Raw genomic sequence first — 144179 nt, forward strand, 5'->3', positions numbered from 1 at the left:
TTTTCTTCCTGTCGCTCACGTTGAAAGCCGGTTGAAAGCGCTGTAGGAAACAGTCATGTATGAGGAACGGCTGATCCAGTTAGTTGAAATGAGAAGTTATCTCTATGATACCTCCTCATTTCACTACAAAAACCTCAATAAAGTGGCAGCTGGCTGGAGGGAGATGGACAGAGAGCGCCTGATGTCACGCAATGCGACGCGATAGTCGGACACTCGCATGCAGTTAGGACACGGTGTTAGTTGTGGGCGTGGTTTGCATTTTTGTTACGTAACGAAAGGGAGCAGAATCTGAACGGCTCGTAGAAGCCACATCACACTGGATGTGGGCGGCTGTACAGACACTGCTTTCCTCCTTCTGAGTTGGCAGGCTGAGGGGAGACCACTTTATATATGTTAAAGCAAGAAAAAATATGTTTTTCATAATAGGTCCCCTTTAATGTGAGAATTTACATTTTATTTTACTATGTTATAGAGGTGGGCTTGGGCGAGGAGGAGCCATGCCCGAGCTGAGGTGAACCGTGGGCCAGGGGCGCCGGATTAATTTCAGAAGTGCGGGCGCCAAAAAGTGCGTGTGTGTGTGGCGGTGTAGCTTTACCCGTCTCTTGTCACAACAACAATCTTCCACGCAGTCGGAGCCAGCATTAGGCTGTTTCTGTTCAGTGCCGGAGGTTTCCACAGTCTCAGGGGGCACAGAGCTGCTACTGTGGGTTCCTCTGGCTGCCGCTGCGCTGGTTCTGGGGCTGAAGGGACGGGCTCCGAAGGAGTTGTGGACATCAGGGATGTTACGCTGAAGTTCAGTTTTGTTTGACTGTATTTACCTCTTATGCACTGGCTCTTTTGACATGTTTGCAGAAGCATGCAGTCTATTTGCAATAAACTACTGGTAGTCAAGGTTATTAAGCTAGCTTAACGGTTCAAATAGACTTACTGTAAACAAAGTACAGCAACACACGTCACAGAATTGAAGCAATTTTATTGGTGATGATGTACACTGTATGCATTTGATTTTGTGCTCTTTGATTGGATTAAAATGTAAACATTCTTCCTGTTGTAAGTTTGCCTTATTTGTTTTACCTAATGAGGTATGGATTGATATAAATGTCTTTTTACCGTAAGTGTTGCAATATAGGGGCATTTGAGGAGTGATTCACGACTTAAGGCTGAATTATGGTTCTGCGTTACCCCAACGCAGAGCCTACGCCGTAGGGTACGTGGCGACGTGCACCGTACGGCGCGTGTCGCGTGACGCGATTTAACGCAGAACCATAATTCAGGCTTTACACCAACGCAGAGCCTACGGCGTAGGGTACGCCGTTGATTTAACGCGGAACCATAATTCAGGCTTTAAAAAGAATGTGAGTGGAAGGGAAAAGTGGGTGGGCCAATGGACCCCTGGCCCCCCCACTTCTGGTGCCACTGCCGTGGGCCCCTGAGCAAGCCCCCTTAACCCCCCAAATGCCTCCTGGCCACCGGGAAAAAATAGCAGCCCACTGCTCTGATGGGTTATAAGCAGAGGACAAATTTTAGTCAGGGTGGTCACATGCATATCTAAATCAAGCTTTTGGCAACAATCCAGCCAAGGATTAAACTGGAGTTTCAGATAAATCTGAATATACATGCACAAGAAGACAGATCGATTATTGAGTGAAGTGCGTTTGAGTCTGCGATGCTAGGTAGCGCCACATGCACTTTGGGTTGGCGTTCTTCCTGTTAGTTCTTTGTTGTTTGTCTTCTTCTTTTCCTACTGAATGTGAATATTGGAATTTCCCTCAGAATTAATAAAATATCTATCTATCTATCTATCTATCTATCTATCTATCTATCTATCTATCTATCTATCTATCTATCTATCTATCTATCTATCTATCTATCTATCTATCTATCTATCTATCTATCTATCTATCTATCTATCTATCTATCTATCTATCTATCTATCTATCTATCTATCTATCTATCTATCTACTGTGTTGATATTCTGGCTTTCACGGCTCGTCACTTCTGGAAGGGGGAGTCCTGGGCTAGTCAGTAGCTCGGCTAAGCGTGGGTTGCGTATACTGTACATGCCAGAATAACTTGAATTAGGACGCATTATCTGGCACTAAAAGCTCGATTTCAAGAGCTTCAGTTCGGTTCGATTACAGCCGCCTGACGTGTTTACATGGATTTTAAAAAGTCAAGATCAGTCGGATTAAGGCAACAATTCGACTTGCTGTTAGTGCATGTAAACGTACTGAACGTTTCTTTGGATATACAGACAAATAAAGAGTATATTGCTATCTGTTCATCGCAGGTGACATCTTAAAATGGTTCATGTTGGTCTCAGCAAGTGGCCACAGTGCAAAATTATTGAGCTGAATTTTTTAAAAAAGAAGAAGAAAAAGAAATAAAGTGGCTCAAACTCCTGCAACAAGGCGCTGTCAAATGCTGGACTGTGTAAGTAAACGCACATGGTCTGTATGTAAAAGCCCTTTTTTTCTCAGATAAGGAAAAGAAAATTCAGGGTTTTTTTTGGCTTTTCTACCAGTATCCCGCTGATACTGAAAGTAACAAGACTCATAAACGTGGAGGAGCATGAGCGAGCAGCCTCTGCTACGGTCAATGGCCTGTTTCACATTTTTTAAGAAAGCATCTGCACTTGTTTGCTCGTTCTCTGCTATCCACTCCACAGTGTCATGAAATGTAATTTGTTTTTTTTTTGTGTAGACCGATAAACTGACAAACTATAAACACAAATGAACACTTCTTGGTCAAGAGAATGCGCGTAACTGAACTGCAGTTCACAATAAATGCTTTCAGTATCATATTTCATTCGTCCCCCGGCAGAAAAATCTCACATTGTTGACTTAAATCACCAGAAAAAGGAGGAACGTATCCATAGCATTGCTTATATTACAAAGACAGCCTCTGAAAGTGTCGCATTTTAACCCAATTTGTATTTTTCTAAACTATACCACATACTGTATATTTGCCACCTGACTCTAATCTAATCAAGCAGATTAAATCCAATCAAACAGGAGCAAAAAAAAAAAAAATGCAAACTGTACAACTCTGCTATAAATCAGCCCACATGCTTATCTATAAGTAATTTGTAGTAAAAACATAGAGGACAATGTGTTAACTTGAGAATGTGAAGTGGAAGCATCAATTCAAACCACGGACCTTCTGGCTGATGGAGTTCAAGTGAAATACATAAAAATAAATAATTGAATCATTGAAAACCACTTGGAAAATATGGCTAACACTCATCATATTTTACCCATAATACCTTTAACTCAAGTTTACAAACACCAAACAAACCAAACATATTATTTAATTGAACCCGAGTTTCCAGTCCGCACTTCTGCTGATCATTATTCATGCGTTACTGTCGTCCTTTCAGAGTCCACATTTGTTTCATTGAACACTTTGGCCAATATACGTCCGCACTAGGCAGAGCCAGCGCTCCCATCTGCTCGATCTCAATTAAAAATTATGTGTATGTTTTATTAATTATTCATTGATAATCTTCCTGAACACGATATGGAGCAATTCTGTTAAGCTACACTGAAATATTATCAATTATCATGTTTTAATTTTTACCCAAGTGGCTCCCCTATCTCCACTTACATTACCCTCCTCTGGTCTTCCATGCAGCATTAGAGAGGCATCATTAGTGAGGACCAGTGGGAAGGATGCCCGCAATGAAGCAAATGGAAGTCATAAAGCAGCACTACTCATCGCATGGACATTACACACTGACCCTCCCCATTCCTCTGCTGCTGCAATTGGCTGACAATCTGCACCAATGACACGGTAAACTATAGGCTTTTCAAACTCAATTTAATCCTGCATTAATTATTTCTCTAAGCATTGTATGTCCCTGTTAATATTGAAATTCATAAATGTATAAGGTTAGGGGCAACCATGTTGTGGCACGCTTACCAATGTGATGATACAATTCCCATTTGATGGTAGCTACCTAATTAAGACCAGCGAGCTGCATACTGCAAGACTCATACATCTTTGTTATACCAGACAAATGCTCCCCTTGGTGCACAGCCACAGCAAGTTCAGAGTTTTTTGATGACTGAAACTTCTATTAACTTTCATTTAAAATTCAATGGCCACGCTATGAGGAACTATACCATACCTCCATATCCATCTGTATCTCGATATACTGGACAAAAATGAATTACCCGTGGTGCTAAATTGAATTTGTTGCAGCACAGCCTCAAATCCTCCGAATGTTTGGTGCCATAAGTAGATTAAAATCTCCCCGTGATGTAAAAATATTCAATACATCTCCTGCAGGAGGTTTGGGGGAAGATGCCGCCCTGCTGGAGCACTTTGTGCTGTCATCTCGTCAAGGTGACGAGAGTTCAGCTTTTCTTCCTGGGGGCAATGTTGTCCGTTTGAACCCTTGGCCTTTAGTCCCGGGTTCAGAGGTGCAGTCTCAGCTCCATCTTAGACACCCAGAGCATTGCTATCAATTCAAACAAGCTGCTCTCCCGTGAGCTCTAAGGTAAGGCGTTGCATGTACACTAATTACAATGATCACAGGGTATTGATTTATGAACATAGCTGCAACTTCTGACTCAAACGGTGGTTCAAAGCACTGCTGTCATCGTGGAAAAGCCCATGTGAAGTCAACATGTGGCCGAGATGAGCCTAAACCTGTTTGATAACCGCTGCAAAGCTGCAGCTATTTATAGCATAACACAGAAGTCTCGGTTTACTTGACCTGTTAGACTCTTTGACGAGACTGCAGGCCCTGCATGCTGGCTGAACAGAAATCAACTGCAGATCGTCAAAAACAAAAAGAGTGCAGATGTTGATCAATCCTTGGTATGAAGATGAGCAGCTGAGTTGTTTTGGACAGCTTTTCATTTTTATGGAGTCCCACGGGCTAGATTAGAAGATAACCCCTTACTCCTCAGAGTAGTTACATACAGACAGATGAGACCGTGACATACACTAGACGTGTAACAGCTGTTGTGTGTCAGGAGCTGCAATTCTGAATTGAGCAGAAAATGAGTCAAGTAACTGCACCAAAGTTTTGAATTAGGATTCTTGCTATTTATATCAAATCTTTGTGCATGTATGAATCAGTGTTTGCACTGCTGGACAAAAAAAGAGACTGATTCGCTTATAGGAAATCAAAGGAAGGCTTCTGGAGTCAACTTAAGTGCCTTTGGGATGGTTTTAACAACAAGACACTACATGTCTTAGCAGCATAACCTGTAACTTGAGCCCTATAAAAATATGATAAATCTGCCTTGATGATCCAGCAAACAGTGGTTGAACTGAGATCTTGGTTTCACTGCTGTCATGGATGCACACGCGCCGTCCTTGGCAGGAAAAGCTGTTTATATGAATTAGAGAGTGGATGTCAGATTGTTATGATTTGACAGACACGAGATGAAGTATAAAGAGGTCGGATCTGCTCTAACAGCCCTTCGCTGTGAACGAGGCACCAACTAATGATAATTATCACTGTCTGCCATCTATCAGGATAAGATACCAAAGTTGTGGCGTTACACAGCCACCACAGGAGCGGACATGTTGATATGAATGTATGAATATGATGGATTTATGCAAATTTGATCAAAGATAAGGTTGTATTCACTATTAATTACTGGAATAAACAATGAAAGTGAAGATTTTACAACAAATTACACCGTATATATTGAGTTCATTGTAGGTTGAGCTGCTGGCTACCTATTTTTTTTTTGCTACTGGTATGGTACAGTAGTTATTTATAAAAGTGTCCCGACAAACTCCGGTTGCAGCTTATTAGTGGTAGAAGTCCTGTATTGTTTTCACTGCTGCAGAGGAAATAAGGACATAGAGAGCACTTCCTCTGCCAATACCAGTGTTTCCCAGTTTTATCAAAACCTATCTTGATCCACACCAGATGTTTAAGTTCATTTTATTTCACACATTTATCCACCAAGTTCTTTGGAAATGTCCTGACAGTATTATTGTCTCGTCAAACAACAGGAAGGCATATAAACAGTATGTATTATTTACTGCCTTTGTAGTTTCATATTTATGCCTACAGAAGCTCTTGCTACCACGGTCCAGCAGCTTTGATGTCCAACTTTTCTTTTTATTTCAGGCAAAAAAGAAATATGACCCCAACTATGTCAGATTCCTTTTTAGAGCCAACAAATGTATCAATTTTCTTATATTTAAGCTCGTAAACTCTTTAAGTACTTGTTTTGATGAAAAATATGCAACACTGAAAGATTTATATTATTCTGCATAGCTACTATTAAGTCCCGAACATCTGTTTTGCTGCATTTTTTTAACGATGCCAATATTGTCTGACTGTAAAGTCTGTTGTATTGTGACTCTGAATTAGATAACCCTTTCAATTTGATTGATTATTCATCATTTTGATGTTTTAATCATCTGCCATCACCGTAACTGATCTGGGATTTATGTTACTTAAAGTCATATCTAAAAGCTGTTTTTTGTTTTTTGTTACACAAACTGTGAAATACGACAAATTAATATGTACATTTAATATAAACATTTATTAATAATTAAAATGTTTTGAACGCACCTCAAGACTGAACACGTGTTCCTACAGTTCCACCATTTGCACTTGCCCTTAAATCTTCCAAATCAATTTCTGAGTATCTTCACCTATTGTTAGAGTAAAATTCATTGTTTGATATTTTGTTTTCTTTGGGCAGCACGGTGGCTTTGTGGTTAGCACTGTTGCCTCACAGCAAGAAGGTTCCCGGTTCGACTCCCAGGCCCAGCAGGGTCTTTCTGTGTGGAGTTTGCATGTTCTCCCCGTGCTTGCGTGGGTTCCCTCCAGGTACTCCGGCTTCCTCCCACAGTCCAAAAACATTCGTAGTAGGTTAATTGGTGATTCTAAATTGCCTGTAGATGTGAGTGTGTGTGTGTCTGGATGTTTGTCTGTATATGTGGCCCTGCGATGGACTGGTGACCTGTCCAGGGTGTAACCCCTGCCTCTCACCTGAAAATAGCTGGGATAGGCGCCAGCAGACCCCCGTGACCCTGCAAAGGATACAGCGGGTATAGAAAATGGATGGATGGATATTTGGTTTTAGTTGAAAGTAAAAATGGTACTAGTGACAATGAAATAATGAATTTAGCGGAATGTATAGTTTTTACTATTAAGTTGAAACAACTTAGAGTTTGAGCTTCCAATCAGGTAATGCTGCATCACTGTGACGGGCCAATAGGGCTTAGATTGAGGACAGAGATGTTGGAACTGACATAGTTTTTTTACCCCGTGATTTTGTATTCTGCATTTTTGTACTTTTCATTTCAAACCATTTAAACTTAGAATAAGTCTCACCCTCATTTAAAACAATAGTTGCAAGACTGACTTCAAAATGGTGGTACAGAGTAACAGAAAAGAGTGCCACTATACCTATGGCCTTAGAAATATCTCACATTTATTAAAAATAGAAATGAAAGTAGAGAACTTCTTGAACTAGTTTTGAAAGTGGAAATCCTCAGGAAGTAACTGCTAATCAATGAATAACCATGGTAGCTAGTTATCGGTGCTGTGATAGCCTGATCGATGTTGATCAATGGGCACACAGACTGCCTGATAGAGTACATTATGTCTCTAATTTCTGAATCCTGGTTCTATTCTACCACCATCCTGCATATTTAAGATGCTTCCTTACATAAATGCGCCTGGCTCAAATTAATGGGTGATTAAAACACATTGATGGAAACAAACAAACAAACTGATGATTCATTCAATTCCTGTGTGTTGGAGCAAGTATTACAGGATGAGAAACGGTCATGACTCATCCAGGTTCTTCAACTTCACCTTAATAATTTCCTGGCTTTTCCTCTTTTGCTACCATGAGTGTTTTTTTTTTGTTTTGTTTTTGAGTGCAATACTTTTCTCAAGTACAGAATGAGTTGCCATGGAAATTGAAATAGATGTTCACAATCCCCAGGGCATGGGGAGGTGGTTAATGTTCACCTACAGCATCCCTCAATCAAAGTACCTCTGTGTTATAAGAAAAAAAATACATAAAAAGCAATAATAAGAATGGAATAAAAACAAAAAGTAAAACAGGTAATGTTTGCATGAACTGAGACACAATTCTGCCACATCTAAATAATTTTTTAACAATTGTTTACTGAATAGTTTCCTGGATACTTTTTGAAAACCTGTATTTGCAGAATTGGGCGCCAACACTGATTCATCATTGATTCTTCTTCCTTTCAGCATATGGAGGAGGAAACAGCCCAAATATGACACGGAAAAATATCTGAACCTCCTCCCTTCCATACAGTCTGTGGGGAGGCGATTCTGCAGTAATGGCGTTGGGTTTGTGACATTCAGCGCTGATAGAGGACATCATTTCACAGGAGACCTCACAGAGTAGCTAGACCAGGAAGAATGTGGCCAGATGGAAGTGGGCTGAATTGTCAACATTTCCCTGTTGGCTAGCCAGCTAAGCAACTTTCACAACGCAGGCAGATTTTTACATTCTGGAGGCAACAGATCATCTCCCTCCAACACAGAGGCACAAGCACATAAGCAAAACTCACACGATCCAAAAACTGGCTCAAAAACCAAAGCTAAAGTCAGTGCACAGAGGCTCCTGAGTGGCTCGTGTGAGAAGCAGAGGACAAAGGTGAGGACTGGCTGTAATAAAGCCGTATGCCTGCTGTTAAGAAATGAAATGTAAAGCCATCACTGTGATCCATCTTCATTATACAATTTCCCTTCTCCCTTGCTTTCGAGGGTATCAGTTTCAAGGGGTCAGGTGCTATTTCTCCTCCTCTTGGGTGTTGGCATGTCTTTAAATATACTGTAGAGAGCTGCGACTGTGCAGCGAGGCAGAGGAATGGGAAGCCATTGGTCCCGTGCCGACTGGCTGCCATTCAAGGTTACTCTTGGAGGGTTTCCCATCACCCCCCTCTAAGTGATACATTGCAATCTGACAAATGCAAACTGTGACATTTAGGAAAGCACTGGGAGAATAACTACTGTTGTGTTGTTAATGTGGGCTCCTCTCTGCCAAACTAGACTGTTGGGCACGCGGCTTTACAAGCCTGCTGTCCATTAAGCAGTCAGATCACTCCATAATTATACTGCGTGCACTTCTCCTTTTTTATTTATTTATTTATATCACGCCAGCCTCAGATATTTAGAGTTTTATAACGGAGAACATTATTGGCTGAAGGAATATAGGCTTGTGCAACATGTGCTGGGGAACAGCAGAACAAAAAGAGAAACTATAGATATTATGCATTCGAGTCACATCAAGAACCACCTTTAACATCTGCAAGTGCAACAGTTTACTTGTCTTTGAAGTTTATTTTTTGCTTCTTATTTGCAGAAAAGTAGCGAGTGCTAAAAAAAAAGATTGATTAGAGACATGTAATCAGATAAAAGTACCTCTTAAAAGTTGAATCAAAGTTAGTGTGGCAAGTATTATATGCTGTTTTGACAATGTAAATACATGATTGATGCTCCTTTCTTTTTCTTCTTTTTCCCCCGAATCTAAATCAGGGATGGTCATACTATTTTTTTGCTAATTCATAGGGAAATACACCAAGACAGATCAGATGAATTGCCTTTCCCTCAGAGTTGTATTTGTCTAAATCAGAACTCCGTGATCAATCCTCAGTCTTTCGGTTAAGTTTATTGTCATGGCTGGCTCCTTGCTGTCTGAGTTATCGCCAGGCATTTCCAGATAGCTGATTACCTCATCACTCCAGGGCTACTCTGTTAAATTTGAGCGAGCAGGTGCACATCTCAGAGCGCCTCTGCAGCCAAAGTAAACATGGGATGTAAAGTCTGCTGAGTCTCATAATTCTGTTTACCCAGCTTTGTCAAAACATCAAAATCGTGCCAACGCACTTATATGACTGAGATGAAGAATTAAAAGGATTGAGGAAATCTCTTTCATTTTGTTCCCAAATGCAATGTGCTGTTCCCCATGTATGGCTGCGAGACATGCATTAATTATACAGCTCGAATTGCTCCACTGCCACCGCCACCAAATTACCACCTTTTGCTACACATTGGCTTTCTTCTCTTCACTGTTCCATTTAATGCAGTTTCTCCTAATCCAGTTCATAGACAGAGGTGAATGGAAATGGTGCCGTGTGTGTTTTATGCAAATTGCGAGACGGGGTGATTAATTTATAATGGCTTTCACTACAATTGAAGGCAGCGGGAACTGATCAAGGGCAAGGACATTATAGAATGGTACAGGCTGCATAGGGGTGGCTCTGCTTGTTCTGCACTGTACCACAGCATGACAGTATCTCATTACATCTAGACAAAACACCTCCCCCATTGATAATGAGCATTTTTCATGAGGAGGGACGGTTTTTGTCTCTTGTTGTATTTTCTTGTTCCAGGCTGCACATCATTCTTCGTCTAGCTAAATCATATATTGATCCAGCCTCGTATCTCATATCCATGCACTATGATGCCATCGTGTATTGTGCATGCTATGCATCTGAGCCTCTTGGAGATGTTTGTCTTTACAGCATGATGTTGCATATAAACTCCCATGCATCAACATCTGCATTTTAATAACAATAGCCTTTAAATGGGCTAACTAATATGTGCTTCACACTGACTTTGGCAATCTCTTTGAAAATGAACACTCGCAGATATAAAAGCTAATTTTCATCTGTTTCCCAAAAACATGCAGTTACTGCTTTGAATGAAATTGCAAAACACTGCTGTGTTGACTTTCTTTGCCGTGAGAAATAAGAGTGAAACTCCATTTTGATGGTATATGTCGTTTATTTCTGATTGTGGACTGCTGAGCAGGCCTGTGCAGATCAAGCTGTGTCTGTTGTCATTTTGTACGATGGTGTTGAATATTTCCTAATTTTTAAGCTGTTGTTTTTGACTATTTCTGAAAATGTCCATCTAACAAGATTCGTTTATATTTAAAAACCCAAATAACTGTGTTCTTTGGTGAATCCACAGAGGAAGCTGACTGTTTTACTGATAATACTATGTGTTTAGATATGAATTATTAATATAAAACCAGCTGTTTAGTAATATTGTAAGTGATACAAACTGTTGCTGCATATGTAAATATATAATCTATTCTAAATTATTCATATGGACACATGCATCACTTTCACAAGCATTATTGTGCAGGTTTTGCAGAATTTGATTCAAAATATAAAAGTAAATATCCTCTCTCTCTCTCTCTCTCTCTCTCTCTCTCTCTCTCTCTCTCTCTCTCTCTCTCTCTCCCACTCTCTCTCTTTCTATATATATATATATATATATATATACTGTATATATATATGAGTGTGAGGGTACACAAGATGTCATGGGATGTAAGAATGTAAGAATATTCACCATATAGTGATGCTTTTAAAGCGCTATGGAAAAAAAGGACGCTTCTGCACATATGCGGTTCCCTGCTGCTTCTCTTGAGTTCATGACATTAAATATTTACCACTGCTTCAACAACACTTTAATAGTTGGATTTTGTAGTGCAATAACAAACTAAACCATGTGAAAATGGGGGGAAAAATGCCTTTTGGTCATCTTGCAAAATGTCACAGCACAGGAATGAGTGCATTTGTTTCATATACTTGACAGGTTTATAATTTTTGTGTTAAAAATCAATCATGATGGTATTCATTCCTGCCGTCCTCACTTCTTCCAACTTGAACGATTGGGGTGCTGAATACTTTTTACTGTAGAAAGCAGGAGCAATGAACAGCTCAAGAGGCTTAACAGAGAGACACAAAGCAGCAGTGGCACCGCTCATACCTTCAGGTGACAGAGTGCTGACGATTATAGCAAGGACAATGCCCTGCATGTGTCAAACAATTGCCAAATAATTTATGTCACGCTTTCCACTGTTATTTCCTTGGAAGGCACTAACTGTGTTGCCAATATCAAACCTCCTGCAGTGAAGAGGCGAAAAATAGAAGGGACGTGCTACAAAAGACTGATGGAGGGAAAGAGGAAGAGGGAGCAAAAGCAGTTGGTTGGGGGAGGGGAATAAGTGCCAGACTCAGCTTTTTCCTGACTGAAGATGCACAGCCATCTGTGAGGAGACAAACACACGTATGGCCATCATTTGTCCAACATCTTACGTGATGTGAAGGCTTTTCACTCGCCATGCCAACCTGTGTGGCGGATGATGTATGTGTTTCTTCAGTCCCGTGATTACTAGCATGGAGCTGCAGAGCAATGCTCTTCACCTCATCAGTTCCACAGGCTGCGCTCCAAGGTGGGTGAGGGATTCTCTGCAAGATGGCTTCTGACACACAGCACAACCAAGGCGTAGCAGCATGAATATTATACAGTGCATTTCACCACAACCACCCACTGTGAATAGATCAATCGAGGTGGATGAGGTGAATTACAATTTTAATAGAGTGCCTGGGTGCAGTAATTAAAAAGAATGATTATATTTTCCCCAAATGTATGAAAAAGTGAATAGTGTATTGGGGTGGTGTTTGATGCTTTTGTCCTCATGTAGCATGCACAGACTGTTTGCTTCTGGTTTGAAAGTGTTGGAGAGTAATGGAATTGCGGTCTTATTTCATACATAGTTTGTTTCATACAAAGTCTTGTTGCAAAACACTGTTAATCTAGCAAACAGAGTTGTTAACCTGCATGTATATAACATTTTTGTCTAGCGTCCTCCCCCCATTAATCATCTATGCGAGCATTATTAAGTTTCATTTAATTTGGAAAATTAAGCTCAATGCCTTTTTTGGTCTATAATTATCTTTCGTTGCCAGCGGGTGAAGCATAACAAGTTTATGTATGACTAATACAGCGCAGCCTAAAAGGTAAATATAAAGCCAAGACAACACGGTGTCATCAGCCAAGCTGAGAGACAAGCGGGTGATAATTGTTGTGGGAGTCATGGGAGCAATAGGCTCTTTGAGGGAAAGGTAACAAAGCAGCAAAACAGCAGAGATGAATCAAAGCGGAGGACCTCCTGCTAGTCTACCTTCCACAGGGGCCCTATTAGACCAGGCTCACAAGGTTTATGCTTCAGCCCCGCAGTTATTGCAGGAGCTTTAAAACCTTCTTCAGCTTACCTTAGTAACACATGTTAAACAGCACTACAATATCACACAGTTCAGTCGTGTTCAATCCTTTACTTCTGCCAAAAAAAAGAAAAAGAAAAGTGGGTTATTGCAAATAACCCACTTTTTTTATTGCTTTTTTAAAATAGTTGTAGAAGTTAATAACAACCTGGAATCTCACGACATTAAATATTCATCCATCCATACCAATAATAATACTTTGTAACTGTACATTTTCTCTTGTGTTTTACAATATCAGATTCTCATTGAAACGCAATACATTTTGTACAAAGTTTAAAATATCAATGCAACATTAATTTTTGATGATAAATTATACATTAAAACATGATTGTATATGGAGACCTTCTGTAACCATTACTGCACAAAAGAGTACAAAAAGAATAATTGCTTATCATGTGTGATGAAAAGGCAGCTGATGAATTGATTAATTAAGTATTTTGAATTTGAATTTAAAAAAAGCCTTGAAAACCAAACATCTTCCATTGATAGAACAACAACTAAAAAACTAAAATAAAGCATATAATAAAGTAAAATAACACAGTAACATGATCAAAAAGTTAGAATATATGTTAATGCTTGATCCACATTCTATTCAGGCTGGTTGAGGAAATGCACAACATTTCCAAATACTGTTAAAATCCAGCAGTAAAAGCCTATGATATCACCCGCAGCTAAAAATACATGCTTATAACACCCGCAGAGACCAGGGCTAACACTGTGGTGTTTTATGAGTATACTTACCTGCATATGACACTTATACACACAGCAAAGACCAACACACACGCGTCAGTTGTAGGTTTCCAGATCCACATCTCCGTGGTAAACTGTAACTGTGGTAAAACATCTGCTTTCAGGTTCTCACCTGGCTCAAATCCAGCCTTCACCTTTGGGACACAGTTCCTGTATCATAACAGCCCATTGACTAAAGCCGTATTCTAACCTTTTTCAGTAAAAAAACCCCACAAAAATTAAATACATTAAATAAACATTTGTCATGGTGAATATTTTTCTATGACACCCAGTAATGTTACCTTTTCCTTTATACAGTTTTTGTCTCAGTTGTTTTCCTTGACAGTTCAGCACCACATTAATGTGGATTGGGTCTTCATGGCAAGGCGGCCCAAAAGGCGTTGCTAGGTTGCTACCCATTGAGCTCCCTCTGGATGCGGTCATTGCCCACGAGGCACAGAAACATGTGGACCTCCTCGTTGCACCATGGAGTAGCCAGAGGTGGACAGAGTACTCGACCCCAGTACTTGAGTAAGAGTACAAATACTACTGGTCAAAATTTATTCCGTTACAAGTAAAAGTAGCTCAGTCAAAATATTACTCGAGTAAGAGGAGAAAAGTACTTGCTTTTAAATGTACTTAAGTATCCAAAAGTAAATGCTTTTAAATTTACTTTGAGTAAGAGTAAGAGTACATTTCTTATTTTCCACATCATTAAATTACTATATTTTTTCTAAATTAATTTAAGGATCTTTTAACTCTTGTTTCTGAGAATTCGATGTTGAGTTGTTGAAAGCAGAGAGGTAGTTCTGTTTTCGGCAGACACAATAATTATTTGAAAATAAATGTCTGTGGTTTGTCTGTGCCCTCGTTTTTTACTCGGTCGAACTCAAACATTGAGTTAAGATACGGCCAAGGATTTTGAGAAAGTCCCTGCTCCGAGTCCGGCTCATTATCAGACTCAGACGACTCAGCGGATTGTCTTTCTTCTCCTGACGCAGGCCTAGCCATTGTTGCGGCTATGTCTTGACAAACGCAGGCTACTTTGGCGGTATCGTTTTGAGGAGGCTTGACGTATTTCCGCTTTACGTACATCCCAGTGGAGAGCGTGCACTGTGATAGGTCTCCTCCTTTGACAAAAACAGCTTGTGTCCAATAGGATTTTAGGGAAGAAGAAAAAAGAGCAGACCTGAAAGTAACGAGTACTTTTCAGCCTTCCTAGAAATTTACTCGAGTAAAAGTAAAAATATTTGTCTTGGAAATGTATTCAAGTAAGAGTAATAAGTACCAAAGAAATCTAATACTCAAGTAAAGTACAAATCCTCTGGATATGTACTTAAGTACAGTACTCAAGTAAATTTACTCCGTTACTGTCCACCACTGGGAGTAGCTTTACTTGCCCTTTTTTCGCTGTATGAAAGCTTAGTTGTGGAGTAAATATCCTGGTTCCTGTTGCTGGGTTTTAAATATGGTGAGTGTGAAGGAGTTATGAGACTTTACTCTCCGGCCAATCAGAGGCTTGGTTACAACCTAGCCCAAATAGCTGTGAAAAAAGGAAGTACTAACCGGTACTTTCAGCTGGTGGAGTTCAACCGAGTAGGTACGGGTGGAAATGCCCTTTTAACTTTCAAAGTCATGCACTTTTATTGTAGTAAATATTTGTGTCTAAAGTTAAATTAAACACCAAGAAGGCAGAAAAAACTGCAAAAACAGCCTCTCTAGAAATAAGGCTATAAATCTAGTCAAAACTTTCTTATATAATTAAATGGGGTGAGAAACATTTTCTTGGCTAGTATTTTTAAAATTAGCAAAATAGCCAAAAATAGTCTTCTAATTTTCTTGACCCAAGGCCTTTTTTTATCATTACATTCATAAAAATCTCATTTTATTACTTCATACCAACCACAGCACATCTCCGCTGTGATTATGTTAATTTCAAAAATTGGACGTATGATTAATTGAGATTTAAACTCGAAACCTCAGACTTGTTATCTTCTCATTGAATAAATACTTTCGAGCTTGAAGTTAAGTTCAACATCAGGACAGGAAGCTTGGCACGGCTCTAAAGTTCACTTGAAAATCCAGCCAAGTGAGCTTACTCCCAATTAGAGCTCCATGGACCGTCTGTCAACAAAAATATAGCTATTGTTCGGTGGCTTCATTCAGAAAGAGAGCAATGTTTTTGTAGAGTGACCTCGACAACTATGCTGTGTCAACTGGTGTCAGGCTACAAGTGCAATATACCAGCTTGCCTGCAGGCAAGAACGCAAGCGAGGCCTTCTGTGTCCTAAACAACACAGCCAAAGATAAGGTTCCCTGTGTCTTCCTTGACAAATATCTGTGGTTAAAAGGGGCAAACGAGAAGAAACAGCCATGGGGATTAGACAGGAAACCAATCAGCCAACCTTTTTTTCAGCGTTTTAGTGGCCCAAATTGAAGAGCGGGCAAGAGCAAGGATTTACGAATAAGACTTTTGAAAGGAATATTATTGTATTATTATTGTGTAGTTATAAGAGTAAATCTGACATGGAAAAACAAAACAACAAATCCCAATCCATTGTGCAGCATTGGTTTAGGGATTCTCATCAATGAATCTCTAAACGGCAGTTTTATAGTCCATTTTATTAGAGGAGCAGATCTTTTTTATTAACTATCTGAACCCATAAATAAAAACGTGAAATTACATTTTAGTTTCTTGCTCTCATTTGATATGAAAAAAAGTGATTTTTTTGTTAAACTAGCAAACGAATCCAAATGGTATCATGACGGACTTTGTGATATTGGTAAACATCAAATCATCAATTTGATACAGCATATTGTGAATGCATTTGCGATTTAGGCTCCTGCACGACAGAGGTCAAGGCCTCTCCACTAATGGGAACCTGTTTCACACAGACAGCTTTTGTCTCTCAAAGAAAAAGAAGTCCTCTTGTGCCGGAGCAAAGCCGGTGGCTGTCAAAGTCAAAGATGAGTCAGCATGTTTCCACTTCCAATTAGGAGAAGAGGAACAAGTGAATAGCCTAAACTTTACCCTCTGTGTGACTTTTCAGAGCTCACAGAGATTCGTTACATCATTTAAAGATTTGATTATCTCTTCGTCCTTCAGAAACAATGACCACATCCTCCGGGACTTTTCTTTTTTTAAACTTGAATTTTGAAGTTTTCATTGGTGTCTAATTAGTTTCCAATGTGGAATGCAAATTCCCATTTCATTCAAATTCTTAGCCCTTTGGAAACAAACCAGGCCATCCAGTTCAGTGGTTTTCAAAATGGGACGCAGAAAAACTCATTAGGTGTTTTTTTTCTCACCTCCCTCAGCTGTGGTTGAGCTGCGGCAGGTTAAGTGTCAGTCAGAAATTAGCGTTCTCCTGGTAGAGCAGTGGACGCCATATCAGCTGCAACCATTTTTGTAACTACATTAAACAAACCCTCTGAAGGCCTCAATGATGCATGCAATCTTAATTTTTATTACAGCAATTTATTATACACTCCCAGAGCTTATGACAGCCCCGACTGTCATTAACAGATTAATTATAATTTCCCCCTGTGCTCAGAGTTAAAGAGAAACGTGAACACATTCAGACACCCCTTAAAACAATGAGAGCTGGGTAACTGAATTTCATCAATCCACTGCCTTTACCCTTCACCCTTCCTGAAAGTAAATGAAATGAGAGGAACCAAGGGTTTGCTCCAGTAGTCCTCCCTACAGCCACTGTGCATGACAAAGTACCTGGACGAACCTGATGCATTTTTAAAAAAGGGGAGTTTCAGCCACATCATCAAGTGTCGAGACACTTAAAAAAAAACATGACATGAAGTTGACCGTTTGGTTCCATCTCTTTTGGACCATTCAACTTAAATATTGACAGTAGTACAGTGAAGATGACATGAACAGTATTAGTGACAATTTATTTACAGAAAACTTAAAATCTCTCAAACTTTAAAGCTGACATAGCAGTGACATTTTACACCAAATAGATTAAGCACGTAACACTGATTTGTATGATTTCCAAAACACGTGTATTTATATATATATATATATATATATATATATATATAGGGAATAAAGGAAGGAACAGCAGGACTACACAAAGGGACACAGGGCTGATGCGATGCAGGTGTGAAGGATCAGGACAATCAGGCGAGGAGGGGAAGTCAAAAAATAACTCTCAAAATAAGACCGGAAGAAAAGCAGCTGGTAAGAGAACAGATTATTCATAACAGTAACATAAGAAATCCCAGAAGATGACAAAACAAAAGCCATGAGGCGAGCACAGGGATACCAACCAAAACCTACTGTACAGCAAACCCCAAACCATAACAGTTGTTTTTGATTTAAAGGATAAAAAAGTGGACAAAATGTAAATAAACAAATAAATAATACCGTCTCAAGAATATGAATCGCTTTGCTTCATTAGCATTTTTTTTTCCGAACAATTGAAATAATCACACACACCTACGGGCAATTTAGAACCAGTTAACATCCATTCTTTGGGCTGTAGGAGGAAGCTGGAGTAGCTGGAGAAGACTCACACAAACAACTCAGCTGTGCTGGGAGTCAAACCAGGGGCCTGTACTACGAAGCAAGTTCAACATACCCAGGATATCTTTTCCTTATCCAGATTCACTAACCCGGACAATTGCAATCACGCTAAGCGGTCACACGACGGTGGTTATCAACTCGGTATATCAACCCAGGTTTCTCCAATCTGGATATGAGCGCGTGCACATAAAAGGGGCGGTGTTTTCAGCGCATGACCAATCGCAAGCATGGAGAAGTCCGCTGTCAGAGCCGCTTATTTCAGTAGCGAAGAGCAAAGGATAAATTACACTGTGATTTAACTTAATATTTAGACTTGAAATTAAAAGTTCATGTCGTGTTCAAATTAAACGAGGTCTGACATTTCATCCTCTCTCAAATTACTCATACCTTGTTTCTACAGTATATTTACAGTTTGTACATAAAGGTTTATTTGCAAAAGTAGTTTTCTTAGAAAGACGGAGTGAGGGTATCTACAGCAAAGACAAACGTACTTGCATACCTCTCTGTCAGGAGAAAAGAAACGATAAAGTGTTGATACTTGGGTATGAAAGGAATTGCTTAGTTTCTTGACTAATTCAATTTTTGTTGAAAGTCAGCCCACTCTTTTTTTTTTCCTCTCACGATCCGCGCACCGAGCTCCACTGGATTTTCTTCGAAAGGGCATGCCATTTTCCAAGAGAGCTGATTGGTCAGTGGGCGGTGCTTTTATACCCGGCGATCTGTATCTCGAACATAACCTGCTCCGGGTCAGGTTAGCTGTTCAGCATAAGTTACCATGGCGATGTGCCCCGCTAAGAAGTGAACCACCGTCGTAGTCCTGAAAACCCAGGGTTAAACCTGAAGTTACCTCGCTAACCCCAAATCCCGCTTCGTAGTACAGGCCCCAGGAACCTTCCTGCTCTGAGGCCACAGTGCTGACCACTAAGCCACCGCACTCTAACTTTGACTTGGTCTCCAATTAGTCCTAGGATGCACTGGTTACCTGTTCAGGACGTACCCCTGACAAGTGGTATTCATGGATGAATGGATGTTCCTGTGTTCTTTCCTTTTTAATCTTATAGACTCTTCAAAGCACTTTACAATGTTTTTGTTGTGCACTTAATCGCACACACATTTTTTTCAATATACAGTGTTTTTTGCCTTATAATCAGACACCAATGAGCACACTGAGGGGGCAATGTATTATATTCATATATATTTGATCTTAATGATGAACGAATCATTTAAATCTGTTTTTATCTACTATACAAAGTTATATTTTACCATCATGACTGTACTTCTTCCGCCATGAATCCATTAGACTGCGCCATAATCTTGATTCATGATTCATTTCAAACCACTCAAGATGTCAGCTGATGTCCCCCAGAAATGTAGGAGTCTTCACTCATTTATGAGTACAAAGGGAGCAGGACATTTCCAAAAAAAAATAAACAAAACAAAACAAAAAACCCCCAGCAATACAGATTTCATAGCGTCTTAGAAGAACGCCATCTATCTGATCTGATGTTGATTTTCAGCACTTACAATACATACATCTCTGTCACATGGGACACTATTTGAAGTTTGCCTCACTATGGATGACAATGTAAGATTTTGGGGGGATAAAAGCAACTCCACACAACTTTAAGGGAGGTGAACCAGTGTTGTTTTCCTCAACGATGACAAAACCACTTTTGTTCATGACGATAACAAGATGGCAAATAGATAAATATGACTCTTTGATGACTAAAATATGACGACACTTATGTGAGTTTTCATTTGACGAGACGAGAATGGCCGAAAATGTTAATGGGTGATCTGTCATACGTTTAAAATGCATGACATTTTTTGATTAATGTGTGTGTCAATTAAAGCCTAAAGATTTTACATTTGTAAAACATGTATTTAGGCCTACTGTACTTAAGACTTCATGCATTTTAACAAACCTTTCCACATTGGCTGCTACTGGTGTGTCTTAATGGTCCTTCCTCCCCGGAGTATCTCAACTATTGCACTCATGTGTGCAGTATCACTTTTATTTGTAATGTTGTTAATAACAGTTTACTTTCACTCAGGTGCCATTAAAGTGCCACTGAACATTAACAACATGGAAAGTAGGAGTATGTACAATATATCAGAATCAAACTGGTTCTGTATGTTAACTAGGGTTGCCACCTTTCAGAAATAGAAATAAGGGACGCCCTGATTTCAGCAGCGCAGGAGCCAAAAGAAAAAAGCCCCCAAACTTCTAAACTGAATAAAAATGTGTTTATTTTATATAAAATTTTTATATAAAAAAACAAAATGCTTTGATTTCAAGTTTAAAGTGCTTTAATTGCATTGAACTTGCATGACTGTACAGACAGCCAACCATACTAGCAACTTAAATAGCCTCCTATGTATGTCCACATCAGCCCAGATGTATAATATAGCCTACAGGTGAAGAATATGGTGTAAAAGTTAATTTATTTCAATAATCCAACTAGAATATGGTGTAAAAGTTAATTTATTTCAATAATCCAACTAGAATATGGTGTAAAAGTTAATTTATTTCAATAATTCAACTAGAATATGGTGTAAAAGTTAATTTATTTCAATAATTCAACTAGAATATGGTGTAAAAGTTAATTTATTTCAATAATTCAACTAGAATATGGTGTAAAAGTTAACTTATTTAAATAATTCAACTAGAATATGGTGTAAAAGTTAACTTATTTCAATAATTCAACTAGAATATGGTGTAAAAGTTAATTTATTTCAATAATTCAACTAGAATATGGTGTAAAAGTTAATGAAAATACGGTACAAATCGCGTCCCGTATTAGTTCAATATGGATGGATACACACTATATAGCATTACAGAATTTCTGATCAAAAAACACAAAACTCTCAAGTCTAAGTCATGTTATTTGACGTTCTGTACATGACCACAGACAACGTGTTCATAAGCATCCAGCGACATCTAGGCTTGTAATTAGTAATAATTGTCCGTAATTAGTCGGACACCATTTGTCAAAAGTCAACTTGTTCGGGTAATGTTCGGTTCGCAATCTTTAGTAAATAATCTCAGACAATGGAAGCAAGTCCAACAGGTCGCAAATTTAGAGACGATTTATGGGTGTATTTCAAATATAACCAGAAGAAACACACTCCTCAAATAGAATAACTTTAATGACGACGATGAAGAGCCCCTAGGACAAAAGGGGCAAAATAACGTAAGCTAATGATCTTGATAAAAACACACACAAAAAGCTGTCATATATAAATATAACTGATGAATAGACTTACAGGTAGAACAGCTATATAAACTGCTTTACATAACATCTGCTCAGCAACAGTCTAACAGCTTCTCCCCTGTCAGTTAACCCTCTGCTGTTGCTGTGGAGTCAACTACAACATAACAAACATAGCCTACATTAGATCAACCCTTCATAACCCAACAGACAATAAAACAGAGTGCATTCTCGTGAAGGCAGACGGTGTCAAATGTGGCCAGAAAATTGGCAAAAAAAATACGACCAACCTGAAGCACCTGAAGGCTCGCCACAAGGATATTTTTTCGAAAATAAGTTACATGTGTTGTTAACTATGGCCTACATAACGTTATAATGCTACTTGACAATCAACTTGTGATAAATTTCATAGTAATCTTAAAAATGAGTATGTTTTCCACACACTCCTGGCGCAAATAGGCTGCTAACTTCAGGATAAAGTTAGCTTTTGTTAAGCTAAAATCAATTTATTATGTGTGTGTTACTTTAGCAGCATGTTTAGCCATGTTTACACTCAGTGACAATGAGGTCATCTCTTTGTGTGTTTATGTTCTGTCTGCACGTAACTTGATGTGTTAAACAGGTACAGATACATTATAATTTGGCCCCTGCTCAGAATGAAACATCAGAAAGCTTTAGCACACGGTCAGTTAATAAGCTATGTAAGCTATGTTGTTGTTCTTGTTTGATCGTTATGGTAACTATGATATAATAGTATTTGATTATTTTAATAGTATTTTAGGTACTTTAAATTGTATTTCTATGCAATGTGGCAATTTGTTGAACTTACAGATCTGTTTCTATTTGCACAATTTATGTGTGGCACTGCCCAACAGCAATCTCCAATACTTATTGACCTATACTTCTTTTTACTTTTTGTGGACTAAAACCATCACACATAGAAGGAACAAGAATTTTACTAAAACTAATAAGCATTAAGTCCAAAATAATCTAAGATAGATCTCAAAAACAACACTGAGGTGAACTGCTGCAGATATATATAGATATAAATCAAAATGGAAAAGACATGACACAAAAAAGGTTACATGCACATGAAGGTCCCACAAACCAGCTACTGCATCAATTAACATGTTCAGCAATTCACTCCAGGCCTGTTCCTTTCAAATGGAAGCAAACCCGCAGCAATATTGAGGTGAGAGTGAGTTGAGCTAATGTGCTTCAAAGGCTGTAAGGCAAGAACATTAAAACGCTAGTTGGGATGAAGGTTATAGTGACATATTATAAAAAGGTGGGGATTAAATTCATTAGACCACTCTTAATCATTCTAATGGACCTCACCTGCAATTGTGCTTCATAAAACTTCTTCCATCTGAGAATTCATCATCTCAGGCTACACTGTTGAATTTTAAAGCCAAATAAGTGTCTGAGTGAGAGCGCTGCTCTATAGATGTTTGTAATTAGGGATGGAAAATAGGTCAATGGCTTAGAACAAATCATCAAATTGACCCAACAGCAGAACCACTGGTGGGAAGTACAGTACCCCAGTTCTTAACATCCACAGCTCCAGTCTGGACCATGTGGATCTCGGTTGTGTCATCTCCATGTTAACTTTGTGCACCAGTGACGTGTGACATTATCATGACCTTTTCATTGCTGCAATATTTTGTGGTGGTGTGCAAAACAATGTGCTGACATTATTTGTCATGTAGACTATATGAAATCTCCACAAGCAGGGTTGTCGTGGTGGAAACAATTAATTAATTTGGGTGACAGCAAAAGCATAAAAAACAGACAAAAATAAACAGATAAATGAAAATCAGCCAAAGATACCAGAAAGAAATGCGTGGAAAGAAAATATATATAATTTTGAGGTGTATTTAAACAGAAACATTCTTACAATTAAATGGAGAATTAAGAAACTATGGTAATTTTATGCATTTCGGCAAAAACAATGCTAATCATGCCTTCTTTGTCACCCCTCATTTCGTCTTGGAAGCTTGATGAAACAAAGACAACTATGTCAAGAGACAGTTGTAATTTTTAACTGAATTAAACATTTATCCTGTCCGGCACCATCAACAAGTGGTGAATTGAAGCACTTGTGTAGAAACATGGTGATGCATAATATTGTGTATGAAGGTAAAGTTTCTTGCATGCATCACCAGTGAAGGATGTAGAATGCTACACACTATCATGACATGACTCTCTGTACTTTCCATTTAAAACGATTCCCAAACTACATAGTGAAAATGTGCAGAAAGCCAGAGAGAGATCTCTTATGAATGTGCACACTCAACTTGATCCTCATGTGCAATTCATACATTCATGATTGTGGCATAAATATATTTAATCTCTTTTCCCAGTGCACTAATGGACACAGATAACAACTCCATAAGTTTCAGGTAAACATTCAAAATGAGCTGAGGCTGCGGGGAACTGTTGTATTAATGCCACAAGCAAATAAAATGAAGCTGACATGGGGCTTTATGAGTCCGATCAACGTCACAGGAGAGAGAAGAGAAGCAGATACACTGAATGGTTATAATCGATGGAGAGTAATAATGATTTAAAAGCAGAACTGGGTAGATAGAGTCCATTAAAATATTATTACATATTGATGCATTTACTCTAAGACACCCGTGGTTTACAATATATTATAATTGACATCAAATGGTTCACAGAACTAGACCTATTGTACCTACTGTACCTAGGGATGAACGGGCGCTATAATCATATTGGTTCTGGACTGGTTGATACCACATTATCAGGGACAATGTGTAATATAAATTTATTGTAACAATCCACCAGTGATGATGAAGCTGCCTGCTTCAGCTGATTGTATTTCATTTATAATTGGGTTCACATTCTCCTCTTCAGCCTCTGAAGTGTGGGCCCACGCCACCAAAATGTGATCTAAATACAGGAACAAGCATAAAAGGTTGTTGCTAGCCAGTCAAAACCTCACAACGCTCTTACAAAAGCAACATTTTTGAAAGGTGGAGACTTATTAAGAGTTTCAACAGCTGCTGCGGCTACAGTCCAGCTTCGTCGTGGCTCTTAAGTGATGAGATTTTAACGTCAAAAATCTGTCTGGCTCTCTTTATCTCATCAAGTTAGGTGAACAATCGTCTCTTTTTGTTTTCCCTAATTAATGCCGGACGCAGTTATGAGACTTTATAATTTATGGCTTGACATTAGTTTGTCGACTGTGAAATCCGTTAAGTAGCCATCGGTTTTGGAGAAGTGAGAGAGCAAAAAATATCCATCACAATGAAATGGAAAAAGCAGCAAGTTGCAAAGCTGTTGCCCAATATATTCTGAGAGATTTGCAGCCCTTCATTCCAGCAGACCCATGTGGGTTAAAATATGTTCCTGTTAATACTTACTTGTACATTGCTAAGAACTATGATGTCAGTTTATGTTTACATGCAGTGTGACAGCTGGCTCAAACAACACCGATAACTATTCATCTACGTGATTGTGATCAATATTTTCTTTCGGGACCAATCTTTGGATGCACGGTTGCAGGTTATGTTGGGTTCAGGAGTTTGTGTGTTCTTCAGACATATCTGCAGTCTTAGAATGATATTAGGTGAAGCTGGAGGAAATCACAAGCTTTAAATCACGAGGTTTTCTAACAGTGGCAACAGATGTCACTTTACTTGAACAGACAAGTGCAGATTATGGAGAGCTAAATACAGATGTCAGTTCACTGAAAAGAGGTGAAAAACTGAACTAACAAGGAGCAGCAAGTGTGTCTGAGGTTATTTATTTAGGCCAAAAGGTGTATAGAAGGCACGGTATAAGGTTTATGTCCTATTGTGGTAATTAAAGATGCAAATGTGGTGGAATCTCATTTAATCAACCAATAAAATGTTTACATTTGAATGTTGTGCATATTGTAATTATTTTATTATTAAATTGTTTTTATTAGTTTTTTCAATAAAGCAAAAACATACATACAAACAAGACTACAAATGGACAATACAGTAAAACCCTTGAAATCCATTAAAAATAAAAATAAAATAAAAGGTACTAGACGACAGACAGACAATAAAAATAAAATAAAAATAAAAAATAATATTTTCATGTTGCGTTGCGCTTAAGCAGATCTACATTTGTCATACCGAATTGGTTGAATTTACGAGAATGGTAACTCACACTTGAGTCCCTTCAGCCTGGAATTTGTAACTGAAATAATCCAGAAACGGCTGCCAAACTTTATAAAACTTCTGGATTGAGCCCCTGGTGGAATATTTGATCCTCTCCAATTTTAGGTGAGCCATTACGTCACCGACCCATCTTCGATGTGACGGGGGAACCGCTGATTTCCAGTTGAACAGAATTAGGCGTCGGGCCAACAGGGAGGAGAAAGCTATAGCATCAGATTGGGGGACAGATACTGTTATTTCACCAGGGACCACTCCAAACACAGCAACAAAGGGGCAAGGGCTGATCTCCCTGCTACAGATGTAGGAGAAGGTCTCAAAAACGGAACACCAGAATTGTGATAATGATGGACATGACCAGAACATATGGTTGAGAGTGGCTGGAGCCTGGTGGCATCTGTAACAATTTGGATCCACATCTGGGTAAATTTCGGCCAATCTACTTTTGGAGAAATGTAGTCTATGTAGCACTTTGAATTGAAGCAGCCCGTGCCTGATACAAACAGAGGATGAATGAATTCGTTTAATTGCCAATTGCCAAGAATCGTCCGGAATCTCAATCCCCATATCCTCACTCCACGACTCCCTGATACGATCCAGAGATGGGGATGCCATCTCCTGAATCTCACTATAAAGCATGCTCACCAGCCCTTTTTGATGCGGGTCTAGCTCCAACCACTCATCAAGCCAACCATCAGCATGGAGTAGGGGAAATGTAGCAACATATTTCTTAACAAAATCCCGTGCTTGTAAGTACCTGAAAAAATGTGAGCGAGGAATGTCATATTCCTCTATCAGTTGATCAAAGGACATAAATGACCCATCTTTAAACATATCCCTCACCCGCTTTAACCCCTTCCTAGCCCATAATTGGAACGCCGTGTCCATAAGTGAAGGTGGGAAAAGGGCATTAGATATTAACGGGAGACAAGATAGAGCTTCCCTATATCTGAAGTGCGTCCTAAACTGCGCCCAGATACGGAGTGAGCCACTCACTAAAGGGTTATTCGTGCGGCGTTTTTTACTGAGTGGAAGTGGAGCACAGATCAGAGAAGACAACGACACAGGATGAGCGGAGTGTTGTTCCATGTCAACCCATACCATCCTCCCACCCCCATATGATGCAGCCATCCAATATGTCAGTTTATGAATGTTTGCCGCCCAGTAGTATTGTAGAAAATTTGGTAGTGCTAAACCCCCATCCTCCTTCCGTCTCTCTAAGAATGACCTTCTAATACGCGGTGTGGTCTTATTCCAAATAAAGGTTGAGATGTATTTGTCTAGCTCTTTGAAAAAGGATTTTGGTATGAAAGCGGGCACAGTTTGAAATAAAAATAGGAACCTAGGCATAATTGTCATCTTGACTGAGTTAACCCTGCCGGCCAACGACAGGGGTAACGTCGACCAACGCGCCAGGTCCTGTTTAGCCTTTTGCAGGGCTGGCTTAAAGTTCGATTTAAACAGGTCTCCATATTTCCGAGTCACATTCACCCCAAGGTATGTGAAAGAGTCAGAGACTACCTTTAGTGGAAATGACCCGAGTGACAACTTCTGAGCCAGCTCATTGGCAGGAAACAATAAGCTCTTTGGGAGGTTAATTTTGTAGCCTGAGAATCTGCCAAATTTGGAGATAATACCTAACGCCTTTGGGATGGAAACAAAAGGGTCAGACAGATACAAGATCAGGTCATCTGCATAGAGTGATAATTTATGTACTTGGCCGCCCCTAGTAATACCAGCGAGATCCTCATCAGCCCTCAGGGCAACTGCCAATGGCTCAATGGCGAGGTCGAACAACAGGGGGCTCAGTCCACAACCTTGTCTGGTGTCTCTACCTATCTGAAAGTAGTTGGAAATCAACTTATTAGTGCAAACCGAGGCCTGTGGTGAAGCGTACAAGACTCTGATCCATGATAGAAAAATGGGGCCAAACCCGAACCTCTCCAGGGCCGTGAAAAGAAATTTGTATTCAATTCTATCAAAGGCCTTGTGGGCATCGAGCGACAATAAAACCTCCGCTGTGGGCGGGGCATCAGGAGAGTAGATAATATTGAACAACCTACGCACATTACCAAAGAGCTGGCGCTCTAAAATAAAACCCGTTTGGTCCGGATGTACCACAGTATGGATAACTGACTCAAGCCTGCTAGCCAGAGCCCTGGTTAAAATCTTATAGTCGCAGCAGAGTAAACTGACAGGGCGGTACGATTCACACCTCAGAGGATCTTTTCCTTTTTTAAGGAGCACTGAAATTGTGGCCTGGGTCATTGTGGGCGGGAGTGACTCTCGTTCCAATGCCTCTACATATACACATTTCAGAATAGGAATAAGTTTGGAAGCAAATGTTTTATAAAACTCAGCTGGGAAGCCGTCTGGCCCGGGAGCCTTACCTCCCTTCATTTTTTTGATGGCGCGATCAATTTCAGCCACCGTCAAAGGCCGATCAAGGTCAGACTTATCCTGGTCGCTTAGGGTCTGTAACTCTAAATTATCAAAAAACTGAGACATTTCTGCGTCCTCACACCCCTCAGAGCTGTAGAGGTCCTCATAGAACTTTTTGAATTGATTGTTTATGGATTTTTGGTCTGTAGTTATTCCCTCTGAAGTGTCAATCTCGGCAATAAGTCCAGCCTCTGTAGACTGTCTCAACTGGTGACACAGCAATTTACTGGCTCGTTCGCCATGTTCGTAAAACTCCTGGCGGGATCTAAGGTGAAGCTCCTCCACTGCCCCAGAAGATAAAATATCAAACTCCGTTTGTAGTGTAACTCTCTCCTTATATAAGTATATATATATATATATATTATATAAGAATTTAGTCGCCATACTCGTTGCGGGCCATATTGTAATTATTTTGATGCACAATTCTTGTCCATCAGTGTAAATGGTCATATCCAAGCATCCACCTATTATCTAAACTCGCTTATTCCTACCCCGGATCACCGGTATGTGCTGGAGTCTATCCCAGCTCTCTCTGGGTGAAAAGCAGGTCTACAGCTTGGAAAGATCCCCCAGTCCGTCGCAGGGCCACGTGTAGACAAATATCCCCACACTCACTCCGAGGGTCGGCTCAGGACCACAAATGAACCTGACAGGCAAGTTTTTGGACCATGACAGAAAGCATCAAGAGAAAACCCACACAAGAACAGACAGAATATGCAAACTGAACACAGAAAGACCCCTGTAAGGATTCAAACCAGGAACCCTCTTGCTCTGAGGCAAACGCTCAAACCGCCCAAAGCCACCATGCTCCAAAAAGCTTCATGAAGCTGCTGCTTCTAAAGCTGTTGCTTGAGCCGTGTGCTGTTTAACTGGTTTCACTAGTTGCTGCAGCAGTCTTAAGTGGATGGAGCAATGTGAGAGCAATGCTACAAAGTACGATGTTTCATTTATGAGCTGCGAGACGCAACAGTCAAAAGAACCGCATTTCATTAAATTTTAATTAAGACAAATGATCTGTGAGAGCTTACCGTCTCTTAGGTGGCGCACATCATGTGACAACAAGCTGGCTGCAACAGCCGAGGACAGAGGGAGGAGACGCTGAAAGCAGGGACGGCTTCTGAGAAACAGTAAACTTGTGGGTTTTCTTAATAAGTTACATACATACCTTGCTAAATCATCAAAAACGAAGGTGGTCTGGAAGGTGGTGCATGTTCTAACTGTTAAGGATGTGTACCTTTTTCGTACGGAAATGGACAAGACACTGGACACCACATACAGGAAGAGGATTATCATAATGTCCTATATAACAAATGTATCTTGCTCAATTGGAATCAACAAAGACCCCCCCCATAACTCAATATGTTTAAACAAAAACAAATTACACTTTAAGACTGGTCCAACGCACATACATCCTAAAGAATATGAATGACTTCCGGAGGATGTGGGGGGCGCTTATCGACCTCTGACCATATCACAATAATGTTTGGCATGCTTACATAGCATTCACAAGGGATGAACTGTGACGTGTGATCGTGGACTGATCTGATTTAATTGACGTTATTTTTTTGTTGCCTGTTGTTATTGTTGTTTGTTTTGTGCTGTTTTTTGTTTTGTTTTTTTCCTGTTTTCATTTTTTCTGTCCTTATTTCTGTCCTTATTTCATTGGTTGTCTGCTATGTTGATAAATTGTTAAAAATACATAAAAAGATCATTGAAAAATAAAAACTAAAAGAACAGATGTGGTTATTACAGATGTGTGAGGTGAGGTGACTCCAATGGCATGTGGTGTGATATAGTAATGGGTTAACTTTAATTAGAAATGGATGGAAATCTTTTAGTGATTTATTTTAATTTTTTTTTATGTGTACTTTATTTTTACCAATTTTACATGTACAATGTCAGAGGTATGCAATTGGCTTCTCAGAGAGAGGAATTGAGGTCAGAATTTGAATTCATAAAACCTAATAAAGTCAAGCTCAAACAGTATCATGTGTTTCTGCTGTGTGCTTTTATTCACTTTGAGAAAACCGTCCGAACGTGAGTTACATTAGCAGAAGCTCACATTTATTGAACCCTTGACTAAAGATGTCTAATGTCAGCACTTCCCTGGAGGAAAATTATGTAATCTATTTTCCTGTCAGTCAGACATGACTGGAGTGCTGTCAGTCACTGCAAGGGAGAGCGCCGTGCTGCTCCATGCCATTAGGGGCAATAACAGCCCCTTTCCAAGAGGTACTGAACGCAGCTTGTCAGCAACACATTTTTCTTGAGCAGGCTTTGGTTGCAGGCTTTTTGGACAAAGTCCAAGCTTTCAACATGTGGCTTCAGGACAAGAGCCCCGAGGATGTAACACCATGTGGGATCCTTAACGTCTGTGTATTTTACTACAGCTGTAACAACAAAGAGTTCAGAGTAATAGATACAGCAAATTATATACAACAGAGTGTAACATAGCTTTTGAAAACATAAACTTTGAACTCTTTTCAGCATCTGTACAGGAAAAATCATTTATTTGTGTCCACAAATGTGTTTTTCAGATGGGTAAACATGATAAAGTGATGAACATAGGCCTCATGCCACAGGCATAAATATTTATAACTAATGCAACTGCATTTAGGGCCTGATCGCGATCAAATGTCTGAATAAAGACATCGATGTCATCCTGCCTCTCATCTACTCACCAATGTCTAGACATCACTTCCTTTCTCCCCCCCATGTTCAGACACTTATACAATAGCAAGAATATGTCACTTGATCTTTGATTTGAAGGAAAAATCTCTGTATCGTGGTGTCATATAGTTAATGAAATCCATTTATATAAAAAACAAAACAAATCTATAGTACTTTTGCATTAACGGTCATTTATCTTCTTAACTCAAACATATGTGGGAATTATGCATTTTTGTTTGATGGTAATGGACTATTTAAAGTTCAAAACTGAGACCTAGGGGTGCAGATCTGATGTCAGGATTGGGGGGGACACCAACGTGATTTTAATTTTAAATTTTTTGCCAATATGCAACTCATACCATGCCATAAATTGGTCCATTGATCCACCAATTGATTATTGAAAAGGCTTCGTTGAAAACAGACCCATACGACCGGGAGGAGGCAGGAAAACAGCGGAGAAGTGAGCCACATGTTGGTTACGGGCAGGTATGAATGTAAACAGAACGTTGACAAAAAGTCAGTGTCGAGCCCGTCAAAAATTTTAAAAATATTAATTCAGACTAAAAAAAAAAGATTTATGGAGTAGCAATACTTTCATTCTGTACACCTCAAAACGCACCGTGGATGTATTATTTTTTTAGAAATATATTTTTAATAAATACATTCTACATATTCAACCTTTAAGTCTGAAAATACATTTGTTAAATTTTGAATTTAATTTTTTAATTTAGGGTATTTTTATTGGGGGGGACAATTCATGTTTTTCAGAAATTGGGGGGGACATGTCCCCCCCGTCCCCCCCGGGATCTGCACCCATGAGAGAGATGCATAAAATGTAATATTAGACAGAAACTGACATCCTGTTCGAGGGTTCACGATGAAAAAAGACGAGTGGGTTTCAGGGTGGTGCTAGGAGAGAGGTGGACGGACAGGAAGGACGATGCAACCATGTTGTCCTTGTTGTAGACACCTGTACTTTCAATGATTTTGTTTCCATCTGTGTCACGCTGCCAATAAATGTATTTTACCTTTTTATGGTTGTCTTACACCAGTTTGTCACTCATCATTTGCGGCCTGCCGTCTTACTAACTTTCTTGGCTTGTGTCTTCAAGGCATTAGCTGTCTGCAGCATTTTTCCGTTTTAAAGTGGAAATCCTTCACTTGCCACTGAAGTCACCTTCTGTTATTCTGATACTCAGAGAGAGATTTAGCATCATGTTGCTGGGTAGCAGCTGGTTGAAATGATTTAATGATTGTTGAGTGCGAAATGTTGAGTCGCAGAGGCAAGAGGAAGGCAAATTATTGAGTAAATAGACAGTTTAATATTTCAAGGCATTATAACAGGCGGGACTCGGGGTCCAGTGCTCGGCTTGTTACACCACCGCTTGCGCGAAACAGAAGAAGATTGATAGACTTGTGTAGCCCTGTGCAGTCTGCGCCGCTTGGTCATACAAAGACAAGCTTTTCCCCAGGCAAGCAAGACTATTGGTCGAAGTTCAGGTATAACTTCATTTTCTATGTGGATGAAATGCACCTTAAAGGGCACAGTCGGCGGGTGGAGGAGAGGAAGAGCTTTATCGCAAACTGTGTTTTCTGCTCACATGGATGCACAGCTAGAGTCAGAGGCGAAGGCATAAAAGGAATCCATTGTGGCTGTGGACTCTTACTGCTGACAGAAATTTAATTATATCCAGAGACTCTTCATATGGAAGCCCGAGATCTCTGTCAACAGTGCCTGGGTTTAAGTATCACTACAGATGAGCTCAAAAAGGCTTTTTTTGTTTGCAACAAGAACTTTGTTGTATTAGTAAAAACCTCTAAAAAACACAGTCCGACACTTATATACAAGATCTTGAAAAGAAAAGAAAAGAACACTTTTTTGGAGGGTTGGATCACATTTCACGTGGTCCATGGCCAAGTGGAAAAAGTGTTCTGCTAATTTAAACCTGAAGTTCTTTTGAGAACTCAAAGAAAAATGCAACATCCGTGCTAAAGTGAAGAAATCCAGTTCAGAGACATTCACAGGGTGTGCTTGAACTTGAGCAAGGGAAATGTGCTGTTCAAGGATGTCACTATTAATGCCAAATAATATAAACAGATTAACCGTGCAAAACAATGTTCACATTTGTCCTCAACATCAAAGCAAGAAATGTTATTGTGCCAAACTACAGTTTATATCATTGAAAATCCAGAAACATTCAGCTGCTGTGCTGATCTGCTACAACTGATATACAAAGAGCTCTTTCTTTCTTGAAAGGGATTCTGTAATTGGTAGATGACATAAAACAGATATGTTGGCTGCACATTTTTCTTTGCTAGCTGAAGTTTGTGCAGATATTGAAATTGTACCTAAATGCCACTGTTAATATAACTTATTCTGAAACTATAGACTTTTTTTTAACAAAAGATTGTGTTCAAAACATCGAAATGACTCATGTACCTGTCAGGTATAAAGTTACCTTTACTGGATGACTAGAAGTGTGGCAACGTGCAGGAGGGAGAACCAGGGTTGTTGTATTTGACAAGCTAGGGAAAAGCAGACTTCTCACTTTGGAAAGTTTGAAATTTGAGCATTTTAGAATTGCAACATTCTGGCTGCGCCACAGTTTTACTACCATAACAATGACGAAAGCATTAGTGGTGCAGTCAGAAGCACCCCCACCACTTCCCCCCCTCACCACCCTTAACAACACAGTGTCTAATGTTGACACTTTCAGGTTTGTGGGATCCACAATTTCCCCGGATCGGAAGTAGCAACACCGTATCGACACTGCCCATAAGGAGGCAGCTCAGGAAAGTTTGACCTGTTCCTTCTACTCTGCCATCATCTCGTCTCGGCTACCAAACAGGACAGGCACAGACTGCAACAGACAGTAAGGTCTGCAGAAAAAATAATGAGGGCCGACCTCTCTCTCCATCCAGGACCTGTGCCGGTCCAGGGTCGGGAAGGGGCAAGGACCATGTCTGCAGACCCATCACACATTGCAAACAAAATGTTCAAACTGCTCCCATCTGGAGGGAGTTACAGAGCACTGTGCACCAAACCCACCCATCTCACAGACAGTTTCCTCCCTCAGGCTTTACTCTGCTAAACTTTCAACAGTCACAGAATGTCGGATATTTGTGCAATATCTTCATGTTTATTAGTATTGGGTCCTGTCTTGTATATAGTGTGCATGTTTTTACTGTAGCTTTTACTTAATGTAATCTATTTCTTATTTGACTTTTTATTGAACCTTGAGAGACAAAGTCTCACAAATCAAATTCCATGTGTGTTTGCACAAACCTGGCGAGCAAAGATGATTCTGATTCTGATATAAAATAATAATATATTTGGTATTATCATGGACAACAAATAATTGATTTGCAAAATCAAAAGAAATAATTTTTCAGCAGAAATTAGGATGATTAATCGATTTCAGCTAAAGATAACTTAAAATCTATATTTATTGTTTTCCTCTTTCTCCCTTGTCCCATCACTGAAATCACCACATCCATTGTATCTATTCTCTTAAATGTATGTAAACTGGCTTCTCAGGCAAATCTAGACTCATCTTGGCTCGATAAAAAATTCCCAGCTCACTTTTATTCTCTTCTTGATTGAATCTTCAGAGACAGAAACAGTGCTCAAACGAATATCAGATTGACAGATTGATACATGAGGATGCCGGTTGTGTTGATAGCAGCAATCTGTATGAAACACAGGCCAGAGCAGTGAAGAGAAATTACTTATTTTTTGATGCATGGACCCCACCGTTGAGCCTAGTTCACAGAAAGTTCAGTTTTGCAGCAGGCTCTGTCATGGTCCTTTTTGAATGGATTCACTCTCCACTATCTATCTGGCAGACCGGGCGTAATGGATGAGGTGCAAGGCTCCAACAAAAAGCACATCTGCATCCCCACGATAAAACGTTTCACAAAGGAGACACAGGTTTTCTTTGAACAGGGACCCACTTAGAGTTTCCCACAGATGGTGTTCATAAAAACTTGAAGATCACAAGTACCCAAAATGTTATTCTTATGATAGACCAATGGAAATATTTGCAGTTACAGCTTAACATTGTTACTGAGTGCAAATGCTGCAAAAAAAACAAAAAGAAAAAAAGGAATAAAAGATTATTATGAAGACACATCGTGCAATGACCACAACAGCATCCCACCATCAAAACATTTCACCACAAATACATTAATAATGGTGTGCCTATCAGTATAAACTGTTCTGAGGTCTGCCTGCCTTTGGTCTATTATTGAGCACATGTCATTGCTCTAGGTAGGCAGTATTGTGTAATTGACTTGCTGGCCCTGAGGCAACTGGAGATGTTAGGCATCTCTGTGGTCACACCTCAGTGCCTCACAGTTGGCAAGGCTGGGCTTGCAACAAATCACCCTCCACTGACAGCCATGCTTGCTGTTCGCTGCTTGCTTCCTGTGAAACTGCTGCAATGGAGGAAGGGGGGGTCTGGAAAGCCAAAGATAGTGCATTTAAACATTAATCGGCATCAAATATTTAGTCCAACTCTCTCTGCGAGTATGGACTTTCTAGTTCCAATCAGAGACCAGTGAGCACAGGAGTAGTAGTAGTAGCTTTTGTAACTTTAAAAATGGCTGAGAAGCCTCCGTTCCAGCAAATGGTCAAGTCTGGCGGGGGAAAACTGTTGTTTGGCCAGTTGAAAGAGAGAGAACAGATGGGGAAGATATCCTGTTGTTGGGCCAAAGGGGCTGTTGCACAGACAGATTTGCATTTATGTGTACACCTAGGCGGATGAGTCTTTAGGAGAAGGTGTTTATCATTAAAATAAATGCACTATTGCACCCAGACATCAGGGAAATCACAGCAGTTTGCTCATGAACATGCATGTTTACTAAATCAATCCAATTGATATACAAGTGCAAACTGGCCGACATAAGAAATGTGATATTAATCTTTATTCACATAGTACACACAAAAATATCTACATTTAATCACAGAGGGACCCATGAGTACTGGGAAATATAGAAATGATTAAAATAGATCCCTGGGCTTGTATGTATTTAGATTACGCTTGGTGGTGGTCAGAGTCCTTCCTAAAATTCTCCAGTTTGATTTAATCCCATCTATCATTATTCTCTTTGGCAAACACAATGCCATTGGTTCCCAGAAGAATTATATGTCTGCACTGCAGAAGCCAAACAATTTACTGGCACTTTGCCTCACTGAACAGCACTGTCAGCCTGCCAAGAACCATCCATTTTACATGCTTTAGTCACTAAGCTGCACATTTCTTGGACGCCATAACTCAGCATTCATGGAGCCATTTAGAATATGCCAGCTACTTAAAATAATAGAAGCTACCAAGCACTGGAAATGTTTATTCTCATCACACAGATGTTTGATTTTATTTTATGATGAATGGATGTAGATGAACAAATATTGCACGTATCAAGTGAGCATATGGTTTCGCCTTGGGAAAACACCATCACCTTCCACACCTCTGCTTTAAGCTACTTCACCTTTAAAGAGGAAGAGCAGAAAAGATTCCTCTTGGCAGGCTTTTCTGCATGAACTCCCTCTCGTACCAGAGCGTAAATTAAGTGGGGAGCTAGTGCAGTGTGCCAGAGCAGAAATGTGGGCCTGAGGCAGAGCAGAGCAGAACAGTGGGATGCTCCAGGGGAGCCGGAGGCCACATTATGCTGCAGCAGGGCCAGGGAGCTCAGTGTCTGACAGCCATGCGCCCTCGGTGGACACACCAGGACCACTGCCACCATATTCTCAGGACATTTCCATTATTCAAAGATAAATGCATTGTCAATTTTGTGTCTCCCAACACTAGATATGTGCGCCGCTTCACTCCTCCCGCAGCCAAAGGTGGGCTCACCTCCGCCCGCTGGAAGACATACTACAAATGAAATCAAATGTCTTTCTGGATGGTGCAGAATTACTTAACCCTGCAAGCCTCCACAATGCTCCCACATCCCAGACAGAAATGCAGAGGCCTATAGGTAAAGAGAACAATAGAAGGAAATGTTGTCTTTTTTTGGATTTGGTTACCTTGAAAAGTAGTTTCACATTTTAGATCAGCTAACAGTGATATGGGTTCTAAAATAAGGGTTTTTAGGAGATAAAATATAAATAAGTTCTTGGAAAACTAGATTTTCTAAACAGGGGTTGTGTCTTCAGACTGTAAATCTGTGCATGTTCTCCTAATTTTTTTGTTTGGACCATCCTCCCATGGTCCAAAACATTAATGATTGGTTTACTGGTGGTTTTCTACAGACCACAGAAGTGAGTGTGAGCATGAGAAAATTCCTCTTGTTTCCACTCCTTTCAATTCAGCAGCTAATACCACATTTATCCATGGCTAAATAAGTCCACAAAAAAAGGATTTAGTTTACAACTGGATTAAACGCAGCTTTGTGGCTTGTTTGTCTTAGCTGTTCTGCATTTTGTCGTGCCAGTGCTGGCACTGCAGGAGAAATCAGGATATCACTTCACTCTGCAGGATTCTTGTTTGGTGAGACGTTAATCCCATCCTACAGTAATCAAAGCAATGCACTGGAAATCAAATACCTTGGTGTGGTACATGAGGCAAACTGAAAAGTCATAATTAGAGTCATAATCCGGGTCTGAACAAGATTTCAAAGGAATACATAAGTTGATGAGATATGTCAGTGATTTATTTTGGAATGAGTACAACCACAGCACCTGCAGTCAGGGGGATCAGTGTTAATCACACACGTCTCATATCTCCATCTATCTAGCAGCAGGCTCAGAATCTATTCTGGGTCTTCACTAGTTGTTCTGCTGTGTCTTGAAATAAAAGGAATACTGTTATTATTCCTCATATGATATTTGATTTTGTTTCTGTAGCCTGATGAAAGCTTTGATTGGCGTCAGATTGGCACTGTCCCCTTGGATTTTGGCCGTGCTATTGGGAAAGACAAAAAAAAAAACTATTGACGGAAAATCCTGTTCATCTGGAAATCAGCTGCCTTATTTCTTTTTGAGAACGTATTGTTCTTGAGTTTGGACCCGACCATCTGAAGCGGCCTGACATCGTGACATTATCTCCATAGGCTGGTAAAAGCGAACGAGAGAGGATGGGATGCATCACACTGTTACCTTTCTGAAACTGGTACCCCTGTCAGTCATGGTCAGGGTAAACCATTTTTTTTACAACAATTTCATTAACATATTTTAGCTTTATTGTTTATTTTTATTTGTCGTTTGTGCATATGGAAATGCATAATGTGGAAATCCATCCACCCATCCATCAATCCATCCAACCATTCATTTCAAGGTAGCGGGTGAAAGGCTAAGAGCTTCTTGATGGTGATGATGCTGCTCTTTAGAAAATATTATTGACAAGTTACAATTTCTGAACAAATACGAAAGGTGAGCTTTTCCCCAATATACCTGAAGTGGACTGCAAATATGAGAAAATCATTCTAATGTCTAACCTTGTTTATGTTAGCAGCTAACAGCATTGTCGATGTTTGATAGCGAATTTATAGATTAAAGTGTTTTATTGTGCTTCTGTGGCACGAAGGACCATCAGCCTTTGGTTGACGTGGTCTCGGGATGTTGATTTGGTCTTGGTTCGTGCTCTTGTTGCATTTGGGTCTGTTTATGTCTGCTCTGTTTTATCTGTGTCTCATCAGTTTCTCTGTTAGTTAGCTCGTGTTTTCCAGTTGCCTTGCCAGTGTTTGTCATGAAACCGTTGTGCTTCCTGAGTTCCCCGTTTGTTTCCTCCTGCTGTTTTCCTTTCAGACCTTATTTTTGTTGGAGTTCTTGTCTCCCCTGCTTTGGCAGTGCTGTTCATACTTCAGTTTTTGTTCAAATGAAAGGAGATTGCTATTTTTCTCTCTTACATTTCGCTTCCTGAAATCCTTAGTTCTGATTATTTGTTATGCAGAATTTAATGGTGTTTTGTTTGATTGATCTTTCAGAGTAAATTTGATGGCAGAATTATTTTGTGGGATTGAGAGTGGATCTGTTTCCATCAATAAAACTTTTTTACACATTTTTGTTGTGATTTATGTTTTAACAAGAACATCAAAAATGTTAATAGTAGATTATTCATATTTTAAATATTATGCAGCTTTCAATCTCTCAAATTTGCTCTCTGTCGATAGATTTAAATCTCTGATGTCAATAGTAAACAAGGAAAACAAGCACGTAAAACTGTGTGATCGCCATTTTAAAGTTTTCAAGTTACACAGATTTACCAGCGCATTTTTAAAAGGATAACAAAAAAGTTGTTGCTTCTTTAAAGCAACAACTTCAGCATCAGGAAAACAATATGGCCCTATGAACTCAAACTCAGTGAGACGATCCAGGATTTTGAAATAAGAAAATCCCATTTTTCTCAGATGTGAACTTAACGGGGCTCAGATGTGATAACTGTTCAGCTACTTTTGTTATGAAATAATATTTCCTACTTGAATACACTGAGACCTTTGAGAGAGTTTATTCTCGGACCACCTACCTGCAATTGAATAATAACTGAAAATAATAATTTCACAGTTTGTCGCTAAATTGTAACACACACAAGGGACTAAAATGTGCTGGAGAATTTTCTGCCTTGAAAACCGACAGTAAAACTCTTCAGATGGCAGGATGAAAATCAGTGTGACAAAGGGTGGTAACATGAATTCTGATTATCAGATTGGATTTGGACTTCTGTCAGAAAGATTTAAAGCAGGGAGTAGTTGTGATAAAAATGTATGTTTTGGGATAAAACTATTATAATAACTCATGCTTCATCACTATGAGCTGAAGTATCTTCCAAGAGGAATTTTGCCAATTTCATCTGATGCTTACAGCATATGCATGATGATAACTTATAACTATAACTATTTAAAGGGTTAGAGAGGGTTAGCTTAGCTTCATCATAGCAAGAAGGCTCCCTGTTTGGATCCAAGCTGGAGCCATTGTGAGTAGAGTTTGCATGTTGATCCTGTCTCTACGTGGGTACTTCAGACAGAAATGTGCATGATCAGCTCATTGGTTATTGTAACTTCACTGCAGGACTGGTTCTTAGCATGGATGGCTGTTCCTGTGTGTCCCTGTGATGATCTGGGGGCCTGTCAAAAGTATTCCCTGCCTACCTGATGACCGGTGAAAAACATATCTGCACTTCATCAACCTGAAACGAACAAAGAATAGATAGCGGATCGATGACTGTATGTAATGTCTTATGCAACTTGTTTACCTGTCCCAAAGACTCCATTTAAAAAATATAAATGCTTTACGCTGTTAAACCAAGTAGCTTTTACATTCTTTTGAGTACAATCCACTGCAGTTCATGAGTAAGTCTCATACAATGCATCCCTGCACCAAAGGTATAATAGTCCATGACTAAATACTGCTTGAAATTATTACTTTTTGATGTTTTTTCATAAAAAACAATGTTATCGGAGGAACAATATGAGTTTGAAAGTAGAATAGGAGACAAAATAATTGCTGAACAATGCCAGAAACTTGGGACTGTAATCTTCATAATCAAATAGAGTCCAGATACTATCTTCACAGCTCCAACAGAAATTGTTGCTCATCATATTTCTTGTGCGGAGTCTGGTTGGAGACATCTGTAAACAATCTGATACCGTGTGAACTTTTATGTAGCTTTGATTGACTTCTGTCATTTTAACTTAACTTTAGAAGTCCACCATAATAACTCTGATGTCATTATTTAAAAGTGAACACTCCAGAGTTTGCTTTCTTTCTACGATCACTGATAATAAGTATGTCCCTCACATCTTCATCAGAAGAAAGACCCCCAACAAAGGAAGAGCCAAAGTTGCTCAAAACACGGTTCGGGAATGAACGCTGCAAATTCATGGGATGAATTGTTAACTTTAATACAGAAACTTATGAATATACTTATTCACTCAACAATCCATCTCTCATATCTAAAAGTCACAGACTATTTTACTGAAATAATGTGTCTGGGATTACAAATGAAAACTACGCAGGATCATTCTTTATCCCGCAGACAGATTAAATTCCAAACCCTGTTACAGTAATAGGCACACTTGTAGCTTGCCATGAATTAGAGCTTTAATTATATTAGGTACTATTTTAAACAAAATAACACATTCCTTATGATCCATAGGTGTAATTTATAGCAAAGCCAGGTTCATTTTCTTAGGCAATCAATTTCTCGGTGTAGCTAAAGACTAATATAATTATGTAAAGCGATGAGACCTGCGTATCACAGTCAGCGCAGAAGGTTTTTCCAAGATAAATGAAGATGCAATTTATTCACTCATAATTTCGTGCAGAAAACGCTGTGAAGGAAATCCTTATGAGCATCTGAAAAGAGCTGAGGCACTAACACCTTTTAATGTAGACTAGCAGAGCACTGAAGTCAAGGCTTGGTATTGTATGAATTACCTCAGGTTTCCTCACATCACTGAGCCATCTCTCAAACAAGGAAGGAGGAGACGAGCCTTTTGGGCAAGCCCTCTAAATCATACCTCGAGGAGTGAGTCATTTGTTACTGTTACAATTATATCAATATTACTAACTAATAAGGGCTGCGATAAATTCTCAGACACCAGTTCCTGTGACAACGTGTATGATCCATCTAGGAAGATTATTCAGTGATACTGATGTGTTTTATAAATGCACAAGACGTATCAAACATGTGTGGATTTAAGGCACTAAACATCAATATTTTAAGCCTAAAATCAATTATCTTTTTTTTTCTTTTTCATATTTTGCATGTTCCTAAAATAACACCCATGAACATATGTTAAGTGTGATGGGCATGTGTCAGGCAGGGCAGAAGTACAGTTAAAAATATAGTTTTATATCCTTAAATGCATCAGATTTGACTTTTCACAACTCAGTAATCAGGTGGTCAGTTCCGCAGCCGCTATATCAGCTATATCCAGCCTTATTTCAGGCTTTTCACTTTAATCACATGGACCCTGAGGGTGATGGATTTAGGCTTCAGAAGTTAGAGCTTCTGAAGTTCCAAAGTCAGGATTTCTGAGGTTACTAAAGTCCCCTAAAGTTCCTCTATATTATATATATACATTGTCAGGCAGATTACTGAACAGTTCCCTCATCTTACTCTGATTTGTGTATGGTAAAGGGTGCAAAAGAAACATAAGCCAAAAGACTTGAATAATACATTTGTTGAAATAACACAAGAGACAAATGCTCAAGAATTAAATTCAATATGAAAAATCAGATGGATCATATATGTAAAATAACTTAAATGAAATGCAGAGGCTACAATGACAGTAAGGAAGCAATGGAAGGGATGCAAAATGAACAAGATGAAGCGCAAGTTAACTTGAAGAGACACAGAATTATAACAATTGTGAAATGATTAAACTTTGACCTGAATGACCAAATTAAAAACAAATGACCACATGGAGAAACTTGATTTTTTTTTTTAAGAAAAGATCAAATCCATACAAAATGACACCTGCTAGATGTTAAACTGTAATAAATGAGGCAAAGATTGAAAACCAAATCATGGAAAACATTTGTGTTACACACAACACAACTGGAGGCCTGCAAAAGCCACATCTGGTTGTGGGTTTGTAACTATGTCACTCTGGTTGTTTTAGGAGGAGAACTTGGGTTCTTTTTCATGACACATCTGTGTACTACTGACTGAAAAAAACTGTAGCCGGCTGCAAGCCAATGAGATATAAATGCAATGTGATGTAATGAGCAAAAGTCAGAGGAAGCAGCTCAGTGCTATGTGAATTACCAAACAACACAGATGCCCTTCCAAATGACAGTGTCCGCCACTTCTCCTCATTCACATACACACACACACACACACACAAGCACACACACAGACACACACAGTGTGGTGAATGCTTAATGAGAGCAGAGGCCATGGAATGAAGGACTTGTGACAGTCGTGTCCTCTGACATACACGTCCTCTGTCACCGTTTACAGATGGTCAGGGTGTCGGATACAGATCACTTTCGTCTGCTGCCTCATAACAAATGCATCAACTGAGTCATTTTATATCAATAACATTTGCATTATAGAAGAGCAGGGTGTTTCTGAATGGTTCCTGATTTATTCAAGACAATAAAAGCATCTTCCTTTGCAAGGTTTGGAAAAAAACAACTATTTATAATGTAGATGAAAGAACGTGTAAATGGATAAGAAAAACATCAGAATAAAATGGTTTATTGTAGTTTTTTTATTAGAAAGGATCAACATCTTACACATTCATCAAATCTGCTTGTGACAGCATTAGACAGGCAGTGACATCACTGGTGTTTTATTTTAGCAACTTGAGACTTTACAAACAGTGGATCACATCGATAACAGCATCATGTTTTCCGTAGAGATACATTTAAACAAAGTTTAACAGAATAATATATTTGCATCATATTGCATTTCCTTTGTTTAAATTAGAAAAGACAAATGTTGAATTACAGAAACTATCATTGTCAACATCAAACTTATTGAGACTGAATTATTCAGTTTACTGGATCTAACTCATCTGTTCTGAGTTACATGCTTTCATTAAATCAATGAGGTTATAAATTAAAACTATATTTTTTTTTGGTTGAAGAGGTAAACTTATAAATATTCAGAACATTTCATGCTGGTTTTATTATTGGAGCAGGAATCTTTATTTCTCTGCAAAATACAAACAGGGATATTGTACCACTGAAGAAAATTAAATAATTATAGATTTTCCTATTGCATCAAAGAAAAAAAACATGAACAGACTTTGTTTACTTCAACTACAACATTCTTCAACAACTACAGACATCTTTGCATGGTGATTTTAAAGAAAAGTCTTCCATGATGTCACTTGTGACAGTTGTTCAGTTGTTTTATTGTGAAATTCAGTTTTGTTCCTTTGTTTCATAATCCACCATTCAATTAAAAAAACGCATTAGACAAAAGGATAAAACTCTAATTAAAACAAACCTTTAAAATGAATGCATTTTAATTAGATATATAGGCTATAGCTTTTTCGTAGCAAAGTAAATAGTACGTGTTGAAAGGAAAAAAAGAAAAAAACCTGAGATGAAGATGAATGCTGCTCACTTGCAGAGAAGAGTCATTGCGATATCCCTCCTGCACAGACGTACACACCAACTTTCCCCAAGAGCTGACTTTAAAAAAAAAAAAAGAAAAGAAAGGGAAAAAGGTAGACCTGTGATGGTGCAGGGTGAGTGAATATTTATTGCCTCATCCTGCCTTCATAAAGACACACAGCACGGTACCTATCGCAGTTTATCTCAACACTTCCAGTAAGACGCGCTTTTCTTTCCCGGTGGTCTCTGTCTGAAAACCCATCTGTCCATCATCCTTCAACACCGGCCAACCTACAAGAAAAAAAAATAACTGAAACAAGTTGTTTCCTCACAGCATATCCTGAGTGACAATAAGTTTAAAGGCGCCTCTTGTTCTCATTAATAGTTGGTCTACAATAAGAATACTTCCCCATATGTAAAGATTACCCTCCACTGGGAAGGCGTGGTCTGTTCCGTTTGTATCCAATCATAAACACAAAATGAGCTGCCCTGACTGCCCCAGACGAGCCTTTTCTGCTCCATTTATAACAATGAAATGTTCTTAAGTTTCATTGTTTTTTTCCCCAATGCTTAGCTAACCAGTACACGGAGCCATATATATATATATATATATATATATATATATATATATATATATATATATATATATATATTATACTGCATATATACATATATAAATATAAAACTGCAGTTCAATAAGACATTTAGTTCTTTAGTTTTGTTTAAATTTGAAGAGCACTGTTTTCTGCAGGTGCTATTTCTGTTAAGAAAGCAGCTTCAATGAAAGCAAGTAGTCTCTGCTATTTTGAAATGAGGTAAAATCTTTGTGCTTGATCTCAGTCATAAATCCATGTCTTTTTTAAGTTTGATGGCTAAGAAAAATCACAGTATGAACTTGCTCAATTTGAAACTCCTAACTTCTGACTTTTATAATTCCTACCATTTGTTGTGCGGTAAACGGCACATTTTGTGATCACACTGATGAGTTTAACGCCGAAAAAAAAGACTATAGTCATTGCTTGAAATATTTATTCATTCTTAATTGAGACATTTGCACTTGTTTTTTTTTTACTGCATTTTCATTTTACAATACAAACCAATATTCACCTTTATCATTTTTTTTCTACAAATGTTATTCATGAGAACTGTTTTCAAGGGCTCAGTAAATGACTTGCTCGGTGCAGAAAGTGAAGGGGGGTGGAGATGACAAAAGAAAAGAAAAAAACACCCTCAATCACAACAGGGTTAAAATGGCTTCCATCCTCTGAACACTGAGATGATTTGTAACCAACAGTAGCTTGTAAAATCCCAGATGCTTTTTATTATTTTATTTTGAAAAAGATTAGATAAACTCAAAAGGTTTTGGTTAGCTGGGATGGAGTTATCATTGCGTTTGTTCATTTTCCGAGGTGGCGTGATAGAAAGTTTTTTTGGAGATCACCGTGACTGTGATCGTGCGCAGATTTAAGGCCAGTGATCATTTCTATGACAAGAGTTTCATTTGCCATCATGCGCTCTTACATCCGAGGATCTATCATTGCAAGAATTGTCAAGATAGTTTTTCTTTCTTTTTTTTTTTTTTCAAAGTCCCCCCCCCCACCATTAAAGATTGGCCTGTGCTCGGTTAGAAATGTGTTTCTTGGATTTGGAATGCAAATGCTTTGTTCACGAGGAGGAGGGATCAGCGAGGAGCCTGAAAGCGACGAGTTTTTGATTAATGAGCTTTGAAATGGCTCTCCAGGAGCAATAAAGGATGAACTGCTCCTTCTCCCCCTCTCTCTCAAAGACCCCCACACACACACACGGACACACACACACATACACATCTTTGCATCTTTCCCAATGTCAAAAAAGCCTCTCGTATTTTTCTCTGATTTTATTGGCAACAATCTGGTCCATCTTTATTGGTGTTTTTAAAATGCAGTCTCGCCGATCAATTATACCGTGAGTGATTAGACCTTGGCCTTTGCAGGAAAATTGAGCTTATTTTCTTGTCCCAGCGCACAGGAAGGTAATCATGTGGCCGAGCCTTAGAAAAATAAGTGGCATGTGCAGGATGCAATAAGCCCACAGATTCGCTTCCCTCGGTCCAATAAAACATCAATAATCTGCAGAGCCTTTTATTCCGCTAAAATGCACTTTGCATTGGAAGCATAGAGCCGTCTGATGAGTTTTAGATATCCTGGTGTCTAATTATTGATCGGCTCTGCCTGTTTGGACTGTACAGTAGAGCTGCGAGTCAATAAGCCTCCTTGGGACTGACAGTTTCAGTAGCAGCAGCAGCTGAATGAGGAATTCAAAATAATGAGAAGCTTCAGGATGAGCAGAGGCAACGATTTCCCTCCTGAATGTAACCTCTGAACGCAATACGTTGCACTTTTACAACAGGAGGGTCAAATATGATAAGAGTCCTTCCTGCTGCGTTGTTGTTTTTTTTTTTGTTTTTTTTTTTACAAAAATCAAGAAAAAAGCCCATATAAATACAAGTTTAAGCACTTTATTTACAAAAATGTTAAACACAATAAAATATAACATTTCAATATCATTAGAGTTTCATAAATTTATGGATATCCAGCTGAATGGAATAACAATGGAAGACAAATCAAAAAATAGCAATGGACTACACAAAATGACATGCTGGTGTGTATAATATTTGATACTTCGATAGTCTACGTTTCGCTTAAGGTTTGACACGAGAGTAACCATGGACATATAGTGATGTTTATACACTATAAAAGCCCCATTTATACCAGATTTACAATGAAAGATGCTCGTCATTCCCCAAAATCAGTTCACTACGAGTCGTAGCATATTCCAAACCCTGTTTTCCAAAACACTTCCAAGTGCACTGTTTCTGCCCAATCTTTCAACTGACTCCACAAATGATAAATAATGTGCAATACAAAGGCAATTAAATAATAAATAGGATATATGCTAGTGCGAAGGATTATGCAAAAATAATAATAATAATAATAATAATGAGGCAATAAATAAATACGCTGAGGAGAACGAGGTCCTAACAAACAGAGGGGGACATTTCCCCCCCCCCCCCCAGAATCCTTCAGTCTAAGGATGAGCATCTACTTTCATGATCTACAAGACTTACCTTCAAGTAACGGCGTGACATATTCAATCAAACATTGCGCATTGCACTTGAGAATAAAACAAATAAACAAACAAACCAACAAAACCAAAGAACTATTGACAACCAGGCATAGCGTGCCTCTGCGCATCTCCCAATGTTCAAGAGGAATGGACAAAGCGGCATTATTTAAAAAATAATCACACAATAGCATTAATAGTAATATCAATAATACTGTAATAATAATACACGGGACTCGCTTGGAGTTTAGGTATTAGACTAAGTGAGGTAATAGAAAAAGAGCGCAACATAATTTTGGCACACACACACACACACACACACACATACACACAGACATACACGCACAGACAGACATACACGCACACGCACGCACGCACGCACAAGAAAAAAAAGATCACATATTAAGGCTGATTTATGGTTCCGCGTTAAATCGACGCAGACGCCTACGGCATGGGGTACCGCGACGACGCGCACCTTACGGCGTAGACTCTGCGTTGATTTAACGCGGAGCCATAATTCAGGCTGATTTATGGTTCCGCGTTTACCAACGCAGAGCGGTGCGCGTCGCCGCGTACCCTACGGCGTAGGCTACGCCGTAACCCTACGGCGTAGGGGCCTGCGTCGATTTAACGCGTCACCAATAATTCAGGCTTCACAAATGCGTCAGTTTCGGCGCTTCCTGAATCCTTCCCTGAGACGCTTGGTGAGAGGAGAGGTCCGTGTAGGTGGGGTGGGGATCACAGGGTCCGTGGTGGTGATTCCCCGGTATCTGAGCGGCGCAACTGTAGTCCACGCTGGTGGAGGAGGGGTGCGGGAGGTGGCCCAGGTTGAACATGGGGCCCGAGGCCGGCATGGAGTCGACAAAATTCCCGCCCACGTAAACGGGGCTGCCTTGCAAATTGGCGTTGGCAAAGCCGCCGTTGCTCTGCATGGCGTGGTGTTCGTACTCGGGGCCCGGGTACCTCTTCTGCTGCGGGATGCAGCCGCCCAGCGGCGCCGTGTACGCGGCCAGGCCGTACATGTTCTGCTGGGGTTTGCTGGCGAACGACGGCGGCGACGGCGCGTCGTAGCCGAGGCCGCCGACGCTCTGCAGCTGGCCGGAGTAAGCACCGTGGTTGGGGCCGCTCAGCGGCGGGCTGCGGTCCGGGGAGTGGCCCAGCGGGGAGTGCGCCAGGCCCTTGGACTTCTGGTCCTTTTTGTATTTCATCCTCCGGTTTTGAAACCAGATTTTGATTTGGCGCTCGGTGAGATTCAACAGATTGGCCATTTCCACTCTCCGGGGTCGACACAGGTAGCGGTTGAAGTGGAACTCCTTCTCCAGCTCCACGAGCTGCGCGCTGGTGTACGCAGTTCTGACCCGTTTGGAGGCCGGTCCCGGTGGGCTTTTCTCATCACTCACCTCCCCGCCTGTGGAAAAGGAACAATAAGCATCATCTTATGAGCCACATGGAAACCATGTTCATAACCTGCAAGCACCTCAAGGCCCAGACACACCCCCCACCCTCTTGAGCTTTTGAGCTGGGACAATACAAAATCATCCATGGTCTGGCTCCACCTCCATTAAATATATTTATAAGGAAAAACATGAACAGGTTAACCAGAGCAGGATCTAGATGGGACTGTAGGCTATTGTCCCATTCAGAAAAAGTGCTTTTGGGCACTCAGCGTTTTCATACCGAGCATCTCATACATGGAACGCAGTATGTCATAAGAGACATACCCACCCTCACCTCCTTCATTAAACACTTAAGAATATGGCTTCTAGAGAATAAAGTCTGCACTCATATTACATCTTAGTGTATTTTATTATGTTTTATCTTACATCTTAGTGTATTTTATTGTATTTTCTTCTATTGTGTATTTATTAGTGTATTTTACTGCTGTGTGTCATCATTTCTTGGACTGTATGTAATGTATGTGTGTCTGGAACCTGTCTTACATCAACCTGCCCCAGGTACTAAGATGCAAATTAGCCACTGGCCATAATCTAGCATATTTTCATGAAAATGTTATAATATGTACTGTCCCTGGTTCTTTTCCTTTAAAAATAAAATACAAATACAAATACCCCCCCACACACACACAGTTCACCACAATGACCCGTACCTGCAGTCGCGCAGCTGTTGCCCTTCTGCTTGGCGTTCTGCCGGGTTTCCTTCATCCAGGGGAAGATCTGCTTGGTGAGGGCCGGTGTTGCAGCCCCGGATGCGCTGCTGCTGGATGGGGACTTCTTCTTTTGGGATGCAGAGTTGTTGGGCCCGGGGGAGGATGCGGACAGAGGGGGCGGCGGCTGCTCGGAGATGCCGTTTGCTTGGTTGCTGCTGTTGCTACTCTGACTGCTGCTCTGGCGCATGCAGTCTCCATTCAGGTCATTATCTTTGAGGGCCGGAGGCCGGACCGCGGAGGTCTGGATGGGACACACCGGGCCCTGGTAGTCACTCTCGATGCTGGGGGCAGGGTAGGACTGGTGTGCGGGGCCGTAGCTGTAAGAGTCTGGTTTGGGGTACGTGTAGCCTCCAAAGAGTGCAGAGTTGTCGTAGTATGTTGCTTTCTGCATTTTGTGGATTTAGAGCCAATGCGCTATAGGGCAACTCTATCCAATGGCATGGATGGTGTCGTTTTATTCACGTGATTGGTGTTTCCCACCGTTTCTCCAGTCCGTGAGCTATAAAAAGAAATAAATCACTCATTAAAACTGCACAATTCCATGTGTTACTCACGAATGCATGAGCTTCGAGTAGAAGTGCACACTGCTCTTGCTCGGCGCCGAGCTTGGGTTGCTATAGGTTACCGCAGCTATTAAATTAGAAATCCCCGCCAGTCCCTGCACTGTCTGCAACAATGCTTCATGCTCCAGCCTCGGAGTGGAGCATGCTCATTTGACTGCTCGTTTCTGACACAAAGCAGTTAAAGTTTAACCTGCGCTAAAAGGAGCGTCTGGGAGGCTTCGGGGAGTCTCTCACGAATACGCTGAATCAGCATTTGTCACACACATGCATACAATACCCCTTTCACTAATCACAAGGCCCCACAAAGCCGCCGTGCGCTCATTGTTCCCGTGCGCTCCAATTCGGATTGCCTGTTTACGCACAGGAGACTGAAATAGATGCTCCTCCACTGCTTTTTTTCTCTCTTTTAGTTGGTGTTATACATAGGAGGTGGCCATGTGTGCGCGTTCACGTTGCGTGCACGAGAGGGAGAAGCAGTTTGGGCTCTTGGGTGGGAGTTAAATATTTTATTTGAGGTTTAACTACAATTTTTCTTTTTTTTGTTCATCTTTTCTCCTGTTCCCATGTTAGGAAAATACACTTCCATTGATCTGCAAACAGATTTAAATAAATTGTAGAAAATGGCCAAATACCAAGGTGAACATATGTGGATATTTGTGTTATAAATGGGAAAGAGAAGCCCATGAGAACATTTAAACTACGCTGAAACACAAACATCAAAGAGCCATGCAGGGCCACTGTACGTTGGTGGCTTCAAGAGGTTGCAGTCCGCTCTGTGCATAACAATTGCACCTGTCAGTGTGGACCGCCGCAGAATTTATGACCACAAATGTTATGGTTGTAAACGGCCTGAGAGAGGACTGAAAAGCAAAACACTCCTCGAGACTCACAGCCCCTCAGAAGTGTAAAACTAAGCGTAGGAGGAAGGCAAGGAAAAGAATTTCATACTCGGCGGCTTCTCCCGTGCAGAGGCTCGGTTTATAAAGGCTGCCTTCAGTCTGGCTGAGTGCAGGTCTGCAGCTAAACAGAGATGCAGAGAGATGGGAAAAACCAAGCAATGTTTTTATTTTTTTTCTTTATTTTTTTTTATTTCATCATTCAAATGACAGCGGTTAAATGCAATTGCGCATCTCTTGGATTGTCTTCCGAAGTCAACATCTTTCAGTGTTATTTGCGTAAATTCCAGGGATGTCCTTAAAAGTAAAGACTGGAAATATGGATTTTTCATTTCACTGAACCAAAAAAAAAGTGCCTTTTCACTTATTGGACCTAATATGGACGAAGGTGTTGAAAATGAAAAAAAAAAATGGAAAAAAATCGGACGTATTAAAGCTGGACTCTGGCCTGCCTAAATAATTACGCGCACAGGCTAAGTTAAGGTCATTCCTCATGTCCTCTTCGTGATTTAATCCTCTTGTGAATCACTGTGAGCGTAAATATGCATCCTTATAACAAATCACCCTTTCGCCTTGTTAGCAGTAGGCTGTGTTGTGCGTTTGCTTTATTAAAGAAGTGTTACTCACCGAAATCTGCGCAGATCTCGTTTATTTTCCTCACGCATTCATCACTGCTTCCATTTCGACCTAGAAAAAAATACAACATTCAATGAAATGTCCTTTGATAAGATGTTTGTTTGTTTTTTTTTTCCCACATCGGAATGGCTGGGGATTAAATTTGATGCAGTTTATTCTGAAATAAGCATGAAAAGAGCACAGTCATACCACGCCCGTTTACAATCATTTTTTACACCTTTTATAACTATGAACAGTAAAACTTATTATGAGAATTGTGAATTAATAAATTATAATCATATGGCTGGGATATATTAGATTATATTATTATAATAATGGGAATTGTCCTTTTTTTTCTTTTTTTTTTTCTTTTTTTTCCTCAAGACTCAAGTTGCTTCAGGGTAAAAGACCTTACATATGCACTTTTACACAAAGAGCCAGGCCAAATATCTAGCAGTCATAAGCTTTTTAGGTGACCTTTGGGTCATTCACCATTAAGCCAAAGTTTAATGAACAACGAGCAGTTTGGCTTGAAGTAGATAAAAATCTGAAGTAAACCCAAAGAAGCCTTTTAGCGCTGGCACAAGCAGGACGAGCTGCACGGCCGGCGGTAACAACAACAGAGCAGAGCTCCAGCCTCTGATATTCCCACTCAATCCTTTTCACTTTTGGTGTGAAGACAAACTCTCAGTATTTGAGTATAACTCCTTCAACAATGGGATTTTTTTCATAATTATTATTTATTTTATTTTGCAATATCTGGGTTGGTCAATGATCTGCGCCTGTGGCTGCTTTTGAGCAGCTACTAGTAGCAGACATGATTCCCTTTTCACACGACTGTGTTTTTCGCCTACGCGCTGTTACGGTAAGTTTGCTTCACACAATGGGCCGGACTCGAAGTGGAGTGTTATTATCTCACGCCGTCGTGTCTCATGCGGGGTTAGCCCGTCCGACAGCTATTCTGATGGTGCTCACACATTTTGAAAAATAAAAACATTTTTATTTTATTTTTCTTTATTATAAAGCTTCAGGGAATAAGTTTCTCTTTCTTTGCTCTAAAATTCTTATAATTTAAATGTTTGCTTTGTTTTCAAGCGTTTAACTCTATATAAAATGAGCCGTTGTCCATATAGTTAATTAATATAATTAAATATAAAACAAGGAATCTAAACATGACCAAAATGGGGAATAACAATCTTAAATTCAAATATTTATTGTCTTTACTATAAAGCAGCATATTTTCTTCAAAATTAAAACAGATATGAAAATAAAATGAATTAAAAAATGTACAAATGTGTCTTTATAATCAAGCAAGAAAATGTAAAAAGCCATGAAAATATCCATATAGAAAGAAGAAAAGTGAGGTTTTGCCTTTGTTGTCGTTCACTATTCAGCCCGGCAATCCTTAAAAGCGTCTATTATGAATCCATGTAAAATATAACATTGCAGGTTAACGAAGCCATATTGTTGAAACCACATAAATCACAGCAAACGCCAGCGTGACGATAAGACAACAAATTAATGTGATTTACGATCCAAGAGTCAAAAAAAAAAAAGTTCCTCTCCTACTTCTTCCTCCTCCGAGCCGGTTTTCATAAACGCAAAAAAATAGAAAAAAACAACTGAAAAGTGCAGGGCTCAATCTGTCGATAATATTTGAAGGGAAAAAATATGAATCTGCTTTTGAAAAGGTAGCGGTGGTGCTCCATATCCGTGCTGCATGCCTGCGAGAAGGGGCATTAACGAGCATCGCCTCCTTGGATGGAATGAATCATAATATCTTTCCCTGCATTATATATTAACCCGTGGTTAAAGGTTGCTTTCTGCCATCCAATTGCTTACCTGTGAATCAATTCATCATAAACCAGTTTCCTCTCAGTCTGAGTTCCCTTCCACGCAGTCTCCCGAATAAATCCTTCACCCTTTGTCTGTAGACAGTGCTGTCCTAAACCTGATCTTGCTGTTTTTCAGACATTTCCATATACTGGTGGAGACAGTATTCCCGAAAGAATGGAAGGACTCGCATTCAACTACCAATAAAAAGCGAACAAGGTATCCTTATTCCAGAGGAAGAAAAAAAATCACTGGCAATCAATCACCCACTGAAATATACAGGATAGGCCTGTGCAGATTTGCAGCTAACATTGGGGTTTTTTGTGTGTGTATGTGTGTGTTTCGGAAGGTTTATGATGACAAATAAAGGCACTGCCTTTAGATACAAGCATATTTGTTCACGTGATTTTTCCCTTCTTCAGGCAAGCCCTTACCTCACCAGTCCATTTTGATAAAGGGTGGCGTTTATTTCCTCGTCTGAGATTTGTGATTGGGAAAATGCTTCTTTCTACTTCCCTTTTCCTTTCCTTTTTCCTTTTTTGAAAATCTCCTTGTGAATATCGAGACCTGCAATTCTCCCTAACATCAGTATTTAAACGCAAGCAGATGGGCTGTTTTAGGGAGTGCTACAAATACACAAGTGCATTCTCAGTGCACCATGCATGTAACATCTTTTTTTGCAAAGCATATGCATACAATTATCACTGAAATGTATGCCCTGATGGTCTGAACGTTCCTCCTCATTTTTCCAGAGATAAAAACGATAAGAAATTTCGCAATATTAAGACCAAGGCGGGCCTTTCTCAGAATACACGCATTTTTTTGTTGGTAAGATATATAGTTACATCGTATTTCTGTTGCTGTCCTGATAGATAAAGAAAATTACTGATGTAGTGTGTGCATTTTGAAATGATTTATGGAGTAAATGACGTGAGCTTCTCTTGCAGCTGGACCTGAATTGTATTCAAATAAAGCACATTATCATTTTGCGTTTGTTGTGTCTGTCTTCACACCCTGCTGCAACACAAAGACCCAATGGTTTCCCATGCAAATGTTTCCAACATGTATCCTCAAATAATGACAATGTTTAAAACCCAGATAAATAAGAAAATGCACTGAAAGACCAGACTGGATTTAAGCAGGAAAATGGTGAGCCGCAGCTAGAGAGCATGCTGGCTCAGTGATGGGTTATCTTTGGTGGGAAACAAGAAAGGGATGCAGGACTGGTAGCGTCGCAGCATATGTTCGGAGGGTAATAAAAGTGAAAGATTTACAGTTTTCGCCCGGCCCCCTAACAGCCTCGCACACTTTCAGGAATTACTTAGAATGATTTACAAGGAGGCACAAGTGTCAGCCTGCCAAAACTTGCAGCAGTTCTAAAAAATCCGAATCAAAAGACCCCCCTCTGACAATAAAAACAATAGAAATCTACTTCTGCCAGAAGCGAAAAGAAGAAAAAAAGAGACATAAACATACACTAATCTTGTAAGTCAAGATATATTTACTACTGCTGCGCATCTACATTTATATTTTGGACGGTGATTTTTCAGCTTTTCCATGTCTTTTGTTTTGGCATCTTTGCATAATGATGAAGAAAATTCGAATTTGACGGGAAGTGAATGAATGGGCCCTGCGGTGGGGCCAAACTGAGCTGTACGTATCTGAAAGAGCAGTTCTTCACAGCAAGCATCCATAAATACATGTCAGTGCCATTAAGTTTTTACGATCACTCCTGGCAATCCATTCCAAGACACATGCGTAAAAGAGCAAGCGCCGAATACATGCAATTGCTCATATATTTCATAATAATAATAGAGAAAAGATAATAATAATAATAAAATCATGCAAACGGAGACTAACCACAGGGTTTGTAATTGTGCCAGTGCGCACACATCAAAGGGAGCTATTTATCAAATATAACGACATTTGATATCGTCATTTACCTTCCCGGGCAACTTGAAAAAATGCTGAAATATTTACCTACCCAAGCATCCATCGGTTCAGATGTGCTGCTACTGTGCGGGACTACACTTGCGCCGAGTATCGGATATTATTTTCTTGGGGGATCTCTTCAGTTTTCAAGTCTGATAGAGTCCTTGCGATTAATGACGACGCCGCGTTTCTAGGGGGACGTGCTGCATTAATTATTTAGACAATCACGTGGTCGAGAATAGAGAGCGGAGTGGTATAGTCTCTGGATTATATCTCCGAATGCAGACGGCGCACTTTAATATATCTTAGGGGGGTTGTCTGGCTCGGAGAGGCTTCTGCGAAAACAGCTGGAAATCAAATATGGCCGGATGGGGAGCAGCGACGCCGTATTCCTGCACTGGGTGCAGTGTCATTGAAAATGGCAGTGCCTTTGGCTCTCATTTATTGCTGTTCAGACATGTAGGTCAGTGTGGCTGAACGCTGCACGCTATCGTGCGCTCCTCTGACCAGAGAACCCAATATGCTTCTATTTCAGTGAAAATACATATTTTGATAACAGGAGCTCACTGAATCCGTTTTATACCAACGTCTCTGAAATAAGGAGTAACAAATAGGCTACACACACAATAGCAACAACTACTTAAGTTACACGCCTATCCTATATTATAGGTAACTTAATTCCCCCCCCTCCCCCTCCCCATCCTCCCATCTGCATCTATGTACAGATCATTTTTGGCAAGATGGAGGATGTGCAGCATCATTTTGTTTCTCGTTTCCTCTGAATCTATGACAGACACTTATATCTCAAAGTTAAACATTTATGAGCATGTGCATGCATGCATGTGCCCAGCGAGGATCAGGCATAGCGGTCACTTGGGGATGAAAGCTGTGACTGCAGTGTCTCCCCACATGTCTGTCTGTGTTGGCTTTGTTTATATCAGAGTTGATGCTGTTGTGTGGCTAATCGAAGTCAGTGTTGCACTGGGCCATCGCCAATAAAGTCAGAGCACCATAAGCATGAAGGCACAATATCAGCCGTAGCTTATTTCACGTTATGTTCAATAAAGGTTGAATAGAGAATCTTAGGATTTCACATATTCCATCATTCTTATTAAAGAAGTAACAAAAGAGCTTGATTTGGAGGGGGCTCAACATTTCTGAAATACGTTTTTATCGTTATTTTGAGTATTATGAGCACATTCAGTTTCATCTTACTATCAATTAAACAATAAGGGAAATGTATAAGCCATTTCGCAATAAACGTGGATTTCAAATCGCATTGGATTTTTTGCAGAATAGTTTATGCAAAGATGTTTTTGAGCACGCAATGCGCACCAGAAACAGGATAATGAGCGAACATTTGTGCACGGCTGAGTATGAAAGCTCTCCCCTTTTCATTTCTACTGATGGTCTTCACTTACCCTGCAAGAGGACACTAATGTTTTTTCTTTTTTTCTTTAACTTTTACATTTTCAGAACAATGGGCTGTGGGCTCATTTGGTTATTTTTGTGCGCGTTTGAACCATTTGCGAGTGTTTTTGCAGAGAGGAGGCTTCATGGTTCCACACGTTTGTAACCAACACCGCACTATAATCCACCAAAGGTGACCCTTTGTAGGGCGCATGGTAAGCACGCCGAATAAATCAATAAAGATAAAGATGCATTTGAATTTCTAACATTTATATAGAAAGTTACATGTACTCACTGTTTTATTAAATAAATTACCTAAAAATGAGACTCTTCCCCGAGTGAAGAAAATACACATCCAAGACAAAAACCTTTTTTTTTGCAAACATTTCAATGCATAATCAGTAGAAATCTTTATTTTTTTCCCCCAATATACTTCTCACATCTTGATGTCAGCGTACAAGGTAAAAAGCATGTACAAAAATAAAAAAAACATAAAACATTGCATATTGACACGAGGAAAAAAATGCATGAAAAAGAAACCTCCTCGGGGCCCAGAATGGTCAACGCACAGCTAAAACACGTGGAAAACTGCGGAATTCAATGGGCCTTACTGTGAATGAGCTTTAGCCTTTTTCTAACAGTTGGGAAAAAGCCCTCCAAACCAGAGCGAGCAGCGCCTGGTAGAGAAAATGCTGCCTGTTCAGCGGGTCAGGGGTGTCGGGGTCAGTCCTTGCGGCTGAAATGTGTCCCCTGGATGAACCTGCAACTGCTGCTTTGTCGACCTTCGGTTGAAATACCTTTTTTCAGCCATCCCAACCCCGGGATCGTCAGGGAAGAAACCTCCTCACAATCTGAGAGAGCTTCTGGGCTTTTTGTTGTTATTGTTGTTGTTGTCCGAGGACAAAGACGGTATTTAAGAAGAATGAAGTGTCTTGAACAGCCCGCCTTGGTCAGCCTGGTCTGAGTGAACGGAAAGATGCCCATCTTAACTAAGACTAAAACTTTGAATACAACCATGCTAATAATGCACAAGGTTTGAAACATAATCCAGAATAACAAAAGTTTATCGAATATTTTTAATTAAAGTGTGTGCAATACGAAAATGTACACGTTTTTTTGGACAAATAAATAATTACGTAAAAAAAATCGTATCAAGAAAAATAAACAATTATACTCCTAAAAATTCAGGATTTTGATTATGTCCGATGAGGAATATTCTGTATCAATTTGAGCCATGCAGGAACAAATGATCGTTCATATGAGAGTTTCAAATAACACGAGAGAGCCTCTGAAAATGTACACTGTTTACAAAGATGTCAGGAGAGATTTATAAGAGCACTCGGAATAGTTCGCGCGCAGGAATGTCTTACGTGTGGGAATAATATTTAGGTTAAAAAAATGTCAATCCTTTTTTTTGTACAAAATAAGTTAAAACACACAAGCCGCAAAAGAATAGATATTTCGTAACTTACAAAAGAAGGTTGGGGAGTGTTTGGCGTGCTCTGCAAATACTGCTTCCTTCAAGTACTTATATTGTGCGTTTAATAAAACAAAAAGTGACAATATTCGTGTAATTGGAACAAATGGCCTTTGTTCTGAATAAAAATATTGGAAAATGTTAAAAAGTGTACCGAAATCCACGAAGATGCCGAATTTTGCTTATTGGACGTTTAAAAAAAATGTGGAAAGAAACATTTTCGATCAAATCTGTTTCTGTGAAGAAATTAAAACACAAACTTGCACACTTCTCACTTATAAAGACTGATTTTCCGACTCAGTCTTCTTGAGTCTGGCTGCTGGGGTAATTTTTGTGTTAAATTAAACAATAATTGCTAAAAAAAATTGACATCCGTCCATGCAAAAGTCAGATGCAACCTCAGTCTTTATGTACATTTATTTTTCGAACGATGTGACACCCTCCTCTTTTATAATGACGTGATATCAGTCTGGTTATCCTTCTGAATGCTCTGAAGATGGCTGGAGGCTGGCGCCGATCTGCCCTTGGTGTTGGGGAGTTTGTGGTCTTTCTTCCATTTCATCCGTCTGTTCTGAAACCAGATTTTGATTTGCCTCTCGGACAGGCAGAGAGTGTGGGCAATCTCAATCCTCCGCCGCCTGGTCAGATACCTGTTAAAATGAAACTCCTTCTCCAGCTCCAGGACCTGCTGGCGGGTGTACGCTGTTCTGGAGCGCTTGGGCTCCGGTCCCGTGTAATCCGGGTTCACTAGGAGAAAGAAAACAAACAAAAAAACAAATGAGCAAAGTCACCAAATGTGTCCAACTGCTTGCATGGCGGATAAAAAAAACAACAACACTAGAAAAGTAGTTCGCGTAAAGCCCATGCGCTGACACTTTAAGAATATGACACGGAAGCGACTCCAGGAAATCATTAATGACTTTTATCTAAATATAAGCAGATTTGTTTGCAGATTAAAGAACATTACCGCAGTTCAATATCTGCTTTCAGGAGCTTTTAGGCGTTTACCTGGCGGCCTTATTTCCCGAGCTATAAAAATTTATGACTTGTGTAATTGTCGAGGCCTCTCAAAGACTCCTATAAATATTACACTGAATGCTTCCCTAACTGCGAGGCTCAGATGGCCCATATATAAACGAAACGAAAAAAGGGGGAAATCTTACCAGTAGTCACATGAACTTTCTTCATCCAGGGGTAAACTACTGCAGGCTGCTTGGCTTGTATCCCATTTTGGCTCTTTGTGTTTTGCTGCTGTCCACAAGTCCGAGGTCCGGTCACTGGGACCGGGGGGGCCTGCTCGGTCTGTGCGGTAAAAGGGCTCGGATGGGCGGCTCTGTCTCGCACATGACCCCGGGGTGGCTGCACGGAGGAGTCCGGCACAGTGTTGCAGCTGAACGGCTGCTCCGCGTAGTTTGACCGTGGGTAGATCCCTGGATGCTGAAAGTCTGTGTCCTGCGATGGACTGTAGTAGTCCGAGCCCTGATCAGGTATATAGTTATTTTGAGAGTATTCCTCGCAGGGAGGAAATTTAGGATCCACATACTTAGAGTTCACCATATACGAACTCATGGCCATTAATTTCTGAAGGTAGAAAATACTAATTTTTCTCGAGTTGTCTTTTTTTCCTCCCTCCATAGAGCCCTCCTACTTGGTGTCAACTGAATAAAGTTAGCGAACCATGTGACCAGATCGGCCAATAGAGGTGATGCTGGTCCAAACACGAGTAAACACACAACTAAATGCGTTAAACCTAAATTAAGCTTCCCGAGATTAGACGTTGTTGGATAAAACAAATACACTAAGTAATGCACTAGGAAAATAAGATCTGGGAGGGGGGAATGACGGGGAGGAGGGGGTTGTACAGTCTTTAAACTCTAAAATTAACAATAAATGTTCCAAAATCATATACAAAACAACATAAAAATTATTGTGAGCGTTTGTGCATGTTTGATCCCGAGTGATTTAAGGATATATAAGTTTCTGTGGTCCAACTTGAAGGCTTGGTGTTCAACAGAGAAACCAACAAAAGATACAAAAAGCCCCTTGGCATAAAAGCAGCGAATAATGACTGAGGACAATTGATGGACAGTGTCTTTGTCAAGAAGGGGTCATCCAAAAGTTACACGAATCTCATCCCTTCATCTGCTCACGTCCTTTTGAAAAAAAAGGGGTAAAAAAAACTGTCTCAGGAGCCTATTGGCCAGCAGCAGAAGCAGCAGCAGCCTCTGGGAATCAATAACGTGGAGACAGAAACGACCCACAGGAGCAAGGAGCCACAGCTGGAACTGCTGTGGCTTCTTTTACCAAATCCATTTGGACCGGCACACTGAGCAAATAAAAGAAAGGGGGTGAAAAAAAAGCACCTTCTAAGATACATTTGCTTTGGGTGGAAACATTTTGTATCACAAGCCTATAAAGTTTCAGCAAAACCAAAGTTCATCCGAGAAACGTGCTGTTGTCAGATTTATTATCGCTCATAAAGCAAAACTGTCACTGTAACAGCTGAAGGAGCGTTTTATCCTCACGTGCCTCGCTCAAGATGGAAATAAGTCAATGAATCGAAGTTTTTTCATCGACCATATACTCCCCTAGAATCGAATCTGTGACTCTGGTTTCAACACAAATTCGGTTCTACAGGGTATATATAGACGACGGGAAGCGACACTTTGAGCCACAGTGTCAGAGCCGCCACATGAGCGGCTCTTCATGCAGAACGTCAATCAAGCCAAGCAGACAAAGAAACTCACGATCAGGATAGATTCAAGACATCTAAGAAACGGGGTTGCGTAAGAAAAAAATAGAGGCATGCATCAGAAACAGATGTGCTCTGCACAGAGTAAAGGATTCTTTAAGGCTCTAATCATATCTGAATGCCACGCTAAATGGGCAGTCTTTGATCAGATGTTTTTATTTATTTTATTTATCTTTTCGAAAAGTTTCTAATGACTTTTACGTTGATTATATGAGATAAATCCTTCTGATTCAAGAACGAAAGAGAACTGGCTTCCTCTGTCAACGTTTAACTGTCAATATAAGCAAATGACAGTAACTCACTATTTCTATGTAGATGGCCCTTTTTCTTCACTCCACCAAGCATATGTCAAGAAATATATATATATATATATATATATATATATATATATATATATATATATATATATATATATATATATATATATATATAAAAAACTTTCAATTTTTGTAAACTGTTAGCTTAGATTTAATACTAAGCCGTTGTCAAATATGTCAGCGAAGCTTTCAAGTCCTGAGATAAGCGCTGATGCTCGGCTGGATGCTCCATCTGAAGGCTTATCACCGCTGACCGAAAGATGAGACTAAGGGCCGCAGAGGTCACACCAAATCATTCACAAACTATCAAAAAGTTTCATTATTTTTGTTGCTGCTGACAGCTCAAGGGGTGCAAAAGTTTACCAAATCCTCGTCAGCCAATAACCAACGCGGCCAAAGCGAGGCCTGCACGCAAACTTCCCTAGCAAATTCATTAATCTGGAGAGGGTTAACACGAGCATATTGTGTGCGAAATAAGGTCGAGACAAATATATATCCATCTTTTTTTCTGGCTATGGGGACAAATAAACGTAACAATAAGAAAAACATTGTATGGCCTTGAAGGTATTTAACAAAATTCTAGATGTTAAACTCTTTGAATCAATATCAAATGAACGGGATTATAATCTAAAAGTTCATTTTACATTTTTTTCCAACAATTGTGCTTGTATTACACTTCGAAGAATTATTTTAAACAATCTAAACAATAATAACAATAAGAAAAACGTCTGGAGCAAACGAGTTATTTTCTAATAGATGTTGGAAACAGACAGAAAACTCATTGATTATCAGCTCTACACCGTTGGGTGCGAAAATAATGACATTTTTCATTATATTGTTTTCACTTAGAAATCATTTTTGAAGTTAAAGATTTAAAATGGCAGAGAATAGAAACCTGGCATACTGTTAAAAGTCATTGTAATTCTAAAGTGCTAAATCTGTGCAGTGAAAGCAAAGGCACATGAAGGCCACGATCCCTGATCTGAAATTTCCCTCACAAGTTTCAACAAAAATCTAAAATGTTCGTCATTGCAGCAGTTTAAAAAACCGATAATCCCATATATGACCAAAAAAAAAAAAAAAAATCCTTGCACTTCACGTTTCAATATTGCTTAGACGACCTGACCTGGCTTTCACCTCACCCTGCGAGCCCTTCAGACGGGTCAAAGCCGCGAGATTCACAACAAAAGAACGATAAAGTCAGCATTTCCGAACAGCTACCCTGAAACCAAAGGCCACATAGTCCAGTCTCAGACTATTTTCATTTGATTTTAAAGGTTTTTTTTCTGTCAGCAAGTGGCCTATAATGTTTTATAGCAGACAGAACCTTTTTAAATCAGATTTTTTGTTTAATGACTGTGTGAAATGTACAAGGCTTCGATCTTGGTTAAACATTTAAATGATATTTCTAGCAATTCATGGTGAATTAAAACAAAACAAAGGCCTGAAGTAGAAACGCACCAGGCCTATAAATAAGGAAAGAGAAACAGCTATATGCTGTTTGTTGATTACAACATTTAAAGTCAAACTAACATATAAGAAAAACAGATTTAAGCTCAAACATACAACATATTTTCATAAAGACACCAAGATCAAATGACAAAAGAAGGATTCGACCACTGCAGAGCAAACGAGAAAAGTCATAAACGTCAAGCTAAGCAGAATAAAAAAAGATTTAAAGACAACAACAACGCCAACAATACACCCAACTTCCTAACAGCAACATGTGTTTGTCCCATACTGTAGCTCCGCCGCGTTTACAGGCAGGAAACAGTTGAGTCGAGCATTACGCCTGTGACATCACACGCCCATAGCGAGCTATGATAAAAGCCAGCTTACCGCAGAGCCCGCGACACACCGAGACCACCGCATCCACTGGCGGGGGGAAAGTGAGGCCGCAGCAGCTCCCTTTCAACCGAAGCGACATTCCTGCCCATCTGGACGGCCTTACTAATACACAATGAGAATTTTATTTTGGCTTGTCAAGTCCCAGACCATAAAACAAACTTTAATGGCGTCACGTGGTCCCTCGCAGCCAGTCACAACAGCGCGCAGGTCCATAAATAATCCTCAAAGTTGCACTTACTCAATAATGCCGATCACACTAATGCTTCACTGAAGAAAAGTCGTAGGAATGAGGAAGCGGGGTGGCTGCAGCCGTCAGCGTGTGAACTGAAGTGCACAGGAGGAGGGTGGGGGGGATACTTTATTTGCTTGAATTTGAATGCTTAAAAACAAGATTTAAACCAAGCAATTTGGGTGTGATCGTTTTCACTTTGTCAGTTCAGCAATCTGTGTGGGTTTGATTATTTGTTTGGCCTGATTGTATCATTTTTTCGGAACTCTTCCTCTTTAACAGTCAGCATGCATCATCACGGATTTGCATTCAAAAAACGGATTTCCCTCTCCGGTGAATCTGCCACAATAAGACTGATGTCATTCATTTTCCCGGGCCAATCCCGGAGCGCAGCGCCTGCTCGCTCCTCCTCTCCTTTACTGAGCAAAATGGAGAGATCGTCTGCTGTCAGGGTTTGGGTGGCTGTCAATGCCCTGAGTAGGAGGGTGTCAAATCGGATAAAAGACTTCTTGGGCGTAGGACGTCATAGAAAAATAATGATAATAATAATAATAATAATAATAATAATAATAATAATAACAACATGTATGTATGTATATATATATATATATATATATATATATATATATATATATATATATATATATATATATATATATATATATATATATATATATATATATATATATATATATATATATATATATATATATATATATATATATATATATATAAAGGGTTTTCCCTGATGGAGGGCGGAGAGATGCATTTGCGTCTTGATCGAGGTTTCTGCTGTTGACAAGTTGTTATACAAGATTCAATTACCTCCTTGGAGATTTATGTCTCTTAATTCGGTAATGTCATCTTCTGCTCTGTGGGACTTTACTGTCAGCATCAGTAGCTGCATCATGGCGTTAGATGGGGTGCACACGTTTCCATGTCACAACTATTGCAATAACACAAGTTGTTGCTGTTTGTTCAGTATTTTTTGCAGAATTGGATTTCTGTAACACAACTCACAGTGTGTGGCCTACATAAAAACCAATAAAGGACAAGTGTTTGCCGGGCCAAGTGATACACTTATGTGCTTGTAAAGCCCTTGAGAGCACACACATCCCACTCACTCAGCACCAGGCGCAGCGATAGATAATCTTTATGGATACTCTGCTAACAGACGCCGCTTTATTCTGTAGTATAGTGGGTGTATGACGCTGGTTGTATTTGAACACAACACAAGGATGGAGGAAAAAACACACAAGCTCAAGCACATACACTCTCAAGAACATGGTCACGTGACTCGAGTCTCAGCCAATCACGGCGGTCAATAAGCTGCCTGTGAAGCTCCACTGAGCAGCTGATGAGCTGAGTGTTGGGCAACAGCGCCTTCTGCTGGGCGTTTCTAGGGTCTACTCGGTTTTCCACTGTAACCAGTCATGCTATACATCTGCACAAACAGGTCAATCAAGCAAGTTGCAGCTCATCTCTTATGACGGGCATGTCCAGGAAAAGAAGAGAAAGTGTAAATTGTCGACTTCGTGGTATATATGATCAATGGTGGAAGATGGAAGATTAATAGCTTCGATTAGAGGCTTTCGATATATGTTGGTTGATTGATATATATAATTCAAAACCTGCAAGGATATCTCAGAGATATTTAAATATACACAAATATATTACTTTTCCAATAATCTTTAATGTATTAAAGAGACTGCAATGTGAAAGTGGGCGTGGTTATGATAAACTGCTGCAAACTGACCTTGAATAAATCAGCTTATTTATCTTAACAGAAAGAATAAAGTACAAACAATGCTGCAGTATCTTACATTTCTCGTATATTGAAACGAGAAAAATACAATAAAATAAAATATCTCGCCACGTTTTTAATGTAAAGTCTAATCGATGGCTGGATTTCAGGATAGATTTTAAGCGAAATGGGTCCATCCATTCATTAATAAAATGTGGTGCAGTCTGTAGTCAGATGTTGTGCATAATAAGATTCAGTAAATCCACAGTTGCATGCATTGTCAAAGTGAACATCAGTGACTAAAAGCTGCGTTCATTTCCCCAGGCTCCCATAGTCGCGCCTGTCCTTCATGCAGGGCCTATTTTGCCGCATTGCAGTAAAGGCTGTAAATACTTTCGCAGCTGCCTGTCAGGCACCAGTGAAATACTGTCTTTGTTCAGTTGGTCCTCCCATCTCAACGCAGCTGAAAACAACTAAGAAAACCGAACTTCTCCTGCCAGGCTATGTGCCTATCTGCAGCATACACAAAGCACATTTAAAAGTAGATTCTCGTGAGGCTGCTAGTCATGTGAGAAACAAAGAGTTCATCAGATTAACCTCCTCAGATATGTTGGTAAAGAAATGCCCAAAGTATTCAAGTTTAGACACTTCCAAAATCAGACGAACTGGAGGGTAAACGTTTTCTCCATCTTCAAATTGAAAACAGAATCGAGAATATTCCATAAAACATATACGAAACTCTTTTCCAAATCATCGCAATAGCTGTCTCGTTGATAAATATCAGTCAATTCAAACTCGAGCTATGGGCTATGTGCAGAATAAGCTTGAAAAAATGTGTTAGTTGTTGGAAATTCCTGTGCATAATTTAATAACTGTGTTACAGCATTATATAAGTAAAACATCCACATGAAAAACAATTAATTTCAGCACACCTAAGACGTGAAAGCACCAAATTGCCACACTGCTAATTTACATGACTAATGAAACAGGAAGCTGTCAAACATTCTACACACATATACACGCTCACACGCAGACAGGTGGTACAAATCTTACCTATGTCCGGGAGATAATCCATGTTTACTCTTCCAGCTTTACCCATGCGGTGCATTTTGATATAAAAAAAACTAGGAAGAGCCAGTGCTTCTCTGCGCATGAAGGAATGGATAAAGTTGAAACGCTCCTCTTGTCAACCAACCAGAAATGCGCGGTGCGCAGCGCCACAAATATGTGCCGAACAGATGAGGCGTTTATGAAACGAATGACCGGCGATTTTTAAGAAAAGCCGACCGTGGCGCATTGGTTTGACACCATAGACGCAGAATGCAGTGGGGGGAAAAAAATCGCCTGGGAAATCAGGAAAAGGGCCATGAAGACGTTTGCCTCTCACACATGACCAGTGGCATCCAATGACAGGCGATGGAGGCACATAAAAAAGCTCTATGGCCAAGTTGTAAATTGTCCTCTCACAAAAAGGAATTTGGACTGCAGCAATTCTCCCCATCTTTACGCATAATAGCAGAAGCCCCTCCAAGTCCTCTAAGGCAGAGCTTCCCCCACTGTTGTTGGCTTCTCCTGCACAGCCATCAAATGTTATATTCTGAACAACAAGAGTTGTAAATCCAAGTGGTTTCACACAATAAACGTTGGCCTGCAGAATGGCCAAAGAAAAACAAAACAAAAGCCTAATTCCCTCTAATTCTTCGGAAAAAACTGTTAAATATAATTTTGCTGCTAATTTTTTTTAAACTTTAATAAGAAAGTCAGAACACAAGAAAATCCCCATAATGTAACGTTGTATTTACGACTTTAATCATTTTAATTATGTTTTGAGTTGGAATAGGGAAAAATAAAAAAGCAATCGGCGGCCTTTAAAACTTTTTTGTTTTTTGCATGACGCAACCAACATAATTACATTTGATTCGACACATTTTGACTCGAAATAATGAAAATAAGAATAATAATTAGGGAAATGTTCTCAAAAATAATGAACGTGTGAAGAAACGTCGCTTCTCCTATATAAAGCTAAGATTTTTTTGGATATTTTCGACGGATAGAGGCCCTCGTGCATATTGCGCATCCTATTTTCGTGAACAAAGGAACTACATAGGGAAATGAAATATGGTGTAAGTTTTTCGCCACGCTTTTAACACTGATATAAGCAGCTGAATATTACCAACTACATATTCGCATGTGACCATTCAGCCCATGCAGCAAAAAAGTTTCCTTTATTTCATCCTTGTTAATCTAGTGGCTGCCCCCGTCGGCCCTGTTGCGATTTATGATCAAGCCATGGTCTGGTTTCCTGCTTGTGCGAGTCTGCATGTGTATCAGTATTTGCTGCACAACTATGACATTAGTTGGTCATGCCACTGGTGGAAGAAATGAATAAACGTCGCTATCCTCTCGGTGCAAAGACATAGTTCTTCTTCCACATGGCAACCGCCTCCTATTTGAGGTCAGCGACGTTAATAGAGTCGTCACAGCCTGTGCTGTATGGATCATAACACAGTGAGATCACATTGGATGATAAGTGAAGGGAAAACCACCAGCTTCTGCTTCGGGTCCCCTTGATGAGCAGCGTAGCTTTGTGAAATCGCTGAACATGTCCTGCAGTAACGTTTTTCTTCTGCCTGTACTTGTCATAAGCACATTTTTCCCTCGGTTCTCAGGGATGCCGCATTCTTTGCGCTAGGGTTCAAATGGACATAGGTTTGAATTTTTACTTCGATTTGTGAATGTTTTTTTTTTTCCTTTTAAATTAATATATCTGAGCGTGAATTAGATTAAGATATTCCGTTTTGATTTTAAATGCCTACAACCTCAGAGAAAAAAATCACCCTGCGGTTTGGGCGTGTTTCATGGAGGGGTGTGCTTTTATTGTATAGGCTGCGTAGCTGTAAAAATATTATGCTGGTGGTAAAGATGTGGCAACCTACCAAGTCTCACAGGAAAGCCTATGATACCACGCCTGTATAGGTTTGTCCATATCCACAGAAGTGTCAAAATAAAGACGCAGCAGTTGCGAGGTGGTAAGTTTATTTCCCCCCCTTCAGGCCAAGGAAGCTGTAAACATGTGATATTCGAGAGTAACCACATCTGGAAAAAAATACTAGATAAACATCGTGTGTTTTATAGCACTAATATCCTAATTAACCATACCCGAGGGAGAACTATTATTTGAAATATACATCCTCTATAATATCAGGTTACAGGGAGCTTGAGCCAGTCCGTGTAACGCCCCCTTCAACAAGGCGGCTGAAACGTTTTATTGTTGTGCAATTGATCTCCTTAGTGACCGTTTCCTCCAATACAAAGGAATGAAACAATTCGCCAAGGAAAACGTTGGAAGTGACTTAATGTAACCTTTAAATTTAACTTTTTTTTATTATTATTATTTTGGACAGAGGACCAATAATCAGTTATATTCTGACTGACTCGGTTCTTTCAGCTCCTTCACAATAGACCAGTGTGGCCTGTTTGAAAATATTGGAGCGAATTCACTTACATATGAAACCAAGGCTCCAAGAAAAAGTCAACTTTGAAAACGTGTATTTTGTGTTTATTAGTCGCTGATCACATTAGATTGATTTGAGGTGCCTTCTGACCCGATATGTCTGAGTCCATCAAAAAGCAGCTTATAACGCAGTGTGTTACAGAGTAGCAATGGTTTCTTTTCTTGTCTTTCATGAGAAAAAAACACGTTTATTTTGTGATTTCTTAGTCATTTTAAAAGTAAAACATAAATACATTGTACACTAAATGTAACGAAGGCAACATTTGGATAAAAGCGTTACACTGTAAATTAAAGTTGAACACTAACAATCCTACATTTTTTTCAACAAACATTAACAATATTGACGCTGCATGTTTGTTGCTTGTCCGGACTACTTCTCAGTTATTTCTCTCTCTATTTTGCTCTGTTTTTTATTTAGCATTTTTTTATATATATAATGAAAAACGAATAATTTGAGCTATAATGACGGCCTACTCTGGACAGCTAGTCTGGGTATGGTTATAAAGATGTAGACTGTGTTCTGACGGGAAAAGATGAAGAAACACGCAAAAATGATAAATGACACTTCCATACGAAATTACACGAGAAAATTGAGGGTATTTTGAAGGGAAGACAGAATATTTTATGTTATATGCAATAATTGGGGGGTATACTAACGCTACCGAAGAGTGTAATAGTTTCCGAAATACATGTCTTTGATCCTCCCTTATGACTTTGTTTATATTCAGTCATCCCTAATCTCTTTTAGGCTGCACATCTATACAACTATCCATCTAAATAATCCTTCATTTCACTCACGTTTGGTGAATTCTGTATCCCTCCGCAGTGTTCCTCATATCCCTCCGCAGACTTCCTCTCACACGTAAGGTAGCTTGTAAAGTACACTTTTATCTCTCACTGTCTGCCGCTAAAATTCGTTCTCAGCTTCTTTGAGCTTGTTTCTTTCATGGGTACAATTGACAAGTGAACTGCCCTCAAATGAGCCCCTTTGGGCGTGAAAGTGAAGACGGACATGACTATATCTGTTGGATTTCATGCCATGCATGTATATATATATATATATATATATATATATATATATATATATATATATATATATATATATATATATATATATATATATATATATATTAAACATAGAAAAATGACTTCAGATAGCACATTATTTATACTTACTTTAAGATGATAAATACTTGTTTAATAACACAAAACAACAATAGTCCCGCCCACAGAATAGTACAAATGTTCAGAATGAGTAAATGTACATTAAAGCAACAAAAATAAAGCATGTTGCTCTGCACATTATTTTTTCGTTTAACAAAAGCCCCTTTCCTTTGCACTGCTTCGAAAAACCAAATTCGTTGAATAAAAGGGGAAAAAAAAATAAAATAGAATTAATTAATTATTGGTGTGTTATTGAAAATGCAACCGAGATCTGAAAAATATTCAAATAAAATAAAATAATAATAAAGACGCAATCATCGGTTAAACTGGGCTGAAGCATAATTCAGCCTATATGCACGGTCGGAAAATGATGCACAGCCCCTCACTTGAAAACTGGGCCATTATCAAAATATCCTGCAGCACCTCATATTACAGGCCGGTTTAGGCTACTGGGTCACGATGTTAATGTTCTGGCCTATAACTCGTCACTGCAACACACCGACACCCACTGTCGTCTGAGTGGGACTGTACAGCTCCCTATTTTTCAATTACCAGCCCCTGTTGCTTATACACACCCTTTATCGCGTAGAACTGGTGAGTGTTTGTCATATATCCGCGCCTCACACAACATAACGTGGTCTCTTTTCACACGTTATAAAATAAAAGTCGAGTTATTGTGCGTGTAAACAGTCCCTAATCATGTGGTCGTGACTTGAAAGGGTAGAGCTGAACATGTTTGTAGCCGTGACTGTTGTACCTTATGATCCACTCTGGAGACAGTGTCCTCACTACATATGGATGTCTGCATGAAGACGTCTGGCTAAGAGTCCTTAATCAATTCATCATGTCCTCTATACTCGTTCTAATGACCTTTTGTGGGATCATTATTTATTAAAGTCGACAATAATTGTCTCTGTTGTTGTTTCTTCCACTATAAATGTAAAGGTCAAATTGCTTCTAGCTTTAGTCCTCTTATTTTTCCTTAAAATAAATCGTTTGTGGGACTATTTCTTTGTGCAACCTTATAGAGAAGCTGCAGAATCTGCTGCATAATTATCATTTAAGGGTAAAAACCGATGCCCTATAAACGTTTAAGATGGCCGTCCCTTTTTCTCTTAACAGACACGTTTAGCATTTAAATCTTTGCACATGGACAGTGGAGGAGGCCACGGTAAGGTTCATGTGTTGCCTCCTTGTTTCAGTTGCAGCCGGCACCTGAAGAGCAACAGCGCCCTCTAGCGACCACTCCGTCCCCGGGATCCACAGGCCTCCAGTGAACGTGAACAGATTGTACTCAGAGATGCATCTTCCATGGGCCGTCCTTCATTTTGGGTTGACTTGTGCCATTAAACATGTCGTCAATTTTAAGAACATTAACAAACGTTGTTAAAACACAAGCCCCGGCCGGTGGTGTAAAAAAAAAAAAAAAAGTTTCAGATTTAAACAAATTCACCTGGAGGAGAAAGCTGCATCGCGCACACCAGTCAGAGTTAATTCTCTCCCGTCGGTGGGAAGTGCTGTTGATGAATAAACGCGACCATTAAGTTGGGGGGTGATTTCCTTTTAAACAATTCATCGAGCAGACACCCAGTGAAAAAGAAAAAAAAGAAAGCGTCCACATTCGGTGTTTCAGAAACAGACACAGACGCCCAAGAAGATTTTTTTTAAGGGGGTTTAATTACTGGCCAGGCTCATAAACTAATTTAGGCCAGACGTCTAGCCATCTCTATAGCTTTATTGGACCGCGTTTCTTCCTGCTTTAAAGTAATTGCTAGTGCAAGCTGGACAATAAATCGCAAATCCAACATTTCTCTCGATCATAAAGAATTTATTACTTGTAAAGGCTACAAATTCACCGTTTAAAAAGGGAATTTAAACATACATTAAAACAATCTAGGATTTAAAATGCTATTTTAGTCCCCCCTCATGACACTGTGCAGTCGCCTTACAACCTTTTTGTAAACAGTCAACGATGTCTCAGGTATTTTGTCCATCTTCCATCAGAATTAAAACGCAATTCAATAGTCTTGAAATTGTTGACTAAATCTGAAAACTCTTCATACAGTTCAAAGTTATTTTCCTCCCAAAATACAGCATTCTCTCAGTTTGCTATGTAAGTTTGAACATAAATTGTTAATGCGCGTCTCACAAGTTCAGCACACGCTGCAAAATATCTGCTATGAAAATATGTGACTCCAAGTTCTGCAAAACTAAAAAGCGAAACACAACTGAAACGTGTCTTGTTGCATGAACATCCCGGGTTGCTGGAAAAAAAAGAGAAATACTATTTGTTCTGGGCTTGAAGTATGAATTTACAGATACAGTCTGCATCAGCAAAAGAAATCCTTCCATGTGCGACACATATGTGGCGGAGACACTGCCGGAGATTTAAATGCTGAATATGGGCGCAGATGCTCCCAAAGTATCAGTGTTCGGATGGGTTTCCTTGGACCAAAACATGAAAATGTGTGAAATGACTATATAGCAGGGGGCTTATGGCTACTCCTTGCCACTCCTCTCTCTGTTCATCTTTTTCATCTTCATCCTCCTGTTCTGAAACCAGATCTTCACTTGTCTCTCCGTTAAACTGAGAATGCGGGCGACCTCGTAGCGCCGGTCTCTTGTCAGATACATGTTGTAGAGAAACTCCTTCTCCAGCTCCAGAGTCTGATATTTTGTATAGGGACACCGCTTCTTTCTCGTTGAGCGTGCGTGGATCCAGTTTGCTGCAGGGTTGTCTGAAAAGCAGAAAGAGGGAAATAAATGAGAAATATGTTGGGTTTTTTTCCCCTTCATGCAGTGAAGACTTCCATTACTTTGACTCAGGGTCATATTAAGGATGGATAGATTAGTGGAATAGGCTATCTAAAGGAAAATGAGTTCCCATCCCATTTATTTTACAAGATGGTCCACCAGGGCTGTTTTGATTACACGTTTCCCGTCAAAACACAGAGCCACACCAGCAGAAAGAAATAAATCTGTCCCAAACTTCAAAGAAAAGTTTCCTAGATCATACCGTTATCAATATTGCAATAGGTGTCTACTTTGGCTGTCTTGTGACATGAAAAAAGCATGAGAATTCTAACCTTCTCAGGGCGTGTTTTTCCCTTTTCGCAGCCTCGGTATACTACGAGACACTTTTATTGGTTAGTAAAACCTCCAGTTTTACACACCCAGCTCATACAGTTCTAAGGGTTGTAAATCAGGAGAGGCTATTTTGTTCACTTACTCGGGTCAAGTTGTTGTTGCTTCTCGTCTTTGGGTTCGCCGTGCGTCGAAACCTTGCTGCCACCGAGCTCCTTGCTCTCCTTCTCCGGACACTCCGATCCGGCGTAGGCGAAGTCCCCCGCCGGCGGTCGCTCCTCCGCCTCCAGCGGGCTCTGCTCCGCCGCTTTGGAGGGCAGCACCTCCGGCTTGGCCCCGTACGGCCGGCCGGTGCCGGGGTGGAACCCGGCGAAGGAAACGTGGTTCGAGATGGGCTCCATCCATGAGCGCAAGCCGACATATCTGCCGTCCGACGCGGGCAGATGCGCCTGGTGGTGGTGGTGGTGGTGGTGGACGTACGGGTGGTATATCCCCTGAGAGTGAACCGAGGACCAGGAGGACGAGAAAACGGCGGACTTTGGTGCGAAATTGCACGAGGAGAAGTCTGCGTTGTCGCCGGCAGCTGATGGCCTCGGGGTCATGGCGTGCGGAGCCTGCATGAGGCGAGTTGCGTAAACATCCTCGGGCTCCGGACCGATCACAGCGTCCACATAGCAGTTACCGAGAGTGCCACTGGACGACATTTTTTGATCTCTTCCTACTCATATAATACAGGTTGCACTGTTACGGGAAGCTCCCTTCTATGAACAATCATAGTATTTTTGCTGGCCTGCATCTACAGGGATTGGTTACATGGATCACGTGGTCATATTTACCAATACAGCCAGTGAATTCATCCTGCCCTTGCTCTCCCTTTTTTCTTCAGGTTAAGGCCTACTTGAGCTTCTCATTTTGGAAATATTAATAGACTACTATCAATAATAATAAAAAGAAAAGGTCATTAAGGGGAAAGACAATCACTCTATTAAAATCTGAAGAACTTTCGGAGCTCGTTGCAGAAATGCCTCCAGTTCAGAAATAGGAACAAACCTCTTTCTCCTTGTCACACTCAGTCAAACACACCAACACGGATTCCATGTATCTTAATGCCTGAGAAAACTCTTATAATATCGTCCTGATACCCCCAATGCTAGTAAAGTGCTTTATAGACTTACAGAGTCCTCATAAAAGAGATGTAGTAACATGTTGTAAAGTCGCAGACGCCATTTCCGTTCACCATGCTGAATGCATTGTTAATATTTGGCAAGGAAACATATATTATCACTTGGTCTAATTTTCTGAGTTAGGGGCAGATTATGAAATTTGCATATAATTCAAAGATGAGCTATAATGTATCAATGAATATTTTATCAGTTTCTGACAATAAAAAAAAAGGTTCATTGAACAATACTGTAGCCCATAGGCCACAATTAACTATTTTTCTTCTTTTTCTTTTAAATCAAGCAGGGTTTTATTTGATCAGATTATGCATAAACTGATTATGTTTACCGTCAATCCAGACGCCGTTTCGATTCTGATCAAATCTGCACATTGGACAGCGGTTGCAGCCTGCAAGTTACTCACTTGCAGATCGCGTTCAGATTTTATTTCATACTACTGTCTCGTTGCTAAAAGTGGAGCAGAGACATGTGAACAAATACGAAGGACTGGCGAGGCTCTGGAGGAAGGAAAAACTCCTGACCGCATGTGAATACTCGATCATAACCACGTCTTATTTTCTTTATGGATAATTTGTTCAGTTATAAACAGTCAAATTGTCAAAAGCAACTTTACGCTAATTTGAGTATACCCAAACCCGCTTTCTGCATATTCTGATGCACTCTCATCATACAAACACGAGATTAAGAATGAATGACAAAGAAAGCTCACGTTTTTATCGTTCAAGCCACTTTGTATTTGTATTTGTATTTGGCATCATAAAATTAAAAGAAAAAAATACACACAAATTCTGCCTAGCATATATATATATATATATATATATATATATATATATATATATATATATATATATATATATATATATATATATATATATATATATATATATATATATATATATATATATATATATATAGCCTACAGACAGATACAGACACATATATTTACTAAGTCTCCAAAAAGGAATTTATGCACGTCTTTGACGAGTTAAAACATGCTGCGGCAACATTATTTGGCAACAAATTCTAAAGATAAGTTTAATACTATACTAATACTATTGCTTTAACTACGTCCAAAAAAATAGGGAAAAAAATACTTTTTTCTAACTTAAAATAATACTAATTTTTGCGATTAAGTGCAACAAGCCCATACTTATTTAAAAAAGTGCATTATTTCCTTCCTCCATATGCATTATAACCTAAACTGTGTCTGCGCCACTGCAATACACAGATCCCGCGGCTGCAGCAACACTGACCATGAAACAAGACGTTTGAACAATATTTTTATTGCAAGATATACATGCAACGAACATGCAGTAATTCCACAGCTTTAACATTGATTTCCACCACTTAGAGGTCCACAGACACATCTTACCACTGAGCAAATGGTTTGCACAAACTGCAAAACAAATGTTGCACCAAACACAATAAATGTGCTCTCATGACGGCAGCAGAGTATTCTCTCCCTTCCACTGCTCCTCGTTTCCACATAATAAGATGTTTTTCTTTTTCTTTTTTTGGCTGAGAGAATAAATGGTACGCCAGTAATTTAAGACCTAAAGTGTTACCCTGTGATAAAATTAAACCAATACACGACACCACACAACTTCAGATAGAGATAGTCACAGCTTGTTTGAGAATGAGGATGAACGTCCAATGCCACGAAAGCATTAAAAAAAACAAAAAAACAATCAAGACAGTTAACCACAGACACGTGTGAGCTCACGAAAATGTGAGATTTGAGGTCAGTTCTCGGATGCGATTTTCTCTGTTCATTTTCTTCAGCTTCATCCTGCGGTTTTGAAACCAGATCTTGACCTGCCTGTCGGTCAGGTTGACGCTCCTGCTGATCTCTAGGCGGCGCTCCCGGGTCAGGTACATATTGAACAGAAACTCCTTTTCCAACTCCAAGGTCTGGTGCTTCGTGTAGGGGCACCGTTTCTTTCTCCCACTCTTCGCTGTCAGCCAGCTGTTTGGTAAAGCGTCACTCTTGCACCCTGCAAAGATCCAAAACAAGACACTCAGTATTTCCAGCACCGAAATCTCATGTGATTCTTCGGATTTCACCTCTGGGAAATAACACACAATTCAGGGTTTCCCCCTAAATGAACACACTGCACAGGGGAATGTTACTAATAAAAGAACCCCAAATGGGGGACGCTTAGATTACATTTTACAACTTTTAATATATTAATTTTAAAGGAGCTAAAATGCTCCTAAAATTAACATCTCTATAAGTAATTCGAATTACTATTTTACCAGGAGAGTATTTTTGCATCAGATACACAGTTTTTGAGTAAACATCAGTGACTGAACTCCAGAAAAAAAAGGCAAAGTTGTGGTTAAATCTTTAGTCTTTGATGACGATTCAGAAGAAAAATCAGCAACCGGTCTGAATTAAAATATAGTGGATATGAGCTTCATGCTGCATGGTAAATCCATCCTGTTGCCCATTACTGCAACCTGAGAAAGACTATCATTAAACATTACGACTTTAGGGTTGTTTGTGTTTTATACTTGGTTTTATGATGCTGGAGCCTTCACAGCGTAGCGCCACATGATAAAAGCGTTCATTGTAGTGGAACCCACCTTTCCCCTCCTTGTGCAGCAGCTCGGGGCTGGAAGCAGGGCTGTCCAGCGAGCAGCTCCTCTCCTCCGCCCCGGACCTCGGACCCGGGCTCTCGGCGGGGACGGGGCTTCTTGCCTTGGTGTCGGGGTTTTGCGCGACTTCCTGAATTTTCTTTTCCGCCTCTGCGAAATTAGAAACGGGCGGCTGAGGTTTCGGGGTGACCCGGCTGAGCTGCATGAGTGTCGGGCTCGGACTCGGTGCTTCATGGCAGTAGTTCTCCGGATGCTTCGGATTCGAGTAAGTTTCGCTTAGTCTGAAATAGCCCGGCACCGGGATCTCGGGACCCTCGGCGGGGCAAGGTTCAGCACCAACGTTAGAGTATGCGGGGACCTCGGGCGAGCTGACTTTTTGCACTCTCTTATCGGTGTACATGCAGCAGTTACTCTCTTCCTTTATGCTCTGTGAGAATGTACAGTTTGACATCTGACTGTGCGGCTCTATTCTGCAGGGTCTACTCGGATCAGTCCAGTGATCTATTTGAGGTATGTACGAATGGACATTCATGCCCGAATTATGGTGGTTGACCTCCCCTCTTTTGCCGAAAGACGGCAAGAGTCCACAGGTTTGCATTCCGTAGGTCCCCATTTCTGAGCCGGACGGCAAGTACATGCTGTTGGAGTAAAAGCTGTCCGTCCTGCAGGCACCAATTAAAGAGTCCACTAAAAATGGGTTTGCCGCAGGAGAGCTACTGCGAAAGGACATTTTTGTGGTTCAGTTCTTAAGAGGAGAGAGATGCCCTTCGTAAGATGACATATCTAGGAAAAACAATCTGTAGGCTAAGTCGGGATGCCTCCCGACCACATGACAAACCCACCAATGAGATTTGAAAATGGCCTTGAGACGCAGCCTCCTTTCCCCCACACGCGCTCGCACTGCGGCTGCAGACGTGGTCAACAGCGACACCTACAACACGGACTTGAAATTGATTTTGCACGACTTGAAACAGCCCCGTTCAATACAAATAAACCTGGACTAATGTCATTAAAACTATAACCGGAAACAAAACCAGAAAACAGATGACTCCAGACCGATTTAACAGGCGGAGCCCTTGATGTAAAAATAAAATAAATAGATAAATCACCAAGAGAAGGCATGCAAATCTGTCCTTGTGATGAAGGCGGACTAAAGAAATACCGCGTGTGTGTGTTACTGTATGTGCCGCCTATGCGCCAGTTTACATGGCACATGCTGAGCTAAAACTGCGGATTATTACAAAGAATGACCTGCTCTCTCTCTCTCTCTCTCTCTCTCTCTCTCTCTCTCTCTCTCTCTCTCTCTCTCTCTCTCTCTCTCCTCCTTTTCTCTCTCCTCTTTCTCTCTCTTTCTCTCTCTCGCTCTCTCTATATACTGTACATACATAGGCCTACATATGTGTATATATGTATGTATATATAGGCTATATATATATATATATATATATATATATATATATATATATATATATATATATATATATAGAGAGAGAGAGAGAGAGAGAGAGAGAGAGAGAGAGAGAGAGAGAAAGAGAGAGAGAGAGATGAGTACATATACATTCATGCAAATTCATTGTGTAGCCTGATTTTGTTAAAAATCGAGGAAAAACAATAAAGATGAAACATTAAAATGCTTTTTGCTCCTTTTTCATTGATGTTGGGGGGGGAGGGCTTCAGGCTTGATTCATTTGTGTTGGCTTTCTGGTGTTGTATAACATTGAAAAAAATATATCGACCATTTGAAAATATTCAAAACATTCAAAATATTGGATTTTCTATCCGTTTTTAAATCAGGTATTTGTTAGGTAAAATATGAGTCCTACCGTTTACAGACAAAAAAAAGAAGTATCCGAAGTCCTGTACATCAAGGTCAATAAGCTACTTTGGATTTGCAAAGCTCAAGCATAAATAATTATGCCACCCTCTCATATCTATTAAAACGTATTGTTTTTGTATACTAAAAAAAGAGCTGAGTGTTAATTTGCATCTTACACACAGGGTTCAAAATAACCTGCTGGAGGTGCATGGCGGCGTCCACATTGTTCTAATCTCCATTGTTTCCCTCTGGAAGGAAGGCTGATGTGTGCACGATAAAGAGTCTTGCTTCAAACTAAAGTACGGCAGGTTATAAACCGTTAGAACACAGAATTCAGGCAGCAAAAGCACACGCTTACACCAGTGATCTTTATTAAAAGAAAAAAAATTACGCAGGAAATGCGCTCACAGAATATTCGAATAGAGGCTCTATATTCATCGATCAAAATTGTATAAGGTATTTTCTGTGCTATTAAATATTAATATTAATATTTGTTTTAATTAAATATGTGTGGTGCAAACGGTTGTATTATAAATTATTATACATCACAGGATACATTACATGATTTTGAAATAGAAAAATTATGCTATTTAAAATAAAGAGGGAACAAAATATATTAAAAAGAGACTTCCGACACCATGGTTTACATTTAATGAGGATTTTTAATGATTATTTTGCAAAGATAACATATTTTCTACATACTGTGAAATAAAAACGGACATATATATTGTATTTGTCAGGTAAAATCAGCGAATCATACAAACGACGTACAGACTTAAAGAAAGCCCTGAACTAAAATGAGAAATGTAAACAAGTGTTTTATTGCCATCCATGTAATAATAATAATAATCATAATAATCATAATAATAAAAATAATAATAATAATAACAATAATAATAAAAGAAAAGGCACTAAAAATTGATACAATTCGTTTCTATCAAAAGCTTATTACTGCAACACTTTTTCCCTTTAGGAGTACCTTTTAACTTTGAAAGCAAAGAGGATAATTCATCCATCAACAGTAATACGGAATCAGAATACAAAAAAACAATAAAGATGAAAATTATGTACACATATATGGCTTGTGAGCGTATCATTATGAATCATAACTTCTGTATTACGGCCTTTAGGGGAAGAAAAGCGTTAACGCAAAATAACTGAGAGTGAATTTTAATTTATTTGATTCCCTAACTTCATGAAAATACATGGACGTGTGATTTCAGGTTGAAAGACGCGTGCACGAGTAATTCAAAAGATTCAACTGTGCTCGTGTTTGAAAGGGAAACCTGTGCTGCTATGGCTTCCCCACATTTGTATTAATATTTAACAATGACTGCGGGGGTTTTTTAATGTGGGGAATCAAATGTGGAAATTCAACATATTCAATCGGAGGAATTAACTGATTTTGAAATTGAATTAGTTGATATTAAATTGATTTTAACATTTTGAAACAGATAGGCCTAAACGTAGAAGATATCCTTTCTCTGACTGGGCTCCATTTGCAGCAAACTGGTCCAACACTGCGTTTCTATCAGCTGGAGTTGAAAGTCTGCCCTCTAGTGGAAAAACTGCGACTCAGCGTGAAAACCTCCACGCATGAAGGGATGCAGTTTTACTGCAGAACAAGATGACAAACCAGCTGAGAGGTGTATGAAGCCTCATTGTTCTTAAAGGCATTTTGGGTAAATTACTAAAAAACAACAATATTCTTCCCGTACTTAAATTATTATTTTTTAAAACATACAAAAAAACAACAAAAATGCATTTAATGGTAACTGTTCAGACCCAAAGAGCAAATAACGAACTGCGGCATCACATGAATTGTCTATATAGCGGCTGTAGGTGCAGAATCAAGGCATTTATCGAGTCGGTCCCACGTTTTTGTTTTATTAACAGACTAGTATAGGTGAGCTTTGACATTCATATGAATTTCTCCCCCCCACCCCTCTTTCCACGGAGCCAGATTGAGGTTTACTGCATAGCGGAGCTGCACAAAGATGGAAACGTTTCACCTGCAGTCATTAGGCGTAAACGAGCATTCCGCAAACCCTCTGCAGCGGATTCAAAAACACAAGCGCCAAAGACACATCTGGCCAAGTTACAATATATATATATACCTTTTTTTTTTAAAGGAGATTAACTTCAAAGATACTTATCCTCCAGATGATGGTCCGCGTTAGAATATATTCCACTGTTTTCCTGTCAAGAAATAAAGAGCTGAATGTGGACGGAATGTGCAGAGAACTCTGGATCAGTCCAAGAACTTTATGCCTGGAGTTAAAGTACTTTAAAACAGGAAGGAGAAACTGTCCTCATGTGGTCTGGGGGGGAGGGGGGACACCAAAGTCCAATAGCCCCCTATATAGACATTTACAGCTACTTTTATTATGCTGTCTAGACGGTTCAAGGTTTAGTAAACAATCCAGCGTTTCAAAGCAGAGGAAACAACAGGACCATACAAGCCTTCAAGTGCCAAATTTTTCCACTTATCAATCTTTAAGGGACATTTCCCACCGAAGCTTCTGTTACTTTGCATGGAGCTTCATGTGACCGGTTGATAATTTGTTCTGCCTACTTTATTTCACACCACATACAGCACATGCGTCTGACAAATGTCCACGGGAGAAGTTCATGAGTCATATAAATATTTCAAAGCACAACAACTCACAACTGGATGAAATTTGGCAACGAAGCGAAAAAATGGATATGAGCACATTTTAAATAAAGGCAAGGGATTGTTTTCAAAAATGGGATCTGGGTTTTTATAAGAGTCTAATGGTTTTACCATTTTTTAAAACAAACTTGAAGAAACACTTCCATATGTGTGTGTGTGTGTGTGTGTGTGTGTGTGTGTGTGTGTGTGTGTGTGTGTGTGTGTGTGTGTGTGTGTGTGTGTGTGTGTGTGTGTGTGTGTGTGTGTGTGTGTGTGGCAGAAAGGGAGACGCTGATCATCTCATATATCAGAATAAAGGATTCCCGGTGAAATACTGTAGGCGGTCGCGATTCAGCTTTTTTTCCTTCATTCTTCTGTTCTGGAACCAAATTTTCACTTGGCGATCTGTCAGGTTCAACATCCTAGACAGCTGGAGCCGCTTCTCCCTGTTAATGTACACGTTGAAGAAAAACTCTCGTTCAAGTTCTCGGATTTGGTATTTGGAGTAGGGACACCTCTTCTTCCGGGACTTGGTTGATGAACCTGAGAAAAGAAAAGAAAGAAAGAAGAAGGGCCGTGGACAATCTTGTAAATTCAGTCAGACACAGAATAAACTTAATCAATAGGACGAAAGATTCTTTTATTTTTTATGTTTATAGGCCCTCTGATACAAACACACGCTTACACACTCGCGCCGAAGCTCAGGGGTATTTGCATGAAAATAATCCAATCCTGCACTGATTCTTCTGCCTTATATATATTCGACTATATGCGTTCTATATATATATATATATATATATATATATATATATATATATATATATATATATATATATATATATATATATATATATATATATATATATATATATATATATATATATATATATATATATATATATATATATATATATATATATATATATAGCCTATACATATGTATATAACGCATATAGTCGAATATATATATAGGCTATATATATATATATATATATATATATATATATATATATATATATATATATATATATATATATATATATATATATATATATATATATATATATATATATGATAGATAGATAGATAGATAGATAGATAGATAGATAGATAGATAGATAGATTATAGATTATATATGTATATATAGATGAATACCTTCATCCAGAAAACAATCCAATCATGCACTGATTCAACTGCATATATATATATATATATATATATATATATATATATATATATATATATATATATATATATATATATATATATATATATATATATATACAGACAGATACAGACAGATATATTTTATATTTACAGTTTTGCCTATAAACTATAAACTGATAAACTATTCATTTTTTTTTTAATCACATTTTCTGTCTTTAACTATTAATTTATAAATGAATAAATGCAACGGTTTTGTGTTTGGAAGACAAGGAAGCCTTTAGAATCAGTTGCATAACCGTTTCCCATTGTAAATACCTTTACAACCGTAAAGTAAGTCTTATTGGGATATAAAAGCTTTTGCATGCTTATAAAGAGGCACATAACCGCGGCCCGTCACGGCGGTGGACACTGTGCAGTCCGGACGCTTTGAAGTCTAAAATGACCACGCTGTGTCCATGACAAATAGGGAAATACTGACTTACTCTGTCGGCTGTTTTTGTTGCCACAGTTGGAGGACGAGTCCTCGTCGGCGCTCCCGGCCGCCTCACCATTTTCCAGTTTGGTTAAAGCCTCCCTGTCGTCGTCGTCGTCGTTATGGTTGTTGTTGATGTTGTTGGGCTCGTCCCCGGGAGGAGCAGAGTCCGTCTTTTGTCCGTGGAGCTCCGCGTTGGGCTTCTCGGAGTTCGGCGCATCGAAAAACTGGTCGAAGCCCTGGGGAAGAACACCGTTTCGACCCACACCCGCGAAGAAATTCCCCGACGAGCTCGTCCCCCCGCGGTGTCCGTACAGGGACTCGTTCTTGAAAATCACATCCGCCCTGCCGCCGGAGGACTGAATCAAGTCCCGGTGCATTATCTCGTCCGTCGAGTAATACGACGCGTAATTGCCCCTGTAGTGCCATTTGGGATGGTCCAGTCCATAATCCCTGAAAGCGACTTCTCGAACAGGTTGGACTTGATGGGCTATGTTGGGGGAATAGGGGAAATTTCTCTGACACGACGTGGTCTGTGGTAAAAAGGAGGAGACTGATGTAAAATCGGGCGTCGAAACGTAATAAGTACAGCTTGGTAAAAACATATTTGACGCGCAGCTGCGATCATCGTACTCCGTCATATCTCCTCTTCCCTTTTCCTCTTTGCAACAGAGGGATGGAATTGGCAGCTCCGCTGTGTTAAACTTTGTCTATCTATAGCACGGCGGGTGTGTGGAAAGACCCCGCGAGGGAGAAAAAATCGGAAACGTAGGCAGACCTGCAATACATCTTGATCGATTCCTGAGGTAATTGTGTCATGTGATCCGGCTAAGAAATTACCATACATCAATATCAGTCATTAAAAACTGTCCAGAGAAACTCATGTGAGCGCATACGCGAGACTCCATTGGCTCCCTGGCTGGAGTGGAAACTCCTCTCCAGCCTACTTGCCCTGAAGCTCATGAAAAAAGAAAGAAATTTGTGAACCACCACTGGAATATTTAATTGACAGCTATGCAGCAGCCTAATCCTCCGTCGGGTAAGGATTTTTTGGCAACCACGCCCGCTCAATGCGCCAGCAAATTTGCGCACGATGGAGAAAACAAAGTTTGTTTGTAGCAACAGTTAAAAATATACTTTGACCTGCGCACTTATAGCTCGCAGACGAGAATGACAACAAGGTCACAGTGCCTGCACACACTGCGCTACGGACGCCTCTGGAATTACATTTATCAAGTGGCCCTTTATGCAAATGAATGATAAGCTTCATTGCGCGTAATCAGTGTGCACCATGATGGTTGGAGCACAGTTAACCACACATAAACAAAGGCCAGCGGGAAATGCTTGGAATCCAGTGTAAGATCGAAGGCTCTCGGCCTGCAGCATGGTGCACAGCCGCTCAGGTGTCTCCAAAGCAACAATAAGACCTCAAATCCATTCTTATACAAACTATACGCATACGTATCTGACCGTGAAGCATGCAAACTGAATTCAGCCGTACCCCTGTCTCTACGCCTTGCACAAAAATGAAAAAAACATCAATTTCTTATTCCCCCCCTCGCCCCCCCTTTAAAACGCTTTGCAGACGCATGTGCTGAAAAACAGACAAATAAAACAGCCCACTTCATGTTCAAAATAATAAAGAAAAGGTAGCCTGCGGATTCTGCAAGATCGCCAGTTATTTTCAGACATGACCAACCCTGCTCGTTTAGCAGAGCCAGTTCCAAAAGCCTCGGCTTTGACCGTCTGCGGTCTGGGTGATGTCCACCAAGCGTTCACTACCAACCCTCCGCTGCCAAATCATTTGTCTGCACGAGAGCAGTCGTGTCTGCTCTGCGCGCCGCTTCCTCGCTGGGGAAAAAAAAAACAAAACACAGGAGAACAGATAGCTCATCCCCCACGGCCTCCATCTGTACTTTTTTTTTTTTTGCATGATTATGTGAGTATATCTTTTATTATGTTTTTTTTCTTTGTTTTTCTTTGCTCACAAGTGAAAGAAAGTATAACTGTTTTCAGCAATCAACACAATCAGTAACTTATTAATGATAGTGGTTTGGAAATAGGTTTTATCTTAACAAAACCAACAAAAGTAACAGTTAAAAACTAAAACTACACCTTTAATGCGTTTATATTGGTTAAAGATCATTAGGGTGCTTTTCTTGACGGACTAAAGGAGACTAAGTTTATTGTTATTGGGGGTAAAATCCTGCTTACATGAGTCGGGTTCACTGTCTTTCAAAGTAGAAATCTGCACAGTCGTCGGTCAGTTATACGTACAGCTAATTTTATGATTGTCTACCAACTAATACCAAACCAAACAAAAACAAAAAAACAAACAAAAAAAGAACAAAAAACGATGAGGATTTCTAAACTTGACATTTAAACTCAGCACAGCGGAAGTACAACGAAACAAAATATCCGCCTGGAACAATTAAACATTTGGCAGAAAAATTTTGAAGAAAAAAAAGGTTGAGACAACATAAATATAAAGTCTAAAACAGATAGAAAGAAGCTTGTTGCTGATGGCTTTATGTGATTGTTCGTATTACATGTTTATTGCCTTCGAGTATTTGCTCTTTTAAATGTTGATTTTACAACATTGCACCATTTTCGTGTTATTACCTTTATTTTAAAATGATGCTTCTCCACTTCTCCAGATATAGCTTAAAAATGTTTCATTCTATGAGTTTAAAATAACATCAATATGTCCCATTTAAAAATAAACTCAACAAAAAGCTTTGATTTATTTTGCATAAAAGTTTATGTTTTTTGTTGTTTGTTTGTTTTTTGTCGCTTTTTGTAGCTTTTTGTAGCTACTATTACTATTACAATATATATAATTTGATACTAAATCGATTTATTACAAAAATTAATCTAAAAAAAGGTTTCATTTGCTCATACAATAGATTTGTATGGGAAATAACTGCAATAGTCCCACAAAGATGAATATTTGTGTTCGGATAGATGGAAGTAGCAGCCTGCTAACTTGACCTTAACTTTGTTTGGAAACCCCCACGTTCTTGGGGAGCCTGAGATGTGTGACTTTGTCTGGGACTTAACCAATAAAAGCAACAAACACAACAAAAACCAAGGCAAAGACGCCCTTTGTTTGGACAATAATGGCATTTGGACCTTTAGAAGAGGATGGAATGAGTCGCGGGATTCAAACTGAAGGAGATAAAAATGGCTCCTCGTGGTCACATGAAGCCCCATATAACTCCAGACCATATATTTGTATTCAAAGTATAACTGCGCCATTGTAAAGCACAAAAAATCCCCCAAATATCTCGATCTCTCTTAAAAGAAAACAGACGGAAAATTGGAAAACAGAAAAAAAAAAAAAGTTTATAACACACAAATCTTTCTCTTATTTCGTTGCATGTGCTGTGCTCTAAATCGGTATAACAGATACAATAACAGGACTGCAGTGCTCCAGAATGAGCAGCACAGATCCGGCGATGATGTGCTATTGCGCAATAAGAGACAACGCCAGACAGACCCACACACGCATCTGTCTGTCACATTGCTATATATTATAATTTATGCACACACACACACCGATAAGAACACGCTTTAGGAAGTGTATGGCCATCCAAACACGGTCACTGTGCAGGAACTTCAATGTGGCTGAGTGCTGCTGTCGTGTTACGCACAGCCAGGAGGAATTATGCAGATAGCAGATAGACGGGACGAGACAGGGGCCATTTTTATCAAAGCGAGACGGGGATTGTCACCCAAAGTTATGTTACTAAGGCTTTTGCAGAAAAGCAACTGATGCACTAGTTGCATCCACGAATGTTAAATTATTGCGTCCTCTGAATCCTTCGTGGTATTTCCACTTCTGCGGCCAAATTATGGAGATTTTAGATTATAAACCACCGTCACCTGTGAAAAATCTGCACTAAAATCTCGAAAAGAGGTGCAGACTATTTATCTCCTGTCAATATTCAAGTTAATAATTCATTCTGACCAATTGGAGAGTGTCTGAATGATTGAGAACTCATACACGTGCTACACCTGTACGTGTGGAACTATCATTGGTGATTGTTTTCCTTCGAAATCTCTCCTAGAAACATTAATACTCTCGGATGTAACGCAATAATTTGATTCCAAGTCATTTTTAAAAGGCATTTTTATTTACAAATGCATCAATCCTCAGGTTTCAACGCTTAACAAAACTTATTTTTTTCATGAATGCTTTCTGAAATCACATGGAAGCTATTCAAATCCATACTGAAGTAAACATGTCTTCATCAAAAGTCTGTAACATGTCGTCATTAACCATCTTAATAACAATTGTGCGTTATAACCATGTTTTTTGTGGCAACAGAGAAGGCTAGCCGCAGCAAGGACACCCACTTAACAGAATAATAAAGTTGAAAAAAACACAAATCTTTTCACGTTTTTCACATCTTCTCATGTTTTTTGTGGATGCTTGGATTCGGCTGTTGTCAGATCATACAGGCATTGCAACACAAATATCAACGAATTTGAAATAAAATAGATAATTCAGACATTTAATTTTATAACAGCATTCAGGGAAATGACATGCAACAATGAAGATCGATATATATATATATATATATATATATATATATATATATATATATATATATATATATATATATATATATATATATATATATATATATATATTATAAACTTTTGGAAGGTTCTATCCCTCCAAAACGTGAACTTGCAGGTAACCTTCAAATTAAACTCAGGCTGCAAGCACGACACATCACATTCTCCCTCAAAATTCCTCAAAGTTCCCCCCCAAAAGACGTTGGTTTATTGCATTATTAATACATTCTTTGTGACATGAAATACTGATCATATTGGAGATATTTAAGCCAAAAAGAAAGATCAGCATCGATCGTTATGTTAAAACATTTTGACCGCAGAGAACCGTTTCCCAATGACGTCACCCAAAGCAAGTATTCATAGTAAATCTGAAAGTTTCTTTTCATTTTTTTTACCCCCCTTAACCAAAGTGCTTTTGCAGCCTCATTCAAACCACATAGAGGAGTGTAGATAAGACATGGGAGGTATATGTAAGCAGAAGCAGCACCCTCCTTCCAGCGCCATGCTGATCTTAAACGCGTCTCTTTTTTGCTTAGTGGCTCTCCAGGTAAATTCTTTTCATTTTGCAAAACCTCACATTATTTTAAAAAATGAAAATGAAAAAAAATAACTTTTCTGGGGGGGTGGAGATCGTGTTGGACAACTGAGATGTGGCGTGGACGCGCAGCCGGTCAGGATCAAGTCCAAAGGTCAGCAGTAAGCGGAGAAAGCCTGTTCGCGTATCATCAGTCGTTTCTTCTTCATCCTCCTGTTCTGAAACCATATTTTCACCTGCTGGTCGCTCAGGTCGAGTCTGTCTGACAGTTCTTTGCGTTTCTGGCGATTGATGAATTCACTCATCAGAAATTCATTCTCAAGTTCAGCCAGCTGTGGCTTGGTGTAGGGCTTCCTCTTTTTCCTTGTTTTGACTTGTGACGAGCACCACGGGGCACCTGCAAGTGGAAGAAACAGCACGTTTTACACTTTAATAACAACACAAGCTCAAACTCTTAAAAAAAGGAAACAAAAAGTCTACTTATATTTTAGATCACGCTTGGGATATATTGAAAGGATGGACTGGATATATCAACCCTCACACACAGTGAGGATGGAAAATTGGAATATTAATAATAATAAAAGACAATAACATATATTTACTCTTAATCAAATATAAAGTTCAAACTAAAAAGTTTCTAAATGAGTTTATTGCCGTTTCTACAATATCATTCGTTTTATACGTCTAAATATGTCATAAGTGATCAATTTGTATACAATTTCGACCTCACAATGGGATTATTATTGTCTTTCCATGAGTAAACAGGTCTAATCCGTCGAAAAAGTAATTCAATCTCTGCAGGAATTCTATAACTTCAATGTGTTAAATGATACTTAACCTTGGCCAAAAGTCATCCTGGAGCACGCGCCACCTGATGATGTAAGACTTTGCTCCCGTTTGGAGCCGTTCAGATTCAGGGGAGACACCGGATCTGGATCGAGTTGTGCCGCAGCCCCGTGAGACCCAGCACCGTCCAGCTGCGAGTATCCGCGGACCACCGCATGTTCCGGTGCGTAAACGTCCCCCTGCCTGCCAGACTCCTCCGACTTGCGCGATGCCGCGTCCTGGAAGCAGCGAGCCCCGGACTCACTGCTTCCCCCCGGGTGCGTCTTGGCGTGCAGGCCGCCGGCGGAGTCGCTGTTCAGGGACGGGGAGCCGGGCAGGAACGGCGGACAGTAGCCGTCGAAGGCGCGGCCCTGCGCCGGCGCCGCTGCAGGTCCAGATGCGCCCGAACTTGAGGAAGTCCACGGGAGCGAGCACACCTCCCTGCGGCTGTAGGGGAGCTGATGCAGCCCGGGTATGTGCGCCCCATTGCCGCGCAAGTTGGCGAAATAAAGCGACTCTGGAGGAGCAAAATTCAGCAGAGAACCAACGTAGCCCGGATTTAAAGGATTCCTCTCACACATATCCATGGAGCTTTTTCTCAAACGCTTTCTTGCAAGCCTCTGCAAGTCCTGAAGAATAAAGGGAGGGCAATTGTTGATTTGTTAATACAGGGTCACGTGATATGCAAAATGTGTTGTCTGCCCCACCCTGGCTCCCAAAACAGCAAAGCAAAAAGAATATACTGTATCACACAATATTTTATATTTTGGTATATGGTCAAATTGGCACAGGTATGTTAAGATTATTCAACTGGTTGAGGAAAAACTATTTGAAACATCCGGTGAGTATTGGACTTGATATGGGCTCATGAGCTCTCACTGGAGACCACTGAATTCGCTTTAGGCCGCTGAGACTATAACACAATCACGTTGATTTTGTGGAGTGATACAAAGCCTAAAGTGGAAGAATACAAGGAGGCCCTAAATGCAGCACAGAAGAGCAGGTATGCACACCCGCATTAAACGCGTTACTTGTAAATACACGAGTGGCCTATAATGCTTGTGTAAACCACGTATAGCTCACAAAACACACGGTGTGCTATGTTCTGTGTAATTGAATGAATGATCATTATATTTGTTTGTTTATCATCAACTCATGCCTCCAAATGAAACCTAATGCGTCCAGAACTATAAACGCAGCCTTGATTCAGACCGAAAACCCACCACTTTTGTGTAGAAATGATGATTTTATACGTGTGAATAAACTGAGGAAATTATGAGAAGCAGCTTTATCATTTTCGGAGTGATTGCAATCATCACCTGCATGTTTTTCCGCAGCACCCGTCTGCAAACACAGCTCTGTTACCGCGATACTATGATCACAACTGGGTGTAATGAATGCTTTTACACACCTATATAGTCCCCATTTTGAATATTAAACCTTCTTCAGGCTGCTTTTAATGGCATATTTTTTATATTTTTCCTGCAGTAACCTATATATGGATTTGTATGGATGTGGGTTAACAAAAAAAAAAAAGAAAATGTTAATGGCGTATGTGCACTAAGGTGGTCTAATTTGAAGCGTGGTTTTGAAATCCAACACATACTACCTGATATTTAAGAGATTTATCTTTTTCCAGTTCCATAAAGTAATTCCCACCTTAAGCTTCCCAAACAAGAGAAGACAATAGAATCATTATGTTGGACAGATCTTTTCGGATGAAGACTAACGCCGAATAAATGCATCCTTTTCGTGGTCAAGCAGACTAGATTTTCTCGAAAAAGAAACGCTGGAGATGTTAAATCCAACATTAGAACGTAAAGATATCAAAACGATGAATTCTTTACTAAACACTCTGTGTTTAGTAAAGTGTTCTGTAATTTTTAGTTCTATAATCCATAATATCTCGATTATGCATGATTATTAAAAATTAAATAGACCAAATGGGCCCTACATTTGGTCTATTTAATTTTTAAGCAATTTGATTCTTAATCAAAATAATCATATTTAATTTGTTGCACTCAATTTTGATCCAAAGAGATAATAAAAAATGAGAAACACATTTCATAAAATGTTTTTTATTACCATGAATGACACAGACGTGCCTCAAATGGAATATTCAACATTTTCACGTCTAAAACTTAATCCTTCGAGTCGTGCTTCATGAAGTACAATTATATTATATTATATTATATTATATTATATTATATTATATTATATTATATTATATTATATTATATTATATTATATTATATTATATTATATTATATTATATTATATTACAATATCTTATACCTTTTTTCTCCCTTTTGGTTATCCTTCGGTGATATTTTTATTAAAAGCTGCTCTCGCTGAGCTCCAATGCTTCGGCTGTTGTTTATAGACCTGTTGTGTTTTAAGAGCAGGCAAATAAGACCTCAGCATTAGAAATAATCAAGACAATTAGAGAATAAATAAATGATCCGAATTAAAGTAACATTATTGTGGTATGATGCTGAAAATGAAAACACACTGGTTCCTGGATGGCAACTATAATCGCTTCTATTAAGAGAAAATTAAAAACCGTGCAAAATATAAGTATAATAAATTGACCAAATAGAACTGTTCATATTTACCCATTTATGACACGTATCGCTGTTCTTTGTGGACGTGAGTTTTAGATCTAGTGCCGGTTTTCAAGAAGGCAGACTGGCCACCACAATTACAAATACAGGAGGAAGTTTTAGTGTCATTTAGTGCTCTTCGTCCTTCACATTTAGGGTGTCCGGAGCCAAATTGAGAAGCTCCAGTCTGGCGGATTTCCACGCCCTTTGAAGGAAGCTATTCCCCGTCTATTGTCCTTGGTAATAAACTTGCTGCTTCCCTCGTTCAAGTTCTCTGAGCTCAAGACTGCTACCTTGAATCTTTATCTGTTGAATCCTCCACCGTTTTCGGAGTCAGAGGAGGCGAGTATTTTTTTCTCCCTCTTTTCTTTTTTTTTTTCTTCTGTCAGTGTTTCAGCTGCACAAAGGAAGTATATGATAACAACACGTTTAATTTAATTCAAAATAAAGACATCAATACGTTTCCACGATGAAGATATTTCTTTAAAGAGAATTGGCCGAAGTAAAAAAACTGTCCTTCCGGGCTTTACTGAACATGTGACAGTGTCCTTCCCAGAAATCGATCATTTATCCTACCGAGGAGAGATGGTGTGCCATTTTCTCCAGCTCGTTAGTTCAACATGCTGCTGACTCAATTTTCCAGTTGCCTGATTTATACCAGAAACCTCAACTTACAAAATGATATCCAACTATCTTGATCAATAACAGGTAATAACCATTTATATGTGTATATATAAACACGTATTATCAAAAATAAATGAAGAACAAAACAAAAAACAAAAACAAACAGTTATACTCGGTCTAAAGATGATATTTTCCACTGAAAGCTCAGCTCTGAAGTGGAATGTGGATGAGAAACAGTCTCCGTGGCTTGTGATATTTAAATTTACTGAGTGGAAAATTAAGAGGCTCATGATATATAAATACACGATAGACTGTAACCTTCCTTAATACACTGTGATGCAGATCTGATTTGAACCGAAGGAAGATCAAGAACATTGTCCAAAAGCTCATAAAAGCCCCAAGCTTTAATAATAATAATAAAACCATTGCAACGCGAAGTTAAAGCTTGGCATTTTTGTTCTGAGTGCAGGATTTGCGGTGCATTAAAGTGAGTAAATAAGTGAGACTGAGCGGCCTGCTGTACAAAAGATAACGTGACTTGTGTCAGTTTACTCATAAAAATACACACTCCCTTTGATTGATAGAGAAAAGTATATTGTACATATAAAGTGTCAACTATTTCCCTGTGTGACTCTAAAATCACTATTGCGTTATGCTAAAGCATTTTATTCAAAGCAAATAAGCTATCTATAATAATTTGCATTTAAGGAGCATGATTTAAAAAAAGAATGTGTCCTACTTATTTTTAAATAATTTTCATTTTTTTGTGAGAATACCCACGTCATAACTCATCAATCTCACCAAAAGCTGCAGAGAAAAAAAACAAACAAACAAGAAAACCCCCTGAATGTGACCAGTTTAGTCAAGCAACAGTGTGGTTCCTGCTCGTCTGGCGGCTCTGAGCGTTTGCATTCACGAGAAGTCACCACTAGATGGCACTCTCACTTAAGGAGAGAAAGGTCTCAACATGCTAAAACTGAAACCTCATCCTCAAAGTTCTGCTTTTCTTTATCAATAACATTTACATTGCCGATCAAAGTAACCAAGCAACTTATTAAAGTTTGTATAAGTTTATGTTATTGTTGTTGAACATAACATTCAGCTTGTTCTTACAGACTCAAATAAAAGTCCAGTCTCAGTGCCAGGATTATTTACCCTCTTTAATCTCTTGGTTACAGTTTTGGAGCCAGACGCAGAAAACTGGTCCGTGATATAACAGAAGTGATTACCCTAAATATCGCTTAAAGTCATTATGATCAAAACTGTGTCCTCTTTGAACAGTTAGGGCATATGCTCTGGGTAATAATCTCATAACAACTAGAACCTAGAGTCACTCATTAACATTCAAATCTCTTAAGTATCTTTTATTTATTTTCATTTTTTACAACTGAGAAAAGCAGCTTTTTACAACATAGATGTTCTGTTCTCCTTCAGAGACACATTTTGCTGTATTTCTTTTAAAATTTCTAAATAAAGATGTATGATTTTTGCTGTTCTTCTTCTTTTTATGTAGTTTTTCTTATTTTCAACTTCTGGGGACTGGAGCTGATTTGATCAACCATGATCACCATTTTTGTTTAAGTAGGCCCTACCTCCTTTTTAAAAAAACCTATTGTGACTTGAACCTCCTTTAGCATTTTCACGCATTGCCTTTGGTGGCTCTGTGCAAGTTCTTGAATCTGAACTAAACAAATGTATGCAGCTGTCACATTAGTTCACGGACAGATTTTGTAATATAACTTGAATTCATGTTTTTCAGGAAACTATAAGCAACGCAAATACTATCGTTTCACATTTCATCCACTATGGCTCTCTTTGGGGGTCCTCTTGGTTCCCCCATGGTCCCTCTGTTGAGTCTCTCCCACAAAGCATCATAATACAGCAAAATGGAAACATACAATCTGTAGCTGGACTGAACCGGTTTCTGGTGGTTAAAGCTCCTTTTATGAGCACATGTGTTCAACCCCAGTAATCGGAAATTAAACTTATTCTCTGGTATTATTAGAGTTTTTTTTGATCTTCACCATGTTTCATCGTATCAGTGACCACAGGTTCCTAACTTGTGTCTCAAGGATCACGGCTTTGTTCAGTTTGTGGTACCGAGTTTCCACCGTGAGTTGACTTATATTGTCTTTCCAGAGCATTTGAATAGAATAAGCTTTATTGGCCAAGTATGAACATGCCAGACAGGGAATTTGACTCTGGTTGTTTCAATCACTGAACCCAGATTTAAAAAGTTGCAAACAGAAAATAGACAAATGGCTCTTATTAACATATACACAATTTAAAAAAAGTGAAAGGTGTGGCAGTATGAGGTAGTCATGGTTATTGAAAGGTGCATTGTTACAGCATATGATTGTGGTTATTATTATTTTTATTGCATAGTGGTTGATTACTCTGAGACTCTATGAGTGATGAGAGTTCATCAGAGCAACAGCTTGGGGGAAGAAACTGTCTCTGAGTCTGGAGGTTTTGGCTACAGAGCTCTGTAGTGCCGTCCAGAGGGGAGGAGTTCAAACAGACTGTCCTGGGTGTGAGGGGTCTGCAGAGATGTTACCTGCCCGTTTCCTGGTACTGGACCGGTACAGATCCTGGATAGGTGGGATGATAGTCCCAATTATCCTCTCTGCAGACCTAATTGTCCATTGCAGTCTGTGGCTGTCTAGTTTGGTGGCGTTCCAAACCAGACAGTGATGGAAGTGTAACTACAAACGCATGGAGTGCTGCTGGGTGTATAAAAAGTATACTTCAGGTGCTCTTCGGGATCCAAAAGATTCAAAAGATTGAAAAACCGAGGCACTCAAGAAGTTAGAAAAATATAAAAAGCCTTTATTAAATCATGGCTTAGAAAAAGTTAAAATGCCAACATGTTTCGGCCATGTAGGCCTTCTTCAAGGCAGATAACAAAGACAGAGGGGTCTCCTTCAGGCATCTCTTTAAACACAGGTAAGAAGTCACATGATCAGAGCTCAGGTAAGCAGTCACATGGTCAACTCAGGTGGTATCTATTAACCTAGTAGGAACAAACAGGCACACCAATCAGATGCAGATGAGACCAAACAACCAATCAGCATAAGTAGCAAAGAAAATAACAAACAGCAATACGAACAGTAATAATACAAAAGACAATCAAAAAAGAAATTATAAAGTAACACTTTTCAAATGCTTTGAAGGCGAAAGAAAACCTCCCAAATGTTTCAAAGCAGGAAAATGGACCAAATTAGAAAAATGTTTCAAGGAAATCTTCTAAAGTTTTTAATCATCTAAAAGTAGACAAAATATTTCAAAATAACAAACCAAAAATATATAGGAGGACTAATTAATCAAACAAAAGATAAACTATATGTTATATTAAACAGGGAGCCCCAACACTTACAAAAAAGGTGAGAAGTCCAGTTCACCATTCAGACCTGGGTAATGGGTAGCTTTCAATCTGTAGATCCAGAATGATTCTCTCTGTAAGAGCCTTTTTAATCTGTCTCCACCCCTCATTGAATTTTCTATATGCTCTATGCCAGATACCTTTAAAGAGTCACAGCTACCATGGTTAGCTTCTTTATAATGTACTGCCATAGTACATTATAGTGATGGAAGTGTTTTTGATTGTTTAAGAAATTATCTAATGTCAAATCAAGAATATTACACTTTTCTTCTTATCTTTCTCTAAATGCTAAACTGTACATGATTTTGCATATTAAGAGCAAAAGAAAAACACATGCATGTGTGTAAATGTAAATAATTGAAAAGAAGCTAATAAGGGAAAATGTGAAAGTTAGTACCTTAGATCTAGACTGTTAGCAATGACATATACCATAGGTTAATGTTTATTTATTCATTTGGTGTAAATTTAACCATATTATCAAGTATATTAATCATCAGGAGTTTGTTCTATACATACAGTACAGACCAAAAGTTTGGACACACCTTCTCGTTCAAACAAATGGTGATAGTGTGTCCAAACTTTTGGTCTGTACTGTACATGAGACATTTACAGATTTAGTGAATATAGATGTTGCAGTTCACACATCAACAGGTTTCCTTGTCATTCATAACAAATTCCGAGCTACTGCTCATAAATGGTTAACAGCGATATCCACATCTGCCTGCCCTGCAATTACATATCAGCTAAACTCAGCTGCAAACAAACAAAAACTGATATTTGGATGTTGTTATTTTGGCACTTTTCACATTTGTCCGTACTTTTCTCCTTCGTGATCTCAAGCTTTAACAAAACTATTGTCTAATAGCCTCCTGGTTTTTGCCTGTTGCTTGTTTTAATCCTCAGAGCTAGACCGAGGTTCATGCTTTGCACATCTTGATATTCTGAGGTTGGAGATGCACGTTTTCACACATAGTTTTACACAGAAAAATTAACAAATCAATCAGAAAAAACTAATATTTGTATACCTACCAGTATTTGAATGTAGTTGACCATGTTCATTCATCTGAGCGCGTTATTCTCAAAGAAAAATAGGATACTAAGTGACATTGGTCTTTATTTTACGTTTGACTGAATTGGGGCAGCTTTGCTTGTGTAGATTTAACTGAATGTTTGCAAAAGATCATGTCTCTTCAACAGCGGTCTTCAGTCCTGGTCCTCTGGATCCTATATGTTTTAGATGTTTCCTTGCATCAACAGTCCTGATTCTATTTTAATGGCCATCACCAGCATGTCATAAGGGTCTGCACAAGTCTGTTTATGACACAGTCTTTTCTATTAGGGTGCTGAAACATCTCATACATGCAGGACAAGGGATCATGATGACCACCACTCTTCAGTATAAATTACATCAACCATTATCTGTTACAACTACCCAAATAAAGTGAATCTGTGTGTTTGAAGACTTCTCAGCATGGAACATGTCTGCACTGTCTGTAAAGCTTGGATTCAAACTCCCAAGCATTTAGCCGGTGGTGTGTTGAGTTTGATTATTGCAAATTAAAAAAAATAATTAAAGAATCTTGGTGTTGGTTGGTGTTTATGTTACCAGTGAGCGAGGCATCAGTAACAGGGTGTACAGGGTTCATCAGACCTGATGAAGATAGTGGTTATCAGCTTCATCAGAATTGACACAAAATATATTTTTAAACCCAAATTATGGAGTAGAAACGGCACAAAAAAACAGAAAATAGACCCAGTAGGATTACTGTGTGTTCTTGGAAGGGAATAAATCCATATTTGAAGTAGCTGAAGTGCAATTGATAGGTGCCTTTTAGATGGCAACAACTACTGCTTCTCTGCAGTTCCTGTAGTTCTATTACTGACCACTAGAGGGACACTGATTCCATCAAAATCACGAGAGTGAATACCAAAGTCTCTGGTGTGTTATTCGTATAGTCCTGGCTAACATGGAAAGCATTTCAGAATATTTTTGTCCCACACATATATAGAAGGGCATTTTTGACGGTCAGGTTTCTCAGCCCTCAATGACCTGCATGCTGCGTGTCCATTCTCAGTTTCACCAGGCTGCCTCCCCTTTCAACCCAACTGCAATTTTGTTGTTAATTGATACACAGGGCATGTATATAATTGTAAAACAAATGTAAAAATACCCCCAGAGAAAAATAATGGTGACTTTTTCATGACTTCTCAGTCGCAACTGTTTCTTTCCTGTAGTCTTCCCTGTTTCTCTAAGGCCACTACCCCACTCAGTGTGATGCTGCATTTTCATACAGATCTTACAAGTGTGATGGATATTCAGTCACATCTCTTCATGACAGTTTTAAAGCTCAGTTTCAGCTTTAGGATAGTGAGAACTTACTTTTGCATGACTGATATATGCTATATAATCAGTCTTCCGTATTTGTGCTTTTGTGGCTTTATATTTTTTTACAGTCATATATGCATGCTACTAAACAAACTGTGAAGTTACATCACCAAATAGATATCTTCTTCTTGTTACTGTTGTCACCTTAAAGCCATTTCTTTTATATTCCCATTGCTAATTTATGCTAATGAATGTATATTCTTAATAAATAAATTAAGTTAAAAGGTTTTTTTGGGGGGGGGGAATTGAAAGCTTTTCAGTTTCCGTCCATGTATCACCAACAGACAACTTTGTCATCTAAGTGAGGATGGTTTACAAACCATGCCATTAGTGTGCATGTCTTTAATTTTGAGACAAACTTGACCACATACGTCCCTTAAGCAAACACTATGGTACTGTGAGGATTTAACCAGAATCTTGGTGGCTGAGGGCGACTAACCAATGAAGTAAATTATACCGTGTAACCTTTCATTAGCTCCATTGCTTTCTGCTCTATGACGACGGCGCCATCAGATTGTGACAGTTATACTCTGTTTTCAGAGTTCAAAACAAGTCAGTTGCATCAATCAGTCTCCCAAAGCCCGAGAGCCAAAACAAGTCATCCACAGAAGGGACGTTTAAGTGGATGACGTGGAAGAGTTACTGAAATATCCCTCACTAAAGTGGAGTTGGATGATATGAAACAAGTGTTTTTCTTTCCTAAAACTCTTCACTTAGGAAAGAAAATTATAATGAGTCTGTACTGGCATTAAGAAATAATACATTCCTCTCATGTACTGGCTTAAGATCTTAAAGATTACTGGATGCATTCAACAATAAAAACAAGTCAAGATTGAGGATACCACAAGTGAAACAACTGTTGCTTTTGTTTCAACTGGCAGAACAAGAAAAAGGGAAAAGTGAAGAGCCAGCTGAAATGGTAATTACGGTATGAGATGAAACCAGGAGCAGATGAGGAGCTACAACCATGTGATAGTGTTCTCCATGTTGTTTGTGCTTAATTCTTATGTACACATAAGTACATGAGTATTTCAAAATCAATTTGCTTCTTATTTTTATATCTCCTGCTTTCTGAAACACTAGATTAATCTGCTGCAAATTTAATCCAGTATATGATCGTATTACATCTGAAATTAATTTCAGAAGCTCGTAAAAGAACAACATACGTTGTTCTTTTATGTGGCTGAATTTAATGTTATTTATAATTAAAAAAGGGAAAAAAAGAAAATCTGCTCGCTTGTAAAATGATGAGTGTAGCTTTTTTCAGGACTGTAGTTTTGTCCAAATGTCATAAATTGTTATCATGCCCGGTTTTAAAACACAAAAACATGAACACTCCTTAAAACTATAATGAGCATACAATTGTGTCAGAATTTGCCATTAACAGATCCTGAAACAGGGCCGTACTACAATCATTGTAAACCATATTTGTGTCTGAAGCTCTTGAATTGCATGAGTCACGTCAAAATAACTAGGACTGCTGCCATACACACAAATGCAATCTTTAAATAGTCCCAAAGGTCAGGGGAGACACAAATCAGGACATCAGGTACACAGCAACCTGCATGATAGATGTCAATGACCGTAATTACTGTTAAGACCTGCAGGAGGCGCCAGAGGACGGTCGGAGGACTGTGACGGAGCCTTTATAGTCTTTTCACATGGAGAAATATGAGTCTCTGCTTGGATGTTATCTTCATATGCCGGGTTAGTTTGTCGGATGCAGGAGCTCGTACCTCACTAATAAAAAGCCAAACTATTATGCTGCTGATAAAGGACTTGAAACGGAAACAGAAAGAGGAGGGATGTTACCGTTATGAGGGTCTGTCCATAAAAGACCTATGAATAAATACAATTTGCCTTAAATTGGAGATATTATCAGAAATAATAATAAATAGAAACAAAAGAATGTAACGAAAATAATAATTTGCGCGCAAATTTCTTCTGATATGATAGTATAGAGTTAAAGAAATTAATCCTTATGAGCCGTTTAAGTTATAAGTGACAGGCTTTTATAAGTACTATTAATAATGTTTTATTAATGACATATATATATATATATATATATATATATATATATATATATATATATATATATATATATATATATATATATACTTATATTTATATATCGAAGACGTTTTCAATAAAAATGCATAATAATGTGCGTATTATCTCTGCATTGTAATGTGTCTTTAGCTACAAGATGAGGATGCAAGTCTAAAAGAAGAAAAAAAAAACACCCAAACTGGGCAGACAGAAAAAAAACCCATCAAAAGGGTGCAACAACTGATATGTAATTTTGTTAATCCCATTTTCATATTGTTCATCTTAGTCTTTCTGAACCTTGAGTTAATCACAAAGATTGTGCAAAAATAAAAGAAAAAGGGTTACTAAGTAATGTAACAACAATTACGAAGGGGGAGGGGGAACAGAAGAGGCGAACAATAGAGAATCAAAGCATAATAATATTCCTAAATGAAGAGGGAAATGCTGCTCCGCTCATTTTATTAATCAGACTGTCAATTTCACCCAAGAGGCCAAACCCAAGAGCAATCTGAAACAGACTCAGAGATCAACCCAGGGACAAGCAACTCGCTCTTCACTTCTCTCTTCCTCTCCACTTGGATATTATTCGTCTGACCGAAGGCCGCCTCCATCATCAAGTGACAGCCCTCTCCTATTTATTTGCTTATAAACCTGTTACAATAAATGATCATTGGAGCAACGTCAGCCTAGCATTTTAACAACGAAGAGCGAGCACTTTTGATGAATGACATTTTTGCTGCTGTGGGGAGGATGCAGGGCTCGTTTTGAGCGGTCGCTCCTCGGTTGCATTCAAATTCTTCCGTTTTTGCGTATAAAAAGGTTTAGAGACGGTTATTTACAAACAGTTGCTGAGTTGCATGCGGATTTAGCTCTGACACAACTCACCGGAGCTGCATCAGCCCCCTGGACAAGTGTCGTGTCTTTTTTTTTTCCTTTCCCCCTTTCCTTTTTTTCGTCTTGGCTTAATGATGGAGAGGATAAGAAAAGAGATGATACTGATGGAGAGAGGTCTACACAGCCCCGTCGCGGGGAAGAGACTGTCAGACGCGCCGGGGAATTCAGTTCTGGAGGCCCTGGAAAACTCTCAGCATGGCGGACGGCTGAGCCCGAGAATTACTTCGGCTTCTATCCATGGAAATCTAGGGGACATCCCGACGAAGAGCAAATTTGAAATTGACAGCCTCTTCGGTTCTCACCACAACAGTGAAAATACCTCCTCGGCGGAAATTTCTTCGTCGGAAAGCAGGAAGAAAATGAGTCTTTATTCTGAAGTTTCGCAAGAATCAGACATTAACAGCGATGTGGAGGTGGGATGCCCTGCGCATCGCTCCCCGAGCCAGCACAAGGAAAACAACAAAAGTAAGATTTCCATTCTTCCCATATCACTGCTACTTTTATCTGTGGTTAAATTTCAATGGATTTATTATTATTCTTAACATGATATATCCCTAATTCATATGAAAAAACAATACAAATGTATAAATGATAATTATCAACGAATGTCATTATTATTTTATCATAATATTCACAATTGATATCATTAACAATTATAAATGTAGTTTAAAAAAATATCTGAATTTTTAGCCCTTTCTCAAATCTTACTTTAATCGTTTTTACCTTTAAGTTTTCAACAGCACAGTATAAGCACAGAGTGTGATTGATTTCAATAAATGTGTTGATATATTTTTCAGGTTTTTCAGACAGTAATTCTGGATCCTCGAACTCCTCGAACTCCCTGGCGAATATGAACGGAAATTCAGCGGGATCGAACAATTCAAACAGCGACCAAGTCAGAAGGTATCGGACCGCTTTCACCCGAGAACAAATAGGAAGACTGGAAAAGGAGTTTTACAGGGAAAATTACGTTTCGAGACCGAGGAGATGCGAATTGGCCGCCGCGCTAAATCTGCCCGAAACGACGATTAAGGTAAAATGTAAATGACGTCTTTGGTCTGAATGTGTTTGTGTGCAGAGAGACATTAAATACAAATCAAAAAATATACTAAGAAAAAATCCAGTTAACGGAATATTATATAAATATGAGGTCGTGCTTTATTTAATCGTGCTTTTATAATGTAACAGTTGTTAATATTTTTTATTTGAAACGAAAAATAACGCATTTTCTGGTGACCAAAACGGACAAGCTATTAATCAATTCTACAGTTGTGTATACAATTAACACATAACACAGTCTTTTTTAAGAAAAATAAAAAATATATGTAAAGGCAAAATATTATTTTAAAGTTATAGGTGGATTTTATTTCGTGCAGTTTATTTCCATTTAGTATTATAAGACTACTTCATGAAATTCTTGTCTTGCTTCATGGTTTGGAAATGTGTCCCTTAAAAACAAAAATTGTTTAAACCAAATCGTGAAATGGTCGAGCAAGCTGATTGGTGAGTCTCAGCTTCATCCCAAATCCCTGTATACTAAACAGTTACAGAGGATAGCTGGATATTTTAAAAGACAACTCCCACCCTCTTAAAGGTGAGTTTCAGCTGCTCCATCAGGTCGGAGGTTCAGGGTACCTGCTTGCAAAACCAAACGCTACAAAAGCAGCTTTGTACCAGCAGCCATCAGTGCTATTAATAAGTGAGAGAAACTGCAACATAACTTTGTATTTATGTTTTGTATTGTTTCCTTTATCTTGTTTTTATGAAAATGCACAGTTTTTTTGTCACCCTAACCCTAACCCTTTGGCTTGGTCTGAATAAGATGTGCAATATCTGCCAATCTACTTCACAACACTCCACCTGCTTTTCTGCACTGTTTAACTGTATATACTGTTCATATCCTGTGTTTATACATATTTTATACGTATCTTTTTGTATTTTTTATATATTTTTTATTTCTGACTTTTCAGTCTTTTTACCCCTCCCCTATATGTGTGTACTGCTGACGACAAATAAGTTTCCCCATGAGGAGAAAATAAAGGATATCTTATCTTATCTTATATTTTAGTGTTTTTATCTACTGATGTTTTAACTTATCTTGCTTCTTATCTTGGGGCCGTCCTTTTTGTTCTTTGTTCTTTTAGCCAAAGCATTTGTCACTTTATCTGGTCCTGTGTTGTTGAGTGTATGGTTTTGGATTGTATGAGGAACACATTCACTGTAAACCAAATTTACCAAAGGGTACAATAAATAAATCTAATCTAATCTAATCTAATCTAATTCCAGAAACGCTTTTAAAAAATCAGCATCAATACAGGCATGTGTGTGTGTGTCTCTCGCGCACACGCCGAGCCACACTCACATTTCAGAGGGCAAAATGTGGTGCTTATAATAAAAACAACATGGCAGCTTCAATATGGGCCTTGTTTTTTGACTGTGTGTGCAGGTGTGGTTCCAGAACAGGCGGATGAAGGATAAACGGCAGCGCTTGGCGATGTCGTGGCCCCACCCGGCCGACCCCAGCTTCTACACCTACATGATGACGCACGCCGCGGCCACGGGCAGCCTGCCGTACCCGTTCCACTCGCACATGCCGCTGCACTACTACCCGCACGTCGCGGCGGCCGCGGCCGCCACCGGCGCCGCCGCCGCCTCGTCGCCCTTCGCCACGTCCATCCGGCCGCTCGACACGTTCCGCGCGCTGTCGCACCCGTACTCGCGGCCGGAGCTGCTGTGCAGCTTCAGACACCCGGGACTCTACCAGTCGCCCGCCGGCCTGAACAGCTCGGTGGCCGCGGCGGCCGCGGCGGCGGCGGCGGCCGTGAGCGGGGCCCCGGCCCCCGGGGGCCTCTCGGGGGGCCCCCCGGGGCCCTGTTCGTGCCTCAGCTGCCACAGCAGCCAGGCGGCCAGCGCGCTGCAGGGCTCCCGGAGCTCCAGCGCGGACTTCACATGCACAGCCGCCTCGCAGAGGTCCGAGAGTGGATTTCTGCCGTACTCCGCCGCGGTGCTCAGCAAGACCTCCGTCCCTTCACCAGACCAGCGAGAGGAGGCTTCGCTTAACAGATAACTCATCATGTATAGCCAACACGACCCCTTTCCCCCCCTCCTTTTTTCCTATTTCACTCTTTTAGGGGGGATATAGGCCTTGTTTGAAATATCACACTCGGGTAAAGCCTGAATTATGGTTCCGCGTTAAATGAACGCACGTAGCCTACGGCGTAGGCTACGTGCGTTCATTTAACGCGGAACCATAATTCAGGCTTAAAACGTTTGGGAGCGTTGAAAACACACGCCAAGATTTTCCAAATTTTGAAACTCATAAACAACTTTTCTAAAAGGCCCGTTGTCCCTGTGTTGTGCCAGTACCAATTTTATTTACTGTGCTGCGTTACTGTGTTTTGGAAAAAAAAAGGTCTATTTGTTTATCCTGTCTCCCAACTCAAGAATACGTTTTTTTTATTATTATAATTTCCTCAAATGAAAGCAAAGACTGTAAGCGAGTTACATTCCACATTCAGCCTTGACTATCCTTTAGGTGCAAACGTGGACTAATTATAGTATCTAAATTTAGAGAGCAGAAGGTCTGCTTTTTGCTCAGCAGCATATCTTTCTTCACTATAGGCCTAATAGACTGAGATTTTGGCAGCAATAGCTTCCCCAACACCCAGTCTCTGCTCTGTGGGGACATCCCTAATCAGCTAGAAGGTGCATATCATTTTTCGCTGCGTCTTTTGTGTCAATTTTTATGTTAATAATGAGAGGATCATGACAAAAATTGCCAATCATGTACCTAGATGGAGCTCCTTTTGAATACATGGCTGTAAGGAAAGTTCCTCGTTTTGAGACCCGCTGTCAAGTGCTAACAACCCGCGGAGGGAAGTCATTAGACATACAAAAGACCTGGAACAAAGCGACAGTCCTGGCACACGGAATACACTGTATGAGGATAGCTGCCTGACACTTGGTCGGTTTAAAGTATTACATACAAAGTATTCTTGCAAGAGCGGCGGGATATTTTTCACTCTGATAATGGGGAATACTTCGGTTCACACAGCAGCCCCTATTTTATTTACATTTGCTGGACCTCATTATATCAATCCAGTATTTTCATAGGTATGTAATCCCTGCAGGACCTCTTCACTCTGCACACGCAGTGACGGGACTGGGCAAGGCGAAAGTTCAGACTAAATAGCCATGGCTTCACAATCTGTCTGCGCCTGTAAAAATGGCTATGTGCATCTTAATCGTCCCTGCTGGGACAAATATGTTAGATTATAAAACATGTGAACTGTAGAGAGAGAGAGAGAGAGAGAGAGAGAGAAAAGAAAACACTTAAAAAGTTAAATGTTTTGCAGATCATAGTCCTACTGAAATTAATTATTGATCTGGAACATCCACCATGAAATGTAAATGGTAGGCAATTTTTTTCAAATACATTTTTTCTTGTTTATTTTGTGTGACTTGCTGAATGTTTTATTTTATTATTATTTTATTAAATGTTCAAACACTGGATGTAAACACCAAAAGGACCTTTCATAGCCTGTCAGTTGGCTTGTAAATTCATCAACACTACAAATTCCTGAACTGTTTTTTTCGTGCAAAATTGAGACTTACTCAGAGATGGAGGACATTTCTGCAAAGTATACTCAAAAGAGGCTTTAAAAGGCTGAAATTGAAGGCACTGAAACTCAACGTCGTCAGCCTTTGTCCCTTGGGTCTATGTTTTATCTCTATATCTCTGTATTTAAAATATCAATGACTGTATGAATTTAAAAAATTTTAACTTGGAAAAATGTGCAATATGAAATGTAAATCATGTTATTTATTGATCGTGTTTGTTCTTGGAAAATAAATTTAAAAAAATCTTGACACAGTTACGCTTCTTTACACAAAAGACACAGATATTGTTGGCTAAATAAATGCAACGTAACTCGTGCGTGAACGGAATTTGCGATGACGTCCCACAGAAAGCGAATCTGTGAGCAGGATTTTTAATTCCCGGATCAAAATAAAAGTAAACATTATATCCTCAGCGTCGGTGAAGACATCTAGGTTTATTTAGATGCCGTGGCATCGCGTGTGTAGAGGGCCTGCAATGGCACATTAATTAAAAATATGTGAAAAGCTACAGGGAATATGAGGCGCGCCATCACGGGTCATTTCGGCCCTATAATTTACCATTATTTCTAGATTACCTCTAAATGATACAAGCTGATACTGTCGTTAATTGCACTTGGTTAAAATACAACCTCAGCCAGAATGTCCCCGGGGGACTTTAGGATAAGTTGCTTTTTTGAACGTCCCCATTAAAGAAATAGGATTAGGGGAGCAAATATGGGCGTGATATATCACCAGGTTTCCTTGCTCTTTACTAAAGAGAGGGTTGCGACCCACACAACAAAGGCATTGAGATGGATGAAGGCGAAAAAGGGAAAAGACAGAGGCCAGAAAAACACTGCCCACAATAAGACGATTAGTTTTGTACCCAATGTGCAGGACAGGAAAAAAAAAAAAAAAAGAGAAAGGATTCATCATACTGCAGAAGACTGTCTGTCACCTTCAGTGAATGGTTTTTGACAAGAAAATAAATCTTTGGGTTGTTTAATATATTTTATATTTTCTTTATTTCTGTGCTAATAGAAAAAACAAATTAAATGTCCAGCAGCGAGATAGAAATGCGGAGATCGATGATCCTGCCCCTACTGTCCAATCACCCCTATTTAATTGACTGTATTTTCAGGGTAATTGAACTGCTTGTTGTAAATTGAGGATTTTATAGAAACGACATGAAAACTACATTTACTGACATTCATCGCATCTTTGACATTGATTATCTGATCAGCGCCGTGTCATGCTAACCTCCAATTCTTCATTACACACTGTTTATGAGCTGTTACGGAGCAACTTGCTTGTTCCAGAGTGATTGATTGCCTTATTAACGCGTGTTCTTGTAAGTGTGACCGGACTGATTACGATGCATATGTTTAGAATAATGTTTCATTTAGCTGACTGCGAGTAATGCAGGGTGACAGCTGCTGCGGGAGGACAAAAAAACCTAAACTACAGGGAGCAAGCGGGGCCAAAACGCATTTAAGGTGGAACGAAGAGACGGCGCGCATCAGACCGCTGCGGTCAAACGCGGCCGCTCAGCACCGGATGAGGGACTGGCAGCTCAGCGAGGTCTTCAGTGATCCAGCTGGGGACTGGAACACAACAGCATTGGAAATTTAACATCTTGCTATATGTTTTAAAGGCATAAAGCAAGAATCCACACATCACACATCCTGAAACATATTGTCACACATCTGACTGTTGCAGCACAAGCGATGAACCAGCTGTTATTCCACAATACTGAAGTCAAAACTAAAAGGAAATTACTGAAGTCAAAACTCCCATACGCTGGCATGATGTTGTCAAAAGAATAAGAAAACAAACAAATAAACAAACTCTTGTACCTACGTCAGAAATGTAAATTCCTTAAAACACTGCCCTAAAATTGCAAGCAAATGCGCGCCATGAACTACAGGCTGATGAGATTTATGCCACCATTATGCTTCTAAAGCAGTCTCTGCTCTGTTTGTCTCAAATCATTGCCTCTGTTCAAATGTTACTTTCATATATTACATGACATTAATTCAACTATAGCTCATTAAGACAGAATGAAATGGTTAAATTAACTTATCAACTCATAATGATGATGAATGAGGTATTAATTCAGATACAAGCGAGGCAATTTGCAATTTTGTGTGTTTTGATGGTTCTCAAATAACATTTAATACAGCAGGTCATCCCCTCAATCAATTTCATGAGCATATGAGTTGGTCATATGGAAAATGTTTTTTCATGCATATGTATTGAAACATGTTCTCAATTACTTTGGAAATTGCTTTTTATTGGTTTAAGTGTAATTCTTCCAGGCTTGTCTCCTGATTTATTTAAGGTAGTACTATAAATCCTTCAATTCTGTTTTATCTCATTTTATTCAGCTTTTAATAACAGTTTGCTTTATCTGGATTATAAAGGCTGATATTTGTATCATAAATTTTCTTCCCCAAGCTTATGAACTCTCTAAATATGTTTAGCTTACATACGTAGATGGTTATACACATGTTTGAGATATGCTGACCCTATCTGGTCCGATCAAAAACTAACCCCTCCAAATTTCTCTGTTCATTGCTTATAATCAGAAATTATGAAGCTGTTATCAGAATTCAGTAACTCATACAAAAAAATGGAAGTGTTGAATTTACTGAAACAATATGAAATACATTTTGGGAAATTTGTGAGGTTCCTTGGACTTGATGACCTGCAACTTCAAAGTAAAACTGGCCAAATAATCAAATCTTGGAACTTTTGGCAGCACTGAGATACCACAGCGTCACATTTCAAAGTCCCACATAGTAGAAAGTTATTATAAGGATTGCTTCAGAGAAACCGCCCGCACTGCTAATTCAGGTGTGAATTCTCTGCAGCCCAATTTCTTTTTCTTAAATATGAATCCAAAATGATTTCTTGTAACATTTTACATGTATTAAGTAAGCATAAGTAATTATAGTCTGTACACAACACAAATTTTTTCAGCATGAAACTAAAATGTACTATTTTTGAAGCCTTCAGCCAGAATTACATTTTATCAAACAAGTGTCCACACACATATATATATATATATATATATATATATATATATATATATATATATATATATATATATATATATATATATATATATATATATATATATATATATATATATATATATATATATATATATATATATATATATATATATGAGAATATATGAGAATAGTTCTCCACAGAGACAATGTGTCTCCTGGGAATTATCTCAAAATGTTAAAGCAGAAATGAGAGTAGTTAAAAATAACCATCCATGCCCATCCATGCAGAAACATTTCTTAACTTTCTGATCTGATTATAATCTGATTGTCCTTTTCATATTCTAGAAAGGCAGAACATATGGAATCAAATGAGTAACAATGATGACTAACTGTAATGGTATCAATTTCTAAAATGTCTTGGAGTGAGAGAGAAAAACATTTATCTTTATTTGGCTGATTCACTCAGTTAATTAAAATAATTATGAAACCGTCTCCTGCAAAAGTGAGCATTGGTTGTTGGTTTAAACATGTGTTCAAAAAATTAAGATTTACATTTCAAGCAGAGAGATAAAAGTGCCTGTAGGAGATGGTAGGGCACAGGGACCAGAGGAAGCGAGGTAAAGTATAGATATTTTACTCATACTGGACTCAGTGTGTTAAACTTACTGTCACAGGTTTGAAATGTGGCTGTAATAGGTGGCCGTTCAGTGGGGGTGAGCTTGAGGCCAAACTAGCGTTTCTAAATAAATGTCAGTCATGAATTTTCATGCTGCAGAAAAAACATTAAAAATGTTAAAAGTCTTCTTTAAGCTATACATTCATGTGTGTATGTGAAACAGTCCAATTCTGCTGGAAAGTTGAGAATGTCCATCAGACCTGAAGGGTGAGAAGGTGATATGGAGTACCATATTTTAACAAAAGGCTCAACACAAAATACCCCTCTGTGGATGGGGATGTCAGTCTGCTATTTTAGTCTTGGCTGAAGTATATGATTAGGGCTCGGCAAAGAAATACATTCTTGGTTTCCATAGATTGGTCATCAAATGACTTTTCATGGTATTGAGACGTTCAACCCAATATATTTTTGTGAAATCGGATTACTGATGTTCTCCTCAAGATTACCTAAAATACCTTTTGATAAGTTCTTAATATTATTTCACTAATATGTTTCAGAGGAGCACCATGACTCTGGTAGATTTAGTCGTACATTTAATCAACCATGATAATGACCACTAAGTCTGACAAATAATATCTTTCAAAATTAACAGATAAACGATAAACTGAATACATTTGATGCCATTCACAGAAAGTTTTGTTTATAAAACAGATGTTTTATAAACAGATGTTTATAAAACAGATGATAAAAGCAGAGATGTACAGCAAACAGGAAAAGCTATAACGGAGCCATTCGCTATTCAGGTTGAAGAAGTTTGAGGAGGGATGAGGGACATTGACACTGTATATACTCTATAGAGGCTGTATATTTATAATCTTTCACAATATACAATCACCAGATATCAAATGGGATCCAAACTTGTTGCTCTTTTCTATAACGACAACTGCTCTATGATGATTGGTCTAAAACGAGCATTCATGGGGAAAGAGTACTGACCTGGATTCTTGCAGTGATTATATCCATTAATTATTAAAGTGATATTAAAATTGTAATATTGTACTCAACATTCTGATTCAGGACCACGTACTATGTTATCCTATAATTGCCTCTAAATTGTCAGAAAATGCTGTTTCCATGAGTCTGAGCTCATGTTCAGGCAAACTTTGTAAAACAGCCAATTTAAGTTTCTTTTCCAAAACTATCCCTAAAATGCAGGTGTTGGTATAGGTTGAAATTGGTCCACCCTTCAAATATGGATTAGTCATGGGGTGACCTATCTCTGCTCCTTCGTGAATTTAAATGTTATTGAACTTTGACCCATGCAGTCCTTCAATGGCAAATGGGAACTTAGAGTTTTTTAATTAGAAAATTAAATTACAAATATATTTTTATATACATTTTTAATTGTATATAAACAAGCAACAACTAAACCAGAAGAAGAAAAAAACACATGTTATCATTTACAAACAGTATTGCACAAATCTTTACATGTAAAAATGATCTGGTGTCGACATGTCACATAAATATTAATATTGATATGAAACGCTCCATGTCGTGGAAGTCAGGTAAATGATGGCTGAATATACCAATATGCATTCTGTTTTTGTTCATACATTTTTCTAAGCTTTTTGAATTGTGGTTTTGTATGATAAACATCTTGGCAATCAGAAAAACTATGTGGTCAGTATGGTTGCTTAATGCAGAAGAATGAGGTCAGTAATGAAGCACCATAAAAATTATAGGCTATTCAAATCAAATCAAACTTTATTTATATAGCACTTTTCATACAAGAGTAACGCAATGTGCTTTACATAATAAAATCAACATTTAACACAGAAAAACTCACACACTCATGGTATTCAGGATTCAGAATCACTGTTACATTGGTACATGGCAACAAGCATGCCAGGCAAATGCCTGGGTTCCCGAGCCAGAAGGGAGGCCCGGACGACCAACTTTGAATCACAACAGAGCAGTGATAATGAGGAGAATTTGCAATGACAGTGGTCGACCAGCGAACAACTCCTTAAAGGAGCCCCACCTCTACCTCTGCACTTGCAACAAGTGGTACATCTTAGTAAACAGGTCTATCAAAATGAAGAGATGCTATCCATCTGACAGGGAGAAAGGAAAGAGAAAAAAACAACAGCAGCAAAAAAGGCATCAAGAAAGTGGTAAGAAGTACAGATAATACATAAGCTAATTTAGCTCAGAGCAACTCAGTCTGTCCTGCTAATGTTGAGTGTCACAGCAAATACACCAGCAATCAACTTGTTTATTGAGCTGGTAGGCTGGAAATAAAATAGCTATCTTGGACAAAACTCTTTCTACAGCTATCAAATGAAAGCTGGGTCCAGTTCAACTTTACTGTCAAGCTAAGAATGCTAAGTTATAGAATTAATTGTCAAGACTTTTATAAAATATACAACTTAAGGTGCATGAATGGAAATAATTGTGCATTGTGTGCCAGTGGTGTTTATATTATATTTTAATTTTGATGCTTTGTGCTTCTTCAAACTGTATTTATTCATGTCCTGTATTATGTTATAAATATAAACCCAGTTTGTGAATGCAGGATACAACACATAGCTTTATCTTCTGTATTATAACTATTATAAATGACATTACCTCTGTATAATGAAATTAAATGTGTACATAGTGAAGTAGAAGTCAGTAGAATAGTGAAAACATTGAAAAGTTGCATTTGAGAAATTTAATGTTATCATAACAAAGTCTTTTAAGACTGCGTTTTTAATTAATTAATTCATTTCATTAATTAATTTAAAAAAGTTTTTCTTTCACAATTTTCACAAGTGTCAAATTATTTATTATATAAGGTTGATTATTTATTTGGAGGGGCCCCCTGCGGATTTCTGCCCAGGGTCCCAAGGGACTCTGGAGTTGTCTCTTACCTTGCTTGCCACACTTCTCAGTTCCACAACCACCCTTGAAGTCACATATAAAAGCTTCTTGTCAATTATTTTGGCAACTCAGTCTTATAATACAGTATATAATGGCTACATTGGCCAAGCCAGCAGAAAAAGTCTCAGTTTCAAAAAATGTAAGAAGTAAATAAACACAAATAACGCACACCCGTTCTTATCTCGATTAAAAGATGAGCATCAGCATTTTCCACTAATAGATGACTGATCTAAACCAACATACAAGGAATTACTATGATACAGTTGTGTGGGTTTCACGGCGATGTATAACTCTTTTAAAATCATTACAAGTATGGCTTCAAATGTGCCTTCAAAAAATCCCACCTAAGTTTTTAATAAATGGATGAGTAAATGACCCCTAAGGGCCAAGGGAGGAGTAAAGTCTGCCATCTCATCTGAACGATCAAACACAATAACTGCTGTCTTTCTTTCATTTAGATCCAGTGATATTAGGTCCAAACTGTTTTTTTGTTCACCTATAGTCAGTTTATTGAGGGCTGCACTGAATTCGAGCCTCAAAGTTTTAATTGGAAACAATGAAAGGAAGATTATGTTTCTTAAAAATTGACCCCAAGGCTAGGATGTAGAGAAAACAGCAAGGAGCCCAAAACAGACCCTTAGGATACCCCGCAAGAAAGAGGCCAAAGAAGAAGACAATTCAGAAAACAGAAAAGCTCTTGTCAGTTAAATATGAGTTGAACCCATGAGGGGCTTTGTTCTTAGTACCCACACACTGCTGGAGACAGGACAAAAGAATCAAATGTTTAAAGAAGCAGTCAGATCTAAAAGCACTAAAACAGCCTGAATCAACACATAAAAAAGATCACTATAATCTCTTATAAGGTAAGTTTCAATACTGTGATGATTAGATGGGATCTGGTTCACGAGGATTAATGAGAGAATTAAAAACATTAAAAAGAGGCTGAGGCCTATGGCTATTATTAGTGATGTGGTTGGATAAAAACTCAGTTTTAGCTTTCTTTACAGCTCTCTGGTAATTCTGAGAGAGCTAGCGTTGCCTTTCAACCAAGGTTCATAAAAGGTTTTAATGTGTTTCTTTCTCAGAAGTACAGCAGAGTCCAGTTTTTATCCATAGGTACTTCCAAAGATTAATCAAAGTCACCCAATGATATATGGAATATAGCCCTTAAAAACAGCAGAAAACGGATAGGCAGTTGAAGAGTTAAACAAACACTGATTATGAGCTGTAGCACAGGGAGAAACCTAGGAGTAGGGAACAGCGGCAGTTACAAAAAGAGGAAAATAATCTGACATAGATGTATTGCAGATTTTACTGATGTTTACAAATGATATTCACATCTGCAGTCGTCTGTCGGGGGGAGCAGCATCAGACCCAGTGACTTAAAGAAACTGAACAAGTCATAAAGAAGGCTGGTTCTGTTCTGGAGACTCTGGAGCTGATTGTGCGAAGGAGGATACTTCATAAAATGAAGAAGATCCTGAGCCTCCTCTTCACAACACAGTGACTCAGCAGCAAAGTGTCTTCACTCAGAGGCTTTTTCAGATCTGCTGCAGACTGCTACAGGAGGTCCTTCTTGCCCGCAGCTATGACCATACATTGACTCTTTGAAGAGACTTAAATTAAATTATCACTGCAACAATTAATTTACCTTCAGGAATAAATTAATAATTTTTTAATTGAATAAACTATATGACAACACAAAATCCAGTGAGTGTCTTTTTTCACTGGTTGGTCCAGTGACAGACTGAACAGCAGGATGAAGACCCCAACCGCTCAGCCCCTGTGAATGCAGAGCAGCAGCCTCAATCCTGACCAGATCACCTGTCTCCCTTCCGGGGGATCTGGAGCACTTCTCGCAGGAAGCAGCCATACGTAAACCTTGCACATATATGGGAATATCTGACAGGAAAGGAGGAAGGCTTGCTCTCCAACCTCTTAAGGTGTCCATGCTGATTCCTCAAAGACACAAATGTCAGGAAATGCTTTGCAGTCATAAACAAGTACAGCAGCAATATCTAGGCAATAAGCACAAATAAAGCTAACAACAATAAACCATAAACTGATCAAACCAGGGCACACCGGTGCTATCGTGCTTCAGAAGTGAGTCATCTTTATCTTTCAGTCTCATTGCCTTCATAACACTGGACTCGCTCGACAGGGTGGTGCTTATTAGGCTGTTGAATGAAACTGGTTATTTTTACCTCTTAGGCTAAAGAAATTTCAACCTTCTTTTCCTCTGTACTCAGTTTGAAATGTACAACTCTCAGCTGATGCTGAGGGTCTGTGCTAATGTTTGTGGTTAGGCATGTTGTATTACTTCCTGTTTTCCTTGCTTGGTTGACTTGCTTGCTCTTCTTGGTTCACTGAATATCATGGACTGTAAAAATGACTGCACAGACTATCTGTGACATCAAAAGGACAGTTTTGAAGTCTCTTTTGGCTCATACCGCGCAGCACCATGTTGCAAATGGGCAGATTGAACAGGCCCGGGAAGCAGGCTGGAACACACCCACCTTATGTCAATTGTCAACAACAGTTAGCTGCGGCTACCAGCTTCATTCAGTTGATCCACATAAGAGGAGCTGTGGAGTAGTTGGCAAATGTTTGTGGCAGAATATTCTGTTTCAAATGTTGTTTCAGTGGCAAAGTCAGAAAGGACCACTATGTTGGGTAAAACTGGGTTTCACACAGCCACTAGTTGCTTTGCTAAGCTTTATAGTATGACTGATGAAGAACAGATTATGCTTACTCATCGGCTAAGCAGGCTGCCAATCAAAAGTCTGCACCCCATATTGTTGTTTTAAACTAATTCACCTAACTTCCCTAAATTACCCAGCCCGAGAGGTCAGTTAATGAATTCCATTGTTTGTTACTTCCGAAATGCCTTAAACCCAGATGATTAGACTGCTGAATATTGGTGTAATTGACCGGTTTAGATTTTTTATCCATGATAGCGATGGTGACCCACGGTTGAGAACACACGTGATCCCCAGATCAATTGTAAAGTTTCTAGTCATTGTTTGAAATACAGTTTTTCTGCTGATACTACTCTTCAATGCAACTGACACACCCAATAATTAGATCTCAATACAGAGTAACAGTAAAGAGACAGAGATAAATCACTTTGTCACATAACCACCACATGTTAAAGATAGTTGATTGAGGCAGTTATGGATAACAGAGGAGAGTCTTTCATGTTTTTATTTTTTGACATTGTGCAGTAAAGCTATATGTTATTGTCACAAGAGACTACCAGGATGGGAGTACAAAGTTACTTTGCATGATTTTTGCTGATAGGGAAGAGCTAGATGACACTTCCTAAAAATATTCAATTATTCCTTCAATAGAAATTGAAGCTGATATTTTGGCATGAAAAATGTCTGCGTGTCACTTTAATATTGAATATTTTTATCTTTTAAATTGTGTAAATCTTGGGATACGTTTTCATTCAAGATACTCCTAAAAGTTCTCCTTTAAAGGAGCATGAGGCAGGATTGAGGCAGGATTTATGAAAAAAACCCGTATACATTTTAAGTTTTCTAGTAATAATGTCAGATGAAGCGTTCCAAACCAAAAAGAATGAGCCCTCTAGCGTATCTCTCCATTGCCTTGAACAGGCTGTGTGCTGCAAAATGTGCTGCAATTCGGAGGCCGAGTTTCCCGCGCTGTCCTGCGGATGTGACGTCACATGACGCTGCATGTGCGTTTTCCCCGTTCTCCGATGCCGGCTTCACTGTTGGCTGCAGTACCCCCGACGGCCGTCGTGGGGAAGGGTAGCGCTATTGAGTCTCATTTCTTAAAAGGAGCCTCATTCTCCTATAAGCATCTTCTCCTTAAATAATAAATGGAACAAAGAGTTATATTCCTTACTTTATTTTTACTTAAATCGAAAGCTAATTAAGTCCGTTTGGTGCCTCAGAAACTTGTAATTCAGCCTTTCTTTTGTGGAAATTGCATGTTCACCCCATGCTTTGCTTGTTTTCTCCAGGCACTCAGATTTTCTCCCACAGTCCAAAAAACATGCATGTCAGACTGATTCTAATTCAACCATAGGAGTAGTTTGTGTCTTTATTTATCTTTGTGTGGTCCTGTGATGGACTGGTGACATGTCCAGAGTGGACCCAACTTTTCGCCTGAAGACAGCTGTAACGGGCTTCAGCAAAGCCCCATGACCCTCAATAGGAAGAAGCCAGTATTGATAATGGATGTAAAAGCTAATTGGAGTCAGTAATTTGCACACTTGGAGTCCAATTAATGAGATGGATTTGGATGTAGTTTAGAGCTACTCTGATTGATAAAAAAACATTCAAACAATTTAGGTTTGATGTTCAAAAGAATCACCTGATGTGAACCATGTCTTACACAGAGGAGCTCTCTGAAGACATCCAATCAATAATACTTGATCTACATGAGGCTGAAAAGGGATACGCAGTAATCTCAAAGTGTTTAGGCCTCCATCAGTACATATAGTTAGACACATTGTCTATAAATGGAGGCTGTTTTGTACCGTGGCAACTCTTATTACAAGTGTGTGACCAGCCAAGATGCATCCAAAAGCATGTCACTGAGTCCTCAGTCGAGTGAAGAAGAAGCCAAGAACTGGCATATGTTCATGAGTCACGAGTATGTAAGTAATTGAATAAACAGGGTTACCGTGCCAGAACACCACAGACGGAGCCACTGCTCTCAATAAAACAAACAAAACAACACTGCGGCATGTCTGAGGTTTGCCACTTTGACAGTCCACAACACAGACAGGGAAATGTTTTGTGGACTGATGAAACATAACTTAAATTGTTTGGGAAGAACATTCTAAGTATGGAGTACTAATTATGGCACAAAAAGGAAAAACCTCACGAACATCAGAGCATTTCTCACTGCAAAGTATGTTGGAGGGAGTATCATGATTTGGGCTTGCTTTGCTTCCTCATTGCCTGGTGTGTGTGTGTGTGTGTGTGTGTGTGTGTGTGTGTGTGTGTGTGTGTGTGTGTGTGTGTGTGTTACATAAATTCCTATAAATATATAAATACAAATATCCAACAAGCAGTAGTGTAGTGCAGGGTATACACAGGTATATCCACTTATTTTTCAGCATTAATCTTCACTTTTCCTCATTTAATAAATGAGGAAAGGTGCAACTTTAGAAGAACGTAAGTAATTTACTAATAGCTTATTCATGATCTATTACTAATTTATAAGGTATAGTTATGTATCATTAACATTCAGTTAAAGGAGCTGTATGTAAGAGCAATAATAAAACGAATCATAAAATGACCCCGATATGTCAACAGACATTTAAAAATCATGTTCATTTCAAATACCTATGTCACTGACAACAGCACTCAAGCCAGGATATTCCAGTTTAAAAAGAGGAGTTGCAGCCCTCAACTAATGTTTATGTTGTCATTTTTTGTTTTGGCCTGAAGCTCCACCCTCCACCTATCTCCCAATCACCAAGTCAGTATTGTTTCTGAAGCTCCACCCTCCACCTATCTCCCAATCACCAAGTCAGTATTGTTTCTGAAGCTCCACCCTCCACCTATCTCCCAATCACGAAGTCAGTATTGTTTCGGCATCCGGGTTGCCAGCTCGGCTCTAATTATCGCAGCCATGGCAGCCTACGTTCCTGCTGCATTCTGCAGCCTACCTGGCAACCTCTGGTCAGGGGGAGGAGGGGGAGGGTACACGCCGCTCAACAATATTTTTAAAGTGACTGCAGTACCAGTTTTGGACATTTCTTACAGACGGCTCCTTTAAGGAGTCATTTATAACTCGTTAACTAAGATTGTAAGTTATCTATTGTCCATCTATAACCAAAGTTATAAATTCTTAACAAGCTGTTAACTGTTATTTAACAAGTCATTGGTAACTTATCAATTAACAATATACTATTGATCTATTAAGTAGTTATAACAGATAGTTATTATGTGATAAGTGTTACCGCTATATCCATTTTTCAGTCCCCTTGGATGCGTATCATTCAGTGGTGTCTGCAAGCCAAATTGACCAATTTTATTTCAAAAGATGTTGACGGCATAACCCCCTCTAAGCAACCACTAATTTGGTAGTTCTAGTTGGTTTTGTTGGTTAGATTGTTTAGGTTTAGGCACGAGGACTGACGAGCCAATCAGAGGCAGAGTAAGGTGAGTCACCAATATTACCTATGTTCATTTTGTTAGTGTCCTTTAAATTATTTGCTTTTATAATATGTAATGAGTAGGTTAGATGAAACGAAATTTTCAGACAGAAAATCCATTTCAAATTGCAAAAGTTGTGAAGCTTCATCAACCAGCAGAGTCACGCTAATGTTAGCGATGCTACACCGGTGCCGTTAACATTAATCGTGCACCCATTTGCCATCCGTCCTCTACTCCCGTAGCAGAGGATTCTGGCAGTGAAGAATGTGGTGTCTGCAAGTGTCCACAGCCAAAGATGCCAGTACAATGTCAGATCAAGATGTCAACTATGGTGGTTTGAGCCCTTTCTTTATTACTGAACTATAAAATGGGATCTGAAGAATAAAATAACCTTAAACCGCGCTCAAACCTTAACCTTACACAAAATCTGTAAAATTAATTATAGAGAATCCAGAGAGGCTGGAAAGCCAGCAGTCCTGACTGAACTCCACTGAAAACTTGTGGCATCAGCTTGAGCATGGTGTTCATGCCAGAGTGACCAACACAACCACGTTGTCGGACTTGTGAAAAATGCTGCTTGAAGGATGGGATGCCATCCCACAGCAGTGTGTGACCAGGTTGGTGACCAGCATGAGGAGGACGTGTCAGGCTGTTGTGGCTGTATATGGTCCTTACGGCTGAATTATGCTTCTGCGTCAAAATGGCGCCGTGCCTACGGCGTGTGGTTTGGATCGACGCAGACGACACGCCGTCACCTGCGGCGTCACTGACCTGCACCTCCCGAAAATTGTAACTACGCGTGGAGGAGACGCAGACCACACGCAGACCGAGAGGGCTGTGATTGGTTCGTTTGAAAGCGAAGCATTTCCGGTTTCCGGTTTGAAGCAGTAGTGAACTTCCAGGGCTCTTTTCTTCGTTTATATGTGATTTTTTTTGTTTTGGTTTTTTGCACAATAGTTGTCCTTATTTCTTTGATTTACTGTGACGGGAAAAAGTCGGATAAACCATTCAGAAAAAGATCGCTAACTAGCGGCCGCGGGGGGTACTGCACCGCGACCAAATGGAGTGACGGAGAAGTCCGAAGGGTTCAGCACGGCGTCACGGCTGCGGCGTGTGCTCTGCGTTGGTGTGACGCAGAACCATATTTCAGCCTTTACACACGCTACTGAGAATCCTGTTTGTTGAATGGATATATTGTTAAATTGCTAATATGTGTTGTTTAAACTTCAATCATCCAATCCACCAAACAAGAGTCCAAATTGTTTGCAGTTGGGAGAGAAGATTTGGCAAAAACCCACACAGCTCTGCTGCTCATCCCACAAATGCATGTTCCTTACAAATGTGACACCATTTAAAAGGGGGAAAAAAACAGGCTTTTCAACAGTATAAGATGTATTGCCAAGAAACCTTTTTTACATAAAACAATTAACCTACCAAACACAATTTCCCTTGCTTTTTGAGCTAAGTTTGTAAATATCTACACAATACATCAATACATGAGTTGTTTTGAAAGTCAGATTGAGTGCTCCAAGGTCCATGCTGACTCTCAATCGCTCATTTGTAGAAAAATTGATCTTGCTTGACAGTGAGATATTTTTGGGATATGTAAGTTTTATGTCAAGTCACTTTACAACAAAGTAGCTCCATCAGACCCGATTAGCACTGGCGCCCCCCAGGGGTGCGTCCTCTCGCCACTACTCTTCTCACTCTACACCAACGACTACACCTCAGGGGCCTCTTCTGTGAAGCTCCTGAAGTAAGCAGACGACACCACCGTCATCGGCCTGATCCGTGAGGGTGACGAGTCCGTGTACAGACAGGAGGTGGATCAGCTGGTCCACTGGTGCGGTCAGAACCACCTGGAGCTGAACCCGCTCAAGACTGTGGAGGTGACAGTGGACTTCAGGAAACACTTCAGCAGAGGTTGTACTTCCTGCATCAGCTCAGGAAGTTAAAGCTTCTACTCTGCCATCATACAGTCTGTTCTCTGCACGTCCATCACTGTCTGGTTTGGATCGGCCACCAAACTAGACAGGCACAGACTGCAGCGGACAATTACTACAATTACTTACAATTAGGTCTGCGGAGAGGATAATTGGGACTAACCTCCCATCTATCCAGGACCTGTACCTGTCCAGGACCAGGAAACGGGCAGGTAACATCTCTGCAGACCCCTCAAACCCAGGGCACAGTCTGTTTGAACTCCTCCCCTCTGGACGCCGCTACAGAGCACTGTACACCAAAACCTCCAGACACAGAGACAGTTTCTTCCCCCAAGCTGTTGCTCTGATGAACTCTCAACATTTCCTACAGATACAATAGGGCCTTCGCACTGTAAGTACTCGGGCCCTAATTAAAGCTGCAAGCAGCGATGAATGGGCCCTCGCGCGTGCAATTTTCACCAATAAAGGTCAAGGACTCCAAACTAAGTCCGATGACACCACCCACGACTGTCTATGTCAAACCATTCAAAAGGTATGGCAGAAAATAGGGACTATCAAATATCGACCAATCAGAAGAAGGGGCGGGGCAAATTTGCACGAATTATGTTCAAGGACTCAAAACCGAGTCCGGTAACACCACCCACGAGTCTTTATGTCAAACCATTCAAAAGTTATGGCAGAAAGTAGGAATTATCAAATATGGACCAATCAGATGAAGGGGGGGCGCACTTTTTCTGCGTCTATCATCGCCACGGTAACGCTTTTGACTGAGAAAATTAATGCCGATCGTCGCAGGATCGAGACGCACATTTTGATGTATAACACACCTGGGTGCACGTTACGGTTCGGGTGAAGAAGCGGCCAAAGAAATGGCATATATTGTGCCAAAATTATAAGATTAATTCAACATGGCCAACTTCCTGTTGGGTTTCGGCCATGGCGCCAAGAGACTTTTCTTTAAGTTGCTACAAGATACAGGTGTGTACCGATTTTTGTGCATTGTACGTCAAACCGTATTGTGGGGCTTGAGGCACAAAGTTTTCTAGGGGGGCGGTGTTGAGCCATTAGGCCACGCCCATTAATGCAAACCATAAAAATATCAAATTTTTCGCCAGGCCTGGCTTGCGTGCAAAATTTGGTGACTTTTGGGGCACGTTTAGGGGGAAAAAAAGGCCCTCATTTCGCTGGAAGAAGGAAAAAAAAAAAAAAAAGAAACGAGAAAAACGAGAAAAACGAGAAACATTCCTCTAGATACAAAAGGGCCTTTGCACTGTCAGTGCTGTAACAATGCACCTTTCAATAACCATGTCTACGTCATACCTACTCATACCTTTCACTTTTTTTTATTGTATATATGTTAATAAGAGCTGTCATTTGCAGGAGTGGAAAGTGACAAATTACATTTACTCACGTTACTGTAATTGAGTACTTTTTATGAGTAATTTGTAATTTAATAAGGTAGTTTTTGAAATATGTAATTTTTACTTTTACTCGAGTACATTTTGACCCAAGTATTTTACTTCGCTACATTTGAACCCCCTCACGTTACTGAGTACAAAATTTATGGTGAAAATCTTTTTATTTTGCATTTTATTTTGGTTTATTGTGAATAGCAGGATCCTGCGGGCATTGGGCACTTTATTTTGTGTTTGAATACTTTGATTCTGGTTTTAGTGTTGTCGGTTGGACAATATAACTGAAAATAGTTTACACTTTACAGTACAGGTTGTGACTGTCCTTTTTGTCCTGTTCTGCGGAAGTAAAAGTTCTGTTCTGTTTTAGGACTAGGTGAAACAATCCCTTAAATGAACGGGATTGTTTCACCTAGTCCTAAAACAGATTATGTTACTGAGCTCAGCTGAGCTTTTACAAGTGTGGATGTTTAACTTTAATATGCCTCAAAGTTAATTAAAACAACTTGTGCTGGATTTGATTCGTGACTCATCCTTTTTTTGCATTAAATAACTGAAAGTAACTTTTACTCCAATTACATTTTAAATGAAGTACTTTAGTACTTTTACTCAAGTACATTTTTAGATGAGTACTTTTACTTTTACTTTGAGTAGGATTTAAGCAAAGTAAAGATACTTTTACTCAATTACAATTTTTCAGTACTTTTTCCACCTCTGGTCATTTGTCTATTTACTGTACAGTGAGCAAAAATAACCGAGTCAAATTCCCTGCCTAGTTTGACCTGACTTGGCCAATAAACCTGATTCTGGTCAGACTCGACCACCGTGAAGCCCCTGGTGCGCTCAGGGTCCCGACAGACCACGCCCCTTACAGACCACGCCCCCCATAGGCCCCGCCCCCAGCGTGACGTCAGCCCTGTAGAAAGCAGCGTCCAGCGTCCTGCTGCAGAAACCGGACAGCGCTGCAATCAAGGTATATCCACCAGCTACACACCAAAGAGACATGTTTAGCCACGACACCACTTCTCACAAATTTTGCAGTTTGTGAAGGTAGTGAATTTCAGACTGCAGAGAAATTCCTGGCTAGCGGCTATAGATAGTTAGCTCGTGTTGCGCCATTGCTGCTGCTGCGTATTGGCAAAAGGTGTTTAGGGGTAAAGAAGTGACTCTGGTTGTCGTGTTGTTTAATTCAACACTCCAGACCTTCACTGTTTTGTGGTGGCTACCGTCACCTGATCACTGTTTGTTTCCAACGTCGCCCAAAAAGTCAGTGAAGTTGTTAATGTTTGCTGTGCAACAGTTTAGGCTGATTTATGGTTCCGCGTTACACCAACGCAGAGTCTACGGCGTAGGGTACGCGGCGACGCGTATCCCTACGGCGTAGTGTACGCGTCGATTTAACGCAGAACCATAATTCAAGCTTTAGCAGTGAGTCTACTTAAGCCTGGTTGTTTCAAAAGTTCCTAAAACAGTGTTTGAATGCATTTGTTTAAACTTGTAAATGGTCTGAGCTGATGCTTTGTAGCCCTCAAAGAGATCACAGTTGTAGTTGTTAGTGCGTGGCAGTCATAATTACTTACAAACATATATATATATATATATATATATATATCAGGCTGTTTGACTGTACTTATTGAATGTTGTCCCAATTTGTCCATCTGCTCTCTAAATCTTATATGTATTACAAAGTTATTTTCAACATTAAAATTCATCAGCAGAAGCATTTCATCCTCAAACAGCAACTTTTAACAGTTTTAGATGGAAAAAAATCCTAAATGCCATAAACACATATATTTATTTGATCAGATTTACATCAGATCCCATCACATTTAGTTACAAGTGTTGACAAGGTTGGGAGCTGAAACGTGTATTCACAGGTTATCGCTGCTGTCAACAGGTTGAGAGCAGCAGGAGAAGAGGAACCCAAACAGAAAACAGGCTACACTCCCTCCTCATCAACATGGGGGCTGTTTTCTCACGATGGAGGGTTTGTATTCAAGCCTTTACTGATTTTAATATGTACGACATTCAAGCATTCAGTTAAACCATGTAACTTTCAGTTTTCAATTTGGACTATATTGGACTTTCACTTGTACTGCTATCTCTGTTGGGATAGATTTACATAGATAATCGCAGGTACACTGTTTATGTCCTTCCTGCCATTGCAGTATTTGCAAGCAAAATCATAATGCAAGCAGTGTGAGGCAACATGCACATAACAAACACACAAAAATGTGCCAAATTTGGAAGAAGAAAGAGGAAGTGTTCATATTCTGCTTACAAAGAGGAAAACTTGTTAAATGAAATGTAATGATTCTTTCTTTCATTCAAAACGTATGTTTGTTTTACAGGCTAAACCAACCACCGTGGATATATTGGAAGGAATTGAAAAGGTAAAAATAACCTTAGAAGAAAGTTTAAACAAAAGTGCAAAATAAGGTGTTTCTATCCTCCAAAGCTATAGTTTAACTCTATTCATGAAATGTTATACTGTTAAACTGTGATACTTGTTTTGTAATAGTTACAACTTTTACTATAAACATGTATTTGTGTCAGCGATTCCCAAATTGCTTTCTTATTAGCTGAGTGACGGGGCTTTACTGTTCATCTGCAGTTAAGCTGGCGTTGGGTTATTTTCAGCATCTGTCCTTGAAGTGGCAAACACATGCGCTTTTCATGTCAGGAAGACGTCGAGTGTCATTGAAGTTGTGAAGCGATGGGCCTTTTTGTTTCCTGCACAATAATTCTGTCATGCAAGAATTTATTTTATTTTATTTTGTTATGTGTTGCATTACAGCACACAAACAGAGACAATCATGTATTATGTCGTTTATTTTAAGGCTGAGCGTTGAGGTCGCTTCATCCATCGCTCAGATTGTCACACACACACACACACACACACACACACACACACACACACACACACACACACACACACACACACACACACACACTCGTGTTACAGTTGCACCACAGTGACCAAGAGGGGTTCCCATTCTGACCAGCTATTTTTAAATTGACTAGTCAGCCCTGTGAAGCAGTGGTGTTACATTTCAATTTGGAAACTCCTTATAGTTATTCCTTGTATGTTAGTTGCAAAATGATTGAAATTATTATCTAGTCTTTGTCTAATTAAGCTCAGACTAAACATTCATCTGGTATGTTCACTCTTGCCGATGTGCTACTTAGATGAATCTTCCGTAGTGCAGTGACCTTTTAATTTTTAGTCCTGTCGAAGAGGTTTGGGTTCTATATCAAAGCTGAAAAGAAAAAACTAAATAAAAAAAAAAAACTGCAAGTCTTAATAGACTTAACTTCCATTTGCATCTGTGCAAAACCACACTGCAGTACTGATAGACATGCCAGGATGGCATTGGTAGAAACAGAATTTATTGCTTGAAATGATCCTCATAAATACAAATACATGTTCCAAAATCATATCAAGTAGTCCTTTCACAAGGGTTGCATTTAAAGATATTTAAGGGACAATGATACTGAATTACTGCTTAGTCCTGTTGGAAATCAGCTTATCTTTCAGATTTTGTTTCGGACTCGAGGACAGGAACAGTAATATCACCATAAATTGCTGTTTGTAAGTTTCCGAAAGCTGTAGGAACTTTGAACTGCGCTAATGATTTCTTTAGTGTCACTTGTTTGTCTGCAACCTGAGTGTTACCGACCTGACACGATTAATTGTCAGGTCATTATCTCACAAGAGCGAAGTCAAAAATATGTAAAAACACTGTTTTTCTTTTTCAACCTAATTATCAATAATTTTTCCTCACAGGATATACAGACCCTTGAAGAATATAGGGAGAAGTATCAAAGGCAGTTGAAGATATGGGTCGGACGACTGCTTCTTTACTCATCTTTACTGTTTTTGGTCACCTTCATAGTTGTATACTTCTGCTACCTGCCTGAACAGTTGATGGGGCGCCTCATTTTGTCTCTTCCCTTTGTAATATTTCCATTTTTGTAAGTATACAGGTTATTTGATTGCATTTTCATTTAATTGTAACTGTGACCAAACATAATAATTTGTATTTTTTTTTTTTTTAAAGAGTGTGGGTTCTTCGAAAGATGCTTGTATTTATTTTTTCACGAAGAACTGAGAAAAATAGTAAGCTGATATTTGCTCTCAATATTTTGCCGCACAGTTTTTGTGTTAAAACTAAGATTGCATTTTAAACTTTTTTTCTTTTTCTTTTTTAGATGACAAGTTGGATGATATCAGAGCACAAAAAAGGAAAATAGTAAGGAATACTTATACAGTTTTCTGTGTTTCTTACATGGATTTATAAACAAAAAGAGCCTTTAACACTAGATATGTTTTTAAAAAGTGCCACAATAAGCCTCTGTTTATCATTAGCCCTGAATCTATAGGAAATCATTCAAGTAGTGTTCTTAATTATCTTGTTATATGTGTGTGTGTGTATATGTGTGTGTGTGTATATATATATATATATATATATATATATATATATACACATACAGCATTGGATAAGTACAATGAATTATCCTTGCAAGCTCATGTTGCATTAATTCATATTAAATTGAGTAGAAAAAAAATAAAGAAATCTGTCAAGTTCTAATAGTGCTCAATAATAAGGGCTGATGGATATTCACATTCTCCATAACCAAATTAACAAATGTAATAATTTTTTCAAATTATATAGACACCCCCCCCGCCCCCACACACACACCAAAAAAATAAAAAAAATACACATACAATCAAGTGAAGTATTATTATTTTTCAGTCTATTTTACTTGGATTTAATTTAAAGATTAATTACGCTACGCTACATGATGAGTGAATAATTACTGTTGTATTACAATTAGTAGGAACTGTTTCTAATGCACTGTTTTAGGGAAAGAAAGAGACACAAACATTTATCTTCAATCTTAAATGTGTTTTCCCAGCTTGAAGAAGTTATGGAGACTGAGACGTATAAAAACGCCAAAATGATCCTGGAGAGGTTTGATCCTGATTCCAGGAAAAAGATAGTGAGTCGTTTGTTTCTCAGAGTAATCTAGTTACCACATTCTGATTTGATGAACAACTCTAAAATCAAGTCATGCTCTTTTAATCTAATTTTGCTTTTCTGCGCGGAGGAACTTGAATCCACTCCAGTCGGACCTCAGATGACTCCGAAACCAGGACAAGGTAGAAACTAGTTTTAAAGAAGCTTGTACTTTTTGTACTGTTTTTCCTGTTTTTAAGCAATCTGCTTTTTTTTCCCCTTTCTAAATCCTGTGTTAGAGCTTCGCCACCGCAGTGTCATCCCTAAGACGCCAGTGTTGGTGAATCCAACACTGGCTGCTGCCGCTGCCGCTGCTGCCCGCCCCCCTCTTGCCTCTGGGCCCACCTTTTCTGGACGCTCTTCCCATTCTGCTCCAGGTGGACCCCCAGAGAGGAGCCTGTCAGCTGTAGCTGCTCAGCAGAGCTTGATGAAGAAGCCCGTGACCCTGGGAACACCTGTTCCAGGAGTTGGTGAGTTACCTGCACACAGGGGGACCGGATCATAATGTGCTCGATTAAGGTGTGATTTACTCTTCCCTGGCTCGGTGTCCCCAGTTGCTCAAAGCTCTGCGGTTTGTGTTGTCAGCAAGGTTCTGGTATATTATACAGTAGGTGTAAGAGTTAATTGTAGAAATGTTGGAAAAAATTTAAATATTTAACTTTAAAAAAGATCACGCTCAATGATGCTGCCTTTCTTAAACACGTGTATAATTATGAATCAAGTTCAGACACCATTGGTGTTAAGAAAAATGTGTCTACCATCCATTTCAAGATGGTATAATACATTAGCATTTTCAGTGGGGTTTTAAATATCGGGGAAAATAGGTATAAATTCATGCAACAAAATGAGAAACGTGTCATAAAGTAGTTAAGTGTTGAAAACAACCTCGTGCTTTAGGAGTGGTCAGCACAGAAATAATGAATATTGAATATTTAATATTCATTATTTCTGTGCTTTGACCACTCAATTAAGAAAAAGAAATCCAAATAATTGCAAACAGGAGATGTGGTGTTGGAGTAGAAGAGGCTGCATCCTGTAATTGCCATGTGGAAAACCAACTGTGAGGTATGCAAGAAGCAGGATTATATTAACTGTGATTAATTAGCCAGACCTGTGTTTGTTCTCTGGGCAATGGTCTTGGAATCCTGCTAAATATTTTATAATGCTTACCGAAATCGACTTTGGCATCGGGAACACCTCACAAATGGCTTACATGACTTGATGTTATCATCTGCTTCTGTGGAAAATTGAAAGTGAAAAGCAATTTGATACAAAGAGTCACCACAGAGTTTCCATATGTTGGTAAATTAATAACCAGCAGGATGCTGAGACTCTGCCAAGTCTCACAGAAATGACCAGTCATCTTCCTATGATTGCTCTTGATGTTAGATTATATTAATTACTACTCACCAACGCAGCAGGGATTCAAAACGTGCTTTGCAAGTCAGATCTCATGTTAAGTCATTAAGAAAATGGGACAGTTTTTTTTTTTGTTTTAATAGCATTAGTGCAATAAACTATTTCACAGAGCTGTTCCTCTAAACTGCTGAGGTTTACACTCAAGTCAGCAGGCTGAATCTGACCAGCATGGGCGTTGTTTTCACAGGGATGCACCCCCCAGGCCCGCCCTTGCCCAGACCTGTGCTCCCACAGGACAGGGGTGTGATGGACAAAGTCGTTGAGTATCTTGTCGGAGACGGCCCTCAAAACAGGTACACAAACCGCCTCAATGTAACACAGTAATACCCTTAAATATGTTCAGTGTGTGTGTGTTGTGTAGTGTTGTCACACATTACAAAAACATTGCAGTGATGAACACCTACATTTATTTCATTTCATGAGTCATGAAAGGACATTTACTGAACATATTGGTATTAAAATTAACTCCACAGTGCAGTTAACTTTCCAAAAGCAACATTGAATGACTTGCACTTGGGCTCCATCGGAGCTGTACATACTGTTTATTGTATTTACCAATAATTCATGTTTTTATGTCCTCCACATTTCATCCATGTAATGTACGCTGGACTGTCTCTCCTCTCCCAGATACGCGCTCATATGTCAGCAGTGTCTGTCTCATAACGGCATGGCATTAAAAGAAGAATTTGAATACATCGGTAAGACTTTGAGAATCCCAGCGCTCTTTGTCAGTCTCCATCAAACACTGTGCTTTCATTTGCCCTCTAGCATTTGGCAGCATAGTATATCATATGGCTCTTAAATGCCTCCGCCACTACCAACTCCTGTAAGCAAAAACGGCAAAATTGAATATGCAAAGTAGTCCTACACATCAATCTGAAATGTTTATGCATCTCAGGCAATCTTTTTCATTGGTTCCTATTCATTTATATTAATCTATGTCTGTTTGCAAATGTATTAGTGGGTTACATAAACTGGATGTATGATGTTTTATTTATGCCGTTTCAGCCTTCCGATGTGCGTATTGTTATTTCTTGAACCCTGCGAGAAAGACCAGGCCTCAAGCACCGAGACTCTGCGATGTTGCTGGCGAACAGAAGTTACCAGCTGAAGCGCAGCTCCCATCGTCTGCTCCCGAAGGTCACGACGAGCCAAGTCTTTCAGGTAATAAAGTAGTTTTTGTCCACTAAGGTATAGAAGAAAAATGGCATTTCACATGAACAGTTGTTAGTTATCCTGTTTTCCCTCTTGGGTGCTCGTTTGGGAAATACTCTTATCTAAACTGAAAAACTGCCTTTAATTTTTAGGAGAAGCCAAGCCTGACGATGTCCTCCTTGGAGCAGATACGGAAGTGGAGTGCACTCCGGCGACCACAGAGCACAGTTCTGCGTCAGAAGACACACCAGAGTCACATGACGTACCCTCTGAGAAATCTGATGAAGAGCAGGATGTTTCTGCTATGGAAGTGGAATAAAAGGATTTCAAGTGATTTCAACGCGAGACAGGCCGTGTTTCTTGATAACTGTTAGTTTACAAATAAATGCTGGGAGTTATAATGGCATGAAAACCAGCTAGCTGTTATTTGTTTGTTTGGGGGTTTTTTGGCTTACAGAAATGCCCTTCATTTTAATGTTAGTAATAGCATTGAATTAAACTTTATATCGTGTACTGTAGTACTTGCATTTGGTTGCAACTTTGATAATCCCATGTGCATTACAGCTATTAGGATAAATATATTTTTGGGGTTTTACTTTAATGATTTGTCTATTTCTTTTTTTTTTTCTCCATATTTTATTTGTCTAGATTTAATTTCTGACTTTCTGTCCTTGTGAATAGGAAACGGTATAAACGAAACACAAGCTGTTTTGTGGGAAAACTTTTATTTAAGGAAGAGTATTTATAGCTATTTTTCTTGTTTTGTCCAGTGTTGATGGCGGTATTTTGCACCACTGTGGTGCTAACATGTTTACAAAATCATGCTACCATAAAAGAAAAGCTCACATGGTACGGTATGTATTTATTACTGGAGGAGAGGAAAGCAGATTGACGCTACTGTGTGCATGTCCTACGTGCCTTTTTATATATCGAGTCTCTATTGTCAGTTAAATAAAATATTTTTACTAAAAGGAAAAGTAATTTACCTGTTATCAGTTTTAAATGACACAATCTTTTGCAGAATGTATATATTTCTGTTCTGTAAAAATACTAAATAAAACCTATGAGAACACCATTTCTGCATATTTGTTACATATTTGCAGATCGACATCAAAACGACACAAACTGCTCCTAAATAATTTACCTGTAATCTGTCTTCACCTCTGAATCCAGCTGCTCTCCCAACCCCACATTTAAACGGTCCATTTTCATTAGCGAGCCAATTTTAACTTGTGATCATCTTATTTTAGCTCATTGATCATTTCAGACAGTGTAAAATAATGGTTGCTGACGCAGCCTCACCAGTGTTGATTGCTTGACCCTCTTCATTTGCAACAAGAAAGTCATTGCGCCTACAAAGTTGCTCTCTGGCATCACGTGACCCCGTTTTCCCTGAAGATGCTCCGTAAACTATTGGTGAGGTCAACACCCTACATCTTCTATGGGTTTTGATAATATATGTTTACAGAGATGTGACCTCCCGGGCCTTGTAATGCATCAATGTGACACCAACAGTAACGCCTGATTCCACCGCATGCTGTTTGAGGTTGACCTCTGACAAGAGCCCAACAGGGAAAAAAATGGGACATCAATAGGACAATGTTTGGATGTTTTTACACCACTGGGAGGTTCTTCACTATATATAGCCTGTACATACATGTATCATCATGAGTAATGCATCACAAAACATCTGCACTTTATGGTTTGACACATTTTGAATTCTTTAGCCCTGATAAGTTAATAGGCTTATTTTTGCAAGGTTTTCAACTGAACGTAAAATAATCCAGTTTCAGGATCAGCTTGCCCTTTTTTGGATTATTATTATATCTGGGACAGTTGTGCACCGTCTGTATTTACGTTCGAGTGCTAGTGTCTGCCTCTATTTGACCACAATCTCAACCTATTACCTCCATATAAACAATTCAGAAATCAGAAGATACACTAGTTTTTGTCTCCTATTGTCCAAACATTGAAAAGATTGCATTTGGATGGCTATCATGTAAACACTAATTGATTTTCAAGGATGACAAATGACACACAAAACCCCAGTGCCAAGGCAATATTGAGCAAGCGATGAAAATGTACAGTGGGGCTGTCCCAAGGTTCATAGTCCTTTTCATACTCATCTCTCACATGTGCATTGGAGGCCACTTGACTTAAATTTATACTGATCTTTTATTTATACCCTGAAAAAATGGCAGATAAGAAACATAAGTGTTCTTGATATTGTGTTTTGTCATATCTAGCAGCCAAAGATTGAAATCCTGCGAAACAATTTTCTGAAGAAATGAAAGAGCGTGCCCTCCTGAACCCTGGAGGAAAATAACCCTGCGGTGCAAGGCAGAATATGAAACAGAGGTACAGAATAAGTAAAATAGACAAGTGCACCAGGCTTGTCACTTTTCCATTTGCTGCCCCCCCCCCTAACCCCCCCAACCCCCCAAGTGAGAGCACTTCAAAATTCTCCTGATCTCAGATAAGACCTTCATCGTTATGCTCTATCTATTGTACTCAATACAAAAAAAAGTACCATATCAGACAAAAGTAATAAGGAAAGGAGTTGAAAAGATTCACAATGTTTCTGTCAGTCATGAAGAAGAATGCAACAGGAAGAGAAAAAGAAAACAACAAACTATTAAATTCTCTGCTCAAGCCATTGAGTCCTGAGACGATCCTGAAATGAGTGTCATAGAGGTAGTTAACTTGGTTGCATCAGACATCACCACTGGCTCTTGACAATAGCATCATTACACAGTAATAAGAGCACAATCTCCTTCAGAGAAGCATTAAAATCAAATTAGATTATACAAGCACTTGGCTTGATGAGCTGTGAGGGCTGATGGTTCTCCAGCAGCGGCTCCCTGGTTATTACTGTATTATTGTAAAGCTCCTTAGGTGCCCAGAACTTCCTGCATCATATCATCAGCTACCAAGAAATTAGCTAAAAAAAAGGCAAGTCCATAGATACCAAAACATCCAGACAGATGGGTTTCCACCCTCCCAGCAAACCCTAAAAACTCTGTCTGTCAAATCAGTGCAGGCCGCTGAATACATGATGCTGTCCATAAAACACTGCGGTGGTTTAAACCCCAGTGACATTCAGGGATCAGAGAGCATTGCCATTCTCCGTCTTATCTTGGACTCATTACATTACGGAACAATGGCATCGGTTTGAGTGGTGGCATGAACACGCCCCGACAGTTATTACTGAAAAACAATCTGCTACGTTAAACATAACAGTCATGTGAAAAATAAAATCTCTCATTACTAATGTTTTAAATATCAGAACATTCAAAGCATCTGGCTCTTAGCAGGTTTTAAAATCGGATAAACCCAACTTCAGAAGAACAACACATGACATAGCACATCATTGTTTATGTAACATAAACTGAGCCAATATTCTGAGGTCAAAAGGAAGAATATAGACCCTTATTGTCTCCGTGGCAACCAGGCGTTACTTATCCAAAGCACTTTTTGACTGTGCTTAACTTGTAATTGGTCATCAGCAAGTCCAACCATCTCTGGAACCGTTGGTTGTGTCGACTAGCAACGACATCAACGATAATCTCGGAAAAGCAATTGTTGCCGTCTGGGAAAGGAAACAATGTCATTTCCAAACAATTTGGCATCAGGAGCTGATGTCCCACCAAGTTCACTGTAGGGTCAGATAATCCCGACGACAGCAGAGTAGGGATGTTTTTATGGCATAATACCACTTTGGCAACATATCACCACAATTATCTCATAATAACTGTCAAACATGGTGGTAAACGAGTTAGAATTTAGGCTTATTTTGCATCCAGAAGACCTGGGAACGTTGCAGTCATTAGCCACTTAGTGATCACAGTATAAAGACATGCTGGAGCGCCACTTGTAATGTAATGTGATGTACTTTATTTATTTAGCACTTTACAACAGCCTTTCGGTGTGCCAAAGTGCTTTACATCAAGTAATAAATAAAAAGGAGGATTAATAAGAACAATAGAAAATCAATAAAACGATAAAAACAATTAAATAAAACCAAATGTAATTAGATAAATTGCCAGTTGTTGCATTCATAGTGAACCAACAAAGTGGCTTAAGTCCCCTTTCCAGCCCTTTTCCTTTACTTCATGGTCCACGCTCAGCAAGAAGGCTTTAAAGTCTCTGATCACTTCAGTCTGTGATTAATAAAACAAGGTGCTGAATAAAAGGTAAAACAAACAAACAAACTGTAGCAAGGCTTGCTACTTGGACACAGGGTTTAGTGGAGGAATTCTTAATTCTTTTATTTCAGCCACACGTGAACCAGGACTCCCAGCAGAGACCCCTTGGCTGGTGTGCAGCCGCTGTTTACGTAGCCAGGCAGGGTGGAGAGATTGATTGGGCACAGGTGTGCCCAATCAGCTGAGTGGCTGCTCCTCCACCCTGCCTCACACCCCCATCGCCCGACTCAGGCCGGGTACCATCCGGCCTATTCAACCCCCCCCTCGGAGCGGGAGAGGAAGCCAGGGACCCCCATCCAAGCCCCCTGGCCTGGGGCCACTGGGTCCTCCAGGTTTGGCCGACCGGCGAGACAGGTCGGGAGGTCGCCCTCTGGGTCGGGCCGACCGGCGCGAGGGCCGCTCTCGGGACTGGGCCATGGGTGGCCTCGGGGAAGACGGAGTCCGCGGTGCTGGCCGAGGTGCGCCCAGGACCGCCTCCGGAACCAAAGTTGGCGCCTCCCCCTCGGCGACTGACGCCTCTGCCTCGGCGACCGACGTGGCGAACCTCCGGCGTGGCGCCCCTCCGGCGTGGCGCCGGGGTGGGTCGCGCTGAGGGGTCCCACCATCGCTGGGGCCGCCTCAGGAGCCGTCGCTTGGCGGCCTCCAGTCTCCACCTCACGGCCTGCCAGCTGCTGCGCCACCAGCCCCTCCAGCGCTGCGGTCTGCCGCTCTCCATGGCTCTGCCGCTCTCCATGGCTCTGCCGCTCTCCATGGCTCTGCCAGGTCCGCCAGCACCTGTGCCAGTGTCTCCAGGGTCCGTTTCTCCGTCATCCTGTCTGGCCCCACGTTGGGTGCCACTGTAGCAAGGCTCGCTACTTGGGGTCACCCGACAGGACAGAGGACACAGGGTTTAGTGGAGGAATTCTTAATTCTTTTATTTCAGCCACACGTGAACCAGGACTCAGCACCTTCGGCAGCTCTCCTTCCTCCTTGGCTGGTGTGCAGCCGCTGTTTATGTAGCCAGGCAGGGTGGAGAGATTGATTGGGCACAGGTGGCCACAGGTGCTGGCGCCTCTTCACAGCTTCAGTTACAGGACTCGACTGGTATAGTGTCCCAAGTTGAGTCCATAAGTTCATAATATGGCCAGATCAGCTGGTCTCTGACTCTCCAACAACTGAAAAAACTGGTGGTATCTTTTATTTTTTCTATTTTTGCTGAGTCTTTAGTCTGCGTGTCAGTTGGGTAGATTTTCTTGCAGCCGGCCTGAGTTTTGCCACCAGGTTGTCTTTCATTGTCCCCTTGATGGACAGATTTAATTCCCTATGTGCAGCTCACAGCTACCCTCACACCCCCATTACACCTTTCTGCAATGAGACTACTTTTGCCCCATTACACCTCTGTTACTACCCCCCAAGGTAGTAACATAAAAGTGTTACATCATTACGCCTCTGTGTCATGATTGACTCGCCACCGTGGCTGGAATAAAGGCACTATGGAGATGGAGCGAACTGGCTATGTGAGTGGAGCTTTTACGTCACCCATGAACTCCTGCGTGCACCGAACTACATTAGTCTGATGTGAGGTTATCTGTTAAACAGCTGGCTGAAAGTGAACGACGCCAGAGTACAACCATCCCAATCTCACCAGCAAATCAAAGCTTTGCAATAGCTCAGTCAAAGTTTACAGCAACAGCCTGCTTAAAATGATGCTGGACGTGAAGAGATGTGCATAAAGAAATACTTGCAAACTGAAGTGACATCGTAAAGAAGAGAAAGGCAAGATTTTCTCTGTAATGATGCGAGAGAGTGATGAAATGACTCACTTTCTTTCTTACAGACAGCACCTGGATTTTGACTTACGCACAATGTAATGTCATTTTCATTCCTCTTAGATTGTATTTGTTCGGGTTGTATTCATCTATTTTAAAACCTAGTAAGAGCCAGAGGGCTTTATTGTTATAGCTTGGTATATAAAATTTAGAAAGAGGACACTCTTCCTTTTTGAAATGTAAAATGGACCATATTAGAGGACAATACTAGAAAACAACACTTTAGGAAATCCCGCTTATAGACATGGGATTAAAAACGACTTTATTATTTCAGACATGGTGGGCCCCAGCGTTGTTCCAAACCTTTCTTTCTGGGCTACGCATGTGTTTGGATGGTTTAGTTACACCGGAGCCACTTTAGGGGACATCAGGGAGTCGTTCCACATCCATTCAATGCATTGCATTTGACCAATTTGCCCTTCAAAGGGGTTTTTTCAGTTATTTACTTGGATTCATGGTCACCATTTATTATTATAATTATTATTGTGATGGAAAATTCAGCCTCGGCTACTTGATTTAACCAAAACTGCTGAGAGCAGCAAAATAATAGCCGTGGCCCAGCTAAATGTACAGACTGGTAGTCTGCTCAAAGAAGATTAAGACTGACCGTAAAGAGGTTTTTGTCTACTCGAATCATAAGAATGAAGCATCCATTGAAGCTTAAAATCATTATACTTCCTTTGTTTCATTGTCTTTCTGCATCGAGACGCCTCATGTATGTTTTGACCCTTTTGCATGCAATTGTTTAATTAAATCTACTGAAATCTGGATCATCTCTCAAGTCTTATTCTTGGTAACTTAGACACTCCGTTTCAGTCCAGTTATTTACCTAGTTGGAAAGAACATATTAAAGAGCATTTGATGGGTTTTTCCACAACAATTATTTTATTTATTATGTCAAGAGAGGAATAAGTGATGGGCAAAGTAACATTTGAGTCTGTTATCACTAATTCATCAGACGATGACATGGCATCCAAAGGAGCTGACAAGTCAGTAACATGTTTCAAAAATTAATATCAAGAAAACAAAACATGAACATCATTTAACATTTTGATTATAGGTAAATGATTATATATGAAAAAAAGTAAAACATATTGCACTACTGGTTGATATATTGATTAACATAGTGTTAACATGCAATCAATGCTGGGAATCTATAACTAAAACCAGATTATAAAAATGTACAAGTTTGGTCACATGCTGGATAGTAATTCAATTATACAGCACATCCAAATCACAAGAACTACTGTATCTTCACATGCTTTACATATATTTAAGGAAAAACATTCAGGAAACCACTAAACAGTGTAGACGAGACAAAATGAACGACTAAAAAAAAGCAAACTGCTTCCACCACCTCATGTGGAAATCATACAAAGCATCCTGCAGGCAGCAGGTTCATTTTATAGCTTCATCTATTACCACACTGTCATTGTTAATTGTCTTCTTTTTACCTCTGCAGGATTCTCCAAATTGGTCCTATCGAATGTGACAGGAGGAAGAGCATTAAGCATCTGACAAGATGATATCTAAGTTCAATTTCCTACTCCTCACCTGATTTATACCTGCAGCAGATCATTTTCCTTTCTGTCATAAAGACCTCTATAAATCAGTGGTGCTTATGGAGGCACTACAGAACAAGGTTCCTGGATTTGTATCCCCTGTGTTTGCTATTAGGAAGCCATTACAGCCACATTTTCCTCCTTCAAACAAAAATGATCAAATCTAATATGGGCGAGATTAGAGAGATAAAGAGAGAAAGTGCAGGAGGAGCTGTTCAGCACAGTCCCTGATATAAACAATATGCTTTAAACTCAATAAAAACGGGGGCTTTTTGCTGGTGACACCATTATCCATCTGTTGGGACAAAATTGCTGTATCATGGTATAAATCTGCGATACAAGTGACATATCCTCTAAAATAAAAGGGAACATTAACTGCTCTATCTTCTAGAGGCCATGGGACTAGCTGGCTATAAGCTCACTCAAGTGTGATGGCAGTTATACTGTGTTTTACTAGACTGCAGACAATTATACTTTGCTCCTCTCCCCTAAGAAGACAAACTACCATGGCTTCAACTGAAATGATTTCAAATAGATTTTCCAAAATGTCTGGTGCCAGATTGCTTCCATACATTATTTCACTTAAATGGAGAGAAAAAAAGAGGGAGCAAATCCACAAATCAATCACAACAGCCCACTTTACCAGATGGAAAGACAAGAGTCTTCAGTGTGTGTAGGTGTATGTGTGTGTGTGTGTGTGTGTGTGTGTGTGTGTGTGTGTGCGCTTTGTAGAAGAGTCATACAATGTTCACAGTCTTGTCTTTGTTACGTCTCACTCATACTGAAGGATGACACAACGTTTATATCTGCACGAGTGAGATAGGAACCTGTAAGACTAGAATGATCTATAATAAACTGACCAGGAGGTTTTTGACAAGTTCAACGATAACTTCATTTCATCACCAATAATGTGTAATCCATTAAGAGAGAAAATGCGGTACAACTGTTTCTCATATGAAGGACATCACCCTCTTCTTACGCATGTGATGCTTTCATTTAAAGAAAAAAAGATGATTGCAGTTTTCCCATTTCAAAAGGCGAAGAGTCATCAATCTGCTGTTTGGTGTCATAGGGTTCATCACACGGACCACAGAAGTACTTGTCTGAGCATATCAGAAAGAAAATTCTAGGTAAGCATGTTAAAAGTAAGGGCTAGAAGACCATCTCCAAGAAAATTGATGCTCCTGTGACTGCAGTTGGAAAGTTTAGGGTTCACAGGACTGCAGCTAACCTCCATGGACTTGGCCACAAAAGAGAAAGTGACGTCAAATTGAAGAGACAGATAAAATGAATGGTAACCAAAGATCCCTGAACAACTTCTAAAGACATCCGAGGTGAACTCCAAGGTCAAGGTACATCCGTCACTGTTTGAGTCAAAGTGGACAATTACGTTGAAAGTAAATAGTCACAAAGTGAGACTGGAAAATGGAAAATGTATTTTGACAAACCATAAAGCTTCTGGGTGAAAGCCATTTGGACAGATCAGACAAAGATTTTAGTTTTTTTAGCAAGTCAAATCAGCTCTATGTTCACAGACACAAAGATGAAGCATTCAAAGAAAAGAAGAGTGAAGTGAAGTATGGAGGTGGTCGTGTTCTCGAGCTGCTTTGCTACATCTGGTATACAGGTTGTCTTGAATCTGAGCAGGTACGATGAGATCTCAAAATCTTCAAGGTATTCTGGAGTGGAATGTGCTGCTCACTGTCAGAAAGCTTGGTCTTAGTTAAAGTCATGTGTCCTCCAACATAATAATGAACCAAAACACACAGATAAAAACTGTCAAGGTTTTGGTGTTTAGTTCCTGTTTTATTTTGAAACCCGTGTCTTTGTGTTTCAGTTACGTCTTGACTTCCCTTGATCCCATCTGCCCTGATTGTCTGCACCTGTGTCTTGTCAAGCCTTCTATCCCTGAATTCCAATGTGCCCCCTCACAGACTCACACACTCCTGAGACTTGCGTAAGGGTTCAGGGCTGTCCCATTCCTAAAGTCGTTAAGTGCGCGAGGGCTCCCGGCAGACCTGGGGCCTGTACTACGAAGCGGGATTTGGGGTTAGCGAGGTAACTTCAGGTTTAACCCTGGGTTTTCAGGACCAAGACGGTGGTTCACTTCTTACCGGGTTACATCGCCATGGTAACTTATGCTGAACAGCTAACCTGCTCCGGAGCAGGTTATGTTCGAGATACAGATCGCCGGGTATAAAAGCACCGCCCACTGACCAATCAGCTCTCTTGGAAAATGAATCCAGTGGAGCTCGGTGCGCGGATCGTGAGAGGATCCCTCCGAAGAGAACGCGTATTCAGGGACCGCCAAAACCCCTTTGCTTTCCCTGATGAGTACCTGTATGAACGATCCAAAAAAAAGAAAAAAAAGAAAAAAGAGGTGGAGGAGAAAATAAAAAATAAATCAATCAATGAATAAATAAAACAAATCATCACCCAAAATCCGATGTACAGTCAATCCAAAACTAATACCAATTAAATAAATAAATCAAGAAGAAATCAAAAAGAAGATGCATTTGTAAGGGGATAGCAAAAAAGGGATTTTCAATTTCGTCCCTCTAACATTCTGAGAAGTCACTTTAAAATACTAAATACCCCCCTCCTGAAAAAATAAAAAATTAAATAAAATAAATAAAAAAACTAAATTCTTTGGAACAGCATCAGCACAAGTTATCGGTCAACAACAATAGTTATAGAACCAATATATACAGGACTGTCTCAGAAAATTAGAATATTGTGATTTTCTGTAACGCAAACACAAAAACAAAAAAATGTCATACATTCTGGATTCATTACAAATCAACTGAAATATTGCAAGCCTTTTATTATTTTAATATTGCTGATTATGGTTTACAGTTTAAGATTAAGATTCCCAGAATATTCAAATATATGTTTATATCCCTATGAACTTACGCATTTATACAGTCAGCGATCTTTTGCCAGCTGTCTTTCCTGCATTTTGCAGCTGCAACTGTGTTGCTTTTTGCCTGTATTATATGCCTATACTCATCATATTTCCGTAAAATTATTGTTTGCTCTTCGCTACTGAAATAAGCGGCTCTGACAGCAGACTTCTCCATGCTTGCGATTGGTCATGCGCTGAAAACACCGCCCCTTTTATGTGCACGCGCTCATATCCAGATTGGAGAAACCTGGGTTGATATACCGAGTTGATAACCACCGTCGTGTGACCGCTTAGCGTGATTGCAATTGTCCGGGTTAGTGAATCTGGATAAGAAAAAGATATCCTGGGTATGTTGAACTTGCTTCGTAGTACAGGCCCCTGGTGTTGAATAAACAAGACTTGCTTTTCTTTCATCTGAGTACAGTGTTTGAATTAAAATTTCCTATGTTAACAGAAATGCATACATGTAAATATTAGCAAGATAGTTTTAGATCCAACACAAAAAAGTCAGGCAGTAATTTGGTTATTCATTTATTTATGACCACAAAATGTAAACAATGTCAGCAAGTTGAACAAAAACGTTGCAGTAAATAATGATTATATAACTGAAATATTTAACTCAGGATACCATCAGTTTACACGCTCTTACGAAAATGAAATTACTCGGCGATTGAGCCTGGCATACTGGATTCGCTGGTATGGGTAGATTGAAAGAAAGACACTACATTAACAAGGAAATACATATTGTACTGTGCGCATGTTTAAATTGTGTTCTTTGTTGAATTTTATGCTCCTTTATACAGAATACCACTTTGTTTTCAAACATCCGTAGGATGATCATTCCCAAACTTATAATACCGGTACATAAAATTTTGATCTGACGTGTTTCCGGTTTCTGCTAAGTGCTGTCCCATTCTTATTTCTACCATTTGGAGCCCTCACACCCTCTCACACTTGATCACTTCCAGCTGACGTCACTTAAGTCGGTGAGGGTTCAGGGCTTGAGGGTTTAGGGCAGAGATTGGAATTTAGGGTATGTATATCTGGTCTTTGTCACGACCAGGGCTGGACTGGGACAAAAAATCGGCCCGGGCATTTTGAGCCTAGACCGGCCCACCAGGTATTGATGGAAAGAAAATGAAGCCTATGAATGAAAACAAACGTTCTTGTGACACCGCTTGTACACTGTCTTGTTGGTGTGTATGTTCTTGTCTAATAAACCTAAACCTACACCATCCCCCCCAGTCCCGTTATAGATGTACTTAGTAATGTTTCTGAGTAGACCAGCAAACTTGTATGGCAAGCCGTTTTAACATTTAATAGCTAGACTGGATATGTGTTGCAGATATCTGTAATTCAATTCTTCCTAGTCAAAAAGAACATTTCAGATATCTACAATGATATATTAACCCATTTTAAACAGGGGGAACGCATTCTGACAGCGTGAAATACTGCTGTCAGAATGCGTTCCCCCTCTGTTTATCATGAAGGGAGGCTCACACATCTTTCAAATTCATACTGCTGACTTCTTTCACCACCACAGATAAGTCCTGTGATTTTCAGGCTGATATCATCATATTTGACCATTTTAAACAGAGGGAATGCAGCGCTGCCTCTGTTTTTACTAACTAATGACCATGAATTGCCTAAACAGTGGGTTCTTCCAATGTATGTATATATACACAAAGTCTTTGCTGCGATGGCATCACTGTAGGTAAACATTTCTCCAAAAAGATTGATGTATTATTTCACCCACCCACTATTAATCACAGCATTATTAAAATTTAGTGACAATCAGGAATCCAAACACCACTGTCCCTGTCAAAAAAGCAACTTAAATTTGGAATTGCTAATTTAGTTTTATAGAATATATAAGATATTGAATATGAACTCATCATTCTTCAAATAGTATAAATAATAATATCAATAATAAGCCACGCGCTCTAATGTTGTGACTACTCCAGCCAGAGCTACCTGGGAGACTTGCGAAGCCCTGTGCGGAATGGCCGGGGGGGGGGGCAAAATTTTTTGGGTTTTTCGGGTCGGATCGGGTGTCTATATGTGCAATTTTAACTCTCCAATTAGCAAAATACTGGATACCTTCACCTGCCTCATCATCATTTGGCTTGCCTCGACGCGGGGCCCCACGGCTGCTTGAGACCCGGTCGGATCGGTGATTTTTGTAACAAATTTATCAAACGAGCCTTTCAGAGAGGCATTAAACTCTTCGATTTTCTTTAGTTTTTTTTCTTTTTTCATCCCCTGATGGAAATTTCCTGATCCTGTCTCGTACTCTCGACATTGTGTGACAGTTTGTTCCACACTCCACCGTCTGGATCAGAGCAGCTTGTGTCTGCGCTTGGTCTGACGCAGTTGTATTGAACAACAGACACGCGCATCATTGCACATATATTTATTGATATGCACAGACTAGTACACATTTAGGTCTGTAATGGAACGTGACTATTGATATTTATAAGGGAAAAAAAAAAAAAAAACGGCCCATAGCGCGAGGCCCCTTGGGGTGCGAGGCCCCTTGGGGCGCGAGGCCCGCGGTCGCACGGTTCGCACACCCCTTGACTTCAGCCCATAACCAGTCTAACTCATCATAACCAATCGGCCAGTGGTACCAGTTATTGTCAGGTAAAAAACAAAATCAAATGGGCCGATGGGCCTGCCCGGGCCAAAAACAAAAAAAAATCGGCCGGCCCAAAATCGGGCCAAAAAAAAAAAAAAAAAAAAAAAAAAACATTTTTTTTTTTTTTTTTTTTTTTTTTTTTGGGCCGGCCCGGCCCAAAATCACCATCGGCCCACCGGGCAAATGCCCGGTATGCCCGATGGCCAGTCCACCCCTGGTCACGACTGGTGTATGGTGTGGACCCAAATGCAGGAGAGAGAGGGAGGCCGGAGGCAGGACTTCTCAAAAAACAAAAAGGATTTATTCCAACAATGGCAAAAACAAAAGCGCTGCTTGGCAGGATAAATATTAACTGGAACAGGGATCAAAAACCAGGAGCACATGGAGGGAAGCACAGTACGGACCGACAGGGAACAAGGGAATGACAAGACCAGATATACTCAGGGGATAACGAGACACAACGAGACACAGGTGCAGACAATCAGGGCAGATGGGACACAGGCGGGGCAAAACAGAAACTCAAAGAGTGGAGGGGAAGCGTCAAACCCTGACAGTCTTGTCTTTCCCCTTTGCTCCCGGCTGGTCTGTACTGTTTCTTTCCTCCATGTGTCAGGTCAGGTTGTTTGGGATTTTGTCTTCTTCATGTTCTTTTGCAATCCTGCTAAGCAGCGCTTTGGTTGGTCTTAAGTTAAAATAAATCACATTTTTTGAACTCCTGGGTCTTATCCACTGCACCCATGACAAAACACACACAAGAAGAATAGGAACAAACCATTGGACGAGTCTGAAGTTTCCTTCTAGGAGCGCTGGCATGAATCCTACTGAATCACTGCAGAAAGAGCTGAAACATTCAAACACAAGACAGCTGGAGCAGTTTCACTGTGAAAAGTGAGCCATGATACCCGTCTGCAGGTGTAAAAGTCTCGTTGAGAGTCACAGAAATCCGTCGGCGACAGTGATTACTTCATCAGGTTGAGAGTAACATCAGGTTTGTTCAGACCAGTCAAAATTGTTTTACTGTAGGAGGAGTTTAAAATGAATAAGAAAATAAATATCCTTTTGTCATTTTTAAGTTATTTCAGTGACAATCTTTCTTTTATTAATGAGCAAATTGGGCTATATTCATACATTGTATTTGCCTTTGCAGGCAGCATGAACCATGTCAGACCCACAAGATGTCACATGAGGCTTTCTGTTATTTTGTCCCACTCCCCTTTCAAACACATCTAAAGGTATAAAACAGAACATCACCATCATCATCACATTTTTTTTGTTTCCAAATCAACCCATTCTGTGGGGTTGTTTTTTCTAAGGTCTTGTTAAAAACAAATGTTGCTCTAAAGTTTCATGTACATTAAAGTTTTGAGTGGCACTTTTTTAAATGTATGTCCACAAGGTCGTGTTGGAAAAAGGTGGCTATATCAAGACATCCATTGACCTTTAAACGTCTTTTTTAGGGCTAAATGTCGACCACGTCAGACGGGCTAAACACAGACCTATATTGAATTTCTCTTCCAGGGATAAATAAAGGCTATCACGGGTCAACCATAAAACACCCAAGAAAAGATGTCCATGGCGACTAGTGTTTGGGTAACTTATATCAACTACTAACGAATTATGTTTCTTTTTCCAGCACCGTGTGATAGATCAGAGATCACGGGTTTTCAAGCTTAAGCTTGCCCCAGCTTCTCCACATTCCTTGAATTGCTTCATGATATTTTCTTGTTGGAGTAGGCAGTCCCCTCCCAATCTTTCTTGAAGAGGTAGATGGTGTTTAAACATTTCCATGACTGACGAAATGCTGTTAAGTGTTAACAAATATAGACAACAAATGCTAAATTCATTTAGTTTATAATGCCTACAAAGAATATCAAGTCGATATAAATGAAAAAAAGGTTTAAATAAATGTCGGGGTAAATGATTTTACTTTGATATTTACCTTTTTCTGTTTCTTTAGCATTTTCCATATTGCCAGAGCTTTTCCTAATTCAGGATTTAAGCTTGTATAATGAATTGATTTCAGTGTCTCATTCATGTGTTTTATGACTACACAAAGGAATATGAGATATGGTATCAAGAATATGAAGTGAAATCTAAAAATGAAATAACTTTACGCTATTTAGAGCTAGTGGGTGTTTCCTGGAGTAAAAAGCTTTAACCATGTAAAGGTGATTTAACACGTAAAAACAGCTGCTGTATCCCATTACAAGGACAAGTCCTGTTACTAAGAAACTAGAAATACTAAAAATAAAAGTATAAAAGAGAGAATTGTTCTTATCCTTACAATATATCCTGACATGATCTTTAAAATTGATCAAATCTGACTCATAAAATAGTGTTGATTCAAATAAAATGTAACTTCACTCTTAATTGATCAATACCCATTTCTTCAATAAATTAATTTCTAAAGAATTCAAGAAAATGTATCTAAAGAAATCTTTAAAGAAATCCTCAAAAAATTTGAAAGTATCAATATAATTTTATTTTATTTATTTATTTGTCCAATCAACAGAGCAGATTTTAATTATCAAAATGATTTAAAGTGAAAGCAAGAAATATTCACAGTTTGAAAGCTTAAA

General features: G+C 39.5%; 8 protein-coding genes across 11 annotated transcripts; 2 read left to right on the forward strand and 6 right to left on the reverse strand.

Annotated features, from left to right (window-relative positions):
* Positions 1-46302: 46302 nt before the first annotated feature.
* Positions 46303-66012, reverse strand: hoxd3a (homeobox D3a). Of its 4 annotated transcripts, none has more exons than XM_061723484.1 (4): positions 65760-66012; positions 51177-51236; positions 49031-49589; positions 46303-48331 (listed from the first exon to the last, which is right to left on the reverse strand). In XM_061723484.1, the coding sequence occupies exons 3-4, from the start codon at positions 49479-49481 to the stop codon at positions 47577-47579; spliced, it is 1206 nt and encodes a 401-aa protein (XP_061579468.1). In that variant the 5' UTR covers positions 49482-49589; positions 51177-51236; positions 65760-66012; the 3' UTR covers positions 46303-47576. The 4 variants fall into 4 exon arrangements, with proteins under 4 accessions (XP_061579468.1, XP_061579470.1, XP_061579472.1 ...); XM_061723486.1 differs by lacking the exon at positions 65760-66012 and adding an exon at positions 62725-62762; XM_061723488.1 differs by lacking the exon at positions 65760-66012 and adding an exon at positions 54982-55300.
* hoxd4a (homeobox D4a) lies at positions 57401-60382 on the reverse strand. Its single transcript, XM_061723489.1, has 2 exons — positions 58980-60382; positions 57401-58563 (listed from the first exon to the last, which is right to left on the reverse strand). Exons 1-2 carry the CDS (start codon positions 59449-59451, stop codon positions 58265-58267), a joined length of 771 nt encoding a protein of 256 aa, XP_061579473.1. The 5' UTR covers positions 59452-60382; the 3' UTR covers positions 57401-58264.
* A 5175-nt stretch (positions 66013-71187) lies between the features above and the next one.
* On the reverse strand, positions 71188-73253 carry hoxd9a (homeobox D9a). The gene is made up of 2 exons (XM_061724458.1): positions 72614-73253; positions 71188-72122 (listed from the first exon to the last, which is right to left on the reverse strand). Exons 1-2 carry the CDS (start codon positions 73170-73172, stop codon positions 71884-71886), a joined length of 798 nt encoding a protein of 265 aa, XP_061580442.1. The 5' UTR covers positions 73173-73253; the 3' UTR covers positions 71188-71883.
* A 1713-nt stretch (positions 73254-74966) lies between these two features.
* hoxd10a (homeobox D10a) lies at positions 74967-77245 on the reverse strand. Its single transcript, XM_061724459.1, has 2 exons — positions 76236-77245; positions 74967-75643 (listed from the first exon to the last, which is right to left on the reverse strand). Exons 1-2 carry the CDS (start codon positions 76975-76977, stop codon positions 75369-75371), a joined length of 1017 nt encoding a protein of 338 aa, XP_061580443.1. The 5' UTR covers positions 76978-77245; the 3' UTR covers positions 74967-75368.
* Positions 77246-78696: 1451 nt separating this feature from the next.
* Positions 78697-83123, reverse strand: hoxd11a (homeobox D11a). Its single transcript, XM_061723490.1, has 2 exons — positions 82367-83123; positions 78697-81259 (listed from the first exon to the last, which is right to left on the reverse strand). The coding sequence occupies exons 1-2, from the start codon at positions 82995-82997 to the stop codon at positions 81024-81026; spliced, it is 867 nt and encodes a 288-aa protein (XP_061579474.1). The 5' UTR covers positions 82998-83123; the 3' UTR covers positions 78697-81023.
* Positions 83124-87043: 3920 nt separating this feature from the next.
* hoxd12a (homeobox D12a) lies at positions 87044-88915 on the reverse strand. Its single transcript, XM_061724460.1, has 2 exons — positions 88314-88915; positions 87044-87872 (listed from the first exon to the last, which is right to left on the reverse strand). The coding sequence occupies exons 1-2, from the start codon at positions 88885-88887 to the stop codon at positions 87631-87633; spliced, it is 816 nt and encodes a 271-aa protein (XP_061580444.1). The 5' UTR covers positions 88888-88915; the 3' UTR covers positions 87044-87630.
* Positions 88916-100309: 11394 nt separating this feature from the next.
* On the forward strand, positions 100310-103305 carry evx2 (even-skipped homeobox 2). Its single transcript, XM_061724461.1, has 3 exons — positions 100310-100703; positions 101036-101271; positions 102685-103305. The coding sequence occupies exons 1-3, from the start codon at positions 100310-100312 to the stop codon at positions 103303-103305; spliced, it is 1251 nt and encodes a 416-aa protein (XP_061580445.1).
* An 18457-nt stretch (positions 103306-121762) lies between these two features.
* On the forward strand, positions 121763-129549 carry lnpa (limb and neural patterns a). Its single transcript, XM_061724462.1, has 13 exons — positions 121763-121860; positions 122785-122874; positions 123239-123280; positions 124675-124862; positions 124949-125007; positions 125100-125140; positions 125808-125891; positions 126000-126051; positions 126148-126378; positions 127515-127620; positions 127955-128025; positions 128336-128491; positions 128635-129549. Exons 2-13 carry the CDS (start codon positions 122848-122850, stop codon positions 128799-128801), a joined length of 1224 nt encoding a protein of 407 aa, XP_061580446.1. The 5' UTR covers positions 121763-121860; positions 122785-122847; the 3' UTR covers positions 128802-129549.
* The last annotated feature ends 14630 nt before the right edge of the window (positions 129550-144179 follow it).

This window comes from Cololabis saira, chromosome 6, assembly GCF_033807715.1.
Source record: "Cololabis saira isolate AMF1-May2022 chromosome 6, fColSai1.1, whole genome shotgun sequence".
Taxonomy (NCBI): domain Eukaryota; kingdom Metazoa; phylum Chordata; class Actinopteri; order Beloniformes; family Belonidae; genus Cololabis; species Cololabis saira.

What these genes read in the sequence shown, in the direction of transcription:
- hoxd3a (XM_061723484.1), bottom strand. Translation starts at nt 49,481, where the DNA reads ATGCAGAAAGCAACATACTACGACAACTCTGCACTCTTTGGAGGCTAC. An exon ending in CAACAGCTGCGCGACTGCAG is followed by an intron (nt 48,332 to 49,030) that starts GTACGGGTCATT and finishes CCTTTTCCACAG; the next exon opens with GCGGGGAGGTGAGTGATGAG.
- hoxd4a (XM_061723489.1), bottom strand. Translation starts at nt 59,451, where the DNA reads ATGGAGGGAGGAAAAAAAGACAACTCGAGAAAAATTAGTATTTTCTAC. An exon ending in GAAAGTTCATGTGACTACTG is followed by an intron (nt 58,564 to 58,979) that starts GTAAGATTTCCC and finishes TCTTTCTCCTAG; the next exon opens with TGAACCCGGATTACACGGGA.
- hoxd9a (XM_061724458.1), bottom strand. Translation starts at nt 73,172, where the DNA reads ATGTCGTCCAGTGGCACTCTCGGTAACTGCTATGTGGACGCTGTGATC. An exon ending in GCAACAACAACTTGACCCGA is followed by an intron (nt 72,123 to 72,613) that starts GTAAGTGAACAA and finishes TCTGCTTTTCAG; the next exon opens with ACAACCCTGCAGCAAACTGG.
- hoxd10a (XM_061724459.1), bottom strand. Translation starts at nt 76,977, where the DNA reads ATGTCCTTTCGCAGTAGCTCTCCTGCGGCAAACCCATTTTTAGTGGAC. An exon ending in GCTGCACAAGGAGGGGAAAG is followed by an intron (nt 75,644 to 76,235) that starts GTGGGTTCCACT and finishes GGATCTTTGCAG; the next exon opens with GGTGCAAGAGTGACGCTTTA.
- hoxd11a (XM_061723490.1), bottom strand. Translation starts at nt 82,997, where the DNA reads ATGACGGAGTACGATGATCGCAGCTGCGCGTCAAATATGTTTTTACCA. An exon ending in CAACAAAAACAGCCGACAGA is followed by an intron (nt 81,260 to 82,366) that starts GTAAGTCAGTAT and finishes TTCTTTTCTCAG; the next exon opens with GTTCATCAACCAAGTCCCGG.
- hoxd12a (XM_061724460.1), bottom strand. Translation starts at nt 88,887, where the DNA reads ATGGATATGTGTGAGAGGAATCCTTTAAATCCGGGCTACGTTGGTTCT. An exon ending in CAGGATGACTTTTGGCCAAG is followed by an intron (nt 87,873 to 88,313) that starts GTTAAGTATCAT and finishes TTCCACTTGCAG; the next exon opens with GTGCCCCGTGGTGCTCGTCA.
- evx2 (XM_061724461.1), top strand. Translation starts at nt 100,310, where the DNA reads ATGATGGAGAGGATAAGAAAAGAGATGATACTGATGGAGAGAGGTCTA. An exon ending in GCACAAGGAAAACAACAAAA is followed by an intron (nt 100,704 to 101,035) that starts GTAAGATTTCCA and finishes TATATTTTTCAG; the next exon opens with GTTTTTCAGACAGTAATTCT. An exon ending in TGCCCGAAACGACGATTAAG is followed by an intron (nt 101,272 to 102,684) that starts GTAAAATGTAAA and finishes CTGTGTGTGCAG; the next exon opens with GTGTGGTTCCAGAACAGGCG.
- lnpa (XM_061724462.1), top strand. Translation starts at nt 122,848, where the DNA reads ATGGGGGCTGTTTTCTCACGATGGAGG. An exon ending in CTGTTTTCTCACGATGGAGG is followed by an intron (nt 122,875 to 123,238) that starts GTTTGTATTCAA and finishes TTTGTTTTACAG; the next exon opens with GCTAAACCAACCACCGTGGA. An exon ending in GACTCCGAAACCAGGACAAG is followed by an intron (nt 126,052 to 126,147) that starts GTAGAAACTAGT and finishes ATCCTGTGTTAG; the next exon opens with AGCTTCGCCACCGCAGTGTC.